This window comes from Chelonia mydas, chromosome 9, assembly GCF_015237465.2.
Source record: "Chelonia mydas isolate rCheMyd1 chromosome 9, rCheMyd1.pri.v2, whole genome shotgun sequence".
Classification (NCBI taxonomy): domain Eukaryota; kingdom Metazoa; phylum Chordata; order Testudines; family Cheloniidae; genus Chelonia; species Chelonia mydas.
In genome coordinates, this window is record NC_057855.1 from 3,474,587 (window position 1) to 3,618,765 (window position 144,179).

The 144,179-nt window shown below is 47.3% G+C and overlaps 2 protein-coding genes across 7 annotated transcripts in view; one reads left to right on the forward strand and one right to left on the reverse strand.

The window, feature by feature from the left end:
- Positions 1–37,997: 37,997 nt before the first annotated feature.
- LOC102940652 (interleukin 1 receptor accessory protein) lies at positions 37,998–98,849 on the reverse strand. 6 transcript variants are annotated; one of them, XM_037908731.2, is made up of 11 exons: positions 98,722–98,849; positions 80,641–80,708; positions 69,189–69,474; positions 68,237–68,429; positions 64,842–65,007; positions 63,679–63,750; positions 61,291–61,420; positions 58,140–58,288; positions 54,322–54,471; positions 53,503–53,646; positions 38,020–39,468 (listed from the first exon to the last, which is right to left on the reverse strand). In XM_037908731.2, exons 2-11 carry the CDS (start codon positions 80,705–80,707, stop codon positions 38,771–38,773), a joined length of 2,055 nt encoding a protein of 684 aa, XP_037764659.1. In that variant the 5' UTR covers position 80,708; positions 98,722–98,849; the 3' UTR covers positions 38,020–38,770. The 6 variants fall into 6 exon arrangements, with proteins under 6 accessions (XP_043378442.1, XP_037764659.1, XP_037764655.1 ...); XM_037908727.2 differs by lacking the exon at positions 38,020–39,468 and adding an exon at positions 41,640–46,790; XM_043522507.1 differs by lacking the exon at positions 54,322–54,471 and having other exon boundaries at positions 37,998–39,468.
- A 43,439-nt stretch (positions 98,850–142,288) lies between these two features.
- The window catches only part of TMEM207 (transmembrane protein 207), a 6,495-nt gene continuing 4,604 nt past the window's right edge, over positions 142,289–144,179 (forward strand). The window contains exon 1 of the mRNA XM_007057848.4: positions 142,289–142,443. Coding sequence (XP_007057910.2) covers positions 142,369–142,443 — 75 coding nt within the window. The 5' untranslated portion in view covers positions 142,289–142,368. The remainder of the gene's footprint in view (positions 142,444–144,179) is intronic.

The following is a 144,179-nucleotide window of genomic DNA, read 5'->3' on the forward strand; positions in this document are numbered from 1 at the left end:
ATGAAGTATTTCAAGTATAACATTCTGTTGGGGGGAGACTTTGTGTAATATTTGCCTAGGTGTTACTCAGATGCACCTGCTCAGCCGCTGTGATTCACATGTACAATGGAGGAACCTGTTTAGTATTTACACATTTCACACCTATTTAAATCCTTCTTAATTTGGGCAATTTTTGGCCAGTTCCCAAGCTCTGCTCCCTTTATCCTTTAGTTAAACAAGCTGGCGGGTTTAGTTTGGAAAGTTAAAAAGAGTACTGAATGCTATTAGAGGTCTAAGCGAAGAGGAATAAAAGGGAATCGAATTAAAGGAGGAAAGAGATAAGTGTCATCTTGATAATAAAGGCCGTTTTAGCTACCCAGGAGACAGCATGCAAGGTGGCCCCCACTCTTCAGGCCTGATGCAAGGGCTGGGGACTATTCCATTATCTGAGCCCCTGGGAGTGCAGCGGCCGTTCCTCTCGGGTTGCCCCTAGTGGAACACATCACCAAAATCGGTAGGGAGGAGACAGCGTCATGTCTTCCTATCCCTGCACCCTGCTCTGCACAGCTGGTTAGCTGCAAATGGTGTGCACGCTGCACCAGCCGAAGAGATGAAGCAGCTTATCCTCGGACAGGGGTTCAACGGAGGGAGTATGCCCTTCTAAAAAGCACATACCATACAGGATTATGCTCATTCAGACAGAGCCTCAGCCCCTCATCGGGAACTTCCCTGCCAAGCAAAGCACACTGCTTCACTAAAGCAGAAGCCAGCTCCATTGCAGCTTGAGGACTTTTCTTCACCTGTTATCCAGAGGGAATGGTGCTTTGTGCCATTTTCACCAGGTGGGCTGCTCATTTCCTGGTTCTTTCAGTGAATCGTGAGAATCAAATTGGGTTTCTTTCTCCCTCTGATTTGAAATAGTTTCAACCCTTAAGCTTGTTTAAAACCAAGACTTTTACCCTGAAGGGTTTTTTCTAAGACTTGGGGCCTAGTTGAGTGATCTCCAGTTGTTCCTGCCCGTTCTATAAACAGCCAAGTTACAGAGTCAATCCATGCTGGGCTCTTTTCTTTTTAGTTTATATACAGCTGTGACACTAAGCACCCCTGTATTCATACCCTGCAAACGATTGTAATACTGTTGGTACAAACTATGCCTTGTGAGGTATCATTTAAAAACAAAGAACGCATTGATCATTAATATTCTTGTGTGACGTATGTGCAGGGTGGGTATGAAGAGTTATGAATATATGCTGGAATTACAGCTGAACTGTATGAACCAGGTTTGTCAGGGGGAGTTATTAAACAGGTCTATCCTAAACAGAGGAATGGGTGTTTACCTCAGTTTACATATAAGCAGTAAACAGGACCATTAAGACACCGGGGTGGAGATGGCAGAAAACAGAACAATCGATATTTCAGCAAATACAAGTGGAAGAAGAAAGAGCATAGGGTTTCTTTCACCACTTGATGACATATCACCTTCCTGACAGCTTGAATAAACTTTACTTTGAGGCATAGGCGCTGGCTTGTGTTTTTGCTGGTGGGTGCTTTTCAAGAGGTGTGTGTGTTTGTGCGGGGCTCTGCCAGTTTTGGGGGTAGGCTATTTTTGGCATATTTATACACTTCTTTCATCTTTTAGTTATTGAATATGTGTCTGTCATTGATATCTTTAGTGTTTTAATCATGATTAAATTGTTATGAACTACATAATTGTGTTATCATGAATTGCAGTATATTAAAATAATTGCAATCACCTACAAGCTGTCTTTGCTGATGTCCCAGTTTAAAGACATTACGTCACACTGTAGTTTTCTGTGTGAAACTGTCGGCAATCTTATTTACATCTAGTTCCTGGTATGGTCTTGATGCAAGTTAACATTATTCAGTTGTGTCTGTCCCATTGGTGACTGGAGATCATTTTTAATTCTTCTGAAGCTGGAGAATGAGTGTTTTGCAGTTCAGGATGATACAGGCACAGTGAGAAGGATTCTTTTAAATTTGCAGTACTCTGTCCTTCCAGAATACTGCCAAGGACTCCAAGATCTCTTTCTTGATGGGTAACAGCTAATTTAGACACCATCATTTTGTGTGTATAGTTGGGATTATATTTTGTTATGTGCATTACTGCCTTGGACTTAACTATCTTGAACAGTTTTGTATCATCCGCAACTTTGCCACCTACCTGTTTACCCCTTTTTCTGGATCATTTATGAATATGTGGAATAGGACTGGGCCCAGTACAGACCCCTGGGGGACACCACTATTTACCTCTCTCCATTCTGAAAACTGACCATTTATTCCTACCCTTTGTTTCCTATCTTTTAACTAGTTACTGATACAGGAGAGGACCTTCCTTCTTAGCCCATGACAGCTTGCTTTGCTTAAGAGCCTTTGGTGAGGGACCTTGTCAAAGACTTTCTGAAAATCTAAGTTCACTATATCCACTGGATCCCCTTGGTCCACAAGCTTGTTGACCCCCTCAAAGAATTCTAGTAGATTGGTGAGGCATGAATTCCCTTTACAAAAACCATTTGGACTCTTCCCCAACAAATCTTGTTCATCTATGTGTCTGATCATTCTGTTCTTCACTATAGTTTCAACCAGTTTGCCCGGTACTGAAGTCAGGCTTACCGGCCTGTCATTGCCGGGATCACCTCTGGAGCCTTTTTTAAAAATTGGTGTCACATTAGCTATCTTCCGGTCATCTGGTACAGAAGATGATTTACATGATAGGGTTACTTACCATAGTTAGTTGTTCTGCAATTTCATATTTGAGTTCTTTCAGAACTCTTGGGTGAATCCCATCTGGTCCTGGTGACTTATTACTGTTTAGTTTGTCAATTTGTTCCAAAACCTCCTCTAATGACACCTCAGTCTGGGATAGTTCCTCAGATTTGTCACCTAAAAAGAATGGCTCGGGATTGGGAATCTCCCTCACATCCTCAGCCGTGAAGACCGATGCAAGGAATTCATGTAGTTTCTCCGCAATGGCCTTGAGTGCTCCTTTAGCATCTCGATTGTCCAGCGGCCCCACTGGTTGTTTAGCGGCTTCCTGCTTCCGATGGACTTAAAAAAGAATGCTGTTACTTTTTGAGGCTTTGGCGAGCTGTTCCTCACATTGTTTTTTGGCCTGCCTAATTATATTTTTATGCTTCATTTGCCAGAGTTTCTGCTCCTTTCTATTTTCCTCACTAGGATTTAACTTCCACTTTTTAAAGGATGACTTTTTGCCTCTCGCTGCTTCTTTTACTTCATTGTTTAACCACGGTGGCTCTTTTTTGGTCTTCATACTGTGCTTTTTAATGTGGGGTATACATTTAATTTGAGGATCTATTATGGTGCCTTTAAAGAGTGTCCATGTAGTTTGCAGGGATTTCACTTTTGGCCCTGTACCTTTTATGTGATGCATCTGCCGGTGAGCACTGCACCAATACTCAACAATAACTGAACATTTAGTAACGACACAAAGGCCATGTTCCCCCTGGATCTTTGTGCAACCCTCCCACTAGCATCAGGGAGTGTCCCCTGTGCATGGCTGGGAGCACAGGACCCTGACTTTGTATCTGGGCCCTAATTAAAGGCAGAATTCTGACTTCTCCTGTGAAGGAGTTTGACACCCCATCGTGTTTCCATGTTCAAAACCCACTCAGAACTGCAGCGTCTGGATTTAGAACACAGCTCAAAACCACTAAGATTCAGGTTCCTATTGGCAAACAGAGAATGTGCGGTCTGGGTCATCGATGTAGGGCAAGAATGGCTCTGTACTGTTTGCACAGTACAGGCTTCTCTTTCTTTGGAAATACAGTCGGTCAGCGAAAATGAACTTTCCCTTGAAACAGTGATTTAAATTATGGAACGAAATACGCGTTGACACTGAACCAAGTTTGCAAACCCCAAAGCTTTCCCAGTAAGGCCCAGGAGTCTTGCGAAATGTCACAGATCTGAGCCAGCACCCTTTCCTGGCCATTCACTAGGACTGCCGGGAGGGGAACCCAAGCCTCTGTGATTCACATCCGCAGTGTGTTTGAAGCCCCTGGAACCTGACTGGAGTCCAGCCACTGCCCCAGGCACCCAGGGCACAGACCTGGTATCTGGCACCTATCTCTGAGTATCAGAATCCACTGTTCAGCAGCCTAGCCCCTCTGGAGGCAGGGCTGACCCTTTGGACTGCCCCATACTTTCACATACACACACACACCCAATGTGCCTCATAAGCTCACCCTTCCCTTGGGGGATCCCCTGTGTTCAGTCAGTCAGTGTTTTTCACCCCACTCCCTGCCCTGCCCTGGCAGCAGCCTCCCTCATCTTGATCCAGGGCAGAAAGGCTCTCCCCTCTGTGAGTCCCTTTACAGACTCCTGCTGGGGTCACCTGCTTCTTTTGTTCTGCTTGTTGGTAATTTTCTGCTGCTCTCAATCCCCGCTCCCTTCAGACAAGATGAGGAAGTGTCTTCTCCCAGCTAGAGCAAACCCATTGTCCCAAGGTGTTCTACTTTGATCCTTGAGTGCTGATCACTCGCCATTGTCTCTGGCCCGGCAGAGACATGACACAGCCCTGCTAGCTCATGGGGGATCCACACATATATAAGCTTTCCATGACACAGTCATTTCATAAAGCCATCCACAAGTCAGGAGTGGGGGACATACAGAACCCTCAATTCATCACACCAAAATCCAAGCCATCTTTGGGCTCTCCCAGGCCTGCCCAAAGGACCTGGTTTCGCGCTGGAATTGGCGTTTAGTAACTTGCCCCAAATGAGTAAGGTAGAACCTCAGAGTTAACGAACACCGTGGGAACGGAGGTTGTTCGTCGCTCTGAAGAAAACGTTCTGGTTTTTGTTCTTTCAAAAGTTTGCAACTGAATGTAGACTTAGTACAGCTTTGAAACTTTACTGTGCAGAAGAAAAATGCTGCTTTTAACCATCTTAATTTAAACGAAACAAGCACAGAAACAGTTCCCTTGGCTTGTCAAATCTTTTTTTTTAAACTTTCCCTTTATTTTTTAGTAGTTTACATTTAACACAGTACTGTACCATATTTGCTGTGTGTGTGTGTGTGTGTGTGTGTGTGTCTGCTGCTGCCTGACTGCGTAATTCTGGTTCCAAATGTGGTGCCTGGTTGACCAGTCAGTTCGTAACTCTGAGGTTCTGCTGTACGTGAAAGCTTTGCAGAGCAAATCCTGCGGCTGCCTCCCCAGCCTCTAGCAGCTGAACCGCTGCTGTTCCACTGTGCAAGGCGGGGAAAGGAATTGGGGAGATTACAAAGGGAGGTCACAACTCCAAGAGTGACATAGAGCCTGCCTCCATTGGTGTAACCCCCTGGTGAGTGTGTATTACAGGACACCCTCCGTGCCACTCTACAGAGGACAGGAGCTTTTCAGCCTGCAGCTGCAGAGTCTTGGTACAGCTACAGAGCCTTGCTCAAGCTGTAGCAGGGCCGCTAACGCCTTTAGCTCTGGAGGTCCCCAGCTGACTCTGCAGGGTGTCAGCCAAGAGGGTGGGCATCATCCTGGGGTTTCCTGAGGGCTGTTGGCTTGGGATGGTTTGGAGCTGGAGCCGACAGGGCTACGCAGCAGGGTCTAGTGCTGCGTGAATCCTCCAGACCCAGCTCCAAAGAGGGTAAGGAGTAAGGAACCCAGCCAGCCAGCTGGAATAGGTCACCTTGGGACAGCCCACCTCTACTCCCCATACACCCTGGGTTGCATGATCCCTCTGTTCTGGCACGTGGATTATTTAGAGTGGGCACTGGTAGCAGAAATTTATATTTTATATAGTCCCTGATCCTGCAAACACTTGGGTGTCCAGTGCCACTGGCTGCAATGGGACAACTCATGTGAATAAGGGTTTGCAGGGGAATTTACTGTGTTTTATAAACAACTTCTATTCTATTGCAAAGTCAAACAGAGATCTGATGGCAGGTATGTAAATACACCAGGGAGTCCCTTTCATATCCTGCTAAGTAGATCACTGTGTAAATAACACAGGGTGCTGTCCAGCACTGCATCACTCCAAAAGCCAATCAGTAACACTCCTTTCCACCTGTGTTCAATTCAGATGAGGTCAGGGCACTTTTCATGTGCTGGGACTCCAGGTACAATTCACCTGTTCTGAGCGCAGATGGCAGGGTCATACAGAGATTGGTACATTTTCAGTGAGAGGCGTCATGTTATCAAAGATAAAGAAGCCTCCCAAAAGCCTGCCTGCCAATTTGAAAGTTTAGAGAGAAATTGTGTAAAAAGCAGGTGGAAGGTGAAAACAGAAATTCTTTCTTCCAAAGGCAACAAACAGGTGTTGTCAGGTTAGGTCTGAGCTGAAAATAAAAGCAAGTCAGAAACAGGCAGAGTACTTTGGGCAGGAATTAATTTCCTGCCCTCAAGGGTTAAGAACATAAAAACATAAGAATGGCCAGACTGGGTCAGACCAAAGGTCCATCCAGCCCAGTATCCTGTCTACTGACAGTGGCCAATGCCAGGTGCCCCAGAGGGAGTGAACCTAACAGGTAATGATCAGTGATCTCTCTCCTGCCATCCATCTCCACCCTCTGACAACAGAGGCTAGGGGCACCATTCAACAGCTCTGTTCAACAGCTGCTGTTTTCCAGCTCAAAGGTGGCTGCATTTTAGTGCTGGGTGAAGCGATCTCTCTCATGAGTGTAATAATAATGAATAATAATAGTAGAATATTAGTTGCATTGCAGTCATACCTGTAGGATCAGGACCTCTTCGTGCTAAGTACAGTACTGTACAAACACTTCACAAAAAATGGCTCCTGCCCCAAGGAACTTAGAATCAGCCATTTGTTTGTAAAGCATTTGGGGCTCCTTTAGGGATGAAACAGAGAAGAAACCAGCTGACTCAGGCTGGCTACTGTTTTATGGCTTGGGACACATGTTTTCCCTCCGAATAGGCCCCAGCACAGAACAGTGGCAATCTTGAGAGTCCCCGACTTAGCCCAGGCTGTGGGTGTTGCCTCAGCGTAGGGCCACATGTCTACCTACCTACAAGAGGGGCTCAGGCGGGGTCCATTTGATCTAGTTTCTCAAGTGCTTTGCAAACATAAAGTGCTCTGTCCGTCCTGTGTGCCATCGTCAGTATTAATCCTTTCCACTTGCTTTTCCCCTGATTTTCCTGCTGGGGATTTCTTCAGTCTCACAAACATGCTCCCATAGCACTGGAGTGAAACACATGGATTCCAAGCAGTCTGACCTGTGACCATTATTAATGATCTCTGCCTATCCAGGGACAAAGAGCTCGATTTAAAAATAATAATAAAGGGGGGGCGGGAAACAGGTTCCTCATGACTTTCTGAACTAATGAACAGACCTAAATGTTTTCAATAAGCAGGTTGTGTACTTAGTGTGTGTTAAACAGCTCTCAGGGCATTCAGGGAAGCAATTAAAGATATTTATTCCCAGGGCAGCCATGCCTTTTCGCTGCCAAAATACCTCGCCCACCTTTATACACTATAACTGTAGAATTCTCTCTCTTTCTCTGCTTCAGACTCTCTGAAGTTAGCACTGTTTTTAGACTACTATGGGCTGTTGATTCTGGTTCCCATTCCTTTCCCCCTTGTGAAATGTATTGCACTGACAGATCTGGGGCCTAATCATTCGTATTCTTTATACTGTGGTAGCACCGAGGAGTCGGACCAGGACCCAATCGCAATAGATGTGGCACAAGCACAGATCAAAAAGACTATCCCTGCCCCCAAAGAGCTTATAGTCTTGTAACATTGCAGGAGCAGGGTAACTGCCATCAATCGACAGGAGGACTTCTCCAGGGTGTACAGTCAGACCACTTGCCTTGCCAAAAGGGAAGGGGAGGCTTGACCTCCCTTTCCAGGAGGTGATGTCCAATGACATTAGAGGTATGTCTTTGATACCCATGTCCATGCCCAGATTCAGACCCCATGTTCCGCTAACCAGATGAGTCAGAAGACAATGCAGGATGATTCCATGAGTCCCATGGCAGAGGAAAGATCCCCAGCTAGTGTACTTCTGTCTGGGAGTTCAGCACACCTCGGAGAATGGATCTTGAGACTCTCGTGCCATGCTTCGCATTAGCTCCAGGAAGGAACCTTGGGGTGCTCAAGAGACATGAGAATTCCCATGTCCTCATGCAACACGTAGATGCGTTCACCTCTTCTGCGTGTCTGGCTACAGCAAATAAAATGCTCCTGTTTCCTCTGTGGGCCTACCCCAAAGCTCAATGAAGCCAATTGAAACACTGGGCCTTGGATCTTCCCCTCCCCATGTAGACATTAAAGATGCAATAGCATGTTCCATAAAAGTAAGAGTTTGTCCCAGTGACCCTGATCAAACATTTCCAATTGCTCATGTGCATACTGTGTTTCCCTCTTGCTGTGGCATTCCACTCCATTTCAGTATCTCTGCCTGCATACCATTTGTGAAGAACTGTGATCCTTTGGAATGAAAGGCACGATTACTTTATTAAATATTAATTATCATTACTATTACTAATAATAATAGCATGGAACTCTCTGATCCCTCTGTTGACAAGAAGAGGAAAAGACAGCTGTGGTCAGGTTTTTTTCCATGTTATTTACCCATAATTCCAGCTGCCATGTTAGTTGGTTTGGGTTGGATTTTGTTTATGTTTTAAGTGTAAAATGTACTAAGAAATAATTATCCAGATGGTACTCAAGAAAGGGCATCAAATTTGTGTCAAATATAGTCTGGGTGAGAGGTCACCCTGACTGAGCAAGAACTGGACTTTGGTTGGGTAGTGAAGCTGGGGCTCTGAGAAGGGGGAGCTGATTTCTGGGGGGGTGGGGTGCTTGATTCTAAACAGCAAGGACTGTGTTCAATAGTTCTTTGTGGTGTTTGGCTCCTGAGCTGAAGCTTCTGCAGCTTGAGAAAGGAATCTACATGAATGGACCAGTGGTATGCAGGAGACTTCACTAAGAGCTGCCCGGTAGAGGTGAGTGATCCCATAATGCCCTTGGCTATCACAGACTAACTTGACAGGTAAGTGGGGTTTATATTGAGACAGATTCTGGATCTCCAGCAGCTGGACACTTACCGAGATGTGCGTGTGTGGGGGGGTGGATAACCAAATTCCTGGTATATTGAAAAATCATCTGGGCAGGTGACCCAGGGAAGTTTTAGTTTATGTCCCAGAGCCTGACTTAGGAGTATGGGTCCAGGAGGGGGCATGAGCCAGTGTTTTGTTTATTTTTTCAGGGACTCCTAGACATTTTGAACCTGCCCTCGGTGCTGCCGCTGTCTCCTGGCAGAAGAGTTATTATTGTATATTTATAGGATGAGGATGATTCATCAGCTTTTTGAAAGCCATAAGGGACTATGATGATCAGCTAGCCTGACCTCCTTTAACCATGTCAGGACCCCGTTGTGCAAGGTGCTGTACAGATGTATAGAAAATGACAGCCCCTGCTCCAGGGCACTTAGTTTAAAAGACAAGACATAACAAGTGAAGAAAACAAAGAAATGACCCAGGGGAGGAGAGGCAAGAGGACAGGAGTGACAAAGGAGAAGGAGATGTCCTCATGTCTTTCATTTATGTATAGTAGTGTCCAGATCCAGAAGCCCCAATCAGGACCAAAGCCCCATTGGGCCAGGTACTGTACATGCACAAAGTAAAGGGCCCTCCCACCCCAGAGTTTACAAGATAGTGTGAGACAAGGTGTGGCTCATGATGGTGGTGGGGCTGCGGTGGAGAGGGGAAGTGGTGCTATCAGGAAGAGTTTCAGAGTAGCAGCCGTGTTCATCTGTATCCGCAAAAAGAAAAGGAGGACTTGTGGCACCTTAGAGACGACAGCTCACTTCATCGGAAGAGGAGCCCATGAGGCACAGAATCACCTTTCAGAAACAACTCTTCTTTTATTCATTGCCTTACATTTAGGCCAGGCTATTTTTATCTCCAGCTCCGCAGGTGTCTGGCTCAGTGCAGGGCAGCCCACTTGGTAATTTTTAACTTCTGGCTCTAATTGAGCTGTTCTTGAAGCTGATTAATTAGGACTGGAATCAGCCTGATTCCATGCAATTGTCATGTGCTCTCCGCCCTCTCCACCCAGTCACTGCTCTCCAGCTGCTTACAAAATTTGGGGCTGGATGGGCTCTCCCACTCCTGGCCAGCTCCCAGTTACTTGATTCCATTGGAATGTGCCACCCCTCAGATTTATACACCTATCCCATCCCCTAGTATAGGAACTGCCAGATTGGATCAGAGGTCCATCTAGCCAAATGTCCTGCCTCTGACAGTGGCCAGCACTAGATACTTCAGAGAAAGGTGGAAAAAAACCCACAGTAGCAGTCGTGGGGCAATCTGATCCCCACATTACGTCTGCCCTCTGCTCTCTAATATTTAGAGATCAAATTAAGCTCTAAAGCATGAGGTTTAGTACCCCTGCTATTTTTTTTGTTCTCATTAGTTATGGGCTCAAGGGCTTCCTGTGGCAGTGAGTTCCACAGTCTAATCACACGTTGTGTGGAAAAGCGTTTCCTTGTATTGCTTTTGAATTCGCACTGAATACCTTTTGTTCTTATGGGGTTATCCTCTGCTTCCTTCCCCTGAGGAAGTGGACAATGTGAATCATAAGGCAAAGATCCCCTGCTCAGAGACACATTAGCCACTTGTTCCATGCCAGAGTATGCTAGCTAATATGTGTTAATGGATCAATTTGATGCCATGCTTCTCTTTGCACAGGGTTGTGACTCATGGAGGCTACAGATCCCAGCATAAAAGGCATTATCTGCTCCGCCGGAGTGCAGCTGGCACCAGGCTGGGTGCCCGCTTGCTTAAGACAATTGTGCAGCATTTGCACCGCTTAAGGCAACAAGGGTGTGATTTCAGTCACATACTCTTCCAAAGCTTAGGATTTGCTAGTCACCGGCTCTCTCATTAAGTAAGTGGCTTCAGCTGAACCAGAGAAGGTTGTACGTTGGGCAGCACAGATGTATTGGACAAGATGGAGTCTTGGATGTTGGCACCGGTAGTCTCTGCAGGCCGCATTGGGGTACTGGAAGATGAGAGGGGCTCCGTACCACGGATCACCCCTGGCCACACCTCCACAATTATACACCTACTGTAACAAGAGTTTGCGGGGAAGAGATTGCACGGTGGGCAAGACGAGTTTAAGGCCCAGATCAGTCAGAAATGTATGGCTCTGACACTGTTCTTAGTTAAAAGATGTTGAGTAGCTCGGATGTAGCTACAGAAATGCTCTCTACAACTCTCAAGAAAGCCACATATCCTCCATGCTCAAAGCAGGGCTTCAGTGGGACTTGAGGGGTGCTTAGCCCTTGTGTAGGTTCTTCACACAGGGGTGAATTTCCCCCAGTCTGAAGAAGGCTGGCAGAATTGGGCCCTCCGTGCCTCTTCAGTCCTCACACAAGCCAAACTCCATTTGTTCAGGTTATCACGATTTTGCCCAGGGGGGGTCCGCCTAAGCTTTAGTCACTGCGCTCTGCAGAGGTGGGGACATTCTCCAATTCCTGAAGATTTAGAAGTGGGCCAGCAAAAACCAGTCAAAAATGAACTTAGCTTAACACAAGGTTGAACACCCTGGGTCTGTCTACACAGCATTTTGGAGTGAGGCAAATGGAGTGAGCCATTTGGGGTTAGCGGGGCTCATGCTAGGGAGCTAAACTCTGCTGCATAGGTGGTGTGGCTTGGGCTGTGAAGCCTAGGGAGAGGATGGGCTTCGGCGTCCAACTTGCAGCGTCAAAGCTCTGTCTACACAGCTGGTGCAAGCCCCACTCACCCAAATCTGTCAACCCAAGCTGGGAGGCTCACTCCAAAATGCTGTGTAGACAGACCCCAAGAGTCCAAACCTTCTGATCAATTCCGTTTTTTCAGGTACCTCTGACAAGCTGAATGAGCAGGGCACAGACCCAAAGAGCATCTCTGTGGCTGGACGGAAGCCGTTCGCTCAGCAATAGAGAGCTGGTGATTAGCAACTGCAAAGCTTTGGACAATACGTGATTGGAGTTACTTCAGCCTTTAACTGTGCAAATGCTGCTTAATTGTCTCCAATGAGCGGGGCCCCAGGCTGGCATTTGCTCAGCTTGTGCATTATTTTCAAAAGTAGGCATAAAACACTTAACGAATCGGACCGAAACACAAACAGGAGTGGGCCGATAGCTACTGACAATAGACTTAGTGTTCTCTTGTGTATGATAGCTCAGTTTATCCAGAAGAATACATGTGTTACAATGGCAGTTCACCGATCCATAGGCAAAGTCATCAGCACGGTAACGAGTCTGACAGGCATAGGCACCTGTGACTGAACAAAGAGAAACGAGAAAAACAAAATTATCAAGGGAGTTCAGCCCTGCCCATTTATTTGAGCTGCTCCACCTCCTTGCTGCAGTGCAGAGTTCCTCAGCAAACAAGAGACACACAAGCCACGCTAATCCTCCCTGGTTTGCCTTGGGGCATTAGATTAGTTTCAGTTGCACAGGTCAGAGACTGAGGTTTGGGCTACACTACCCTCTTCTGTCGGTGTAAGTACGTCACTCCACATGCCTGAGAGACACAGTTATCCCGGCCTAGCCCCTAATGTAGACAGCGCTATGGGATGGAAGGGCTTCTCCCATTGCTGCCGCTCGGAGAAGTGGAGTATCTAGGCCAGGGGTTGGCAACCTGCAGCATGCAAGCCGATTTTTACTGGCACGCTGCTGCCAGCCGGGGTCCCGGCCGTCGGCCCCACTCAGCCCGCTGCCAGCCAGGGTTTTCGTTCACCCAGGCCGGCAGCAGGCTGAGCAAAGCTGGCGGCCGAGACCCCGGCTGTCAGGACCCGGCGGACGGAACCGCAGACCGGCAGCGGGCTGAGCCGCTCAGCCCACCGCCGGTCTGGGGTTCTGTTCGCTGGCCCCGCTCAGCCCGCTGACGGTCTGGAGTTCCGGCCGCCTGCCCCTTGCCAGCCGGGGTCCTGGCCCCCGGCCCCGTTCTGCCACGGCCGGCCTGGGTGAACGGAACCCCAGGCTGGCAGCGGGCTGAGAGGGCCCATGGCCGGGACCCCGGCTGGCAGGAGCTGGCGGAACCCCAGATCAGCAGCGGGTGAGCCCCTGCCCGTCTGGGGTTCTGTCTGCCACCCAGTTCAGCCCACTGATGGTCTGGGGTTCTGGCCCCTTGCCAACTGGGTAGCAAGCAAGGCAATTGCCCTGGACCCCACCCCACAGGGGCCCCCCGCAAAGCTAAATTGCTCAGGCTTTGGCTTCAGCCCCACATGATGGGGCTTCTGCTTTCTGCTCTGGACCCCAGTGAGTCTAATGCCAGCCCTGCATGAAATCCGCTCACGGCCCCCCAGGGGGCCTCAGACCCCTGGTTGAGAACTGCCGTGTTATACCATACAAAGCTGGTTTCTACACAGTGCTGCTCCGGGCGGAGTGCGGGGGAAACTTACTTTTAAAATATCTTGGAACTGGAAAAAAAGAATTGCCACGGTTGGGTAACGGAGCATGAATTTTCTGCTGTTTGCTTTTTCTGTGCTAGAAAATCATTCCAACAGAGTGAAGGGTTTGTTTGTGAGTTCATCCCACCTGTTGTGATGATGTTTCGCTCTTATGCTGCTTTATGAACTGGCTTGTTTGCCAAGTATAGAATTTATCAGGTCCCATTACTTCCTCTTCGATGGAGCAGGATATGGATGGACAGGGGCAGGAGCGCTGGAACAGTGGGGGCCCTGGCCCCACCACTATTAAAAGTGAGAGAGCTATGCCCTCCCACTTTTTACTTGCCGTAAGGGCAAGCGACGGGGGAGGGAGCGGAGAAGAGCGAATTGGGGCAGGGCCTTGGGGGAAGAGGTGGCGCAAGGGGGGAGCCTCGGGGGAGGGGCATTGCGGGGGGTGGGGCAGGGCCCCAGTTCGGGCCCCAGTGACCCCTCCATTTTTAGAAAGCTTCCTCCACTCCTGCCCGCGCGTCTCTTAGACCAACCCAGCTTCAGCTCCTGGCCTAGCCGGAGGGCAGGGCCTCTGAGCCGCAGCCTGGCCATGGTCAGAGCCACCCGGGCAGCTGCTGGGAGCCGCAGACCCTCCCCCTGGCCTGAGTGGGGGGCCTGCGGGCAAAGGCCGGGAGCTGCTCTCAGGCCCCCATACCCCAGGCAGGTGGAGGGTCCATGGCTTCCCACAGCTGCCCAGGCTCCCGGGCTGGGCTCCAGCTGTTGACCTGGCTGGGAGGCAGTGCCTTGGGAGGAAGAGGAGGGGCAGGGGGCTGGACCTGTGGTTAAAAGTGGACAGGCCAGGCCTGGCTACTTTCAAAAAGTGGGAGGGCCATGCCCTGTGGCTCCCCTGTTCCAGCGCCCCTGCATGCGGGCAGCTACGGGGAGCTGCAGGGGGCAGGGACATGGGCCGACAGCAGCCCCTGGCCCCCTCCCACCCGGGCAGGTGGAGGGGCCTGGGCTCCCCGACCTGGTTCCAGCTTCTGGCTTGGCTGGGGGGGCCCTTGGGGAGGCCCTCGGGGGGGAAGAGGAGGGGCAGGGCTATGGGAGGGGGCCAAGGCCTCCTGGTCCCACACTTTTGGGAAGGCTTCGTTGCCCCTGCAGTGCATCTAACCCTGCTCAGAGCATGATGCAGCAGCTGAAATGCCCAAGGCCTATCTACGCACTCAGTGTCCCCACCGATTCTCCTGGTGGGCACTGGTGTTTGAGTCCCAAATTTGCCTCTGTGTTTGCAGCCAAGACGGGGACTCCATACAGATTGCACAGACTCAAGTAAGCTCCCTGCTGGGAGCCAAAAGAACATGATCATCTAAGTCTTCTGTGTGCTTTTCGGTGTCTTAAAATAACATGCTGAAGGGTTTAGGACTTATTCATGATTTGGATAAGAAAAGGACCCATTAAAAGGTATCAGTGCCCCTTTGTCTGCCTGATCTGGGCTGTCATCAGAACAGCTGATGGTTATCTGCTCTCAAATGCATCCACACCTTTGAAGCGATAATAAAGCCTTTGTTTCCTGCCAGACTCTCCGGAATTCCTCTACCAGCTGGGGCAGAGAGCAGAATTTATGCCTGGGGCATCCCAGTTCCTCCCTTTGCAGTGAGCTGTCGCTGCAATACTCCCCCGAGGCTGAGCTTTGGGAGACCTACTCTTGCATCTCTACTATGATTATTTATAATTAGGGGGCCCAGCTGAGACCGGGGCTCTGTCTACATAATAACAAACAGTCCCTGCCCCCAAAGAGCTTGAAATCGAAATAGACGTGGAAGTCAGGGTGGAAGGATTCGTAATAGCCACTGTGCCAGAGATGGCAATTTCCTGCAATATCTTTGGAAAACCGTATTGAATTATGTTTAAGTAACTCTGGAGCGCATTGTCTTAAATGCAAAGGTTCTGTATTATTGTGGGCTTGGATGATCCATGGTCTACACTGAACAATGTGTCAGACAAGAACAGTCTTTGCAGACAATGCGTGTGAAGTGGATTTCCTGGGAAATATCCAGAGGGAGGTGAATGCAAAATTCCCACCCCTGTTCATGCAAAACCCAGCCTTTGGCAGCTATGCCTGGAGGAGTGGGCCTCTGACTGCTGATCATCTGTTAGGTGAGGCCAAGATCCCAGGCCCAAGCATCATAAAAGAGAGACTGAACTCTTCCTGGGTGTGCTGCTCTGACCTACAGCTGGTATGAACTTGTCACCACAGAAAAACCCTGTGGTGGGGTTTGAAGGACTGACTCCTAACAGAGCCTTTATTGGAGTTGGGGCAGGGGCACCGGAACAGGGAGGCTGGGGGGCCATGGCCCCGCCACTTTTTGCTGGCAGTAAGGGCAAGCGATGGGGGCAGGGGGCAGAAAGGAATGAGCAGGGGCAAGGCATTGGGGGAAGGGCTGGCAAGGGGGGGTAGGGCCATGGTTAGGGTGCTGGTGACCCCCTGACTTTGAGGGAGCTCCTGAGTTGGATGATCTCCGGTAAGCTGTAGCATGCCTATAGGTTCTTTTATTGTTTTTATATGTTTTCTCTAATGCTTTCACCTTAATCCTAGACCCATAGCATTAGACAAGACCACAAGGGTCATCTAGTAAAACCCTGTCAAGATGCAGGAATTATTGCATCTAAACCACCCAAGGCAGATGGTTCCAGCTTCCTTCTGAAAACCTCCAGTGAAGAACTTTCTACAACCTCCTTGGGCTTCTGCTCCATTGTCCTGCTGGTCTTACAGGTAGGAAGTTTTTCCTGAGATTTAATCTAAATTAAATCTGCTATGCTGTAGTTTGAACCCATCGCCTCTGGTCCTGCCCTGTGTGGCAAGAAAGAACAACTTTTCTCCATCTTTTTTATGGCAGCCTTTCAAATATCTGAAGACCCCTATCATATCCCACTTAATCTCCTCTTTTCCAAACTAAACATACCCAGTTCCTTCAGCCTTTGCTCATGCATTCCATCCCTTTGAGCATCTTTGTCTCTCACCTCTGGACCCTTTCCAGTTTCTCTACATCCTTTCTATACAGAATTGACCAAAATTTTGTTGTATTATACCCCAGTTCTCCAATTTATCAAGATCCCTCAGAATTTTAGCTCTATCCTCCAAAGTGTTTGCAACCCCCCAGCTTTGTGTCATCTGCAAACTTGATCAGTGCGCTCGCTATTCCTACATCCAGGTCATTAATAAAGATGTTAAACAACACTGGACCCAGAACAGATCTCCGTGGAACCCCACTTGAAACATCTTTCCAATCCGACATCATTTCATTAATAGCTATTCTTTGTTTGGGATTGGTTAACCAATCATGTATCCATTTAATGGTAGTTTTATTGAGCTTGCATTTCTCCAGCTTACTTATCAGAATATAACATAAGAACGGCGATATGGGTCAGACCAAAGGTCCATCTAGCCCAGTATCCTGTCTTCCAACAGTGGCCAGTACCAGGTGCCCCAGAGGGAATGAACAGAACAAGTAATCATCGAGTGATCCATCCCCTGTCACTCATTCCCAGCTTCTGGCAAACAGAGGCTAGGGACACCATCCCTGACCATCCTGGCTAACAGCCATTGATGGACCGATCCTCCATGAACTTATCTAGTTCCTTTTTTGAACGCAGTCTTGGCCTTCACAACATCCTCCGGCAAAGAATTCCACAGGTTGACTGCGCTGTGTAAAAAACAAACAAACAAAAACACTTCCTTTTGTTTGTTTTAAACCTGCTGCCTATTAATTTCATTTGGTGACCCCTAGTTCTTGTGTTATGAGAAGGAGTAAAGAACACTTCCTTATTTCCTTTCTCCACACCAGTAGTCATGATTTTATAGACCTCAATCATATCCCCCCTTAGTCGTCTCTTTTCCAAGATGAAAAGTCTCAGTCTTATTAATCTCTCCTCAGATGGAAGCCGTTCCATACCCCTCATCATTTTTGTTGCCCTTTTCTGAAACTTTTCCAATTCCAATAGATCTTTTTTGAGATGGGGCGACCACATCTGCACGCAGTATTCAAGGTGTGGGCATACCGTGGATTTATCTAGAGGCAATATGATATTTTCTGTCTTATCATCTATCCCTTTCTTAATCATTCCCAACATTCTGTTAGTTTTTTTGACGGCCGCTGCACATTGAGTGGATGTTTTCAGAGAACTATCCACAATGACTCAAAGATCTCTTTCTTGAGTGGAAACAGCTCATTTAGACCCCATCATTTTATATGTATAGTTGGGATTATGTTTTCCAAAGTGCATTACTTTACATTTACCAACATTGAATTTCATCTGCCATTTTGTTGCCCAGTCACCCAGTTTTGAGAGATCCCTTTGTAGCTCTTCGCAGTCTGCTTGGGACTTAACTATCCTGAGTAGTTTTATATCATCTGCAAATTTTGCCACCTCACTGTTTACCCCTTTTTCCAGATCATTTATGAATATGTTGAATAGGACTGGGCCCAGTATGTACCCCTGGGGGACACCACTATTTACCTCTCTCCATTCTGAAAACTGACCATTTACTCCTATCCTTTGTTTCCTATCTTTTAACCAGTTACTAATCCATGAGAGGCCCTTCTTCCATCTTATCCCATGACAGCTTACCATGCTTAAGAGCCTTTGGTGAGGAACCTTGTCAAAGGCTTTCTGAAAATCTAAGTAGACTATATCCTCTGGGTCCCCCTTCTCCACGTGCTCGTTGACCCCCCTCAAAGAATTCTAGGAGATTGGTGAGGCATGATTTCCCTTTACAAAACCCACGTAGCCCAGTATTCTGTCTTTCAACAGTGGCTGGTGCCAGATGTTTCAGAGAATATGAACAGAACAGGGCACTTCTGAGTGATCCACCCCCTGTAAGCCAGTCCCAGCCTTTGGCAGTAAGAGGTTTAGGGACACCCAGAACATGGAGTTGCACCCCGACCGTCTTGGCTAATTGATGGACTTGCCCTCCATGAACTTATCTCATGCTTTTTTGAACCCTTTTATACTCTTGGCCTTCACAACACCCCTTGGCAATGAGTTCCACAGGTTGACTGTGCACTATTTGAAGTACTTCCTTATGTTTGTTTTAAACTGGCTGCCTGTTAATTTCATCGGGTGACCCCCAAGTTCTTGTGTTATGTGAAAGGGTAAATAACACTTCCCCATCCACTTTCTCAACCCCATTCCTGATTTTCTAGACCTCTGTCATATCCCCCATCTCAGCCATCTCTTTTCTAAGCTGGAAGTCTTTTCATTAGCTGCAGTATGTATCAGACCCTAAATGCCACAGTCTGGTCCAACAACCCTATGTAGGTGGTGGGGAAATAATACCCCCATGTGACCACACCAATAGAAAAGATCATAACGGGACATGGCATGAATCAAAAACCCTGCAGAGAAGATCACTGGAACCTTGCAGCCAAATTGACAAGATTCTTCCCATTGACTATTTTTCTTGTACTCCAACTAAATGGCCCATTGCAGTTACCACCCCCAGGGGGCTTTGCTCATCCCACATGTGGACACTGTTGCCCCTAGAACAGCTGTGCCGTGTCTCCTCTGACTGGCTTCTTTTCTTTCCCACCCTAAGGAAACAGTCTCAGTTGATTTTACTTGATTGATTTGTCACCAGCACTAGTAACTTAAAGCAAAGTGATGTTAATTTAGGCTAAGGTTGGGGGTCACTACACACAGATTTGGCTTCCCCGGTGTAATGGTAAAGAACACTTAATCCTCCTTTTGACATTTCAGGCTCAGTCACCTTGTGGGTCGCCATAAAGCTGAAATTACTGTACCTGAGGCCGATCTGACAAGTGAAGGAGAGGATTTAATCACAGTAACCTGGCATGGCTGTGGGAGGTGAGGGCCGTAGGCAGCGCTGAACAGACAGGGGGGCCTGCGTTCGCTTGGTGTTCTGCTGGTTGCCAGGCCACAGGTTAAACAAAGACGGAAGCTCCCCTGTCGTGGGAAGTGATGGAATGCCTTGTGCTGAATTACAGCTCTGAGGGTAGGCTGGGTCACCAGCTCCATGGGCTGTCACGGCGAGGGGCGCAGAGGGTATACTGTCCACTGAAGAAGGTGACATTGGAAAGAAGAGAAATACAGCGTGGCTGGAACACGGCGACAAGGGCCTGGTTTGGTAACTCTGCAGTTTACTGACAGCAGAGAAGAGAAAACAGGCCTTGTGCTTTTAAAAGTCTTTGTGGCGCTCTGCAATCAAATCCGGGGACAAAAACCTCCGATGACCGAGAGCTGGAACAGATTCTTGTATTTAGCACACAGGCTTCATGTGAGTGTGCTATAGCATGGCCTAGGGGCTAGTACAATGGATTATGACTCAGAAAACCTCAATTTAATTCCCGACTCTCCTGCTGGGTGACCTTAGGCAGGTCATGTCACTGCTCTGTGCCTCAATTTTCCCCATCTGTAAAATGGGGCCGATGATACTGACCTCCTTTGTAAAGTATTTTGAGATTAACTCATGAAAAGAGCTAGGCATTATTATAATGTCATCTAGGGCAATTAGAGCCTGATCCTACTGTTAGTGAGATGACTTGTTTTGATTGCAATGCAAATGGCATGGTTCCATGGGGAGGTAGGGTGACTGCATATCAGGAACTGGTGGCAAATCTAAGGGATCTGTTGCTTCCCCTGAATGTCTGGTTTTAGGTGCAATGGCTATTTATTCCTTGAAAGCCTGCAAAGCCATGAATGTCAACAGGCTGCTGCAGCAAAGCTAGTTTTGCTCAAAAGTTGGTCATAGAATTAGGAAAAGGAATCCATTTTCAAGCAACCCCCGCATCACACCCCCTGAAAAACATGGCATTTTGTTGCTGTTATTGCACAAATAGGAATTTTTTTTTTGCATTTATGTTATAACGAAATAAGGAAAAACAACACGTTATAAGTATTTCCATGCTGGTGTGAACAATTCCCACATCACCAACTAAAAAGTCAAATCAGTGACCTCCAACTTAAGGGGTCTATGCCATCACCATTCTTTTGAGCAGTTAATTCACCCTTCTCACATTACTTTATGATTTGTAACGAATACTGTATGGCAATTCTTTGTATTTACATATTTAAATAGAGTTCTGCCCTCAGGAGAACAACGAAAACATGATGCTCAAAGGCAAAGGACGTTTTGCAGAACCTGAAATGTTTATCAATCATCAGTGATCCACCCGGCCTACAACTGAACTGTCCGGAAACTCTGGGCTTTCTCAGACACTTCACACCACTTGAAATTAACCAGGCATGGTTATCTCAGTCTTGTTTCTAATAGGCTACTATCCACATCTCCATAACCAACACCACAATCCACACATTTTGTGGCATTGCTAGGAGAGAGCCCAAGGACTGAATGGTCCATGAAGACTGACTTCCCAGGGGTTGCTCCAGGCCAAGGTTAATTAAGACATACTAGACCGGCTTTGGGGGCAGGGGCTGTCTTTTTGCTCTGCTTGTAGAGCACCCATCACAATGGGGGCCATGGCTGGGGCTCCTAGGCATGACAGTAATACAAAATAAGAATATGGATAATAAAACTTGCACTGCTGTTACTGTAACTATTCTCTGAGAATCCCAGTATCTGGAGATATGTCTACACTCCACACTAAGCCCAGGATCTGACTCAGGTTTGAGACTGAATCCCCCTTCTGTCCACACATAAATCAGTCTCACTCAGATCTGCAAGCTCTCAGGAACCTGGGTCCAAGGACCCTGCTAGTGGGGTAGGTCAGAGACCAAGTCCCACTGAGACTTGGGTCCAAGCCTTGTCATTTTGCAGGGCTTGGACCCCAGTGCGGACGCAGGTTAAGAAGCAGAGCTGAGTCAGAAGGTCTGTGTAGTGGAGTATGGATGCATTAGCACAGCTGTAAGAGTTGGGTTCTGCAATGGTAACCCTAGGCTTACAAAGCAGTGTGGACCAACCCCATGGCTGTTGAGCCAGCAACTTTCATCAGCCCTAACTCCACTTAAGAAGTTTATTTAAGAAACTGCCCCCCTATTTAATCAGGGGAAGGAACTCTGGGTCCTTTTGCTAATCTCACTTGACCTTAGAAAAGACATTTTTTTAAACCAGTAATTAAGTGGATGGTAAAATCAGTTCCTCCATGCATTTCTCCTAAGTGTACAAGACACGGTGAAGAATAGAGATCTGTGTCTTGGCAAAGTGTGCCATCCAGCACCTTCCTTCCCCCTCAGCTGAAGTAGGAAATACTTAGCTCATGCCCAAAGAGAACAATCTCCCTCGGCAATAAATCATGGAAGCTGGTTTGTCCACATTTCTTTCTTTTCTTTTGACTGCTTGGCTAAATCTCCCACAGAGAAAGTTACGCCATGCAGGGGATTCAGCAAAATGAATGAAAATGTACACAGGTCACCCACAAACTCCTCACCTCTGGCCACGTTCCAGTTGTGGCTCTAATGCAAGACAATGCCTTTCACTTTCCCTCCCTGAACCTTATAATTGCAGCTGTTTAAACATTTATCATTTAATGTTTCAAAAAGAGGGAGTTCATTGTATGATGCTATCTGATTCTTCAGACCTGCTGAGTGTTTGTTCCTGGGACCAATGGAACATGTGTAGGGTCAGGTGGAGTTATTTCATGCTGTCCACCATGGGCTTAATTTCCGGACATTAAAAAGCCCTCTAACATTCTCCTGATTCCCTCCAAAGGGGTTCAGTGAACTCAGTGTTGGAGAAAGGATTCAGTATGATGGGGAAAGAATGCTGCAGCTTATGCACAGAAGAGGTGGAGCATGAACAGGGATGGTACAAGTTGGTTCTCCCATGCCACGCAGCTAACGTGCTTCAGCTCTGTTCTGGAAGTTCAGCTTCGGTCCTCAGTGTATCTCATGAGGCTGGTAGCAAAGGGGACAGTTAGTGTCCGCTTTTCAGAGTGGTAGCCGTGTTAGTCTGTATCAGCAAAAAATAAATAAATAAACTCAAACACTGCAGCCAGAGTTCCTTATCCTGCTCCCAATTAAATCCAAGGCAAATGCGGTAACTTCTCCCGCTGCCATTAATGGGGGCAGGATAATTCCCGTTGAAATGCACAAGAAGAGGATCAGCCCCCAAGTTCTCCACAACTTTGCTTATTGACCACTTGTTTTCCTCAGCTCAGGCTGGCCGTGCATTTCCAAGGCGATTTAATGAGGCGGGGGCTGTGACGCAGCAGGAGGGAGACCGAGACATTCGCGAGTTCCCAGTGCCGAGGAGCAGCTGTTTGTAAAGACCTGCCACTCACAAACCATTCGCCTGGTTCTCCTGAAGCCTTGCAAAGCCACACTCCTTTCCACTCTCGGTCACCAGGCAATTTGCTGGCCTGTTTCTGCAGGTCACAGGGATGGGGAAGCTCCAGTAAAGTTTTATCATTTTTCAGTTCATTTCTCCACCCAGACTTCCTGTGGGACAAGTCACGTAGGCCCCGATCCTTCAAGGCATTTCAGTGCCTGACGGCCATTGACTTCCTGCCAGGATCGGGGCCTTAGCCTATTTGAGGCGCTGTGCCTCTGTCACCCCTCGGTCTAATGCCCCGCCTCCCAGGGGGCCGTGGGGGTAAATACACTAACGGATGCGAGGGGCTCAGAGACTGTGGGGCTGGGGGCCAGATAAATACTGAAGGTGGAGAGAAACTGGCTGCAGTCTGAACTACCAGGAGCCCCCTGCCTCCCTGTAAGATAGTAACTGTGGGGGGGAGCCTTGGCTCGTGCCCGTCCACACAGTGTAACCCAGGCCTGCTTGGCGTGGCACTTGGCCCTCCCCTAGTGGCACCTAGCCCCGCGAGAGACTGATGAGACTGTTACAGCCACGGCTCGGAGCCAGCTGGCTTTTAGCTCATGTAGTAGAGGCTCCTACACTAAACTTCAGAGGTCCCGGGTTCAATCCCACCCACTGATGATTGGGGTCTGTGGGTGTTGTTATAACTCCACTGATTTCAGCCTCCTGGCCCTTCTGCTAGGCCAATGAACACCAGTTGAGGCTCTGACCCTGCCTGTTGTCTGCACCACATTCGTTACAAGGCCTGGTGTGTCCGTAAGCAGGATAACAAATGTCTCCACTACAGAGCAGTTACACAACCTCAGCAACAATTACAGTTCCTTGGGAGCAGGGCCCACGCACGGGCAGTATTGACTTTGGCTCCGGCTCACCTGTGCAAGGGACTGACCTGCGGAGGGTGCCATTTCTGGGCTGACGGTCCGTTTCAGGGATAAAGCCCTTGTGTCTGCAGGGTCCTTGCTGGGCAGAAGCATACCAGCTGAAAGACAGATGCTGTGAGCCCCCCTCTCCTCCCTGGCTCGGCTGCTTTGGCACCCAGGTGTCCCAGCCAACTCTCTGTTTGCACTTCTCCTGCCATTGGCTGACACCAGGTGATTTCCACTCCAAGTGTTTGCAAGCTGAAGGGAGGTGAGTGTGGAGTGCTGGGAACTGACGGCAAATACTAAGTGTCAACTCCTGGTACTTAATACCCAGTAGGAGAGCTGGCTGCGAGACAGACCTCCAAGTCCACTGAAGAATGTTGAGTTTGGGGAAATTAAGCATAGGTGCTGGTGCTGGGGGTGTTGCTGTACCCCCTGGCTTAATAACAACCCAAATATGTAGTTTCCGCCTTCAGCATCCCCTCTACAAAAATTGTTGCAGCACCACTGAAATTAAATCCCCAAATTCAGCATTTTTCGTGGACCTGGAAATTGGCAATATTTTGTTTTGGAAACCCCCGCGGCAAGAATGTTTCGGTCTTTCCAAACCAAAATAAGCTTCCTGGGCTGTCAAGTTCCCCTGGGAGCCTGAACGCCCTGGGAGCCCTGGCTGTATGGCAGCCCACCTAGCAAGCTGCCCAGGGCTGAGGAGTCAGGAGCCAGAAAGCTCTGAGAGCTGGGGCTTGCACACCAGGCCATATTATAGTGTTCACTGAAGTGAAGAGTAGCTTAATTCTGATATCCTCTAACAGGGGGAGGGATAGCTTAGTGGTTTGAGCATTGGCCTGCTAAACCCAGGGTTATGAGTTCAATCCTTGAGGGGGCCATTTAGGGATCTGGGGCAAAAATTGGGGATTGGTCCTGCTTTGAGCAGGGGGTTGGACTAGATGACCTTCTGAGGTCCCTTCCAACCCCGATATTCTATTCTTAAAGAAGTGTATTGTGGTGCAGATTCACAAGGGGGGGAAGACTTAAGGTTGCACAGGGTGCCATTTTCTGGCCTCTCAGTGCTTAGCTGTGGTTTCTTGTATGGCACTGATATTTTGTAGGAACCGCATGTACAGAAAGGAGTTTTCTCTTCACTCCCAGGGACACCGTGCATCTGCGATTCACTCCTCCAGGGCACGTACAGTTTAACGCTGCCTTGGCCTCGTCAGCTTCAGTGGAGCTACTCCTGGCTTACGCTGTAAGAGGAGAAACAGGACCCAAGACTGCCTGGTGACACTGTGCCCCAGAAACAGGAAACATTGGACAATGGCTGCCTCTGGGTGAAATTCAAACTCCTCCAGAAAAAGTAAACCTAGGTAATCCTCTGGGTGCCATTGTGCATCTGCCAACTGCGGTGCTATTATCCAGCAACCCCCACTCGGCAGCCAGACCTGCTTCATCCTGCAGGATACTGCAGACAAGCCTCCAGGTAAGAGCCTTGTGACACGAGGGCTGCAGGCCTCTGGGGTGAGCTACCTCCTGGCTATACAATCCTCATACAGTGGCCTGCTTTGCCCTCTAGCGGTCATTAAACAGAAGACAGGGAAATTCTGAGCAATCTGCTCCGGTCAATAATAAAATAAATCAGCTATTTGCTATATCAGGCTGAAAGTCCTGAAGCAGCCAGTCTGTTCTGATCTTTTTTTGGCCCATCTCTGGATAAGCATCTCCCTATGCACATAGGTCATTAGTTCGGCGCAGGAGGGATGTGGTAGTTAGTGGGGGAGAGAGATGCTATTCTGAAAAGTTTAGAACAGACCCCCTTTCTGGGGAAAGGAATCTGTGGGTGCACTGGAAAGGAAAATTCCCTTTGGGGGGGCTCTATTTCTAGCCTGCACGTGTGCCGGAACTGTGAAGGGACTATTTTGAGGGCAAGGAACGGATGAAAAATGGATGCAAAAATAGCGTCACCAAATTCCTTTCCAAAAACATGTTGCCCTGGAGCCTTCTTGCATCAATTGTCAATTCATGAGAATATGAGCTCAATGGCTGGTCTGTAGGAAGCCATTAGAGGAGCCTTTGGCAGGAAAAAAGACCAGCGCTGAGTTCCAGCTGTAACAGAGCCGTGGCAGAGAAGGGGCGGGGGATTAGAGTCCATTAGAACTGGTGAAACATTTTGAAAGAAAAGGATATTTTGTTTCTATTTTTTTTAAATTGTGCACACATTTATTGCAGTTTTTGTTACACATGCATGAAAACTTTCTGGGTTTTGATAGATTTTGGTTTTAATTGGAAAAAACAGAAAATTTCAGTAGAAACACATTTTCTCAGACCCTCCCGACTCGCAGGGTTTCAGAGCCTGGGATGCAGCCTAAGTGGGAATATCTACACTGCTGTTTGGAGCCCTGGAGCTTGAGCCCGAGTCAATTGACCCAGGATCTGAGACTCGTGGGCACTGGGGTTTTGTGTTTTGCTTTGGGTTTTGTGGGGGTAGATGTACCTTTAGTCTCCTCTAATTTGCTTCCTACAAATCATAAAAATGTTACTTTTTTGCCAGAAGCTGGGAATGGGCAGTAGGGGATGGATCACTTGACGATTACCTGTTCTGTTCATTCCCTCTGGGACACCTGACACTGGCCACTGTCAGAAGACAGGATACTGGGCTAGATGGACCTTTGGTCTGACCCAGTCTGGCCATTCCTATGTAAAGACAGTATCTTGAATAGGAGCTGGTCAGAAAATGGGGGCTTTCTCCATGGAAAAAATCAATTAAAATGGGGAGAAAAAACTTTTTTTTGTAGAAAAGTTCAATGGAAAATTTCTGGGTCCCCGCCCCCCTCAGGAAACTAGAAACCTCAAAACTAAAAAATTTTGGACAAAAACTATCTAAAACCAGAGAGGGAAATGGTTTTTGTCTGAAAATTTTTGGTTTTCTGACAAAATATTTTTGATACTTTCAGTGCAAATTTTGGTTTAGTTGAAAAACCTAATTATGTGTTTAAAATAGGCATTAATGGAATTTTTTTGACCAGCCCTACTCTTGAATACGTGTGTGAATACATATGTGCCCATGTACATGCAAACCCACATTTGCATGAGTCATCGTGTCATGCTGAAACAAATTCACACAACCCATTCATGGAACAATGAACAAATTTGTAACAATCAATGTCTGTTTGCACACAGTTCACAAGCAAAAAGAAAAGGGGTCCCATATGTTGATAAAATTAATTGTGAATAGACTTCACAGGAGATAACTATTCTATTTAAGTTTTTATGCCACTCACCACCGTGGTGTTTAGGCATCTAGCCTTGATGAAATACCATACCATGCTACAAATCAGGTGGTCTACTGCTTTGGAACAGTGGCCGTGGGAGTTATAGTTGACATTGGTTGTTAAACATGGAAAGATTTTCTAGTGCAAATTTTCTACTCTGAAACCTGTCATAGTGCAAGAGAGTTCATGTCCCATTTGGTGGTGGCTGTCAGAACACTTTAGAACCTCGGTATTTTAATGTCTGTCCATCTCTGCTTTTTAAGGAAAATTTTTTTGCCATAAAGAACTCACTTTTACATACCACTGCAGGCCAGGTCTTTGATTCATATCAGCCCTTGCCAAACGACTGTGAACTATATTCTCTGCAGGTGTGATTCCAGTGAAGTCAATGGATTTAGGCCAGTAGAAAATTTGAAGCTGTATCTCCATGCCTGAGTTTTGAAATTGCAGGGACAGACATTGTGTTAACTGTGATGCCTGATTTCCCAAGATAGTCACAGTGCACTTGTTCCAGCAGGACAGACTGAACCCTATGTGATCCTGTTACCCTGAGTCTATACTTCAGCGAAAATTAAAGTAGCTCTTTTCTCAAGTGGCCACTAGATGGCAAACTACAAACCTAGCTTGAAATTTGACAAGCCGGCACCTGTCTCCTGTGTCTCCAGCCAAGAAGCCTGGGAAGACGGGGTGAGGAAGGTCTCCAGCTTCCTGCAAGGGAAAGGACAAGTCTGGGGTGGACCTAGGCCCTGTCTCGGGCACCTGCTCACCCCTTTCGGGATCCCGGACCCCAGCTCAGGTCGAACGGGGTAGCCTAGCCCACTCCCCGCCGGCTACCCCGGCTAGCAATGGAGGTCTTCATCAGCTCCTGGTGCCGTCCATGCTGGAGGCCCTGCAAGCAGTGCAAGAAATTATATCCCTCCCTGCGGGGTTCCGGTCACGGGGTAAACCCGCCTTGGGACCACCACAGTCTCCACCTCTATGGCAACACTCCCTGTCGTGGGGAAGTCCCACCAACAGCTGCCCCCTCACAGCTGACACCCTTCTGACCGTGCCAGTGTAGACGAAGCCTCATTCTCTCTTGTTGAAGCCATTCCTTTCATTACCTATGAATTGGGCCAGGGACAGTGAGAATCACTCTCCAGCCCAGTGGTCAGGGCACTTACCTGAGAGACTCAGGACAAAGGGTTGAGTAATAGATCTACACAGAATATTACCTCAGTACCTGGTAGCCCGTTACATTCTGACACACAATACAGAAAAACGGATCCCAGGCCCTTCTCCCTTTAATAGAGAGCCATAAAAGTCCTCTCACGCCTTGATCTGTCTCCCTTCATCAGTGCTGAAGACTGAACCTTAATACAATCCCTCAGTGCTCAATATTCCTGGAAGCCATCTGGTTTCTTTGGGAGATAAGCCCCTTTAAGGGAAGAGACTAGTGTAGTGTAGTGTAGTGATGGGTCTAACCCAAAACCCTGGATCTCAACAGCTGTGAACTTTGAGGGAGGTTGGTGCTTGAAATCCAAACCTAGATACAGAGAAGGAATTTGGAAATAGTCATAGTTTTAGTATGAGCTGAACCCCCCCTGCACTGAACTCTTGGATCTACACACCTCCTGGCACCAGGGTGTTTGTGAGCCCATCTCAATTCTGCGGCTAGCGAGGAGAGTGGGTGTTCACACTAAGCCATGAGGTTACCACCATACTGTAGGACTGCCCTGAGTTTTCAGAGGTTATCACGCATGACTTAGAAAATAAATGTGAGGGACATTAGACAAATGAATCCTGAACTGAATTTGTGCTGGGGAGACCTGCCTTGCCTACATCCTGGCTCCATGATGGGACAATGTCATGCCATGGAGTTATGGGTCAATATTTTCTTTGCCTGTCTGACAACACTCTGAGGGGACAGAACCCAGCCCTTAACTCTTTCACTCCTGTTTGATGGTCTGTAATGGTCAAAAGGTCCAGGCTACAGATTGCTGGTCATTTGGTTCAAAGGTCACCAGGGTCACTGAGGAAGTGAATGATCATGCATCATTGCTTGCTTCTTCAGACAAGGCCCTCTTTGTGCAGTGTGGAGTGATGGCTGCCCTACAGTTCATTAGGAACAAGCTATAAATAACTTCTGGGCAAATATATTTAGCAAATAGTTTCCACTCTCTTGAGATACACTGGTCGGTTTGAAGTGTGTGTGCGGGGGACAGGCAGGGGGGCTTGGAAAGCATGCCTGCCCTATGGGTGGAGGGAATATCATGAGACTGCCAGCATGAACGTTAACGTAACGTAAAGGGGCCACGGCCCAGAAAACGTGTCCAAAATAAACCGATCCTTTAAGAAGTGTGGCTTTAGCAGGACAAAAAGGGGTGTTGTTTTCTTTTAGAAATTGAGCATGAGTCTGGTGCTGCTGAACGGGAGGGGCAAGGAGAAATGGTTGGAGTGAGATATTGCACAGCGGAACCTGTGAAAGTCTCTGCCCTTACGACTGAGCTCTGCCAATGGCCCCAAGGTCTCCCCTGCTGGCCAGGCCTGGACACCTCTCCAGGGGAAACTGCCCACGTGTTTGATGTGAAACAAGACTTACCTCACTCGTGGCATTTTCACTGAGAGTGACCTCTTCTTGCCGGTTAATATGGGGACACTGTCTAATCCCAGGCCATGTCTACACTGCAGAGCCTATCCAGCATAACCCCCTCGTGTAGATACAGCATGCGCAGACAGAAGGAGTTCTTCAGCCGACACGGTAACACCACCGCCCTGAACGTTCGCTATGCCAACGAAAGCCCTCTTCTATGGACATAGCTGTGTCTAGGTTGGGAGTTCTGCTGGATTTGTCGCACAGGCGGGGTGTAATTTTTTCACACCTATACCAGACACAACTGTGCTGGCTGAACTTTGTAGTGTCGAACAGGCCTCATATTAGTAGATATCTGCAGCATTCAGCACCGTGGATCACAGTCAATTATTGTCCCACCTGGAAGACTCAGTGATTCCAAGGCCAGAAGGGATCACTGTGATCCTCTGTCTGACCCCCTGCATAACGCAGGCCCGTAGACCTTCTGCAAAATAACTCCTAGACCAGGTCTTTTCAAAAAATATTGAAGATATTTTTAAGATCTTAAAACTGTAGAGAATCCACCACTACCCTGGGTAAGTTGTTCCAATGGTTAATTACCTTCACAGTTAAAAATGTACACCTTGCTTCCAGTCTGAATTTGTCTAGCTTCTAAATGAAGCAAAGGTTAATGGGAAAGCAGAGGTTTGGCTGAAATCCTTCCTTTTGGCTGCACTGAGAGTAAGCAGTGACATACAACTTCTCAGCCACCAGCCTTCTCACGTGTGGAGTCCCAAGGCTCTAATCTATCACCCATCTGGATAAAGCTACTGGAGGACACCATGAGACATCACTAACTGGAATGCTAACAATACACGGATAACACCCTGCTTTATACCACACGCAGCACCATCACCCATGTATCTCGGAGCCTGACCACGGTGGATGAAAGGCAGCTGCTGGAAACCAAACTTGAGCAAGATGAAGGGGGTGGCTGTTGGGAAGAGGACACCATTCTGGAGAGCTAGCCACCGTCTTAGCATCACCCAGCACTGAGGGGGGCTGACTCCAAACAGCAAGTCTGGGAGTCCTAGAGTCTGGTCTTAAGACACCTGAGTAGCTACAGCTGCCAGAAACGCTGTCTGCCATCTGCATCTGGCAGGAAGGATGTAGCACTTACTGCCAGATCATGAGCTCACAATGATCCTGGCCTTTGTGCTTCTGGCCATGACTTCAGCACCTCCCTGGACTAGGGGATGGGTGTGCCAACTGGTCCCACAAATTCCTGCCGTCTAATCAACACCACCAAGAGCAGCCTGAGAAAAGGTCCTGAGTTGTAGATGTCACAGATCTCAGGGGCAAAACTCAAACCTCGGTGTCCAGTGGGCCTGAAATTGAGACTTGTATCCTGGCTCCCTCGCCCACCACTGGAGCTCAGATCTGGCTGTGAGCTCCCCAGCTCTGGCCTCTCTCTATAATGGGCTAACCTAGAAAAACCCAACCTGAGCCATTCTGTGCTTTGCAGAAGGGTTGCTGCAGAGCTGATGGTGGATGTGAACTCTGTGAATCAGCCCCATCTCCAGATAAATCTAGGAATGTACATACTAGAAACATCTGGCTCTTTCTACAGATGGGAAGAACTGTTCAATCAGCTGAAAGGAAAGGAAAGCATGAACATCCATGCCGGCACATAATGGGGACAGTCGATGGAATAGCAGGAAAAAGGTATTAATGGACAATATTATATGACAAATTTCACTGGTATTCATCAAACAATATAGATTCACTGAATAATTTTGTGCCAGCTCTTAATAAGACACTTGATGCCAGATCTTTGAAAACTTCCTTATGCACAGTGAAGCCATGCTCACGAGCAGGAGAGTCCTGTGCTTAGGGTGCCAGTTTGGGCGGTGGGAGATCATGAGTCAATTCTCTGCTTTGCTACAGACTTCCTGGGTAACCCTGGGCATGTCACTAAGGGCCAATTTTTTAAAGTTACTTAGGCACCTAACTCCCAATGAGAATTAAGTGCCTAAATACCTTTACAAATGTGGTCCTTAGTTTCTCCAGGCCTCAGTTTGCCATCTGTAAAATGGAGAGACCAGCACTGCCTTACCTCACCGGGGTATTGGGAGGGTACATACATTGAAGATCATGAGGCCCTCAGATACTACAGTGATGTGGAACTGAGATAAATAAAGTCCACCAGCAGGGTAACTGCTGCATGTCCTTGTAAAAGTACATATTACTCTGCGTGTGCCATGATGTTATCTCCGGATCTGTTCTGTGGTTACCATTTGATCCACTTCCCAGGGAAAAACCATCTTCAATTACCTTTATTTTCTCCTTCCACTCCCCAAGGGAAGAATGCATTTTGTAGTGTAACCAGCTCATTAGGCCTGGGTTGTGGTAGATGGGAACCTAATCCCCTAAATCATTTGTGAGCCTGTTTGGGTTGCAGGTGTTTGCTTATTTTTCACATGGGCTGCACTGGAGGGTTGCAGCTGGCTTGATTAATGTAAATTGACTGAGGAGCTAACTAATTGGGTAGAGTATAAAGAGACTCACCTGCAGCTGTGAGGCTAGAAGTGGGGAAGGGTTAATACTGCTTCCTCAAGCATTTGCTTTTCACTTTTGTAGTAAGGCCCCTTCAAGGGCTTGTCTCACTTACTCATAGTTCACTGTGAAGTCAGTGGGGCTCTCAGGAGGTGGGTCTAGTTACAAGGCTGGGGCCTACAGCGGGGTAACTGAGAGAGGACAATCCAGGGAGGCCTATGATAGACCAGGGGAAAGGAGAACTGCGCGGGGGAGGCCTGATTTACTAATAGCTTGTAATGGAGCATAATCCTTTCTTTCTGACACTGTTTATCTCTGGAAAGGAAGAAAAATGTTCATTGAACTCATTTGGAAATACTGATTCCTGCCAATGCTATTCTGAAAGCTAGCTATTAAGAGCTTCAAAATGCTGATCCACTCCTTGAAATGCCTGATTCCCTCAACATCTGGGAGTTGGCTGGACCCCGTATAAGTGGGGCCATTCCCAAATCCAGATCCCGTTTTGGATTCCAACGCTCACACACTGTTTGCGTTTAGGGGCATTCCAATCTGTGGGATTGGTTTGGATGTTCTTCATGGGTTTTCCTCCACGAAATTGCTTCTACTCGAAAGTGTGTCCTTGCTGTTCTCTACAGCAGTGGTTCTCAGCCTTTCCAGAGAACTGGCCCCCTTTCAGGAGTCTGATTTGTCTTGCATGCCCCCAAGTTTCACCTCACGTAAAAACCACTTGCTTACAAAATCAGATATAAAAATACAAAAGGGTCCCAGCACGCTGTTACTGACTTTCTCATTTTTACCATAGAATTATAAATCAATTGGAATATCAATATTGTACTTACATTTCAGTGTACAGTATACAGAGCCATACAAACAAGTCATTGTCTGGAACTTCAGTTTCTACTGACTTTGCTAATGATTTTTCTGTAGCCTGTTTGTAAAACTAGGCAAATATCTAGATGAGTTGATGTACCCCCTGGAATAGCTCTGTGCACCCCTGGTTGAGAAATGCGAACCACAGCTCTACAGCTCCCAGGTTTCCGTGGTACCTGTCTACAACAGGAATGATCTCAGGGTGACCAGATGTCCTGATTTTATAGGGACAGTCCTGCTTTTTGGGTCTTTTTCTTATATAGGGTCCTATTCTCCCCCCCCCCCCCCCGACACACACCTCCTGTCCTGATTTTTAACATTTGCTGTCTGGTCACCCTAAGTGATTTGCACGTAGCTGCTGCAATATGAAATCTACCACCAAGATGGGGCAGCCAATGGGCCTGGTTTCGAGGCATTGCCACAAGGCCTTTAAAAGTTCCATCATCATGTCTATTGAATTGCTCTCACAGCAGTAATGACCGCTCATCAGCCCTGCTGCACACATCGGGGTTTAGTGGTGTAACGATGGGGCAGCCCCCACGTTGTTGTCATTTGAGTACACTCCCTGCGCAAAGCTCTCCTTGCCCAGTGCATTCAAGTCAGCATGCCAGGATTTTTCCTCTCCAAACGTCCTTAGGATATCGGTCAAATTCTGGAACGTTTGACGAGCTGAAACCCCAGATGCTGCGTTGTTACCAGTGCGTTGTCAGAGTCTATTTAAAGAGGAAGCCCAAACACCAGCCTGAGAGAGGAGAATGAAAAGGGATCACTGACTAGTTATTACCAGCAAGGTTAGATGCAGAGGCACTTGGATCCATGGGACACCAAGGCAGGCTGCATTAGCAGCATGTTCGAGTAGCTAAGGCAACTACTCTAGGAAACAGAAATTCCAGGTGTTAGTCCCAGCTCTGCCCCTGACCTACTATGTGTCATTGGATGAGTCACATCGACTCTTTGCCTCAGTTTCCCCATCCATGAAAGGAGGATAATGATATTTGTCTTCCTTTGTAACGTGTGTGGGGATCTGTAGATGACAAAGCATACAGAGGTGCCAAGGATTATTTATTGTCCATGCCAGTCATAAGCTGACAGGCAGGAGGCCTTGTGGTTCAAGCTCAGGAATGGAAATCGGGAGGCGTGGGATCTAGTCCTGGCTCTGCTGTGACCTTGGACAACTCACTGCCGTTCTCTGTGCCTCACGTAAGATGGAGATATCCGTGCTTTCCTACACCACAAGGGTGTTGTGGGGCTGAAGGCATTAACCCCTATAAAGTGTTCTGAGACCCTTGCATAAAAAGTGCTACAGAAGAGGCAAATGCTGTTACTAAAACACCGTAAATGTCCAAGCACTATACACAGGATTGGCCCCAAAGAGCTTACAGCCAATGAGACCTGGATCAATAATTCAGGAAAGGGGCAGTACAGAGAGACTGCTGGGTAACAAACACTCTCACTCCACAGACACAAAAGTGGAGAATGCCTACCACACGTGTCCCGGTGGGTTTCATAGATTTTAAGGCTAGATCATCTAGTCTGACCTCCAGTATAGTATAGGCCAGAGGGACTTCCCTGAATTCATTCCTGCTTCAAGTCCAGTAGCTGTGGTTGCTCTAGAGCAGAGCTTTTCGAAAATCCTCCACAATCCTTGGTAAACTGATCCAATAGCTAATTAGCCTCACTGTTTAGAATGTGCACCTGATTTATAGAATCATAGGACTGGAAGGGACCTCGAGAGGCCTTCCAGTCCAGTCCTCTGCACTCAAGGCAGGACTATTATCTAGACCATCCCTGACAGGTGTTTTTCTAACCTGCTCTTAAATTTCTTTAACGATAGACATTCCAAAACCTTCCTGGACAATGTATTCCAGTGCTTAACCACCCTGACTGTTAGGAAGTTTTTCCTAATGTCAAACCTCAACTGTCCTTGCTGCAATTTAAGCCCCTTGCTTCTTGTCCTATCCTCAGAGGTTAAGGAGAACAATTTTTCTCCCTCCTCCTTGTAGCAACCTTTTATGTCTTTGAAAACTGTTATCATGTCCCCCTCAGTCTTCTCTTTTCCAGACTAAACAAACCCAATTTTTTCAATTTTCCCTCGTAGGTCATGTTTTCTAGACTCTTTTTGTTGCTCTTTTCTGGACTTTCTCCAATTTGTCCTCCTCTTTCCTGAAATGTGGTGCCCAGAACTGGACACAATACTCCAGTTGAGGCCGTATCAGTGCGGAGTAGAGCGGAAGAATTACTTCTCGGGTCTTGCTTAAAACACTTCTAGTCTGTATTTGTCTCACTTCAGCTTCCAGCCATTAGCTCTTATTATAACTTTGTCTGCTAGATTGAAGAACCCTCTATTATCAAATTTCTGTTCCCCGTGCAGCTACTTATAGCCTGTAATCCAGCCTTAATCTCCTCTTTGATAACCTAAATGGAGTATCCTCCTTGGGGCTTTCACTATAAGACACAATTGTGAGATTTGGGAACTCGAGGATTAAAATGGCTGAAGTGTAGTTTAGGTGCTGACAACACCCAGCACGTGTTCCAGACAGGAGCAAGGGCCCCAAAACCACTGCCCTGGCCCGCCGATGGTCTCTGCATCCTGCTTCACATGAGACGTCTCTTCTCCCTCTGCAGTTGGAGGAGCAGAGTGAAACTGAAAGGAGACAGTGGAGCTTCACAGAACTTCAATGGTTCAGCAGATCTCTAGGGAGGGAGCGAATAAAAAAGCAGGGGTGGCCGAGCCTCCGCCTTCTCTGACCCGCCTAGAATCATGCTCTGTTTGGAATCCTCATGCTTCAATACATCACCTGACCAGCAGCTGGGGCTGGAGCTCTCTGTATAAATATTGTGCCAAAGGTTCTGTGCATTGACTAAGTTTTCTTCTGGAGCATGAGCAGCTGCTCCCTGCCAGAGGCAGGAGATATTGGTCTAGATGAAACTAACAATCTATTCCAGTATAGCAAACACTTATTAGCATTTCAATCCAGCAATCTCAGTGCAGGGGAAAACGCCAGAGTCTGAACGTTTTACTGTACCAGGAGATTCTGTACACAGCTGCCAAGTTGAGGAGGGAGAGCCACTCCCTTTGGCTGATCGTGATAACTGGACAGCTCCCGTGGTGGGGGGGTGTGCGTGCGCACATGTGAGAAATCACATACTACACTAGGCCCAAGGTGACAACAACATTGTGCCGAGACTAAAGTGTCAGTTTAAATGTTAATACCAGAAATGTGTCAAAAAACGGATGGATCTGGAAGTGCCTTTTCTACCCCCATCACCACGCTAAAGGTCTGTGTATATCTCTGCAGCTTTAGCAAGAGGAGAGCAAGAGCAGATGGAGTGTGACATGGTTTAATTGTTGTTCTCATGGGGTAGAATCCGCCCCTGTGCAAAAGGCCCACCTAAGTCCGTATGCAATTCATAGTCCTGGTGCAGACCCTTAAAATTCATGTCATTTAAAAAAAATAAATAAATGTGGGGCTCATTTAGTTGCCTTCTGCTTTTGGAGCTGCTAGGCATTACATTTTTGCATTTTTCTACACAAATATGAGGGCTAGAGACCTAATTTTCTTTAAAATGAAAGCCGAGATTCCCACAGAAATCACAGGACTCCAGGAGCTGGGACCCTTCTGTACTGGAGTGATTTCCGCCCAAAAGGATTAAGATGAGGGACACACAATTGGGAATGAACCTAACTGTATTCTAAGGTTCAGTCACAGGAGCTCTGCAGCTATGCTGGGTAGAGGAAACTATCCCAGTCATATTAGCACAAGCTGCCACAGAGCGTTACCAGTTTTCAGCTAATAACTGTCCACATTCTTGTGACGTATCAAAGCTCGGCTTCTCCTCCCAGTCATTATAACAGCAAATAATCAAAGATTAGGCCAGCACATTGGCTGGAATAAACTGGCACAGCTCTACTGAAATCAGAGGAGCTACACACCATCTGAGGTTTTGGCCCTTAGTATTTTACCTCCTCCCTGCCTGGAGGGATGGGAGTTTGTTCCAGCAAGGGCTGCATTTGCCATTTTTACAGCCCTTCACAATTTTACCACCCTCTCCAACACATTTGACCGGCAGCTCTGTCCTTAACACAACTCACCACTTTACAACGTGGTCATACAAGGACAGAGCTCTCTGGTAAAACCTGATCGGTGCCTACAATTAATAACCCAACCGGCTCCTGGCAATGATTGATTACAAAATATCTGCATTTCTTTGCTTGTATTTTCACCCATGGTGAGGTGACACATCCAGCTGTCTGTGACGGGGACTGTCTAATTCAGGAGGCTATTCTGTTTTCTTTCCTTTTTACAAAACTCTCTGCAGTTTATTACCTCTCCTGCCACACACAACCTCACTCCTCCTCCTCTACTTAATCACTCAAGGTTGATGTGACTTTATATGAACCTGGCTTGAGTCATGTAAACCTTGGTGCCATGTAGTACTGGAGAGAGACTGACAGAAACAGTTCTGCTGTGGGTGGAATGATGGGCGAGACCTTAAGAATATTCTAATTTTCACGCTAGACAGGGCTGCTAATTTCAGACTCAAGTTTCATTTGGAATTCCTCCAAAACCATGTTTTTATTTCTCCATTTCCTCCTACCGTTTGTCTCAGCTGCTCTCTACGTTTTTTAGTTCCTCATGAATCGTAATGGGAAAGCCCCTGGGGTTATGTTCAATCTCCTGATGACAGAGAAAAGGGTATAAAATTTGGCACAGGAGAGAGGCTGTGGAATGAATGCCACCTGTCCAACTTTCAGAGAGTGATGGGAGGGTCACTGTACTCTGACAGTATTAATCGGAGGCAGATGTAGGCCAGACCCTCAGCACTGACTCAGTGACTTCAATGCAGCTGCACCCATTGACCCCAACCGAGCCTCTGGGCTGGTAGCCACACCAGCCACATGCTTCCTACAGTGGATTCCCAACGCATGCCTCCCCCAGAGAAGACAAATTAACAACAGCCACACTTAACGTAGAGACAAGCAGTCAGACCGATTAAAGAGCTGGGGGAGGGATTAATTCCCAGGGAAAGGCTTCCAGAACTCAATGTGTGACACCAAACGACAGCTAAGGGGGTGAAGGTGGGAGTATTTGCAAACCCCATGGCTCGGGGGGAATGGATGTCGAGATGACACCGAGCACAGGAAAATGGAATTCAGGATGCACAGCAGGAAACACTTGCTGGCGGCGAGGTTTGCCAGACCCGAGGGAGGTGATCAAGGGCCCTTTTCGTGAATCACTTAATGAGACACAGTCCATTTGAAATCTAGGGTGTTTCAACAGTGGGGTTTTTAAGTAAGTGTGTTTCAGGCCTTATCTCGCCTAATTTGGGGCTGGCCATCCCTGTCTCTAAATGTTAGTGGCTGTGTGAAAGGCCCATGCCAACCAATGGGGGAACTGGCCTGACAGGGCCACCACTGAAATGGCCTGTGCGCAAAGGCATGCTAAAAAGCCTACAGAGAGACGGGGGTTATTTTTTAAAGCTGTGACCATGTCCCTTTAAACAAGGATATGAAAAAGCACCACAGAATCCACTGAAAGAGACCCATCCGGCCTCGCCAGGAGGTGGGGCTGGATCCTGCCCACAATGAAATCAGTAATGAAGCTTTAATTGATTCAAAAGTGGAGGGTCAAGCCTGAGTTCACGTCACACTTTTGTACCCCTTCATAAGGAGATTGTTTAGTACACCTCCCCTCCGATTCACCTCACAGGGACTCTTCCCTCTCCCATCTCCCTGGGCCAACATAAGGGAAATACTGAATGTCTTTTTATATCTATTTAGCAGCCCAGCCGTGAATGCTCTGTACGGCCCCAGAGGTCCCTAGATCAGTTTGGGACTAGATGGTCTATCCCGTCTCAAGTGCCAATGAGTGGAACATTTGGTAACATCACTCCAGCACTCCTGCATGGCTGTTGTTTGACGGGAAAAGAATGAGGACATATGGAAGGAAGCGAAGCCAGTCCGGGAAATCCCCAAACCCCTCATCATTGCTCCATTCGCTTGGCATCCCCAGCAGCTCTGCTGTGGTCTGGGAACTCAGCTAGAGAACACAGAAGTCGTTGCTGTTGGACAAATCGGGGTACTGGCAGAGGGCAAGAGCCGAGAGCTGTGCAGCTGGGGGCTCTAGTCTGTTTCCGCCCGAGACCGGCTTGCAGAGGTGAGTCTCCCATTTGGACTTGGGCACGGCTCGGCTCTTCTGCCTGAGTTTATCGCCATTGTCACAGTACGTCACACAGCACTGACACGGCATGAACGGCTTGGCTCGGTGCTTGGTCTTTGACCTGGGGGCTGGGGCCACCCCGCTCTGAGCAGCAGCGCCCATTCTGGAGCTCTGCGGTTCCAGCTGGCCTTTCAACCTGCTCCTCCTCCTCTGGACGTGATCCAGGCTGATGTCTGACTGCGAGGAGCAGCTCTCGTTCCAACCCGAGCTGGAGCTCAGGCTCCTCAGGGGCAGGGCGAGGCGTAAGGCTTTCCAGAACTTGGAGCTGGGCGGCTTGGATTTATCCCCGTCCCAGGTCATAAAGGAGACAGACTCCTTCAGCTGGAGAATGCCGGGATGGGTGACCTGCAGCGGCCTGTACTCCACCACAATGAGCTTGGTGGAGATGGCGTTCTGGCACACGATGCCCAGCTTGAACTCCAACAAGCTGATGCTCTTCTCAGTCAGGTAATTGGGGCTCAGCACCACGATCATCCTCCGGCTTCGCTGAATGAAGTCGAAAACTGCCTCAGTGGTATCTAGAGAGGCAAGGGTGGGAGAGGAGAACAAAGCCAAATGAGGCTATTTCACTGGACACATGCATGGCCCTTCCCAGCTGGAGAAGAGAGAAATTGGTTCATGCAGTCCAGCCAAATGTTACTTGCCCATGGTCCCGGCACACAACAAATATCAATAGCTGATATTTTTCAGTCAGCATCCCCATCACGGTGTGGGTTGGCAGGCAGACTCTGTGTCTGTCTGGTAAGTTTTCTTTACAAGGCTGCTAGTGAATTTAGCAGCAAACCATACCAGGTCAGACCAGTGTTTGATCTGGTCCAGTATTCTGTCCCCAACTGTGCCAGGAGCACCTACTTCACAGGAAGGAGCAAGAGTCTCCCCAAGGGATAGGTAGGGAATTACCTGCCTATAGGGCTTACAGCTGTTTTGCATCACTAGAGCAATGCAAATGTTTTTTAGAAGATATACTCTCTGAATTATTGTGGGGCAGGTCTCTGGCCTGTGCTCTGCAGGAGGTCAGACTAGATGATCACAATGGTTCCTTCTGGCCTTGGAATCTAGGAAAGCAAACAGTTCATCTGGCCCCGAGAGCTTTTTTTTCAGAAGGCTACACCTGTAACGGACATCACTGGGGGCTTCTCGCCAACTCCAGAAAGCCACCTCTTCTTGTCTCCCATTGGACATCCAAAAATTGAAGCACCCCAAATTAGAGCCCTTGGAAAATGCTGGCCCTTGACTCCTCCATGTCTCAGTTCATCCTTCTCTGAACTGGGGACAATAAAAGTACTGCCTTGCAGAGGGCTTCATTAAAGTTTGTACAGTAAGGCAAGCTCCTTAGCTGGAAAGGTGCAAGACAAGCCCCGTGTATTTACTATTAACAGTACTGAAATGGGACTGAAGCAAGGCACAGCCTTAGCCTTCCTGGCTATAGCGCCGATGATGCGGGTTACACAAAGTGTGTTAGCCGCTGACAAATGCAAGAGTTGTGGCTAATGGCTTCCCAGTGAACAGGCGGAGATTAATAGGGCTGTGCCACTTAGCAAATTCACTCTCCCTAATTGACACTATTACCATGAAAATCCAATGAACACAGAAGGGCTGGCCACGCACTGTGAGTGATGGCATCTGGCACAGGGTAGCTGGGGCTGGTAGTGTTTAACCAGGGCAGAGCGTGCTGGAGGGAAAACTTTAATAAATACAAGAAGAAAAATCCCCTATAAAGAGCTGCCTTTGCACAGGAGCGCACCCAGCAACTTCCGTTGCCCTTGTTCAGATCCCTGACGTCTAGGAGCTGCCACATGGGAAGGTTACGTTGCTGCATCATTGAGCAGTTTTAACAAGCTTGTCTGGTGTCAGCTGTGCAATACAGAACCAGATTGCGGGGAGGACGGAGACTGGTTTTTCCTGCAGGTTTTTCCTGCAATCCTACTTGCTAGTGATTTTGTTGTGAAGGTCTCTGGTCTGGTGCCTGCACATTTAGGTAGCATCTGTGCGCACTGCAGAGCACCCCAAAGTTATGTGCAAAAGGAATCTAAAAGCAACACATTTCTATTAGCTCTTTAAAGGCTGTAAAGTTAGAGTACGTCTGGTGCCCTAAGCATTCATTTGGCTAGCAGTCTGGAAAGGCTAGTTTGTGCATCAACAACATGCTAGTATGTAGACAGGAAAGAGGCAAGCCTGAGCAGAATGAGAAGCCTTCCCAGACAAATGGGTGATGGGAGAATAAGCCTAAGGGAGAGGTTGACTTTGATTAAGGATGAATTCCCTAGCTCTAACACAGACTTCCTGCGTGCCCTTGGGCAAGTCACTTACTCCGTGCCTCAGTTTCCCCATCTGTAAAATGGGGGTAATAGCCATGCCATCCCCCTTTTGTCTTTTTAGACTGAAAGCCCTTCAGGGCAGAGTGTGCAGCCCCTACAACAAGGGGGCCCAGTCCTGATTGGGGCCCTTGGGTGCTATTTATAACATGAACAGGTACCGCTATTTGGATGGCATACATGTGACTAAGGTGGTACCTAGGCCTCGTGATGCTGGGTCTCTGCACAGGGGTGAATTCCACCCGCTAGGGTTCTATTTACAATAGATGCTGCCGCTGGGACAGAACATTTTGCCTTGGCTACACATATTTGCTGATGAAGAAATGGAGTAAAATTAAACTCAGGAGAACCGTGCAAGGACTTAAATGCAAAAGTGAAAATAAACATTTTATTTAAAAGTAAAAATATGTACATAAAACCCAACAACACTGACACATCACAAAAGTGAGAAAACGTAGAATGGAAAAAGGCCTTAAAACAGCAAATGAAATGGAAAGCAAAGTCCATTCCAATGTGTGCAAAGCCGGTCCTCCTCCACAGTGAGATAAAATGAAGGACTTTACATTTAGCTATCTGTTGACTAACGTAAAGTTACAGCGCAGAATCAGATGAACGCACCAAATTAAAGGTACAAGCTGTGCTAAAATCCTGCACTGGGAACCAAATGCCATTCATAAATAAGTGGATAGGCTTATTTGGGATGGGTCCCAGCATCTGCCCTATGCATGGGACATTCAAAAAGCCGAACGCTGGCCTAACAGCTCCCATTGCAGTCAGTGGTAACTTGCATGCTTTTATCCTTCATTGAATTGATGGTGATTGCCTGCTTCTTGGTAATCCTGTTGGGGAATGGGCACAAGCATCTTGAATCATTGATGCTGCTGGAGTTACGCTTACTTACACTAGAGGAGGGTCTCGTCCTTTTTTTTAAAAAAAAAACATGTTAAATCAAACAAGTAAAATTAAACACAGGGATTTTCTGTCCTAAAATAAATCTCTATTAACCTAGTAACTAAGGGTCTCTCGGTACCTGAGCCAGCAGTGAGATGCAAGATGCTAATGGCTGGGAGATGTGCGGACATTCAGATTCCATGCACGCAGGCTGTTTTTTAAGTCAACTTAGAATGCAACAAAAAGTGGTTGGAGTGTGATGTGGGGCCTTCCATCCTGCATTCAGATGTTACAGCTGCTTGATGGTAACTCTGGCTGCGTTTATTGCAAGGAGATGCTTAACGTGAAGAGATTCCAAAGGCCCAGCAGGAAGAAATGGGACAAAACGATGCACTTTACAGGTTAATCCTGGCTTTACACAGTTTTATAAACTGTGAGGTGCTGATTATATCACAAGTGACAACATGAAGACTGAGTTTATGGCGCCAGGAAACCACACTGCAGAGCCAGCAGTGGATTACGGTTCCAGCACAGCAAAATACATATTTTATCCTAAGCAAATGAGCAGTTCTGTTGACTTCCAGGAAGCCACTTGGGACTTGGAGTCATCAGGACTATTCATTTACTTAAAACTAAGTATGTGCGTAAAGGCTTTGCCGGATGGGGACCTAAGCCAGGACGTTTTACAGCTGGGCTCCTCGGCTGTCTCTCCAGCACAGCACAACTATTCCTGTCCAGTTGGATGGACAGTGCACAGATTCCAGCTGTTTGTTTTTAACAATGGCTCCACAATGCGTGTCCCAGTCTCGCCAATGGGCATCACAGGGACAGTGACGCTGGCAGACCAGGTGCCAGCTCATGCCAAGGCCCCTAGGTCCCAACTGAAACCTAATGAATGCAGAGCCGGAAACCCGTCTGGCTCAGCTGTGGGGTAGTAGTATTAAAATAGGTATTCAATTTATAAAAATGTGTTTAGACTTTATGAAATACTTGTAGAATGCTGCATGTATTAATCTCGCTTAACATCTGTAGCCCAGGTTATAAGGTACCGTTAAGTGTTTCCATTGTAGACCTCTGTAGCTGTGTAACTCACCAAACAGGAAAGGAGCATTAACTCATGTAAAATGCTGGCTTCCTGCAGGAGGGGTTAGGCCCTGCCCTGCTCTGCAAGAAAGCCCATTGAAACCAAATGAGCCATTGTGAAACATCAAAGAACAAACTGGTTATTAATTGCATTCGCCCCCTTCCCCACCCTATCAGAAGAGGAGACCTGCATGTAAATTCATCCCATCAGTTTGAACTCAGGGAGGAAGGGAATAAAAATGTTCAGCAAGAAGAACCTCAAGCTCTGTGCTGCTTGAACTCTTAGGGGCAAAGATTTCTAAGCCTAACAGAGTTCCCCAGGGCTTGGCCTGGGTTAGTCCTAAAGGACGTAGAGCTTGCATATTACGGCACCTTCTATTACCCCTTTGTAACCTAAGACTGTAACCCATTTGTGTGTGTATCTTACCTGCTTTAACCTTGTAAATAGCTTTCATTTCCTTTCTTACTTAATAAATCTTGTTTGTTTATTATAGGATTGGCTACAAGTGTTGGCTTTGGTGAGATACTAGGGTGAAACTGACCTGGGGTCAGTGACTGGACATTTGGGACAGGGAGTAACCTGAATATTGTTGTGATTTTGCGGGGGTAAGGGACCATCTATCACAAGGACAAGCTTACTTAGGTGGCAAGATAGATCGGATTGCCCAAGGAGACCGTCTGTGACTCCATGTTAAGGCTGTCACAATGCTTGAGTTCACACTAGATACTTGGTTAGTGAAATCTAGGTATAGGACTCACAACCAGTTTGGTGTTTGTGCCGTTTCTTCACAATTTGCCCTGAGGTTGGTACTCAAGCTTGTGAGCAGCTCTGGATAGCCTGACACTACTTGAGTGACAGGGCAAGTTACAGGTCAACCAAGAGTTACAATCTTAGCCACAAACAATATACATGCATTTGCCAGGAGTAACACTCAATTCCAGAATAAAGCAAAAATGCCCCCATGCACCAAGACATCTAGGTGCCCCAAGGGAGAAAGAGAATTTTAGGACAATAGTAAATGATTAACAATTCTACAGACACATGGAAAAACCAATCCTCCTCCCCTAGGAAAGCAGGGCAGAGCTGACCTGCCCTGAGAACTGATTGTCCTCTAATATTAATCATTAGTAAACACTTCGATCACAGCAGAATCTCAAAGCTCCAGCCAGAGCCAAGCCCCATTATGCTGGGCTCTGTAATAAGACAGACACCTGCCCCAGCGATCTTATACTCCAGCGCAGCGGTTTAGCACACCACGCCCTTGCCTATTCCGGCCAGTGCCGGTGCCTCCTGTCTAATCCAGGGTAAAGCAGCCCAGAGTGGAATTTTCAAACGCACCCGGCCTAACCCTGCTGCCACTGATGACAGAAGGGGCTTTACCACTGACGTCAACAGGAGGGAGCGGAGTGAGAGCATTGAAAGAACAGCTGGAAAGCAGGCAGGACTGGTGCACGAGGGCCCAGCACCGATGGGCACTATTAAGACCAGGAAAGACGCCTGTCAGGACCCGTCAGACATGTGCTAGTGGCCCAGAACCGCTCCACTCGTGCATCGCACTGCTTCTTGCACATCCAGCCCAGCTAGTGTCCTTGGTGCTTCTCACTTCAGAGAGTGGGAATTCAGAAACAAAGTATAGGTTGGCAAAGACACTTCCATAACTGTTGTTTTAAAAAGTGCAGATCTACAAATCAGGACAAGTAAGAGAATAAATAAAAACTCTTTATTGCTGGATACTCCTTAATAATCTGTGCAGTGGGTGTTCAGCCTTCCCTGAAACTCTGGGAAGTATGTGCAGACTCAGTCCCCTGTGTCGCCAGAGGAGCTGCCGAGGTCTGCCTGTTCTACACAGTGACATACAAGCAACGTTGCCCACTTAACCTTTTGTTGTTGCTGCGCTTCTGAGCTAGGAGAGCATTAAGTGCGGATAGGGTGACCAGAGGGCAAGTGTGAAAATTCGGGACAGGGGGTGGGGGGGTGGGGGGGTAAGAGGTGCCTATATAAGAAAAATCCCCCAAAATCAGGACTGTCCCTATAAAATCGGGACATCTGGTCACCCTAAGTGCGGACGTCCCAGTGGAATGTGAGCTCTCTGAAGCGCCACCCCAAGCATGCCTGGCAGCATCAGATGTGCTGGTTGACTCACATACCAAGCGCATGAAGATGTGGGCAGAACTTGGAGAGAGGTGGTTTGGGTTTTGGTTTCGAAACAAAATGCCTCCTTTAACTCCTTCCACAGTGTTTTCCAACGGCCAGCGGCATAGATTGAACAGGGACACTGCTCTTCAGCAGGAAAGCAGAGGCGTTTGCAACCCTTGTGAAGTCCCTGAGCTTTGTTCTACAAAAAAGGGTCACACGCGCATGTGAAGGCAGGATCTGCGGCACTGTATTAATGGAGAAACTCCCCTCGATTCCGAGGATTGGGCACCACAGGGGTTTGGAAACTCAGAAGACTGCCAAGAGTTTCTGAGCTGGGCCGGCTTTTGCCAGAAGGGCTGTAAAACAAATACCACCAAGGAGTACCTTCAAAACAAAACATAAAGTACATTTCTGTGACAATTGCTTCACATTTGTAAAGTCCCTGAAGGGAGTCGTTCCCATGGGAACACATCCAAGAATGGTACGAGCCAGCTGAGTGCGAGGTGTGAGCATGTGTTGTAGTGTACGTCCCATCCTGAAGCAGAAATCAGAGTGTCTGAATAAGCAACGTGGCCACGCCCGTCTCCAAGAATCCTTACTGAAAGCGTAACAGCTCGTCTGGGGACTTTGTTCAAACTGGCCCGGTGCTTCCATGCTGGGGTCGTTACCGCCACGAGCCACTAACCAGAAGGGATGAAAGGTCTTAAGGAGAGACAAAGGGGGATCGAGGTCCCAGAATACTGGGGCAGGGCTCAGGTCAGATCCCAAGAGTGAGAACGCTGACCCGTGCAAACGCCTCCCTTCCCCCAAAGGATGCTTGCACCCTTCCTGGATGGCAAATATTTAGACCCTGAGAGTGGATGTAATGCTGACTGGGTCTTGTCCAGCTAAATAAAAGGGGGCACATTTGAAACATTGGCCAGTGAGCTCTTCTCTGACCAGGGCAATTTAAAAGGCCATAGGGAGGTGCCGTTCTGAAACGCTCAAGATGGAATCCTTCACTGTAAACCTTCAGCGGATATGTTCTTGCCCCCTCCCCACCTCTATCACACATCTCACAGGGAGGAATTGGAAAGCTCCTGCTCATTGATGCTAGCGCGCCTGGTCTTCTTCTTCACTGGCATCTCCACCTGCAGCTGCTTCCAGAACCTGCCCCGTGGGTACTTGGACTTCTCACCTTTCCACTTAATGACAGTGAGCGCAGTCTTGGCCCGCTTCAGCTCCTTCACCTTGCTCTTCTTGATGGCTTTGTACTGGACCAGGATGACTCTGATGCTGCCCTGGGAGGCCATGTTCTCCAGACCAGCTTTGAGCTCCAGAAGGGCTTGTGTGCCCTGGAGGACGTAGTTGGGGCTCAGCACAACAAGCAGACGGCGGCTTTTCTGGATGAAGCTCAGAGTTTCGTCTGTGACAACTGGGAGAGAAAGACACCGAGCTGGTTAGCGACGGCGGAGAACGCACCGCTGAGGGACTGCGGTGAAGCAGACCCTCCTGGGAGACCGAGCCCCTGTGTGTGTCTGCATGGGGATTTCCCAACCACTTCAGACAGCTCTACCCAATGAAGGCCTCTGCTCCAGCAGCCAGCACCCCCTTCCTTCCCAGCAGCTGGGCCTTTACTGATCCACAAAGGAACTGCTCCCCATTCCCAACCCCGGTCCATGCTGCCCTTCTCTCCAGCACACATGGCCAGGCTCCCCAAGGGCAGAGAGTGGCTGGGGTCGCTCAGAGCCAGTGCTATGTAAATGCCATCATGCCACGTTACCATGAGAGACTCGATCACTGCGGGAAGGCTGCGTGTGGAGAGCGAAGCTGCTTTGGGCAGGCCTGGATTTATCCCAGTTATAAGTGGGACAGAAAAGGAGACCCCGCAATCTACTGGAGCCAAGCACGGGGTGTCATCCCCCTGGGCAATGTTGTCACCTCAGCTAGGGGGAGATGTGATCTAAGAGAAGCCAGGAACATCTGCGTTTTAATCCTGCTGTCACACAGACAGGCCTTTGGATAAATCATTTCACTCCTCTGCCTCAGTTTCCCCCGCTGTGAGATGGGGATAGTAATTATCCACCCACTGGGGTGTTCCGAGGGTTAATTTAATTTTGAATTGCTGGAGTTCTAACTACTCTCCTGGATCCATTATTAAGCTCCTGCTCCTGGATCCCTCATCACCGCAACAAGGGCGCCCCCACGCTGTTCCCAGAGGCAGTGACCTCCGCCGCCCCAGGTTTTTAATGTGGGGTCTCTAAAGCGACACCATGAGAGTCAGTGACATGGTAGCGGATGCCTTTGCTTTCCAGCAGCAGCGAGCAGATTTGCCTGAGCCACCTTCACAAAGTTAATGCAAAGTCCTTCTGAAAGCGCATCTCCCAGCGGCTGCTTCCGTCGTTCACGGGCAGAAAATATAATGAAAAAGAAAGTAACACTGGAACTTAACAGCATTTAGCCGCCAAGGGTGCCTGACTCACTCCTGCCAGCAGGAGATTATCTGGAGGGATAATCCATCTCCCCCCTGCTTCTTCATCAAGGACAGCATAATCCTCTACCTATCACACAGGCACACGCTCTGGGGGCAGGGTACTTCCCTAAGAAGTAGAGGAGTTGAAGCCCGGTGGCGTGTGATGGGGGAGCAGCAATGACTTCCCGGCCGTCCAGGTGGGCAGGGACTGGCGCTTGAGGGACCTAACCAGAAGGTGGCAACTGCTGACCATTGCTGTGAGCCTGCGTCACACAGATGGGTATGGAAGCACCCCTGGTTGGGCTTGAAGGCGAAGGGTCCCTAGGTCAGGGTGGAAAGGAGAAGCAGCAAAGGGACATGGGCGGGCAGGCAGGAGAGAAGCAGAGACATGAGAGTGCAGAGCAAGAGAAAGAGAGGTAAGCTTGAAGGCACAGCTTGGCAGGCAGATTTCCGTGACCTACTTTCTTTAGGAATTCGCTGGGGCCTGTCAGGAGTTAGTGGATTCTCATTCTAGGAAGCCATGTTTAGCAAATCTGGCTCCCCTGGTCACCCCAAGAGATGGGCTGCGCTGATACCAGCCACTCCACTGTCCACACCGGAGGCAGATGTGTGGTGGGGACTAGTGCTCACACACTGAGCGTCACTAACTCTGGGGCACATTCTCTTGTTTTGGCATAGGAGGTGGCTGATGCATTTTAAAAACACTTTTGCAAGGGAGCATGAGGGTGAGGGAAGCCCTTTTCTGCACTCCTTGTTCCACACGTCCCCGTGGCACGCTCAGGGTCTTTGCTTCCGGAGCCACATCGCAGAGGCTGGTGCTGGAAGCAGCCACAGGCAGCTTGGGGCCACGCTTCTTTGACCCGTGCACTGGATTCACTTCTTCAGACAAGGCAGAGGAGTGGCCAGTCGCCTGTGATGGGTGTCGCCAGATGCGCAGTGGCAGACGTCACCATGCCACACGGGGGATTTAAACAAGGAGCTTTTCTTTTTGTGCAAGGACACACAGTGAAGAGGCCAGCAGATCAGACACAAAGAGACGACTACTCTGCAATTACCCACATTACGGCTCAGCTCGACTGACGGCTCTGCCCCGCCAGGAGTTCCTAGCACAGTGCACGGCTGAGCTGCAGTGCTGGACTTGGCTGACTTATTTCTTTTAGCTCTTGATTTTTTTAAACAGGTCCCTGCTGCTTCTCTCTCTCTCTCTAGAGAATTTAGGAAGAGGATCAGGCTTGCCCTGAGGGCAGGATACCGCTGTCTGCCTGCAGACCTGCCACCTTCAGATATGATCCTGCCAGACCTTACAAGGCGAGGAGAGAGAGGCTGTATCAACTCTTCGCTGGAAGAGTGCCATGGATTGGCTAGGGGCTGCAGGGAGTGGTGCTGGCCAGTCAGCAGATGCTGGTTAGAGCTGGCTGAATGACGGTAAGAAACATTCACCAAGTAATTTGAATCATGTACCGAAATTTGTGAATAACTTTTGGCCAGCTCTAGAGATGACTGTCCCACTGAGTCACGCTTACTGGTACGGTGTGAGGGCACCATGCTGCTGGAAATGCCACCTTCACACGCTCGCCACCAGCAGTCATTGAAATTCCCATGGCACTTTTCATTGTAGGCGATTCATACGGATAAGATATTCCTCATGTCCTGTGCTGAACTGCCGCACAGTGGTGCTGCTAAACAACCCCTGGGTTCTGCACCCGAGGCGGATGAAGCAATCCCTGGGCCCGCTGGTTGGAAAGCGCTTTGGGACCCTTTGAGATGAAAGATGCTCTGTTCTTTTGAACTGGACCAGTCCCCGAGGAGGCAGAGTGGGTGATATCGCACATGGAGAGCAAGGGGGTGAGAACACCAGAGTGAAAGGTAGAGGACGATTTATAATTAGTTCCCAAGGAGAATGTGCATTTGCTGGGTTATGAGAGAATACAGCAGCCTGCACCCTTTGAGAGCAAGGCACGAACAGAACAGTGGAGCTGTAGGTCAGATGCAGAGCTGTCCTTCCTGCTGATATAAAATAGCTGTGGAACAGAATGAGCTGAGACGTGAACCATAACAAGGCAGGGAAGAGAGTAGTCTGTTAATGGGCATCTGGGACTGACACCAGAAGGAAAGGAAACAGTTAAGCACTTCCTAAAGCAACCGGCCAATCTGCTCTGGAAACATTCTGCCCCATGTGTGCTTGGCTTCATTACAGTAATGTAGGCCTGGAAAGGACCTCAATAGGTCATCTAGTCCAGTGGTTCTCAAAGCCGGTCCGCTGCTTGTGCAGGGAAATCCCCTGGCGGGCTGGGCCGGTTTGTTTACCTGCCACGTCCGCAGGTTCGGCCGATCGCGGGTCCCACTGGCTGCGGTTCCCCGCTCCAGGCCAATGGGGGCTGTGGGAAGTGGCAGGGGCCGAGGGACGTGCTGGCCGCCCTTCCCGCAGCCCCATTGGCCTGGAGCAGTGAACCGTGGGCAGTGGGAGCCGCGATCGGCCGCACCTGCAAACGCGGCAGGTAATCAAACCGGCCTGGCGCGCCAGGGGCTTTCCCTGAACAAGCGGCGGACCGGCTTTGAGAACCACTGATCTAGTCCCGCTCTCTGCACTCAGGCAGGACTAAGTATTATCTAGACCATCATGACAGGTGTTTGTCTAATCGTAAGAACCCCCAATGACGGAGATTCCACAACCTCCCCAGGTAATTTGTTCCAGGGCTTAACTATCCTGACAGTTAGGATATTTTTTCCTAATTTCTAACCTAAACCTCCATTGCTGCAATTTAAGCCCATTGCTTCTTGTCCTATCCTTGGAGGGTAAGGAGAACAATTTATCACCCTCCTCTTTTTAAATCTTTTATGTATTTGAAGTCTGTTATCATGTCCCCCCTCAGTTGTCTCTTCTCCAGGCTAAACAATCCCAATTTTTTCAGTCTTCCCTCACAGGTCATGTTTTCTAGACCTTTAGTCATCTTTGTTGCTGTCCTCTGGACTTTCTCCAATTTGTCCACATCTTTCCTGAAGTGTGGTGCCCAGAACTGGACGCAGTACTCCAGCTGAGGTCTTATCAGCGCCGAACAGAGCAGAAGAATGACTTCTCGTGTTTTGTTTGCAACACTCCTGCTAATACATCCCAGAATGATGTTCACCTTTTTGGCAACAGTGTTACATTGTTAACTCATATTTAGTCAGTGATCCTCTATAACTCCCACATCTTTTTCTGCAATACTCCTTCCTAGGCAGTTGTTTCCCATTTTGTATTTATGCAGTTGATTATTCCTTCCTAAGTGGAGTACTTTCATTTTCTGTTACTGTCTTTCCCTCCTCATCGAGTGAGGAGCCTCCCATTCATGTTCCTACAATGTGGGCCTACCCTGTTCCTGCCATCATTGTTCCTACACTGGGGCCACGGGACCTTGGTTCTGGCTTTGTGCCACATAGCCACATCTCACGCTTAATGAACTGCTCTATCTGGAGCTTACTGCAAAAATGACATTGTGGGTTCCATGTTTATCGCCTCTCAGGGACTCCAACTTACCTGTCCGCAAATAATTTTTTTGTGTAACTGCCAGCCCTGCAAACCCTATCTAGGATCTGAGAGCCAAGCTGGATTCTTTCCTTCTTGTACATCACCACCAGCAATAAAGACACAGTAGGCTGAATTATGCCTTCCAGTGACACCTGTGCCAACACACGACTGGAACTTAATGAATCAATCTTGCTGATGCACAAGAAGGGACAGAACCTCTTTCTCCCAGAGCAGCATCAGCTCTGCAAGGTGAACTAGAGCAGAAAACAATAAAAATATCAACTTGCTGAGCTGACTGCTAACAGGCACCAGGAGCAGATCTGCTGCGGAAGGAGATGCCAAATTTACAGAGTTTCTTCTGAGCACAGAACTGCACTTTTTAGCCCACGGCCGCCTCAACATTGTGTTAAGAAGTAGAATAAACCCTGAAGATTTAGCCTAGAAAAAACCAAAAAACTTAAATTGTCAGTGTTCACCAAACCCTCCCTCAGCTGTCTGGCACTTTGCAGGGGCTGAGCTAACCTGCTATTTTCACTTTGAGTCGGTGCCCAAAGCCCCCAATCAGGATTGGAGCCCGCTATAAAACGGTAAGTTTTTGTAAAGGGCCAGATGATGCTGCCAAGTGACACCCGTGCAAACACATGGTGGGAACTGCTCTGTGGCCCCTACTAAACTTGGCTCCATGGTTTGGTGACATAAAAATGGTTTTCCTGAGCCTCCTCCCCCCGGGGATTGTCAGTGGGTGGAAGAAAGGAGGAGCCACGGTCCTTCCCCTTTCTCTCAGCATTCACACCCTATGGGATGCAAGGTCTCAGTCTGCTGACCACTGGCCTTAGCTAGGCGGACAGGACCAATGTAGAGTGAACAGCTGCTGAACAGAACTATCCAGGGCTGGCTGCAGGAGCCTGCTCCTTCCCAGCATCTGCCTGAGCCTGACCACTGGCGAAAACAAACAAGCCGGCGTACGGCTCGCCTCTTCGTGCAGGCTTTGCATTGACCAACCACCCAGTGGCTTTACCTCGTCACCCACTTGGGGATTAATCTTTGCTTTCTTATATGTCAAAGGAGTGGCACCCAAACATCTTGTCAATGGACTCTGCATGAGACTAGGAGAGCAAAAGGACCCAGGGTCTGATTCTGATCTCCCTTACAGCTGGCTCAGACTGGGGAATCACTCCTGGTTTGGGTTACCTGAGTGCACAAGCCTCTACTTTGGAACAACCTAGCTAGTGATTTTTACCAGCACACGTTCTGACATAACCGGGTCCTCACCCAAAGCCCACTGAAGTCAAGAGCAGTCTTTTCATTGACTTCAATGGCTGTGGCCCTTATCTAGCCTCCGACTGAGGTTCTGGCACCCTGTGTGCCCTGTAGCCATGTGGGATTCCCCAAGAGATGGGGCATTTGGAGCACGGGCTGTTCTTGCATCTTTGCTTCGGCAACCCCAGGTTTGTACAACTGATCCGAGGAGGGTCCTGGATTTGGCCACTCCCGGGTGTGGAGCCCTTTGGCCCTGTCCATCATTAAAGGGTGGGCCCCCAATAAATACAAATGTAGTATTTGCTATTCAGGGTTATTAATATGCTGATATTTACTAAGGATAGACGTGCTTCAGGGTATGAGCTGATCTCTAACTAATGGGGATTAGTAGGAAACTTTCCCTGGGGACTGGTAATCCCATCACTGCTACAACAGGATTTATTGCACCTTCCTGATGCAGCGGGTGCTAGCCACTGTCAGTGACATGGTAATGCACTGGATGGACTACTGATCAGGGCTAGTATAATAATTCCCCTATTCCTCAGTCCACACCCCCAACTTTATCCTCCCTTCCTTAGGCCAGTTCAGAAGTTTTAATTAAGGATGGGGGCTGGTTGCCTTGTGGTGCTTTTAGAGCACTGTACAGCACACCTCCTGGAAAGAGCATTGAAAAATACCCATTGTCATTTGACCCTGGCAGCACCCCCCCACACACTGGCTCGAAGTGTTTGCAGCTGAGTGCAACGTGAAGCAAGACACCAGAATCTGCTCTGAGGGACATTTAATGGAGTGGGGGACATTGCTTTGAAAGGCCAGTTCGTTATCACCCTCCTCTCCATCACCACGGCCTCCAACATAATTAAGGGGAAGGGCATAAATGGTGGGCATCCCCCGTGACATACTTACTTCCCCCGGGGAGGCTGTCTCTGTCGAAGATACACAGCTTGTATCCAAACTCGTTCTCCAGGACTCCACGCAGGGTCAGCAGCACAAACTCCTCCTCCTCGGCATTCCGGGCATAGGACACGTAAATGTCATACTCCTTACCGTCTGAGAGTCGGGAGCAGAGAGACACTTCTGTTACTGCCTACAGTCCATGCCTTCCCCCATTGTTCAGTCCCCACCTCCCCTGCTGGCTCTCGAGTCTTAAAGGTGCCATGGACCTGTACCTATGAGCCATCTCGCCAGACAAGGCTTTGCGCTTCTCTAGCCTCAGCGGGACTCAAAGCGCCTGGCACACCTTCAAGGGATCAGCAGCAAACCTGCCATTCCAGCCAGGGACCTACTATCATCCCAGTTTTCCATAGGAAGAAACAGCGATGTGGCATGCCTGGGGGATGAGCTCAGAGTGACATAAGAAGCCTGATTCTGTGCTCGAGACAGAAGACCGTTCTTTCCACACCCTTAGCAGAGAGGCCAAAGACCGGACAACATAGCCCTTTCCCTCGAGATGGTCCCATGAGGGATCTTAATGGAGCAATGTGTGGAGAGCTTACATTATCCTGGCCACACTGCACCTACTCCAAGGATACCCTCCTAGACCCTGCCTCTGGCTCCTCTCGCAAGCATTCAGTTCACCCAGAAAAGTGAAAACAGTTAAGGACATTTAGGGTCAGTGTTACCCTGCTTCTGGAGGGGGTAGAAATGGCCTGCCACAAAAGTTATCTCCAGAACCAAAGGGACTAGCAGCAAGAAGCAGGCGTTGTAACCCCGTGGAACCCTTACCAAGAATGGCTTCGTCCGTTCCAAAGTGAGCCCGGTAGAAGAGAACCATTTCGAGCCAATAAACGTGGTAGACGACGATCAGGATCACCACCAGCAAGACGGTGGCTCCCAGTCCACAGGCCAATTCCACAGTGTATCTTGGAGCTAGAACTGGGGTTAAAAACAGACCGATCTTTTTTCATGGAATACACTGGGCTTCCATTTTAATGGGCACATGGCTGGATCACAGGCAGCCGAAGGGCATAACACAATGTGAGCCCATCTGTAAATGGAGGTTCCTGTAGGACATCAAAGGCTAATGCCTAAATAAGTACACACACGCGCGCGTGCGAGCCGTGGGCAGTTTTAGGGGGCTGGGCGGTTGCAACATGAAGGAGGCAATTGAAGGGGAGCCGAAATGACTGAAGGGCTAATTCTGCTGCCCATACAGACACTGAAGATGGGTGAAGTAAATCACTCCCCACATCTTCCCGGAGCAAGACAGAAGGCCAGGGAGGAATCTCCGAGTCCCAATTCCCTTCTGCCGCAGGACAGCCGTCACTCTGGGCTCACGCTGGCCTCAGAGGGTACGATTGTGAAAGCCGCCTGACCCCCGACTGTTTCTAGTCACAAAACAGAAGGAAGGCTCTGAGAAAACACTGGAAAGACTGAACTGTTTGCAAAGAGGTAAGATGACCTGTCCTAAACAAGACAGACTCTCTCAAGAAGTCAGCGTTTGCTAACAGTAGTATCTGAGATGCCCCTGTTTTTCCTCATCCTTAGAATACGAATTAACGTGGTAACTGTGTGGCATCCCTAGGCAAATACTGACCTTTTAATGGGCACAGCTGAACTAAGTGACGTGCGCAGTGGCAGTTTGAATAGAGAGCCATCAGCAGTAAGTGGAAGCATCACAAAACTCGTGGATGTAACTGAGCTTTATTAGCCAACAAACCAAACCACCAGAAAGAGAAAACAGAAACTGAAAGAATCCAGCAAGTCTCCATGGGTAGCGAACAGTACAAGAGATACAGGAAACAGTGAAAGAGACAATCCCAAGAAGAATAAAACCAGGAGCCAGAAATGAATATAAACCAGTGGCAGGGAGAGGAGGGAATTTTTTCATAGCCAACATAAAAGAAATACAAGCCCACTTGCTAAGATTTATAAGGCAAATGGTACTGAGAGGTTAGGTCCTGGCCATCTTGAGCCGCGAGTGGCATGATGTGATGGTCTGTAGCTAGGTGACTTTAGCCTGCAGTGATCCAGGCTGGCTCTTGCATTCTGCTGTGGAATGGAGCAGAAAGAAAAAAGAAGACATAAGTAACTTGTCTACAGAAAGAGAAGCTTCCAGTCAACTATCCTGGGGTCTGGCAAAGTGGACAGGAGGGAAAGAGAGACAGTTGCAGACAGTCAAGCATCAGTCAGCCAAGAAACAGCATTCTGTGAGGTCCTGGAGGGCTGTTTTCTAAACAAAGGGCCAGCATGCCATACATCTCAATTTCCCTATCCATATACAAGAAGTAAGTGCATAGACACTACAGTGATGACTGCTAGAGAAAAGCTTAAGATAGGCAGATAAATGGCTCTAACCAAACTCTGCCCTTGATTAATTGCATGTTCTGTCTGGGCTCCTTTCTGAAGGGACATACAAAGATTGTAGAATTGTCCACCCGAGACAAAGAAAAAGGGGTGAAAACAGATGCAAAGTGGTCGTTAGTGAGGAAAGCCTTCCTTCGGGTCAATCATGTCTACTCTCCCAGCAACCCTGGCGGCAGCAGAGTATAACATTTGAGGAGCCAAGTGTCTTCCTAATGAAGATCTCTGAAATCCAGAGGACGACTCCTCATGTTGACAGAGAGTAGGGCAGAGCAGGAGCCACAAAGTTGTTCGACTTAAGTCAGGAAAAGTCTATTTTTTGGCATCTTGCATTTGAAATATGTTAAACCAGGGCAGACTCCTCTCTGGTGGAGCGTCTTAGAAACAGCAATCTTTCCTGATGTGCAGCTGGGCAGTCTCTCAGGCCTTCTGTGTACAGTGCTGTCACCCACTGGAGGTTAGTGAGGTAACAGAAATGTCTGCCCGGCTAAGAAAACCTGGTGCGGACATGCCTGAAGAAAGGGTTTTGGCTGCTGTGAGATGGGTGTGTGAAACAGGAAAAATACCGCTCAGGTTAAGAGAGAAACAGCTCTAGAAAAAGTCAGCTTTTTCTCTGAATTATACTTTTTATCCAGAATTTGCCCACAGTCCTGGCAATGGCTCTCTAGATCACCCTCCAACAGTAGCCAAGGCAGGAACCAAAACCAGAGCGCTGTGAGGAGTGTTTCATGCTCTGAGGTCTAGTTTCCATCTGGGAATCTCAAAGGAAAGTGACCTTGAAGGGCTTCAAGCACAGCAGCTTCCAAAAGGCATTTCCTGTCTGTCCGGTCACACTGGCGGGGAAGCAGTAAGGTGGTGATCTGCTTCAGGGACACTCTGCCTGGAAACCCATAATGAGAGACTGCCAACGTCTTTTGTCTTCAAAGAGGCCCCAGGGTTAGAGAGGATGTTCAGATTAGGGTTTCCTAGTGAGGGGAAGTTATTTGACACTGGCTAAAGTTGTTTCTTTAAGTGAAGTCCAGATTCAGGGGCCTGTTCTACTGATGCACAGGGCATGGGTCACCCCACACTAAAAATACCGCGTTTAACAGGGATGAATAGCTTTGGTTAGAAGAACTTGTGTGCTCATCCCATGACGCGTTTCCATTGACCCTCTTGCAAAGCTGTGGCATGTTTAAAGCAGGGGAAAAGACCCTGAGCAGGGCCTGGGACAGTGACCATTGCTAGAGTCCAACGAGAAGGTCAGTGCATAGCTCAACCGGGAAGTGTAATCAGCCCATAGTTTTTTTGATTTTCTGGTGCACAGTCCAGAAATGCCATGCCTCAGCAAACGCTCCCCCATCCTGTGCTGACAGCACCCACTGCATGTACCACTTGGCCCGGAGTTGGAAGAAAATATCCTTCCATCATTCAGGGCAGAATGATTTATGTAGTTTAGTGTCCGGGATATTGAGCTTTAAAAGAAGGGTCAGAGTACAAAAAAGGCTGCAGCTTCCCACACAACCCAGCTTGGTCAGCAGAAATGAACATAGAAAAGCCATCAAATTTGGCTGCTGCAGGATGTATCTTCTCCTCCCGCGGTACAGAGATAAATGGGAACTGTGTCCATGCACCAAGGAGATAACAGACGTCTAAAGAACAACTGGATGGCACCTCCGAGAGGGGTCTGACAGCTGACATAGTGTAACAACCTGATTCCTGCTCCTGAACTCGAAAACACCTCGGGCAGAACACCATGAGCCCCTGCTCCCTGAGGGCTCGATTGAGCCTTTAGGCTCAGCCCTGTAGAAGGGCGACAAGTCGCGGCGCCAGCCCAGAAGTAGCAGGAGCAAGGAACCGTGACAGACAGAATTCTCCCTTGCTTTGGGGGAGAGTTCAACCCTTCCTTCCTTTCAGGGTTCAACTTACTAGTCTCTTTGGCCCTGCTCCACTTGCTGCCTGGAGGGAACAGAACCATGGTTCCACACCCCATCTTTCTTCATACCCACTTGAGCGCAGTACGGAATATCAGGCATGCAGCCTCTACTCTCTTCCCTAGAGCCGGAAGTGCAATGTGGGTAGCAATAAGAAGGCTACACAGGAGCAGAGGGAGCAGGAAATATTTACTCCCCCTATTCCCTTGTATGACCGCGTTCAGCCAAGGCCCATCTTGCCCCAAGAAATTTCTTCCACATTCGACCATGCGTCTAAGATTTTTGCTTTGCTGCATCCATTAAGCTGCTGCTGTGCAATTCCATTACCTTTCATTCCCACCATGGCCGTCTGGTGAACCTCTCCTCTGGTGTTTCTGGCATGACAGGTGTAGTTGCGCTTCAAGTCCTTGGGTGTGACCTTGGAAATGGTCAGAGTCCTTGTGATGTCCTTGTGTCCAAGTTCGAGAATAGAGACACTGGAACAGAAAAGTTAAGAGGATTACACATGCTAACACTGGCTGCACTGTTTGTGATTTTTTTTAATACACACACACAGAGAATTCAGCCTTTCCTTTTTTGCAAATCACACCCATATTTAGGAATTGCTTCATTTTTCACAAAAACTTTTACAGCAGAACAGTTTGACCTTTTGGTTCCTCTGTGAACTGGTTTTGTTTAAATTCCTTGGCATTACTTTTGCTTATTGCCAGTGTGAGGAATATGATTGATCAACTGGTGTCCTGGGGCATTTTAGAGTGGAAGGGTGGGCTTGCCATAAGGCACTGGACAAAGACTCATGAGATTTGGGTTTAGTATCCACCTTCATCACAAACTTTCTGTGGGACCCTGGGCAAGTCATTTAGTCTCTCTGTGCCTCAATTACCCATCTCTAAAACGGGGATAAAAAGATTTCCTTTCTTCTCCACTTTGTTTTGTCTGTCTAGTTTGTGAACTCTTTAAGACAAGTCTGTCCTTTAATATGTATCTGTACAACAACCAGCACACTGGACCCCCAATCTTGGTTGAAACCTCTATGTGTTACTGTAACACCTAGTCATAGAGTCACAAATTCCAAAGCTAGGAGGGAGAGTTGTGGTCACTGAGTCTGACCTCCTGTATAGTGCAGGCCAGAGAACTTGCCCCAAATCATTTATAGAGCAGATCTTCTAGACTAACACCCTATCTTGATTTAAAAATGGTCACTGATGGAGAATCCACCATAATCCTGTTCCAATGGTTAATTACTCTTGCTGTTAAAACATTACGCCTTATTTCCAGTCTGAATTTGTCTAGCTTCAACTTCTAGCCATTGGATTGTGTTCTACCTTTTTCTGCTAGATTGAAGAGCCCATTGTTAAATATTTGTCTGCCATATAGGTACTTACAGCCTGTGATCAAATCATCCCTTAACCTTCTCTTTGTTAAACTCAATAGATGGAGCTCTTTGAGTCTATCACTGTAAGGCCGGTTTTCTAATCCTTTAATCATTCTCATGGCTCTTCTCTGAACCCGCTGCAATTTATCACCATCCTTCTTGAACTGTGGACACCAGAACTGGACAGACTATTCCAGCAGCGGTTGCACACTAGTGCCACAAATAGATGTAAAAGAACCTCTCTACTACTTTATATCCCCCTCCCCTGCATCCCAGGATCACATTAGCTCTTTTGGCCACAGCATCGCACGGGGAACCCATGTTCAGCTGATTACCCCCACCCACCCCCAAATCTTTTTCAGAGTCTCTGCTTCCCAGGATAGTCTCCCATCCTGTAAGTATGGCCTGCCTTCTTATGTACATGGCACTCTAATGATAACAATGCTCATCTTCAAACAAATTCTGCTTCATCCCCAAGCTAATTATGGACTGATTCTGCTACCCATCATATTTATTAATATCCTTATGAACAAAATGATGACTGTCCAAATGTTAGAACTGAAAGCCAAGGTGGATTTGAAAGCATGGCAAATTAATAATTGGTTTTTAATTCCTCTAACAGTTTGGAAAAAAACAAACACAAAAATCCCACGACCGGTCACCCAGTTCTTTATAAACCACTGGTAGATGCTAACCTGACCCCACACAAGCAATGCTAAACCTAAAACTCATGACGAGACATCTCCAAGGAAATCGCAGCTGCTCCAGGGTGTTGTTGGGTGATTCTGAAGACGGTATTCAGGCCTCTGAGTCAGCACGGAACGAAGGGCCTAGCCTGGTGCTAGGGCAGTGGTTCTCAGCTCTGGCCCACCGCTTGAAGGGCGGCCAGCACGTCCCTCGGCCCACGCCGCTTTCTGCAGCCCCCATTGGCCTGGAGCGGCGAACCGCAGCCAGTGGGAGCCGCGGTCGGCCAAACCTGCGGACGCGGCAGGTAAACAAACCGGCCCGGCCCGCCAGGGGCTTTCCCTGCACAAGCGGTGGACCAGAGCTGAGAACCGCTGTGCTAGGGGGTGCTGTGCTGCAGGACAGTTTTCCAGACAGTTTGCAGCACTTTTTATGAGCCCTTGCAAGTTCGGATCTGGGTCGTTACTTTCAACCTATCCGCAGTGCCCCGGCAGTTTCCAGTGGGCGTTGCTCCTCTCTTCCGGTCCTAAAATGTTGTGCGTACTTGCTATATCCTACTCCTCGGCGGCTTCTTTCCAGTGGCGGGAGAAGCTGTAATAACCGAATGTGACCATGTCTCCCTCTAGTGGCCGGTCCCAGGATGCTGCCATCTCACAGCTATGGGAGTTCTTCATTTCAAGGAGTAATGACTTGTGAACTTGGTGCTAATGTCTTGGCGGGGCGGGTGTGGTTCAATCTGCACTTGCAGTTGACGTGCATATGCATGAGTCACGGTTCATTACAACATGATCTCTGTAAATACGTCATAAAGCACTTTGGCACCCTCCAGGATGAAAAACATAACAGGGAATGGAAGATACTGTAACAAATCTATTGCTCTCAACAGGTCATTGTGAGGATGGAGGGGAAAGGCCTCACATCCTCCTGTTCCAAAACCAACTGTCTGAGGTAAAGAGAGAGCCTCCCTTTGTTGTTAACAGTACAGAGTCTATGACACACAGCAATGCAGTTCCCTTATTCTCCATTAGAGGGCAGTGGCTCACACTAGCCAGTTTGCGATGCTATTACCAATGATGAGCCCCCTTTAGCTTATGGAGCCTCTTAATGATGTCTCTGTTAAAAGAAAGCTTGGTGACAAACAATGAGCAGATCATGGTTAAGTATCATAACTACGCACAGGTGCTGCATTGCACCCGGGAGTGATTTGATCTGACTAACACTAAGAAACGAGTGACCCTTGGCTCCTGACGTTTGGGACTTGCCAATAACCTGAACAGTCTTTTCCCATTGGGAGCTCTAGGTGTTGCCAACAGGGGCAGTGCTGCTGAATACCCCAGGCCTCTCTGTGGGATCCCATGTGCAGCTAGCCGAGAGAGCTGCAAGAGATATGCAATGAATGTCCTTCTTACGAAACATTACCTTTCCGAGACTTTTATTTTCATGTCTGTGATATCGTCTGTATTTTTTCCATCAACAGTCCACCAGACCTCCGTTTGGGAGTCCTTCAGAAAGGTGAAGTAGACTTCGCAGGGCAGAACAAGGTCGGCACCTAGGAGAAGAGGATTAGGGTGGACGCAGCAGCTTCTGCTTTCCAGAGCCTCTTATAGCCCGAGTTTAAATGGAAATGAAAAGGAACAGTCACAAGAGTGAAATGCCTGCAAGCTGCATGGAAGCTTTTTCAAAACACCATAATAGATGCTCAAACTAAACGTACACTGCAAATAAAAAATACCGTAAGAGGACCAAAAAGATGCCACCATGGCTAAACAACAGAGTGAAAGAGGCAGTTAGAGATCAGAAGACATCCTTTAAAAACTGGAAGGCAAATCCTACTGAGGGAAATAGAAAGGAGCATGAACTCTGGCAAGTCAAGTGTAAAAGTATAATCAGGCAGGCCAAAAAAAGATTCTGAAGAGAAACTAGCAAAAGACACAAAAGCTAACAGGAATGTGGCCAAAATATATTTTCAAATGTCTGATAACTGTAACAGTGGGAATATTTCACTTTTGTTTTACAAATAAACAGTAAATAAACAAACAAATCTCTCCCTAACCAGGTACTTAAGTGGTTCCTACCACCACATTGTGAGCGCCTGTGATGGGGTCTTCACCCCACACTGGCCTTGAAGGGGTTAATGTAGGGTAAGAAAGGGGCCAATCAACCAGCCAGGCCACAGCGGAGGGCAATCAGGAGGCTGAAGTAACCCCCTGACTGGATGAGGAAGCCCTGAGGAGGAATGGGCTGGGTTCATAAAGGCAGGAAGCTGATAACAGAGGGGGCTGCAGGGAAGCAGCCTGCAGTCACTGCCAGGGGGAAGGGAGGTGCGTTTGGGGGCTACAGAGGCAAGTAGCCTGCGGTTTACCCCCTGGGAGCAGGGAGCTGTGGGGCTGGCAAACCCAGAGAAGTGGGGAGAGCCAGAAGGTAAGGAAGGGCTCAGGGAAAAGGCAGCAAGGTCCAGGGTGGAGCAGACCGGGGCTGCCGACTGGAGGGTCCCTGAGCCGGGAGCCGGAGTAGAGGGTGGGCCTGGGTTCCCCTACCTGCCACTGGGGAAGTGGCACCAGTTGGGCAGTGACGGGGAAGATGGCCTGAGCCCATTCTTTTGAAGAGACTGACATCCCACAAAGGGGAAGCGCGCATAGTGACCTGGCCCGAGGGCCAAGTCATGAAGAAGGAGCACCCGGCCGCAGAGACTGAGAGCGCAGACGTAGGATGTGCAGCAAGCAGAAGAAGGGGGCCCTGGACGGTGCTGGTCTGCAGAGCGGCCAGGAGGAGGCACCCCTAGCTGTGACTGAACCCCATCACAATGGCCACACACACACACACACACACACTAATTGGTTTATTCTCAACACCCCTGGGAGGCCAGACGGGGCTATTGTCTCCATTTTACAGATGGGGAACTGAGGCACAGAGAGAGTAAATGACTTGCCCAAGGTCCCACAGGATGTCTGTGGCAGAGCAGGGATTGAACCCAGATCTCCAAATCCAGTGCCTTCAGGACAACATCTTCCTCATTATTATGAATCATGTTTATTATTTGCAATACTGCAGCTTCCAGAAGCTGTCGGTGCCTAAGGACCAATGAAGAATGGGCTAGGTGCTGTGCAAACCCAGAGTACCAGACAGTCCCTGCCCCGCAGAGCTAGCAATCTAAAGAGACCAGACACGCACAGCGCTGGGGAAGCGGGAAAACACACCAGCAGAGTGAACTATGTGAGGGTGGGCACGATTTTAGGAGGAGACTGGCTAAATGGAAAGAAAGGGGTGGGGGAGAGGGCAGGTGTGGAGTGAAGATGAGCTAAGGAGACTATGTGAGGGGAGGATTAGCACAACCAGACAATCAGCACGGGGCAGAGAAAGTCCAGTCAAACCTGTAGAAAGCTCTCTGAATGTCTGCAGATCCCTGCCTTGGCCACTGCTGAGGAAGGCACGCACCCAGCTGTGCCCCATTTTACCCCCTTCTCTCCGGTGCTTTCTCTGCTTCTGAAGCTGCTCCTACCAGCTGGAGCCTGATTTCCACGTTTATTATTTCAGTAAGTCTGTATGCTCAAAGAGCCTTCTTAAGCTGTGTTCTCATGTCCCATAATTGGGCTTCGGCAATTTGGAAGCTACAGAAAAGAGAGAGAATCCCATGCTGCTTGCAAAGCAATCACGGCCCCCCATATGCTTCAAGTAAAGACACGAAGGAGAGCCGTGGGAAAGCAGGCAACCGAGATGAACCTCTGTGCTTGTTAATTACATGGCTTAAGATAATCTTCCCCATCAATGCATGTAGGCTTCCCGTGGGCAGCTACCGCTGTGATTTACCTGCTTCGAGTTCGTAGGTTATTTTCTTATTTGGAGAGCTAAACTGCGGTGGCATTGCCTTGGCTGGAGACCCTGCAGAACAGAAAACAGAATCCCCCCCGCCGGGGTCCCAGTTGAAAACACAGTCAGTCTTCATTAGGATTTGGAATTATTTCAGACTATCTTACAGTAACTAGCCACTTGCATATACTCTACCATCTGTGACTGCACACCAGGGTCATTCACCCCCTGCGCCCCCAGATGTGCGTACCCATCTCCCGCTGCAGTTGCTGAGAGTTGCGTGCATGTCCCAAAGGGCAGAAGTTGATCTAAGTAGAAAGTGGTCCCAGTCACACAACTTGATGCCCAATCCAGATTTTGAAAACCCCCACCTATAGGGCTATCTGGATAGATGATCTGGGCCCAGCTGCAGTCCCGAGGAATCATACCTCCAGCTAGGCTCTTTGGACTTTACCTACAGTTCAGCCTATCACACAGATTTTTCTACTGCTGCTCTTTAAAAAAAAAACAAACCAACAAAAACTGGTTTTTCCTGCCAACAGTATTCTCTCCTCCTACCATGCCCTCAGTGAGCAGCTGTTACCACGTGACACAAGCATGTTCTCATGTTTACCAGGTTTTTACACTCTGCAGTGTTTGCTGCCACATAGACGGAGCATTCTCTGTCACTTGCATAGCACCACGTGTGTGCTGGGCACACTGTAGGCAGCTCTGAAGAGACAGCCTCTGCCCTGAAGATCCTATAGTCTGAACAGATGAGCCTGCTAGTTTTAAAATAGACCGCCTGAGAGAAAGCAGGAAACACACAGCAGCCACTGGGAAAACGAGACACTATTTCTAATAGTGAGTTGAGATCACCACAGACAGACTTTAACCTGTAACACACAACCGTGACGGGGCAATGCCAGCAGAGGCCAACCCAGATCATCTCATCCTCACTCACACGACTCACCCTGCCGGAGACGTGTCCTGGGCATTCACATGCCAGGGGAGGCTGACCCCAGCAAACTGAAATACCTGGCGGGGGCAGATTAATTAATTCATTTACGCCAAGGAGTCAGAGGTGGGACCAATAGTCAGTCACTGATCGAGCCCGCAAGAGCCTTCTCCAGAACTTTTCATCTCTGCTGCTACAATTCTGTATGGGTTTTTATCCTCCTTACCTACTACTTTCATCCTTATGGTTCTGGTGAGGTTGTAGGTCCTTCCGTTCTCCTTGTAGCTCACAATGCAGGTGTAGTTCCCTTTGTACACATTGCGGACAATGCCAATGATGAGCGTTGGGCCCTCGGGATATCGGTCGTGGAAGCCTTTCACCAACACGCAGTTCTAGAAGCAGACAGCAAAACACTTACGCTTTTGGAACTAAAATTCAGAAACTTGTTTTCAACCCCTCTATAAAAATCTAAAGCTCTGCTCTGGTTGGAATAAGCCTAGGAGGCAGTATTTGGATTTCGATTCACTTCAGGCTAAGGTCTAGGTTCTACAGCATCAAAATCTCATGAGTCCAATAAGGTGAGGGGCACATTTGTCCACCCCGTGCCTCGGTTTCCCCAGATGGAGCGAGTTACTTTTCAGGAAAGATTAAGGCTGGGATAGTGAAAGGAACTGGAAGGAATCAGGCACCCAGCTCCCATTGAACTGTATGTCTAATTCCTCTTCGCCGCTCTTCCAAGCGGTATGAGTTGTTGGGGCTCTTCAGGTCAGTTTCCCATTGATGGAGAGATCACTGATGGTACTGCTTTTCTTTAACTTCTTTTTACACAATAGAGGCACCTGTGCTGGAACAGAGAATGCCACATGCAGCCCGCAGGCAAATCCCCTCTTTCAGAAATATCAGCCAATGCCCAGTTCCCAGAGAGCAACTCCGCCTCAAGAATTAGAGAGATTAAGACAGACAGCAAACTCCCTTACTGTTTATAACCACTCCCCCAAAGACTCCACATCACAAAACTAACCATACAGCGTGTCTTCGGACTGTATGCTGCTCACACTGTAAGAAAGCTAACAGGTGAGACTGTAACAGCACCTGCTGGTGTCTCCTGCCATAACATCCCTTAAACTCCTTGGGCCATTAGACTCTTTTAGGCTGTGATTTTCAGATTTTCAAAGGTGCTGAGCACCCACTAAAGGCAGCTGGATCTGCAGGTGCTCAGCACCTCTGGAAATCAGCCCATAAATGCACACAGCTTAGCTAAGCAGTGAACAAAGGGGAGACTTAACTATCTACAGGTTATTTAGAGGGTATAAACACCAAGAAAGGAGAAGAATTATTTAGCTCAGTACCAAGGGGTATAATGGGATGAAATTAAAAAAGAAAACCTCTGGCTGGAGATCAGGGGGAAAGTCCCATAACGAGAGCTATGGGGCTGTGGAAACATTTACAAGGAAACGCTGGCAAGTAAAACCTTAACCATCTTTGCACTTCCAATGCTTTTAATCGCTGGAGTATCTGGGCACCAACAAAACTGCAACAAAATTTTGTCTCTACCGCTCCCTCTCGTGTGTTGGGTTTTTCCTCTTCTTTCTCTCTATGAAAGTGAGTGTAGGTACTGCAAGGAATGATCTTGAAAAGGTAAGGCGATAAGAGTAGATGACCCTGGTAGGTTTATTCCATCTCTAACTTATCAGGTTCTATAAAGAGAAAGAGCTCTTAGCGATGGGTGAGGGTCCCAGAAGAAAGAAAGACATGGAAGTAAAAAAAAAGGACAAGAAGTAAACTTAACTCTATTTACAAACTGACACCAAATTGCAAACTGACATCTTCAGCTGGCATAGCACTTTTGCTCTCAATGGGACTATGCTACTTGATGTCAGCTGAGGATTTGACCCAAAATGAGCAACTGACCAAAAGAAATCCACAGTACAGGAACCTTAATAAGCCTTCCTCTGCCAGAAAAAGCAGGAAACCTGTCCCAAGTGCCAAGTTACAGGCTCCTTTTCAGAAAGGTTTATATCCTCTAAATAGGCTGATGATAACTTGACTGTCATAAAAGCCAAAGATTTGTACATTTTCCAAGTGCATTTCCAACTCAGATTTATCTTAATGTGACAGCTGAAGACAGAGGTAATATACCATTGTTAATGGCTTTTACTAGGCAAAGTGGCTTTTATGGCTTGCTGCCTGGAAAATTATTTAAATGGCGCTCTTTGTTTCATTCTGCTAATTGATTGTCGATATTTGAACATCAATGGATGATACAAATTAGTCATTTAAACCACCAATATGAAGCTACTCCTCTTGGCCCAGAACGAAGGGTTTTAGTTAGACCAGATACAGCTGCACACCTGCGACACCTTCCATCTACGAATCTCAAACTGCTGTACAAAACATCAGCGATTTTAGCCTCCCAGCCCTGTGTGGCTGCATCTCCACTGAGCCTGCCTAGGGGATTTTCTCACCACTGGCTTAGCATGCAGGAAAGTGTAGCCCAGCCCCTAACATTCTTACCACTGTGTCACCTAGCCCTGCCAGGAACAGAGCTGGACACTGCTATGTCTGTCGCTAGCCAGGGCAAGCAGAATCTCGAAAACCTCAAAGGAGACATCAAGATTTTCAAAAGTGAGGAGCATCCAACTGCAGACACCAGAAAGGGGCCTAATTTTCAGGTGGTACCTCTGGTCAGGCCCCCCAAAATCACTCGTCACTTTCCAACCTCTTCGCCTAATAGTAATAATTCAGCCATCGATGTCAAGGCGCTTTACAAAGGAGGTCAGTATGGCTAGCCCTATTTTATAAATGGAGAAACTGAGGCCCAGAGCGGGCATGTGACTTGCCCGAGGTCACTCAACAGCCCAGGAACTGAACCAAGATTTCCTGAGTCTCAGTCTACTGCCCTCTCCAGAAGGCCACCTTGAGACTAGACTCTTCCTTATTAGAACATAAGAACGGCCATACTGGGTCAGACCAAAGGTCCATCTAGCCCAGTGTCCTGTCTTCCAACAGTGGCCAATGCCAGGTGCCCTAGAGGGAATGAACAGAACAGGTAATCAGCAAGTGATCCATCCCCTGTTGCCCATTCCCAGCTTCTGGCAAACAGAGGCTAGGGACACCATCCCTACCCACCCTGGCTAATAGCCATTGATGGACCTATCCTCTATGAATTTATCTAGTTCTTTCTTGAACCGTGTTATAGTCTTGGCCTTCACAACATCCTCTGGCAAGGAGTTCCACAGGTTGACTGTGCGTTGTGTGAAGAAATACTTCCTTTTGTTTGTTTTAAACCTGCCGCCTATTAATTTCATTTGGTGACCCCTAGTTCCTGTGTTATGTGAAGGAGTAAATAACACTTCCTTATTTACTTTCTCCACACCAGTCATGATTTTATAGACCTCAATCATATCCCCCCTTAGTAGTCTCTTTTCCAAGCTGAAAAGTCCCAGTCTGATTAATCTAGGCCCCAATCCTGCGTCAGTGCCAGCAAGGGACGTTTCACTGCTGACTTCAAAGGGAGCAAGATCGAGGCAGCAGCTCCAGTAACTTCAGTGGAGTTGCATCAGGGAGTTTGGGGGTAAAATTTGGCTTCCTGGTTCTTAGCCCCACTACTCCCTTTCTTACCCTGTACCAGTTGACAGTTGGCGTTACGCTGGGAGGATAAAAGCCATCAATATCTGGACAAATGATCTTCTCGTTAGTATGCTCCAAATAGAACAGCTCTTCAGTAGGTTTTATTGATTGGCTGACGCAAGAAGTTTGGTCTTTCTGAACAACCTCCAGGGGAAACGCGACCTTGCTGCAATAGGTTGTGTTTCTAAGCACAGAGGAGGGAAACACGATTAGCTTGGTCTAGTTTATTCATGTGTCATTATGAATGAAATGAAATTAAAAGACACAGTTTGGGTCACAGAAATGACGGCTCTGATGAGATAGATTCAGCCGCTATTGTCGTATTTGCATGTAGGAAAACTCCAGACAGACACACTGAGACAGACACAGCAGCCGCACAGTGCATTAGAAAAACCTAAAGACTGTTTTCCCCATGCAAAGACAACTCACGTACTGCACCATCCTTTACCAGCGTAATGAAAACAACGGGGGCTAAGACGTGAAAGAGGAAGACAGACTGAGATCTCCTCTTTGTTGCTTTGGGGATGCTACATTCATTTTCTCCTGCACCTAGGGCTGTTTTTAATTCCCTGGAACTCTTTTGGGGTGTCAGGAAACTTTGGCAAATTAGCATCCAGTTGACATATTACCCTGCCTCTGAAGCCATCTCCACTTCTATACAGAGATTGCTCCTTACTGGAGAGGGCGTGTGGATTTTGCCAGTATTCTCCCCGTGGACACTCGCAGTTAGCACGGAGAGGTATGTGCATTAACGTCTGCAAGGTGCTAAGCATTATTATAATATAAATGGGCTTGGCACTGAGAATTCTTGTAACTGTCACATTTTCACCATTAATTCTTATGTGATATAAGATATTAAGCGAGCAACACAATTTTCTTGTTATATAAAAGGCATTTGTGTGCCCTACAGTCTTGACGCCCTCCGCCCTACTGCGCTGCTTACCTGAGCATGCAGGTATAATTCCCAGTGTCGTTGAGAAGGGCAGGCCGGAACCAAAGGGTGTCTTTTTCCTTACTGATCCGATTGTCTGGGAGACGGAAGTTGATTGGCTCCTCCAGGTCCCGGTCCTGCCCAATCCAGTACCAGATCAGGGTTAAGCCAGCCGAATGGGCTGTACTGTAGTTGTATTTTAAGAAGGCCTCGAAGAGCGGGCATTTGATCCTAGCTGGTTCCCCGTCGTAGACCTGGATTTGTTTCATGGTGTCCACTCCCCAGTCATCACAGCGCTCTAGGGCCAGAAGGAAGAGACACCTTAGCTTTCACGTGGGCAGAAAAGAAGAGCTGCGCACGCTCCTGCTCCCACTGAAATCAACGTGTCTAGCGGCGTCATTGGAGACAGAGCTGGGGATGCTGCCTTCAGAGTACTAGGCACCTGGAAACCTGGCTTCTTCTTGCTGTTCTTCCTACAATTCCCCAAGATATGCGTCCCTGCCAGGGAAACATCACAGGACGCGAGTGGGTAGAGCCAGGCTTCCCGGACAGCATGGAGAGAAATCCTACCTGAAAATGGCTCCCTGATGAACTATATGCCACAGCTGTGTATGCGTTTGTGTGGGGCGGCAGGGGCCGGGAACGTAGGGTATTTCACGGCGGTAGAATCGGTTAACATTGCCACAGGACTTAAGGGCTGTTGCTGCAGAATTCAGTGGCACTGTGCCGCCATCTACACAGCGACCTGTTTCTATTATAGTGTAGTCAAGGAAACGGGGGCAAGGCTGCCGGTGGAACAGCGGGAGGACCTGGCATGGGAGAAGGCACATCGAACTTCTCTGGGGAGGGTGCTCCAGACCTAGGAAGCAGCATGGGAAAAGAAACGGAGCCCTGAGCTGCATTCCCATGGCCACACACGTCATAAAGCGGGATCAAGGGGGGCTCACTACAGGGTCTGCCAGAGGCAGAAGCTGGGCTGGGAGGAGGAAAGCTGCAGAGCAAACCCACATTCATCTTCCTCAATAACAAAGAAATAAAGGCAAAGCACAGGCGAAAGGTTAATTGTTCTTTAACAGGCATCTTTTCCCGCGTTTGCCTCAGCATGGGAGTTACTTCATAAAAGGGACACGGAATGCAAGTGAACCCCAAAGCCATTGCGCTGGCTAACCACTGTCTTTCCTAATTCTCCTCTGCGAGCCGAGAGAGGCTAGCGGTGTGACAACACATCCTGCCTCAGCGGGCAGGCCCTGCACACATACGGAAAACAGGGCTGTGTCTGGTGGGAGGTGTCAGGTTGTGCAAAGCCTCCTAGTCATGCTAACCCAGAAAACCACAGTGATTCACACAGAAAACCAAGTCAGATGCAGCAGTGCAGTCAGATACCATGACAATACACATGGGAGGGGATTTACCACAGAGCCTCTCACATGTGCAGAGATCAGAGGAGCGTTGCTAGACAGAAAACCAGAGTCTTCAGACCTATTTTCTTTGGGCCAATCCTGCTGTCTCCCATTGCCTTCCAGGGATCAGGCTCTTCTGGCACATCCTCCTCCTCATAGGGACAGTGGAAAGTATTTTGGCCCAAAACTGACATTTAAAAACAAGGAGAAAAGCAGGGCTAACACAACCTAATGGGACAGACTTCGCAACCCTTGCACTGAGCAACAGTAGCTTGCATAACTAAGTGCTACTTAAATGTAAGAATTGAAGAATCTGGCCCAATCTGAATAGAAATGTTTTTCCTGGGATTCTAAAAATGTCAATGAAAACTGAATGTGTATTCCCTTGGAATGTGAGAAACCCAAACCAGCGGGAGAAACCTAGCAAACAGGAAGCCAAGCTGAGCGGTGTCATGTCATTCTTCAGAGTGCAGATAGCAAATGGCATAAAGAGTGAAAAGTGAAACTAGATTTTTAAAAATTATTTCCCTTTAAACTCTCTGGCTGGTGTTTTCAGAAGCACACAGCATTGGCCTAACGCTGCTTCTCGTGAAATCTGTGGTAAAATTTCTATGGGACTTCCCTGGAAACAGTCAGGCCAATGCTGAGTGCTACTGAAAACCTCATCCTGTAAGTCCAAAACATTGGCTAACCAGCATCACGGTCAAAGCTGAATGGGACAAATACATCATGGACAAGGCCAACTGTGACCAATACATTGATAAGCTACTTAGAATCATGAGGTCCAGGCTACTTGATTTATACAAGGTCAGGACTTCAGAGTTGTTAACAAAGCAGACTGCTCGGTCAGTGACTGACTGCGAAATGCATGATGAAGCTTTATGCTATTTGCTTTAGGGGCATTTATTTTCATAAAGAAAGCCTAAAGCCTCATCCCATTCTCTGCTTCCCATTAGGGGAAGGGATTGTGACCAGGGAGTGATGTTTTGGGATTAGATCAGGGGACCGTACATGAGGGCTCCCTGGGGTTCGTTCTCATCTGCGCTCCATCTGCCGCTGACTTCACTGTGTCCCCTTGGGCTGGGTAAGTGTCAGTTGTCTTTATTTCTTCACATAGCAGGGCCAGAGGGGAAAAGAAACCTACGTAAAAATGGCAATACTGAAGTTCTGGGCTCAAGGCCAATGAACTCCGCAATCCTGAACAATCCTTTGTACTTTGGAAGAGCTCCCAAGTCAGCACTGCCCACGGTGTGGTGGGGGGTTGGTCTTGGTGGATGGCCACGTAAAAGAGAATTGTGGTTTTCCGTGACTGTCAGTCACTATGGTAACCGGGGGGCACGGAGATGTGTTAGTGGGGCTGAGTAAATTTTCCTGACAGGTTAGGAAGGCTGTCACAGATTCAGGAGTCAAGACATGCTGAGGAATCCCAATTTGGAGAAGATCGGCTCCAAACCTCAGTGAACTAACTCGAAATGCAGCAGACAGCCATGCTGATAAAGGACAGCTACACCCTACACCACAAAGCAGGGGTCTGGCTTTACCTTACTTGTGAACATAGAGAGGCTGACTGCTCCCCAGCCCTCGTGGCTCCATAAATCTCGATAAATGCCCCAAGAGCGCAGGAAGGAAAGCCAAGGACCGTCAATCTCAACTTGGACGGTAGAAACAAGCGTTGTATCGGACATATAAACCTTTCAGCGCATGAGACGGGCTCCCCTCAACACCCTCCTACCTGGCTCAGACTGCTGTGAAAGGATGCAGCCAGGCGGCCATCACCCACAGGCTGATCTGCATTTAGATTTACCACAGTGGGTGCCTTGTGCCTGAGAGGTTGGGTTTTGTCTCGGAGGACATGTGAAGTGATCTCTCACGCACACGAAAGCCATTTCTTCCTCTTCAGCTGTTCAGTGGCGCTTTTCGGTCTTGCTTTGAGCAGGGGGTTGGACTAGATGACCTCCTGAGGCCCCTTCCAACCCTGATATTCTATGATTCTATGATTCCCAATGCTGATAATGCCCTTTGCTGCAGTGACTAGCCCGGTGCTGTCGCAGAACGATTCAGAACCAGCTGGGTTTGTCAGGCTTGGAGAGAGCTGGTTGTATCATTTGCCCAGGATGTGGGGAGATTTAATCTGGGCTGGAAACTGATCTTGATGTGTTTGCATTCAGCAGTGTTTTGTGTGCCAGCTCCCTGCTGCACCTCTCCCACTCCCCAATCCACTAGGCTGCATTAGAAGTTCAGAAACGTATTTGCTGCCGATGCCAGCAAGCGCATAACACTTCAGTTGGCGAAGTCGGTCTCAACCAGTGACAAGGGCATTTCGTCCTTCCCTGGACGTTTCAAGTCCCGTGAATATCCTTCCACAACACAAAGGATTTCATTCTCAATACTGATGGGATAGAATCACAGAATATCAGGGTTGGAAGGGACCTCAGGAGGTCATCTAGTCCCACCCCCTGCTCAAAGCAGGACCAACACCAACTAAATCATCCAGACTACACAGTGCCACATATCGTGAGCAGAACAATGACACCAAGGAGGGCTTCGGGGATCAGTGCACGAGAACCTGCCAGAACTCAGGGTGCAAACCTCAGCTGGCAGAGCTCCACTGAAGTCAATGGAGCCACAGGGGCTTACACTCCCTTGGGCTCGGGCTTTCACCGTCCTGGCACAGGCAGTTGCCTGTCTCTGAAACGTTCCCTGCACAAATTAGACCCGTCGGGGGTAAGCTAGGTGGAATCCGCATTCGCTCTGTGGTCTGAAGGACCTGTGTAGACTTCTGGGCTTGGGCTCGAGGCCAGGCTGTAGGATCCTGCAGGGTGGGAGGCTCCCAGAGCTCAGGCTCCAGGCCGAGCCTGGGAGTCTACACAGCAATGAAACAGCCCAGCAACCCGAGCCCCGCGAGCCCAAGTGGGCTGGCACGGGCCAGCCATGGGTTTTAATTTGCTGCGTAGACAGATCCTCAGATATCATAGCAATGGGCTCATTGTCAAGAACAAATCGTGTCAAACCTACCTGATAGTTTTCCTTGACAGGGTAACAAGCCTTGTGGATACGGGGGAAGCGGTAGATGTGGTATATCTCGACTTTAGTAAGGCTTTTGATACTGCCTTGCATGACCTTCTCATAAACAAATTAGGGAAATACAACCTAGATGGAGCTACTATAAGGTGGGAGCATAACTAGTTGGAAAATCGTTCCCAGAGAGTAGGTATCAGTGGTTCACAGTCATGCTGGAAGGGCATAACGAGTGAGGTCCCACAGGAATCAGTTCTAGGTAAGGTTCTGTTCAATTTCTTCATCAGTGATTTAGATAATGGCATAGGGAGTACACATATGAAGTTTGCAGATGATACCAAGCTGGGAGGGGTTGCAAGTGCTTTGGAAGACAGGATTAAAATTCAAAATGATCTGGACAAACTGGAGAAATGGTCTGAAGTAAATAGGATGAACTTCAATAAGGACAAATAAAAAGGAAGGAAGGAACAATCAGTTGCACACGTACAGAATGGGAAATGACGGCCTATGAAGGAGTACTGTGGAAAGGGATCTGGGGGTGATAGTGGATCACAAGCTAAATATGAGTCAACACTGTAACACTGTTACAAAAAAAGCAAACATCATTCTGGGATGTATTAGCAGGAGTGTTGTAAGCAAGACATGAGAAGTAATTCTTCTGCGCTACTCCATGCTGATTAGGCCTCAGCTGGAGTATTGTGTCCAGTTCTGAGGGCCACATTTCAGGAAGGATGTGGACAAATTGGAGAAAGTCCAGAGAAGAGCAACAACAATGATTAAAGGTCTAGAAAACATGACCTCTGAGGGAAGATTGAAAGAATTGGCTTTGTTTAGTCTGGAGAAGATACGGCTGAGAGGGGACATGGTAACAGTTTTCAAGTACATAAAAGGTTGTTACAAGGAGGAGGGAGAAAAATTGTTCTTCTTAACCTCTGAGGATAGGACAAGAAGCAGTGAGCTTAAATTGCAGCAAGGGCGGTTTAGGTTGGACATTAGGAAAAACTTAGGTTGTGGAATCTCCATCATTGGGGATTTTTAAGAGCAGGTTGGACAAACACCTGTCAGGGATGGTCTAGATAATACTTAGTCCTGCCTGAGTGCAGGGGTCTGGGCTAGATGACCTCTCTAGGCCCCTTCCAGTTCTATGATTATATGATTAAAGATGCCTAACAGAGAGAGCTGATGAAACTCTATTTCAGTCCATGGATACTCACCCTGGAGATGCCAATACAATTTAATTTTAAAATACTGCATGCAAGTATCACTATTATTAGCATTAATTTGTACTGCTGCAGACTCAAGACTGAAGCCCCGCTGAGCCTGGTGCTCTACAAACACACAGGAAGAGACAGTCCAGGTCCTGAAGAGCTAAAATCTGAATTGACAAAGGATGGATGAGATACGTGTTGTTATACCCATTATAGAGCTGGCAGAACCCAGGTCCCGAGAGACTGCATGACTTGCCAAAGGTCACGCAGCACGTTCATGAGAGAGACTGGAATTAGACCCAGATCTTCTGAGCCCCAGTCCAATGCCCTAAACCACCAACCTATCTCAATGTGTCAGCAAGAGGAACAATGCATGCAGAAGGGGAAAGGAGAAGTGAGACAAAGAGAAGGAGACAGGGCATGGAAAGCCAGCATCAGTAAACACCAGTGTGTGGAACTAGCTTTTCAGAGGCTGTAGGCCCCAGGGGAGAGGCTGGTTTACAGTCCTGCGTGGGAAAGGGATGCGGAGCAAGCGAGGTGCAGGGAGGTGGGCAAACTTGTTCCACCTGGTGTGTCAGGAGCAAAGGATCCACCTCTGACACAGGAGGCTGGAGAGCAGAGACAAAGGTCACTCTAAGGCCACTGCACAGAATTCAATGTTCCTTGAGATAAGGATGAGACGGGAGGACTCCCTCCTTCCACAGTACTTCTCTGATGCACAGGGAAAACCAGCTCCTATCGGGGAGGGGAGTTAATTTTGAATGGCCCGGGTTGTGGGTGTTACAGCACCGACCTCACACGCAGGGAGATTTCTTTATTATCATCTTTGATCTCTTGCTTTAAAAACCTGCCCTCTTGCTCAGCCTGGCTGTATAATGGGTGAGGAGGCTTAGCAAGGAGCCGGGACCCTGCTCATAAGCTGAGCAAAGCTGGGGGTTTCCGCTGTGCACAAAGGAAAGTGCTGGGGAAGGAGGGAAAATAACGGTGTCGCTCAACCTCCGGAAAAAGAAAATAAACATTCTGGAAATCTTTGGCAGCTTTGTTCACAACACTCCCCACTCCCTCATTAGGAAGGCCCCCTACGGACACAGAGCCCATCTCCTCCCCACACACGTGCACAACACACCGACAGAAGTGCCCATGCACGCACATGCGCCCAAATTTCATCAGATAGCTACACGCACAGTAAGTGGCTAGGGCACTGCACTGAGACTCTGGGGACCTGGGTTCTATTCATGGCTCTGCCACTGGCTGGCTGGGTGACCCTGAGCAAATCGCTTCCCCGCTCAGTGCCTCAGTTTCCCCATTTGTAAAACAGGTAAACATGAATACAGTGTTTATTGTAAGGCATGCAAGTGGCCCTAAGAAAACTTTCTGTGTTTTCTGGCAGGCTCCACATTTTTAAACTGAGACCGACATAATAAAAATGGGGTGTGAGAGGCTTTTAAGCCTGAGGAAAACAAGTAAGTCGCCACTTTCCCACCCACTTCAGTGAGGAAATTGACACATGGACGAGAGCAGAGCAGTACTTGCTGGTTAGCTTCTGGTGTGGCGGAGAGCGCAACAAAACAACCTGTAAAAAAAGGTGGCTTGAAAAACCAGTGCAAAGCGCTCAGCCTCGGTGTACATGGAGATAATCTGATACTGACACATCACTTCAGCGCGCTAAGAAACCGGACTGAGACCTAGGGGATCCGAGTTCAGTTCTCAGCTCTGCCGCGGACTCATTGTGTAACCTTGGGCAAGTTACTTCACCTCTCTGTGCCCCACTTTCTCCTTCATGAAACATGGAGAGCAGTTCTTCCCTGCCTCAGAAATAACTTGTTTATCATCCTGTGGGACCCCCAAGGGCTTTACGTTCATTCCTCCAAGGCTGAGATGCAGCCACCTCCGGAGTGGAACACAGCAGCTATGCGCACCCAGCCACACCAGTTGAAGACAGGAAGTGAAGAATACCACTTGCACTTGCACTAGGTAGTCAAGGTATAATGACTTGGCCAGGAAAGCAGGGGTAAAGCACCTCCTTGTTGTAAACATGCCTGGTATTTGGTGATCTTCGGATCCTCATTTTCCTACAGCTTCTCTGTAAGCTCCTGTCTCACACAGCCCAATGCCCGTGACACCAGGCAGGAGCATTGGCCGCTCCTTGCAGCATGCTGGGGTTTCCCTGGACACCTCATGCAAGTGCAGCCCTGCTTAGCTTATACATTTTGACAAGGCTACTGCAACTACCACCCCTGGCCGCCAAAATCCAGTTACATCTCGATGGGACCTCAAACTGCGACTAACAGGGTTTCAGTCAACAGCTGAGCCGAACAGAAACAAAACACCCAAAAGAGACGTGAGACATAGAGGTTGCTGGCTGGTCTCAAAGCGTCACCCCGGCCACTCTGTCTTATAATTTTGGTTTATTACACAAAACTAAACCAGGGATGGGGGAAGATTAGGTGACTCGGATAATATGCTATGGAGCTTGACTCAAACAGGCCGCCAGTTCAAATCTGATTCATGTGTGGAGAGACCGAAAGCAACCATCTAACCTCGGATCAGTGACCTAAGTGAAATGGGCTCCTCCCTTCTCCTGGCCGACGGACATTCACATCATGCACACAAAAATATAAAAATATCCTCCCCCCACCACCGGCAGTTGGCTCCCCCTGATTGGACATAGAGACTGAACTCCTCTCTTGTCTGCAGAAGGAATCCTGACGGCTCGGGGTTGATGCACATTGGTAAGTACAACGCGGTGGTAGCTTACTGCTCTACCTGCTTTGCAGCTAGACCTTCCGGTTCCCCCCAGGGGCGTGAATCAGGCATCTTTCCCCAGCACAACTTCACTTGAAAAGTTGGGTGGGGAACAACCTAACCTCAAAGCATCATAAATAAACCTTGGAGATGAAAGCAGCTCCAGAACTGTGCTTAAAAATGGCGTAGCAGGTCATAAAAACATACCTGAGCTGGCCAGCAATTGCAACAGACAGGGGAATGGAGGAGGAGGGGCAAGGCAGGAAATATTAGAAGACGGGAGTGGGGGGCAGAGGGCATTGGGGGGCAGTTGTTCATTTAAAAAAAAAAAACACAAGACATTTCCATCTATTTTTCTTGTTACTTTACACCCTAAAATACGCAAGCTCTGGGCTTCTGGGGCTGTCACCACCCATAGGAGAAATAAGATCACCGGAACCCCATCATTCGAGTAACAGTTGTGTAGCAGTATTTCCTGAGAATGGAAATGCCTCTTCAAAGTGTTTCACAGACAGTAATTTATTAACCCTCAGATTATCCCTGGCCACAAGTAACTACGCACCCATTCTACGGAGCGGGAGACAGACAGGCTAAATCAGTGGTGGGCACCTGCGGCCTGCACCACTTCCCGCAGCTCCCACTGGCTGGGAACGGCGAACCGCGGCCACTGGGAGTTGCAGGCAGCCATGCAAATGTAAACCAACTGCGTGGCGGCCTGCCAGCGGATTACCCTGACAGGCCAAAGGTTGCCCACCATTAGGCTAAATCGATCCCTGGTAGGAGGTTACACTGGGGATGAATTTGACCCATGGGGCCTACTTCTGGTCTCTGTTCCACTGAAAGCAGATGAGTTACAATGGATTTACACCAGTACACTGAAGGTCTCAATTCTGCACCATTCAAGTCAACTGGAGTTTTGAAACTGATTTCAGAGGGAGCCGGATCAGGTCCTGAAAGCAGAATCTGGCACAGAGAGAGGCCAAACAATTTACACTGATTCCATACTAACTTACGACTCCCTTTAGGGTGTAAATCTGCATAGAACTTGGGCCCAAGCATCCCTGGCTTGCACGGCTGTGCTCATTCCACTCGATCGCCCGGCCTGTTTGACAGGTAAGGAAAGGGAAGTGATTTCCTACATATGCATGATGCTGAATAGCAGTGAAGGTTACTTTTTGGACAGCATTTATTCCTCAACTCTAGACAGATACTTTAAACGATCAGAGCACAGGACGAGGCTTCCCCGTCTCTGCTGGCAGCATTACAGGCTCTTAACCAGTCCTTTCTAGTTCCCCACAACAGTAAAACTGACAATGATTTTCTCCCAATCCTCTAGCCTTCACTAAGGTTGAAAGACTGTGAAGAATATGAAGGCAGCCTGGGAAGGTAAGAGATACAAATGGAACTTGCAGTAAAATCAGAGTCAAATCTGTAAAACAATGATCAGGAGTGAATAAGGGAAAGTGGTACTCAAACACAAAACAGCCAGTATTTTACAGTGCAGAATGGGTTATGATGGCCATTATCTGGTCAGATTCTGATCTCACCTAAACTAGTGACAATCTGAGTAACTCCACGGGCCTCAGACAAGTTACTCTGGATTGACACCAATGAACTGAGAGCAGAATCTGGCCCACGGTATATCGTGCTTCCATCCATAGACACCAAAGTGTGTCCCTTCCTGACAGCGGTTAACTCCCTTTTAAGGCAGAGCCCAGGGGAGCTATGGATTCTCAACCCCTTTTCACAGTAGGCCCGGGGTCCCAAGGAGGGCACCCAACAGCTGAAACACTAAAATTAGTGGACACTTCTTTGAAAATTTGGACTTAAGTGTCCTCCCTAAGGGTACAGAGCAAGTCAGGGGCAGAGCTGGGCACAGAACCCTGCAGTCCTGGCTCCCAGTCCCATATTCTAAGCAGTAGATCATACTGCCCCACCTCGTAGCACCCGCTTCTGAGGTCCTCATTTTAGCAAAAGCCCGAACAAACCCAGCAACACCTGCAGAGGCAACAGGCCAAGAGCTACAAACCACGGCACCGTGGGGAATTGGATTTTGCTCACTGGCTTGGGCTTCCCAGATTCGTCACCGCAGCGAGTGGCGGCGTGAAATGCTGCGGTAATGCTTTCTGGAGCACTGCCAGGGAGCAGCACCCTACCTGAAATGGAAGGGGAGATTGTCTACATGGTAGACAGGGCAGTTTTGATTCCACAGGAGAAATGCACGGAAGAGTGAATCCGACCCGGTTTCCCACCTACCGGGGGCATGGAGCCCTCAGGACCCACCAGAGCCAGTACAGCTCCACTGGGCAAGGGAGGGGGCCTGATTTAGGGATTCCGGGGGGGTTTATCCAAGCGCAGGCTCGGTAAATGGTGCAATGAGGCCGATGCCGATGAGGGACGTACTGAGCCTCCACTGGCCGCCTGGAATGTTCATTCTTCAATGCGTTTTCCCTAATAGAGCTTGCTCCCCAGCCCCTTTCCATTTTCCTTCTGTAAATCATGACATCTCTCCTTTGCCCCAGATAGGAAGCCTGGGGCCGATACAGATACAATCCCCCCCTTCATGAGCAGCCCAGCTGAATGCGAGCCAGACGCCTGTGAGGATTACAACATATTTTCTGCTAGGAACATGACTCAATGAAGCTGGCATGCGAACTTGGCCCATTCAAGAAGTTCCATTCTCAGCAGCCATGACTGAGACGTGAGTCAGAATTCAATGGCCAGAATCTCATGTTCCGGATCCAAACAGGAGGGAAAGATTCTCGGGTTCAATTCCCGGCCCTGCCTGGCTCACTACATGATCTCGGGCAAGTCATTTCCCACCCCCACTGAGTCTCTGTTTTACCAGCTGTAAAATGATAATGTTAATGACCAGAGTGTTGTGAAGCTTGTGTTTGCAAAGCTCTCTCAGATGCCCAGATGGCCATTGCATCCAGGAATATAAAAAAACAACAACTATTTTTAAGCAATAAATCCATCCCTGCTGAGTTCAAAGGCCCAGAGATGAGTTTGTGCTTCCTGTCCTGAGTTGGAAGAGTGGAACCTAATACACTGCCTGGCATTTCCTAAAACAAAAGTTGACAGCTCTCTTACCTGAGCTGCTGCTGAGGGTGGCCAAGCACAGCCATAAAGTAACCAGCAGGGGGCAGCACACCTTCATCCTGCAATACAAACACACACGAAGTTCCAGTTATTTCTGAACTCTTTTCTCAGTGAAGGGCAGTTTTGTCCGTGGCAGTTTTGTTCTGGCACCTTCCAGCACCTCTGAATTTGATTTTAAGGCTTTTTTAAAAGTTTACATAGAGACACCATGAGAGCATGAGGCACCTAAGCCCAAAAGTATAGTTAGACAGTGGAAGTCAGATCTCAAGTTCAACCATTTCAGCTCAGTGTAACATTCAGAGGTAGCGTCTACACACAGATACCATGGACATCTGCCAGCTGCACGCATACAGCACGGGAAGTAAGAGAAGTCTCGAGCCTTGGCTCCAAAACCACAGTGCTGGACCTCTGTGGACTGCCAGTAGGTGACCAATCCCTTGGTGTGAACGGCTGGTGCAGGTTCAGGGCACAGGAATGTGAGCCAACCTATGCATCTGACATTTGGCATTCTGCTCTCACAAATCCTCTTGGTCATTGCAAAACAGAGTTCCCTGCAGCTCCAGGCCTTCCCAGCATGCCGAACAGAAGCTGCAGGTTATGAAAGCTGACATTTAGTAGATGCTCTAATTAGTGGGACTGAAGGCTTCGTTCGACATTCCCAGGTGCCAGGAGATCATGATGGCAGGCAGACAACTGAAGTGGCTAAGGCAAGGCTGATCAAAGAATCTGGATTTAGCTGTGTGTGTCAGTAGGGGCAATCTCTAGGAGCACGGAGCTCTAGGCAGCAAAGTTCAGCCACCAGTGGGAGCTGTGTGCGCTTAACAACTCTGCAAACCGGGCCATGGGTTTAAGGTTCCAACTTGAGGCACCTGCACTTAATATGATTTGTCATGATGCTTCCCCTTGCCGGGCCAGCCTCTCCTAGCAGCAGAGGGAAATATGCAAGAATCCCGCGCTTCTCCACAGTCCCAAGCAAAGGGCAGCAGGCAGCTGCCGGGCTGCGAATACAAAGCCACCTAGCCATGATGGTACTGAACGGCTGGTCTGGCAAAAAGCCCTGCTCCAGTGGCTAATAACGGAGACTAAAGCAATGCAACAGCACAGCCCTTCGCTGCCTGCTATACAGGGCTTAACGAACAACTGCAGGAGCCTACAGGGACTCTCATCTAAACAATGAGCCCTTATGCAGCCACTTTCGTGTGTGTTAAGGTCAGGGCTCTTGGAGGGATGACTCCCTGCCCACCCCTTCTCCCACCAAGCACCCTCATCTGCCCCAGGAACGCTCCCTCCTTTTTCCCCAGCAAGCTTCCCCAAAGCACCCTGCCTTCCCAGCCTGCTGCTTCTCCCCAAACCTCGCCTGATTTTGGATTAAGTGGAGGGAGGTTGGTGAGGGCCAGTCACACCAGGAAGCAGGCTAGCAAGGAACAGGCCGGATGATGGGGCAAGGAGTGTAAGGTTGTTTCCCCCCTGGGAGAGGGACCATCTTCTGGGTCTCAGGAAGTAGAGTTGGGAAGGTTGGATCGGGCTCATTTTGCTTACAGAAGGGATGAGGAGGGAGATGAGGAAGAACAGTTATCCATCTCCGGCCCCTCAGAAAAAACAGCAAAGATCCATAGATTGTAAGGCCAGAAAGGACCATTGTGATCATCTAGCTGACCTCCTGTATAACACAAGCCAAAGAATTTCACCCAGTAATTTCTGCATCTAGCCCATATCTTGTGGTTGAGCTAGGGCATGTTTGACATTCAATCGTCAGTTAAAGACTCCAAGTGATGGAGACCCCACCATATCCCTAGGTACATTGTCACAAGAGTTAATTACCCTCACTGTTAAAAAACATGCACCTTACCTCGAGCCTGAAATTATCTAGCTCCAACTTCCAGCCATTGGATTCTGTTCTGCCTTCGTCCGCTAGAGAGCCTTCTACTCTCAGAAGACTCCCCATGTAGCACTAAGATCAATCACCTCTTCACCTTCTCTTATTAAACAGACTGAGCTTCTTAAACCTTTCACTGTAAGGCAGGTTTGCATTGGATGTGCTTGGCTCTAGAGTTACAGAGCACTAGGGTCCTACTGATGGTCCCTAGCCAGTCCTGGGGGACATTGCAAGGACTCATGACAAATGAGGTCCTACTCTCATTTCTCGCTGGCTGTCTCTAAACATGCAGGGAGGCAATTCCTGCTGGCAGGTACCAGGATAGTCCCCAGAGTCTGAGCACTAGAGATCAGTAGAAACCTGACAATCCAGGCATTTGTATTTGTTTTTCATGAGCTGTTTTCTTCCTCTGGGAGCCAATTACCAGGCCTCAATAAAAATGAAGAGACCTGGTCTTCTCGTGACATTTCTGTCATCCAAAATGAAATGCCATCTGATAGCCTAATCCTGCATTGCTGCCCCGTAAATACCTGCCTGAGTCATTCAGAACAGCTCCAGGGCTAAAAAATAAACACCAGCTCTGCTACCTGCCAGCCTCCCTCACGGACAATAAAACACCTCTTTATTTGTCTTCTTTTAGGCCGGTCAGACGGAGGAAAGAGAGAGGTTGCGACTGCTCAGTTGGGAACAGAGAGCTGAGAGCACAGAGGACTGGAGCTGGGAATGGCGATACATTTAATCAGAACTGGGGGCAAAGTTCTCGCACCGTACGGCTGTTGTCAGATCTGACGATGACGTCACAGCACCTTGTGTGTTGTCTTGTGTCTGCAGAGTCCACTCTGTGAGCAGCAAAGTCTTCCCTGTTTTCTCTTCAAAATAAATCCACAAATGAGCCCTCTTCCCTACTTTTCATTGAAGCCACTCACTCCCCAGTTACGCAAACCAGGACAAAGTCAGCCTGGGTGTACACAGGCGCAATCAGTGGCTTTAGGGGAGCTTCTCCTGCTTACCCCATGGCTGAGTTTGGCCATCAGCTGGGTGGCTATACTCTCGCCCATGGTGACATGAATTCAGCCATAATCTCAATGGGCTCTTTTTTGCATCCTTTAGCTGTGCAGATGAGGACTTGCTCCCCCCAAAATCCCATTAAAGCCAATGGGACTTTACTCCCAAGAGCAAGGTGGTCCCCTAAGGGCTGCACAAACTGGCCCTGATAATTTTTGTTTGTCTGTTTGTTATTTTAGTATGAAATCCAGTGTTTCTGCAACTTCCTCCCAGTTGCATTATCCAGAGCAGTACAGTTTGGTTCATTCCAGGCTCTCCACAGATCTTATCATTGGAGACCGACAGACACAGAGCGTGTCGGATTACAGCAACTCCTCCATTCCTGGACTGGGACTCATCCGATCACAGCCTGGGCTGCTCTGCCATTTAACAAAGTGCAATGGGACGCACAGGGCGACGGAGGGGAGTCGTTCTTTGCAGGACACACTCACAATGAAGAGCCAGACCCCTAGGAACAATGGCACAGGCCCGTAATGCCCAGTCTAAGCCGGCACTTACTGCCGGAGCTTGCCCCACTAAAGGTAACGGGAGTTCTGCAAATTCCGGAGGATGCTACTCTGCTCTCTGTACATGCCTTGTCACCTGGAGTTCTCATTCCCCACCCAGAATCGCTCTCTGCTTTCCAACGTATTCTACACCAGGGCAAAAAATACCATCCTATGTAACTGCAGCATTTTCTTTCCAAAGATCCTGTGCCCATTCTAAAGGAGAACAAGCCTGTATTTTCCACTACGCTGCTTCTGCCCTTTCTGTCCTTGAGCCCCTATAAAGACCTGACAGGTTTTTACTTTCTGCGGAGAAGCCACGTGACTGCACGCGGAACGAAAGCTCCCCTCAGACATCCCACTAAGTGTTCCGGCTGAGAGGGCCATTAAAGTTAATGGAACACTTCAGGGGGGAAAATAGCCCCCAAATGGCAGGAGCAGGTTCGGCACGTTGCTTTCTCCCTGCAGTTCCCTCCAGGATCAATCCTGCAAGGCACTGAGTAGCTCTGAGCACTCCCAGCTCCCACTGCCTTTGATGGGACGTTAATACTCTCCACCCCAGAGGAGGGCTGCAGATGTGGGAAAGCTAGCAAGACGGATTGAGCCGGTGTGCCTAGTGTGGTGAGTAATTGGTTCCATCCCTTTATCGGCTTGCATTTCTCCCCTTTGAATTTGGTCCTTGGGGAAAGCAGCCCTGGAGGAAGACAATGGGCAGCACGGCACAGGCTGCTGGGATGCACATATCTCGCTATGGTACTTATCGGGCTCCCGTCACTGTGGGATCCCATATGTTCATCCTCATGGCACCCCTGGGAGGTGGAACAAATGAGGCACAGAAAGACAAGTCAAACCAGGAGGCGAGGGCAGAGCAGGGAACTAAGCCTGGGTCTCCCACGCCCAAGGTTACCCTGGGCTATCCTTCCCCACCAGTGCACCTCAAGCCAGGCCAGAAAGGAGCTGACCTCTTGGGGTGAGAGGCAAGTTCAGTCTCCGGCCTCCCTGCTGAGACTGACAACAAGGACAGCTTGCACTGTCCTGTACTGCCTGGATGTACCTAGAGTGCTCCAGGCAGGCACTGGGCTAGAGGATTTCACTGAATGGGTGATAGATGCAGGCTAGGCGCTCTCCCGGCTCCACCCCTGCACTCCAGTTAGCAAGGCTCTGCTCCATTCGTTTGCCCGGAGGACAAAACTACCCTTTCTCCCTTGTGTTCTCAGGTGCCCCATAGCAACTGGCTCTCTGCAGAGGGACCAGACATCTGGAAGGGCGCACACAGGGGTGTATGCCATGTACTCGCTGGGGCTCCCTGCAATTGGGCAGGCTGGAGGGGCAGCCTGGCCAGAGACCCATCACTTCATAGATGCCTTCCCCAATGGATGACTTCTAGTGGCCGGCACAGCCTCTTCACAGCACTGTGCGGGAGGAGGAAAGGGTTCCGTTTTTCACTTCGTCAGAGGAGGTCTCTCTCACCATTTACAGATAACACACCCACTCAGGGCTCTGCTCCTCTGGAGAATCAGGCCCACACCTTGCACAGGACAAGGGTTGAAGATTGACAAGAAGCAGTGGGTTTGGATTACAGCAAGGGAGGTTCAGGTTGGACATTAGGAAAAAATTCACTGGAATAATTTGCCTACGGAGGCTGTGGAATCTCCACCACTGGGGATTTTTAAGAGCAGGTTAGACAAACACCTGCCAGGAATGGTCAGATAATACTTAGTCCTGCCTGAGTGCAAGGGACTAGACTAGATGATCTCTCGAGGTCCCTTCCAGTCCTACGATTCTATGGCTGGTTGCTAAGTTCGGATTTTTTGATCCTGTCATTCAAGGGATACAGGAAAAAATATAATTAAAGCAAAGAAACTAAGAGAACCAAAGAGGGGGGAAAAGGGACAGTCAACAAAAGCAGCTGCAAAGAAAAAGATAAATGCACTAATGGAAGCTGGGAAAAGGTCCTTCAGCCCTTAAGGACATATTCTTGCTTTTCAATATCTGCAGGAGTAAATCGAACAATGGAGGGAATAACTGTAGCATAAACCATCTGGGCTCCATTTCGCTGGGATTTACTGCAGTTTCTTTCTGACCAGATCACTCTTCTGGAGGCGATTTTGGCATTGAATGACACTGCCATTTGTTAGAGTTTCTCAGTGTTTCCGCACACATCTCCCAGGAAGCAAATCATCAGTGTGGAGAGTTTGCACGTTCCATGGAGAGCTCTTCAGAGCAGCCTAACGTCACACTGGACTGTGCTGAGAGCATGAGCAATAGCAGGCGCTGTGGGTTTTCAGACCCCAGGGTTCCCTCTCTGGGAAGCTGGATGTTCATTAAAGTCTCCCTTTGCAGGAAGCTTTTAAGAATGCAACAGGGGGAATAGCCACAACAATCTAATACGGAATACACCGGTCACTCCAGTACACACAGAGTACCCTAATCTCAGAGCCAGTCATGCCAGCCAACGAGGTAGGCTGAATTTTGCCCTTAGAAAAACACATGCATCTCGTCTGAAAATCAAATCCACCCCTGCTGTGACTATACTGCGGGCAGTGGAGTTACGCCCAGCATGAATTGAGCCCAGAATCTGGCCCTGTGCCACCAGTGACATGGAAGAAGCAGCGAGACAGTGATCTAGTGACACGTCAAGACTAAAAGGCCCTGACGAAGGTCCAAATCAATTGCCTATCGCCACTGAAAGGACGGTACAGTACTCAGGAAACTAGCGTAGGATTTGGAAGACTTGGGTTCATTTCCCTGCTTCCTGTGTGACTTCCTGCGTGACCCCAGGTGAGCCACTTAACCTACGTGCCTCAGTTTCCCTCTGTACAATGGGGATAAATACACAGGGCCAATGGGAGGATAAATACTAGAGGTGGCCAGGAATTTTTGTCTTGAAAATTCTTTCGTTTTACATTCTATTTTATTTTAAATGTCAAAATCAGAGTGAAACATTTCGGTTGTATTGAACATGGGGGAATTTCATTTCATGGGCAAGTTTGAAATTTTTGCTTTTGTTTCGGAATGCAAAAATATTTTGCTCATCCTATTTCCCATCAAATGGAAAATCCAGCTCCTGCCCAGATGTAAGAAATACATCACAGATTGTGAGGCACTCAAATTCTATGGAAATAGGGCCTTATAAGTACCTAAGATAGGCAGAGAAGTTGACTCCCTTTTCCCCACCCAAGAAATTAAAGTTCTGATCCCACATACGCCAGCGAGAGTGAGGAGTAACTCCACCGATTCAATGGAGCTACACCGGTAGGAAACCGGCACAAGCCAGAGTAGATATAAACCCTCCTCTTAAGCCAATCTCTAACTATTGGGAGTTAGAAGGAAATCTGCCTTGGGGGCAGGTAATGCCATCACGGCCATCTTCTGCTTCTGATGAAAAACAGGGGGAAAAAAAGATCAAAATCCATGGACATGGAGGATAGGTCCATCAATAGCTATTAGCCAAGGTGGTCAGGGATGAACCCCACGTTCTCAGTGTCCCTAAGCCTCTGACTGCCAGACACTGGAACTGGACGACAGGGGATGGATCTCTCGATAATTGCCCTGTTCGGTTCGCTCCTTCGGAAGCATCTGGCACCAGACACTATTGGATGACAGGACTAGGGGACCAGGGATAGCTCAGTGGTTTGAGCATTGGCCTGCTAAACCCAGGGTTGTGAGTTCAATCCTTGAGGGGGCCATTTAGGGATCTGGGGCAAAAATTGGGGATTGGTCCTACTTTGAGCAGGGGGTTGGACTAGATGACCTTCTGAGGTCCCTTCCAAACCTGATATTCTATGGACCATTGATCCGACCCAGTATGGCTGTTCTTATAAACTGAAATGAAACATTTTGAAATTATCATAGAACAAAGCATTTTGATTGACCTGAACTGAAATTTTTTTCAGTTTGTCAGTTCATGAAAATGTAGCATAAAAATCAATAATTCATTTTTTCTTCCTAATTTGGGCTAGGAATTCTTTTTTACAATCTCAGACATTCTGGTGGGACAGAAACCTATCTCCTGCCTACCCCCTACGTTGACACTTCACAAATCTCTCTAATTCTCTGCCCACCCATTGACCCAGCAAGTCATTCATCCAGACATCAGCGAAGAAAAGTTCCCAAGTGTCACAATGTCCCATTTCAAGAACCATGAAACGTCACTTTCCCCCCACCCTCTGCTGTGCAATCATCACCAAACCCCACGCATGTTGCTACATCTCCAGCTCCGCACCCAGGCCTACACAGACAGTTTTCAATAGCTAAGGCGTCTTCTCCACTGGAACTGGAGCCAATCGTGGAGCTACACCAGTGTCAACCCCTAGCAAAAAAAAACAGGAGGACTTGGGGCACCTTAGAGACTAACACATTTATTTGAGCATAAGCTTTCGTGAGCTACAGCTCACTTCATCGGATGCATCAGCTCACTTCATTGGATGCTGTAGCTCACGAAAGCTTATGCTCAAATAAATGTGTTAATCTCTAAGGTGCCACTAGTCCTCCTGTTCTTTTTGCAGATACAGACTGACACGGCTGCTACTCTGAAACCCCTAGCAAAGACACAGTTTACACTCATGTAGCTTGATTTCCACTAGTTCAGGGCACTCTGAGGAAAGCTGCACTGGTATAAACCATCTAGGGATTTGCAGCAGCAGAACTGCCTGACTGGCTAAAATCCCCGTGTAGACAAAACCCAAGTGTTTGAGACCGGAGCTGAGAAGCAAAGCTGATTTTTTTTTTTTTAAAACCGTGCATCCATTTCTCCTTGGAGCGTGTCTATAATTTCCACACTTTATAGCAGACACAAGACAGCAATGGCTATTGTTAAAGCTGCGTCTGTTATAATCCTCTCTTTCACTCATTCCTCCTTTTAGGACTGAGCTTTTCCATACTTGGGGTCTGTTCCAACTTCCGCTGAAGCTCAGATGGGTTTTGGATTGGGCCCGATGTCTCTGCGAGAAGGCAGATCTGATGTCATTTAGATATTGATTTTTCTTAAAATCCCTGTAGCCATTTGCAATTCAGTGAGAGTGAAAATAAATAGCTAAAAAAGACGCATTCACCTCTAGGCAGCCAGTTCAAATCCAGCCTAGGTCGGGGGCTGAGGAGCACTGGTGAGGCAGTTGGGACAGTGACATGCTCCTAATATTTTAGCAACGCGTCCCTGCAAAGCAGTGTCCCACTTAGCCTCTGTTGAAGCCCATGCCAGGGGGCAGGGCCAAGTGAATTACTGAGGGGACCGAGTATGGGACAGTGTAATCTTTTCATTCCCTCCCCTCCCTCCCACCCCATTTAAACAAAACCACTTGCTCATAATCGTAACAAGGGAAAGAGGAGATGCCAGTGGGGAAACAAACTCATCGGAGGGTGGGATTTTTGCAGACCAGGTTTATACTTTATTCCTGAAAAAACACACTGAGTGCACTGAGCAGTGTTAATGGGAAGCAGTGAGTGAAGGAGAGACCTGATACCTGGTGCAATCTAATGCACTAAGGAGGGCCGAACGGTTAGGACGCTGACCTGGGTTTGATTTTCTCCAGCACAGAATTCCTGTGGGACCTTGAGTAAGTCACTTAGCCTCGCGGTGCGCCAGTTCCCCACCTGCAGAATGGGGATAATAGCACTGTGCTACCTTATACAGGTGTTGGGAGGTCCGACACCATACAGATTGTGAGGGTCTCAGATACCATGGTGATGGTGGCCAGGTAAGTCTGCTGGATGGATGGCTTATGATGGCAAAACAAATCTGCTCTTGAGAAGCATTTTTAAGAGCCCTAAAGACAGATGATCGCTGGCGGGAGGGAGTCGGGGTGAGCTCCCTAAATTGGCAGGGAGGATGTTAACAAGGGGGTTTCCAGATGACCCGAAGATATTCCCAGCACACCACTGAGCGTGGGGAACTTGTCCTGGCTGTGCCTGTGCTTACCTGACCAGAGGACATAACTCGGCACCCTTCACCAGCAGTATTAAACGTACCTTGAATCAAAGGGACCCTAAAGTACCATGGAAAGCGTCTAGCTAGCAAGCAGCCTTCTGCGAGAACCTGTGTCTCGTGATATGTTGCACTTACAAGAAGGGAGGGCTGGAACAAAACTCAAAGTAGCAGTGGAATGCTGTGATGATCATTCAATATTTATTATTCAGGGAGGACATGATTGATTTCAGAAGGTCAATGAATTTATCCCCTAAGCTGAAGGACAAACAAAAAGTAATGTATACACTGCTGACATTTCCAGAGGCTGCGAGGCACAGGGACAAGGCAGACAATCCACTTCAGGCTAAAACCCCCCCAGTCTGTGAGTTCCAAGTGTCTCAGTCCTGGGGTTTTCGAGTCGCAGATGCCAGGAAAGGGGTGCTTTATTACTGTAAAATCTGCACTGCCCACAACCGAACCCCGCAGCCTCCTTCCTGCTCAGTCGCTGCATTCCTTTAGAAAGATCTATGCACACAAAATAAATAAACTCGGAATTTCCCCGTTCGCCCCTTGACACTGCTTATCAGCAAATACCTGTTTAGTGCACCCAGTGGATATGCAAAGGGCTCCTTTGAATTTCACTGCCGTATGTTATTATGGCCCTGAGCTAAGCGGCGGGGATGAAAAACCATGGCCAGTTGCACAGCGTGAATCACTGGTGCTGAGCTATACCCATCCAAACACGAAGCGAGAGAGGAAGACGGTGGCCCTGGAGCGACACGCTCACCCCCTTTGCCAACCACCACTTAGGACTCTCTGTAATGTGGAGAGTCCAGGAGGGATGGACGCACTGTGTTTGCCAAGTGGCAGGAACGCTGCATTCAGTGAGCTAGGTATTCCCAGCCCCTCCGTGTGGATTCAATCTCCCATCCCGTACTCCTACTGATTACTATTTGCTCTGCAGTGATGCCTCGGCACCCCAGGCAGGGATCAAGGCACCTCTGTCCTGGGTGCTGCACACTCCCTACAAAAAGCCAGTCCCTGCCCCAAATAGCTGACAGTCCCATAGCCTGGCCCACTCAGCGCTCCCAGCCCAGATCTGCCTGGCCCTGTCGGCAGCATGTGGTTACTGAATTACACAGGGCCTCAGGCTCCAGCTGACCCGGGAGGAGAGCTCCAGGCTGCTCCTCTGACATATTGCTCCAGGAAGGGGGAGAGGTTCTCACTGGGGACAGGGAAAGATAGATAGGGCTCAGCTGAGCTCCTGCCCTCCCCAGAACATACCTGGGGGTCCCCACTTACCCTGAGCCATGATCTCGAGGGGCTGCCCATTGGCACAGTTCTCCCCACAGCCACACCTTGGCTACCCGTTGCAGCCACCTGGACTAGCTGCCCCCACCCTGGCCCCTTTCACTAAGGGCCGTGCTCGCCCCCGTCCGGCATGCTCTGCAGCTCCTCAGACACAGCGAAGAGGACTCCAGCAGCGAAGCTGGCGGGGTGGGTGAGGAGGCAGGCTGCACACCTCTCTGAAGACACCCGCCTGGAACAGTGTGGGGAGTGTGAGTCTGCTTCGCCAGCACACCCCCAACGATGCAGGTCGGTGGGCAGGAAAGGGCTAGGTGGGCATTTTCTGGGAACCAACCGGGGAGAACGGGGCCAGCAATGTGCAAGGGACCAGCTCGGACCACCACTGTCCCCTTCAGACACTGGGTAAAGTTCCCGGGCTCAGCACAGCCCATCATTCTGGAGGGAGGATGTTATTTGTCTGAAGGCATCGGAGTGTCAGACAGACCGCCAAGGTATTCCCCACGCCTCTGATCCGCCCCACCTCCCGTCGCCTGCCTCTAGCTGAACTTTATCAAGCCAGGGTGGCTAAAGTCAAGCGTTTCGAGAGCCAAGAGACACTCCTTGTGCAAGAGCGTGTGCTTATTCAGCTCGGATGAGCGTGCGCACACCAACCTCCACATCTTTGCCAGGCTGACCAAGTTATGCAACAGTGTAGAGATTTTCCTGCCTTATCTCAATCATTGGTAAATAAGGGCGGGACCATTCAGAGGAAAATAAATTGTTGATCTGTATTTAAAATTTGGTTGCAAAGCCCTAGACTTAGGGGTAAAGGATTTCTACGCAGCTCAGGGCTTTTTATCCACAATCAGTGACACATCAAAGTGGGCTGAGGCGGGATTCTTTTTCTTTGGCTTTGCACTGTGCCTACCTTTTGCAGCGTGGTACTAATACAGCAAGGGACTAGGAGTTAGGATTCTGCTCCCGGCTCTGCACATGATTTGCTTCGCCCCTGACTATGTCCCTTTTGAAAACTTTTCCTAAGTGACCGCTAATTTAGGGTACCTCCTGTCTAAACGTGAGACTTTCAGAGGTACAGAGCACTCACGGTAGTCAGCCCTTCTGAAAATCAGGACCTAGGGACCCAAACTGGGCAACAGGAGTCAGGTGCCTACATACCTTTGAAGATCTGGGCCCCAAAAACTGAGATGCCCTAAATTAGTGGATGCTTATGAGAATTTGGGCCATCAGCTTTCCATGCTACAGTTTCCCCACCTACCTAAGGAGTACAATAATACCTTCCTACCTCACAGGGAAAGTGTGAATCTTAATCAATGTTTTTAAAGTGCTTAGAGATGTGAGGCTATTAAATACCATGCAGGTGCAAAATATTTGATTAATTCCCTTAGTTCTGCAGGCCGTGGTGGTGTCATGGATGAATGTACCGGTTACCCGCCACTGAAAACATGGGTTTAAATCCTGATTAAATAACAAAACTTATGTAGCGACTCTCCTTAGAACAAACTGTCTTCTGGCGGGTTAGCTGGGCACACGGGAAGCCCCAGCAGATGGGAGCAATAGAAATGCAATTTATTGCTGTGAAAAAATAGACGTTTTTCAGTAAAACCTTTGTAGGAATAAGGGCTCGTTCCTGTTCTCATAGAAGTCAGTAGCTAAACAACGACTGATTTCAGCATGAGCAAGATTGAGCGGCTAGGGTTTTATTAAAAAGCATGTTAAGCATATGCCCAAATGCATTTTGTAAATCTAACTACATTCCTCTTGGTTTCTTAAATGATTAAAAAAGCCAGATTAAATATCACCATGAGAATCTTAAATCAAGCAACAGAACATTTGGCCTCATCCCAAGTCACAATGTAACACCTTAAACCACTAGTGTTAACCTAACAGATGGGAATGATTTCTACCCGTTCAAAAATCTGACTCCCGTACAGTGGAATTAACAGCAATTAGGTCATTACTTATCTCTAGGACCAAAGGTAAAACAATCAAGAAGAAAGAAAGAACTACAAGTGTAAATAAAAAGAAAAAGGCAAAACAAATGTAAAATCCCTCTGAGGAAAAATGTAGTGTGCTTTTTAATAACCCTGGTATAAATATATAGCTAGATAAGGTTCTGTGTATGATGCTGACTAATATTGTCTCATTGTTTCCTGGTACTCTCCCATCAGTCTATATCCATCTGTTGTTTCTTGTCTTAGACAGTAAACTGTTTGGGAGAGTGTCTTTTTGTCCTGTGTTTGTACAGCACCTAACACAATGGGCCCCTAGGCACTACGGTAAAACAAATAAATAATAATAATAATAATTAGGGCTGTTGATTAGTTGCAGTTAATTCACGTGATTAACTCAAAAAATTAATCACGATTAATTGCACTGTTAATAGAATACCAACTGAAATTTATTAAATAAGTTTGGATGTTTTTCTATATTTGCAAATATGTTGATTTCTATTACAACACAGAATACAAAGTGCACAGTGCTCACTTCATATTATTATTTTTTATTACAAATATTTGCACAGTAAAAATGATAAAAAAAAGAAATGGTATTTTTCAGCTCACCTCGTACAAATACTGTAGTGCAATCGCTTTATTGTGAAAGTGTAACTTACAAATGTAGAATTTTTTTTGTTACATAACTGCACTCAAAAACAAAACAAGGTAAAACTTTAGCGCCTACAAGTTCCCTCAGTCCCACTTCTTGTTTAGCGGATCGCTAAGACAAACAAAGTTTGGTTACAATTTGCAGGAGATAATGCTGCCTGCTTCTGTTTACAATGTCACCTGAAAGTGAGAACAGGCATTTGCATGGCACTTTTGTAGCCGGTGTTGCAAGATATTTACGTGCCAGATATACTAAACATTCGTATGCCCCTTCATGCTTCGGCCACCATTCCAGAGGACATGCTTCCATACTAATGATGTTCGTTAAAAAAATAGTGTGTTAATTAAATTTGTGACTGCACTCCTTGGGGGAGAATTGTATGCCCCCTGCTCTGTTTTACCCGCATTCTGCCAGTCTCGGATGATGACCCAGCACAGTTCGTTTTAAGAACACTTTCACAGCAGATTTGACAAAATGCACAGAAGGTACCAATGTGAGATTTCTAAGGATAGATAGAGCACTCGACCCCAGGTTTAAGAATCTGAAGTGCCTTCCAAAATCTGAGAGGGATGAGGTGTGGAGATTGCTTTCAGAAGTCTTTAAAAAGCAACACTCCAATGCGGAAATTACAGAACCCAAACCACCACCAAAAAAAAATAAAAAAAAATCAACCTTCTGCTGGTGGCATCTGACTCAGATAATGAAAATGAAGATGCGTTGGTCCGCTCTGCTTTGGATTGTTATCAAGCAGAAGCCGTCATCAGCATGGAAACATGTCCTCTAGAATGGTGGCCGAAGCATGAAGGGGCATACGAATGTTTAGTATATCTGGCACGTAAATACCCTGCAACGCTGGCTACAACAGTGCCATGCAAATGCCTGTTCTCACTTTCAGGTGACATTGTAAACAAGAAGCAGGCAGCATTATCTCCTGCAAATTGTAACCAAACTTTGACTGAGTGGACTTGTAGGCGCTAAAGTTTTACATTGTTTTATTTTTTAATGCAGTTCTTTTTGTACATAATTCTACATTTGTACTTTCAACTTTCATGATAAAGAGATTGCACTACAGTACCTGTATTGGATAAATTGACAAATGCTATTTTCTTTTTTTTTACTGTGAAAATATTTGTAATCAAAAATAAATAGAAAGTGAGCACTGTACACTTTGTATTCTGTGTTGTAATTGAAATCAATACATTTGAAAATGTAGAAAACATCCAAAAATATTTAATGAAATGGTATTCTATTATTGTTTAAGAGTGTGATTAACTGCCTGATTAATCATGACTAATTTTTTTAATCGCTTGACAGCCCTAATAATAATAATTAATAATAATGTGACATCCAGCTTTAAGCATGAAGGCTAATGTCTTGCCATCACTCATGGACATGAGTAAATTATTAACAAGAATGGACCCGTTGAACTATTCACATGCAATAAAGTTATTCACGTACATAAGTGTAGGCAGAATCAAGGCCTATGACAAAAATTGTCTGACTTGCTTTTTGATTTGTCTAATACAAGGAATCTAAAAAGTTGAAAAACCACTGTGCATCTAAATTAAAGAGATGGTAACAGATAAAACATTTCTTTAACAAACTGTCCTTGCAGTCCTGACAACACCTTCGATTACTAAAACGGAAGACTCTTTGAAAAGCCAATTTGCTTTTTCATTATTTTTGCCGTACTTCTGCCTTTCTCGGTCACACAACAAAAACTGACTATTCAATATCATGTCTCTCCAATTTCAAGTTTTGTCCCTCTTGTGAATGTTGCAATGTTATAGGCTTTTTTCAGAGAAATATTAAATTAGCCTTATGTTTTGGGGAAAAAAATCCTAAATTCAGGCCCAAATTAAAAGGTTATTTGGTGTCAACCTAGCAGAAGCCTAATTGCAGGATGATATATTCATCATAAGGCTTGTAGCCAAGTGGGGTGGGGTTACGGGCCAGGCAGCTCCACACTTCGAAAAGAATTCACATGAGCTCTGCCTCCAAGTGATTTCCAGATTCCAAGGTGGCCTGGAACTGGCAGGAACAGAGAAGTCAGTTTACGCATGGTAAACATGACAACTCTCGATGCTTTCCTTCTGCCACTGCATCTGATCTACCTTGCTGAGACAGCACTGCTGGAAGGAACACCGGCTGTGAGCCACAGGGTGCTACCAACGCAGCTAAATGAGCAGGACTGTCCAAGGATGCAGTTCTCCGCTCTGCTTTCAGTGTCGGTGAAAACCACCAGCTGTGCTGGGAGAAAGACACCCCAAGGAGGTCTTGAACTCAGATCTTCAATGCTGCAAGTGTCTCAGCTCACTGTTAACATGGAGCCATTTGTCTTTTTAGGTGTATACATTTTTATTTTCTAAAACACTTCAATTCACCTTGACTGTAAGAGTCAATGAAAAAACAGCACAGCATGGCTGGAGCAGTTGGCTGGCATATTTTATACACATCCACACATAGATTTCTAACTTTTCTAACTACCAGCCCTGAAAACTCAGCTCAGGCTCCACAAGACAATCTGGGTTCTTTCCTTCTCACACGTCATCAGCTGTAGTAAGCATTCTGCCTGTGCCACCCCAAAATCCTGTTAAAAGGAGAGAGTGTTTGATAGCCAGCAGCGTCCTCTGCTTGTCAAGGACTGAAATAAAATTCATGGGGATGGTAAGAGATGAGTGGGAACAGAAGGCTGTGCTGGGGCCTAACTATGGACTTCAGCAGGCATTGGCGGCATGGCTCCTAGTAGGAAGCCCTCAGCGCCTCGCAAGGTCAGCCCTGAGGAGTGCAGCTCAGTAAATCTAAGTTCAGTGAGGTCTGCTCAGGGACCAGCCGGGCACCACAAAGAAGGCAGCAGAGTTAAAAACAGACTGTCAGGAAAACTAACTGCTTTAATTACATCTGGTCAGGTGCGTGCTGGGATCTCAGAAATAAAAGAAGCAGTTGGTGCAATGACAAAATAAATGAAAATAAAGCCAATTATTTAAAATAGTAAAGGACGTTTCAAACATTTTGCCAGTGCATCATCACTGGCTGAACCACGAAAGAGTGGCCAGCAGGAAGACCACAAAAGTGTGTGTGTGTGTTTTGTATTACAATAGCACCTACAGGCCTCAAAATCAGGGACCCATTCTTCTACACACTGTACAAATACATTGTGAGAGACAGTCCCTGGTGGTGTTTATTAATCAACCCATGTGGAAAACAGATAAAAATGAAACCCACGTAGGTCACAGAACTGCAGGGCTTACAAGATGTGGTCCCCAGGCTCTGCCTTTCTCCCTGCTCCAACAAAACAAGCCAGACTTCATCATTTTCTTGCTAAATACTGCGACAGAATGTTTTGCATTTGCAGGCAACTGACCTCCACAAGCACACATGGTGAAAAGGGTCCGGCTGCTGCCAGCGACTAATCAGTTTCAGATTGTTCTCTGTATTGCCAAACAGGAGGGACCACTGCACGCTAGGATATGTCCTTTGCATTCTATTTGAGCTTATGCTCAAATAAATTGGTTAGTCTCTAAGGTGCCACAAGTACTCCTTTTCTATTTTCGTGCTGTGTCTTCAATATGACCCACCCTCACCCCCTTGTACAGCAGAAGAGTGCAGTTGTTGAAGGCTCTTCTGCTTGAAATGGAGATGAAAATTAGAGTTACACCCCGTGCCACTGGACGCGTGGCTAGGAATCAACATGTCCAATTTCCCTGCGCACGCCCTCATCCAAAGGAGAGAATTAAAGCAAATCAGTTTGCATTTCAGATAATGCAGAGAATACTGGTGGAGCTGCTGAAGCAGCTGCGGTGTGCATTTTGTGGCCCTTTTAGCTACCATCATTTCAATACTGGGTGCGTCCTCTATCAAATACATCTTGCTCGGTTTAGTGCATCTTTCCTTTCCACCTAATTTCTACTATTCTAAGTGATCTTGGGGATCTGGAAAGCTGATGTATTTAAATTTATTGAAACAAAAAAAAGTAAAGTACATTTCATTACAAAGCTCATTATTTAGCTGGCTCTCCATTTCATAACAACAGTGATTACTTACAATGCCTTTCCTCGAAGGATCTCAAAACACATTATAAACATAAATGAATTAAGCCTTTTAACCTTTCTGCTCCCTCCTGCTCACTTACTAGAGTTGGTTGAAAATGTTCAGATAAAGGGACTTTTGGTGTGTGCGAATTTGCTCGTGTTTGTGATTTACTTTGCCCCTTTTTTCACCAGGTCGAATTAATTTCCCCTCTCTATGGACGGGGAAACTGAGGCACGAGGTGGGGGAGGAGGGGGGGGTTAAGTGATTTGCCTAGGGCTACCTCTGTGGCAGAGCTCGAACACAAAGAAAAGGAGACTGTGCAGGATTATTATTTTTCTAAATAAAAGACAGTTAAGATTTAATAACAACAAACACCCCCCCACACACATTTCGTGTTTGCTGCAGAGGGGCGAAAGTTGGCGAAATCGCGCTGCCACAGGCCTGCGGTCTGGCAGCGCAGCGCAGCGACCGCACGCGTCCGGGCAGCCCCACTGCGCAGGGCAGCCGCGCTCAGGGGCCGTTTACACGCCGGGAACCGGCAGACCCAGCGCCGGGCGAGAAGGAACCCAGCCGGGGTGCCACGGGCGGGAGGGACCCTCCGCGGCAGCGGGGCGGGGGCTCCCCGACACCAGCCCCGGAGAGGATCCGGAGGGGAGACAAGCCCCCCACCCGCCGCGATGCCCCGCTGGGCAAAGGGGAGTCGATCCGGAGTCCCGGACCTGCTGCTGCTGCTGCGCTTGCACATCTGGCGCTGCAGGGCCCCCCACCTCTGGCGCTGCAGGGCCCGATTCACTCACCTTCCCGGGGCGCCAGGGTCCGCGCAGCCGGCGGGTCCCGCACGCAGCGAGCCCGGAGCGCCGCCGTCGCTTCTTCCCTTGTCCCTCCGGCGCCTTTCCAGCGCCCAGCGCCCCGCCCACCGCGGGGCTGATTGGCCCGGCCTCCCCCAGTGACGTCTTATTATGCAAATGAAGGAGGATTTCCTTCCCGGCGGCAGGGGAGGCGGAAGCTTGGGGGGGGGGGACTTTCCTGGCAGCTGGGAGTCTGGCTTGCCCCCCGAGCGCTCCAGATGAGCCAGATGTGCCGGGAACGGGGGGCAGGGGTGCGGGGAAATGGCTCCCTTCCAGACGGACCAGCCCGAGCAGGGAAATGCTGCCCTGCCGGATGTGCAAAGGGCAGAGTGGTAGGGGGGGATCATTCCCGTCCAGACGTGCAGCGCCGGAGGGGCAAGTTCTGCCCTTCCAGATGTGGCAGATGGGCAGCAGAAGAAGGGAGATTCTGTCCTTACAAATGGGCCAGCGTGGGGCCGGGGGGGGGGAGGGGAGATTCTTTCTTTCCCGGTGTTCAAAAGAAAAAAAAAAAAAAAGAGCGAGACATTTTCTCTTCGAGATGCTCCAGCTGTTCCGCAGCAGGCAGGGGATTCTGCCCCTCCCGGTGGTCTTGCATTCACACAGCTGCAGGATGGGAAGACTACTGTTGAGGCATCAGGGATGGCGGGGAGGTGGGGAAGGGGCTTCTGTGTTCTCTGTCCCTTCATCCCTAGCCCCCTGCCTGTCTCATACACACCCCTTCAACCATCTGGAGTGACAGAGCCGGAGAAAGAAAAGGAGGACTTGTGGCACCTTAGAGACTAACCAATTTATTTGAGCATGAGCTTTCGTGAGCTACAGCTCACTTCATCGGCTGCATACTGTGGAAAGTGTAGAAGATCTTTTTATACACACAAAGCATGAAAAAAAGAGCCGGAGAAGTCAGGCTGGAACTATGTGTAAGAGGGAGATTTTAAGTATCTTCTTGAAAACACCCTGCAAAAAATCCATCCCCACAATTCTTTTAAGCTGCCTTAAAATGAATGCAAATAAGGAAGGCTTCACAGATCTGCCAGGCATCTCAAGCTGGTGCCCCTGGGCCGGGTGGGTTGAGGGACAGACGTGCCTGCTGGACCCACAAGAGCACCTCAAAGGGACAAAGGACAGGCTCGCTGCTAGGAGGCTTTAGAGCCATGCTAGGGGGACGGAGTCTCTCGCGGCAGCAACAGAGAGGGCGGGGGAAGGGAACCCAGGATCATGGTGACTCTTCTCCCAGAGCTAATGCTTGGAGAACAGGTCAGGATTATAATAAAGACCCTGGCAAGTTAGTTACTTGCTTTTGCCATTTCATGGATTCCAAGGCCAGGAGGGACCACTGTGATCATCTAGTCTGACCTCCTGTAGAACGCCAGCCAGAGAACTTCCCTGACATAATTCCTCTAGAGTGCATTTTATCTTCTGCAGCAACAGCCCCAGCAGATGAACAGAAACATTGACATGTGGGCAGTGGAGGTCACTGCTTCATCCACCAGTGTGCCACCCATCCCATAAAAACAGAGCTGTCCCGAACCACTCCATCTCGTCCTCAGCTTCACTCACAGCAGCCCATGGATTAATAAATGGCAAGTATGCAAATGCCTGAGCAGTATGAGCACACCTGGCCTTTTACACATCATTCACGGGCACGCTCAGAAGTCATGCACCCTTTTATTATAATTACTAGATTTTTGCAGACTCCCATTGCAAACTGTTGGGCCCATGTAACTAAACACAAGGGGAACACTCATAACCACAAGTTAGGAAAATCTTACGGTATTGCCCAAATGGGGGTCGAAGGGTGTCATGCCTTCAGGCGGTGTGCTCACATTCCTTACGGTAGGGTGGATGCATCCCCCTAGGAGAAAAGGAGAAGTGGGAGTCAGTTTCTGGGATGAATTCACCCACTATGCTCTGCGAGAGGCTTCTATGAGCAAATGGGACCCGCTTGCAGCAAAGTATGACATGTATGCTGCAGAGTAGTCCCAATGACCCTGCTGGGGTAGATGGCCTCTTTGTTGAGACTCTGTGATTCAGAGATCTCCATTGCAGGTCTCTCAGCTGTGGGAGGAAGCAGTTCTTCAAAAGGAACATGCCACAGACAGATGTAAAGGAAAGGCCGCCTTCTTACTCCTGAATTGAAAGGACCCTCTGGTTTGTAGGGCTCTGTGGAGAAGATGATGGGTTGCACATGACATCAGGATCAGGGTGCCCTCTACTGTCTGAATTTATTTCCCTAACTCTAACTGTTGCAGTGAGTCAAGTATCAGAGGGTAGCCGTGTTAGTCTGGATCAACAAAACCAATGAGGAGGCCTGTGGCACCTTAAAGACTAACAGATTTATTTGGGCATAAGCTTTCGTGGGTAAAGTGGGTTTTTTACCCACGAAAGCTTATGCCCAAATAAATCTTTTAGTCTTTAAGGTGCCACCGGGTTCCTCCTTGTTTTTGTTGCAGTGAAGTGACACTACAGTAGAAAGTGTGTCTAAAATCCGAGCCAGGAAAAACTCCAAGGTTCCACTTGACAGGCATTCATGAGAACAGTTTCTTTGGGATCTGATCCATGCACATATAAAGAATGTATATAAATAACGTACATATTTTGCAGTTATCCCTCTCTCTTCTCCACCATCTCTATGTCATCTGTCCTGAGGTCCTGGAGGGAAAATGGAACTAAAAAGCCAAGGTCCAATTATCACCCTGAACACTTTGCTTTTTTGTTGTATCCCACTCATCTTCCCCTTGTCTGCTTAGATTGCAAGGTTCTCTAGGCAGGGACTGTCTTTTACTTTGGTTTGTACAGAGCCTAGTCATTAATCTTAAGGAAGAGCTTTGGTACTGCAGTAGTACTAATGTTTGATCTCTCTCTCTCTCACACACACACACACAGTTTCACTCAGCACTTGAGGTTCAAACAACTCCAAAATCTTAAAGCTATAACTCCATCAAAATTACTTAGGCCTTGGCAGCCAAATGAAGAATTTCCCCCTGATCTTGATGCAATTCAGCATCAGGCTCACCTGAAAGGTTCATGAACATGAGCAAACCTTTCAGGGAGTGTGAGCCAATAATAAAGCCAGTACTGAAATCCCAAACCAGGCCCGTCCGTTGTGGTTTCACAGCAAACATTCCTACAGCTGCTGTCTGTAGATTAAAAATGCTTGCAACTAATGACATGGGAATAATATTGCTCACCTAGACTCATGGATGTTGTGAGGATTAATTAATATTGCCTGCCCTATGCTGTTGGATAGTGTTGCACTGTTAAACACCTGTGGGGGTTACACCCCAAAGGTGCCTGCACTTCAGTATGAAGAGCAGTTAATTGCATACATAGTTTGAAATGATTGGGAAGAAAGGAACTGTATAAAAGATGTTAATTACTATTAATTATTATTCTTCTTCTTGTATTATTCACTCAGGCTGAAGTGCAGCAGCTGTTTAGCAGCAACCAGCAAGAACACTGTGCAACAGTTAGGAATGATGGTGTGACGAGTATTGTATCCAAATGAAACCACAGAGGGAATTAAAATAGGCAGAAAAAAGGCACTGGGATTAATCCAAAACACTGGGGTGAGTACTACAACTGCTGGGAGAAGTTCCATGAATCTTTAAGGAGCCAGACCTTGGTTTTGTGGTTCTTGTCCTGTTCCTGTGGCTCTCCTTTAAGATTCCTGCACATGGTTTCCCCATCTTGTTTCCAGTGATTCTGACACAGTGAGTCCAAGGCTGTTTTATAATCCTCAGAAGACATGTTCTTGCTTGTTACTGTCCTCGTACTCACCTAAACCACTATTCCTCCCTCCTGATCCAGGAAGCAAATGCTAGAGTACATGAAATTGTAGTCTATGGAATTATAAATGAAGTTGTTGGATACATTTCACAGCAACTCTGTCCCTGGGAAGAGCAGTAACCTGACTTCCAGCTAAAGTACAAGACATTAGAATAGACTTGGCAAGGGTGAGATATCTTTCTACACACATGAGTACTAGGTCCTTCCACCAGCTTAATATGGAGAAATTAAATAGGCGGACACGGGTTTGCACAGCGGCTGAGCATTTTAGATTTATGCCATATTACAAAGAGGAGCCCTTGTAAGGTTCTTGTAGATACATGTTCCTTCCAGGCAGACCATTTTATTGCACAAGGTGTTGTAACTAGGGGCAGGCAGATGAGGGCATGTTCTCGTTAGGGTCAGTCTGATGCTGGGGCTCAGATTATAGGAAGACTCTGGGCTCAGATTCATGTTACAATGTGCCATAGCGTTGTTAGATTTTCCCCTGCCCCAAAGTCAGCTGATTTTGGACAATTTCTGCCATCATGGGCCACATCCAAACCAGATCTGAAATCAGGCCACTTCTGGGTTTAACTCAGGCACCAACCCAAGACATAACATGAGACCCTAGAAAACTGAGAGTGAGAAGGATCAGATTTGTGGTTCCATTTGGGTCCATCTCTATTGGTCCTCAAGGAGCAAGAGGAGAGTTGCTGTAAATCTCCATGGTCTAAGTAGTCACAGGTTCTCCACTCCCTGTTCAGTTGTGAATGGTAGGTTTGATTATGTGGATACCTTCCAAGAAGGAATTGGACTCCACCCTCCAGGCTGCTCTATTATATCATCTAACTGCCCACATATTATACAAATCCATTCATACAAATCTGGATCACATTTAAATTTGAGATCTAAAGGTTCAAATCTTCGCAGCCCACCAATAATTTTGACCACCCATACTCACATTTTCAATGAAATCCATCAATATAAGCCATTTTAATTCCACTTTTCTGCTAAAATAACGCATAGAAAACTGATCACCACTCTGTTGCCAGTCAGACCAGAAATTAAAATGTACCAGATGTTGTAAATGTTGTCTAATCTGGAGTTTTCAATTAAACCCATCCTAAGAACATAAGAACGACCATATTAGGTCAGACCCAAGATCCATCTAGCCCAGTGTCCTGTCTTTTGAAAGAGGCCAATGCCAGGTGCTCCAGAGGGAATGAACAGAACAGGTCATCATCAAGTGAACCTTTCTCTGTCGCCTGTTAGGGGGCTTATTCCTTCACCCACTTACTTCCCTGGTCCTTCTCGCATGAACAGAGAGCAACAATATCTGAAGTCCAAAGGTGCAAACAATTCGATGTTTATTGGGGTGAACTTCCAACAAGCATGATTCCAGTTTCCTTCCTTAGTGTCCCCCTTCCCAGCTCTGACACCACAGAGCCTTACACCTGTGTCCCTGTTCCCATTCCTGCCCTTAGCCAAACATGATTCCAATTTCCCCACCCCCATTCCCTGTTCCCATTTCCCCCTTTAGCAAAATATGATTCCAATTTCCCCACCCCCATTCCTTGTTCCCATTTCCCACCCACCCACTTCCTGATTGACTGTAGACTGTATAGTAAAACTTGAGTTCTGCTTAGCTATACCTTAATCAATCATTTTCCTGAAATTTAACTAACCAATCCTAACATATTGTAACATGATTATGTAACCAATTATATCCCATCAGCTTAATTAGTTTACACCCAGCAAAATTAATTACAGAGGCCTTAGCCTAAGCACAGGGCCTCAGACAGTCACAATAAGAGAAGGCCCTTACACCGGCAGACAGTGATTTTGATTCTTTCTTTTATACCTCTAGAACTAGCTAAGTGATAAGAATACACCTAAATTCTTAGAGTGTAGGCCTTTACAGACAGGCCTGAATATCTATATCCTAACATCGCCCATTCCCAGCTTCTGGCAAACAAAGGCTAGGGACACGTCAGAACATGGTTTTCCATCCCTGCCCATCCTGGCTAATAGCCATTGGTGGACCTATCCTCCAGGAACTTACCCAGTTCTTTCCCAAACCCTGCTACAGTCTTGGCCCTCACAACATCCTCTGGCAAAGAGCTCCACAGGTTGACTGTCCGTTGTGTGAAGAAATACTTCCTTTTGTTCATTTTAAACCTGTTGCCTATTAATTTCATTTGGTGACCCCGAGTTCTTGTGTTATGAGAAGGGGTAAATAACACTTCCTTATTTACTTCTCCACACCAGCCATGATTTTATAGACCTCTATCATATCCCCCCTTAGTCGTCTCTTTTCCAAGATGAAAAGTACCAGTCTTCTTAATCTGTCCTCATACAGAAGCTGTTCCATACCCCTAATCATTTTTTATGCCATTTTCTGAACCTTTTCCAATTCCAATATATCTTTTTTGAGATGGGGCGACCAGATCTGTACGCAGTATTTAAGATATGGGCGTACCATGGATTTATATAGAGGCAATATGATATTTTCCATCTTATTTATCGCTTTCCTAATGATTCCCAACATTCTCTTAGCTTTTTTTGACTGCCACTGCACATTGAGTGGAGTTTTCAGAGAACTATCCACAGTGACTCCAAGATCTCTTTGTTGAATGGTAACAGCTAATTTAGATCCCATCAAATTGGGGTTATGTTTTCCAATGTGCATTACTTTGCATTTATCCACATTTAATTTCATCGGCCATTTTGTTGCCCAGTCACCCAGTTTTGTGAGATCCCTTTGTAACTCTTTGCAGTCTGCTTTGGACTTAACTATCTGGAGTAGTTTTGTATCATCTGCAAATTTTGCCACCTCACTGTTTACCCCTTTTTCCAGATTATTTATGAATATGTTGAACAGCACTTGTCCCAGTACAGATCCCTGGGGGACACCACTATTTACTGCTCTCCATTCTGAAAACTGACCATTTATTCTACCCTTTGTTTCTTCACTTTTAACCAGTTACTGATCCATGAGAGGACCAGTCTTCCTCAGTTTTATCCTATGACAGCTTACTTTGCTTAAGAGCCTTTGGTGAGGGACCTTGTCAAAGACTATCTGAAAATCTAAGTACACTATATCCACTGGGTCCATCTTGTCCACATGTTAGTTGACCCCCTCAAAGAATTCTAGTAGATTGGTGAGGCATGATTTCCCTTTACAAAAACCATTTGAACTCTTCCCCAACAAATCATGTTCATCTATGTGTCTGATAATTCTGTTCTTTACTATAGTTTCAACCAATTTGCCTAGGACTGAAGTTAGGCTTGTCAGCCTGTAATTACCGAGATTGCCTCTGGAGCCTTTTATAAAAATTGGTATCACATTCACTATCCTCCAGTCAGCTGCGCCGATGTAGCCCCAGAGTGTAGACCTGCCCAAAGTTAGAACATCTAAAAGCCTCCTCAGTGATGCTGGTAGGTCTCCTACTGTGAGATTCTATTCCATAGGGTGGCAACCTGGGATTGTTGCCTGAAGGCCTCCACAAATCATCTTGCTCCGGTGTACTGTGACTAGACGACAGTTTTTAGCTGCCCATTATAGGGAGGAAAAGCACTTAGCAATGCTGACATTCTGCACCGCCTAAATAGGATGACACCACTTAAAGGACACCGAAATGGCTAGTAGACACAAAACATAACATACCACTTTTTTTCTCTTATTTGATTATAAAACTCATGTATTTCTTTGTGTATTTTTTTAATTAGAATAAGTGTTTCAATACTCTTTTTTTCTAAAAAACAAAACTGCTGGGGGCCCAGATTTTAGAAGCAACCGTCCTGCACAATAACAATACAGTAACAATAACAAACATCAAATGAGTGTGGTCATGCAACAGAGGAAACAGCTACACATTTAATAGAGGAACAAATTTCTACTTGCAGCTCCCAGGGGGTTATTGTAATCAACAGCAGTTCATTGTTTTCCCTAAAAAAATGAAAGAAAAATCCTTTTGACACTGGACTTTTAAGTCTTTGATTTCCTTTCAGCAGTAATAAGGAATTGTTAACCTTTAGACTCACAGTTTGTGTGTAAGTGAGTTAAGGATTGCTTTCGGAAAACCCTTAAAAGGTTACATAGCTAAAGAAACAAACTCACAGGCTGCAGGTTGCCTTACCCACTATTTGTGTAAGGCAACCTGGGTTTAGCAGGGCTCTGATATTAATATCCCAGTTTTATTACAACTGAAAATCTAGAACCCCGTGGTTATATGTCAGCACATTTTCAATAAGCAACTAGATCCACCACTGGTGTAAACAGTAGCTCCCCTGAAGTCAATAGGCCCGATCTTCTGCTAGTGTAAACCGGCGTAACGCCCTTGGAGCTACACCAGTAGTTCACACTAGCATGAAATGGTTGGTTGGGCAGAACTCCTCTCTCCACAAAGGCTGACCACGGGCACAGCTGTCATACATTTCAGAGAGCAGTGTATTTCCAGACAGAGTATTGTTCTGTATTTGGTGTACAGGCCCATAGTAAGAGACAGTCCCAGCCCTGCACAGCTTACAGCCTAGACACAGAAGACAGGCCGAAGATGAGGGGAAGTATTGGCATTCTACAGAAGGAGAACTGAAGCAAAAAGAGATTTATTTTATTTTCTCAAGGTCACACAGGGAGCCTGTGGCAGAGTCAGAAACTGAAGCCAGCTCTCTTGAGGCCTAGTCTAGGGCTTTAACCACAAGACCAGTTTTTCTCTCAGGAATGGCCGTCCATCACCACAAAAAAGGGCCCATCAGACAAAGGCGACTGGCCAGTTTCATTGTGCCATAACACCACTGATCTCAGCGGATTTACATTAGGGAAGACTTTGGGCTAACAAGTCACCCTTGCAAAGTTAGCCCCAGTATTCCCTAACCTAAACAGCCAGGCTTCCCAGTGACTTTAATGGTGGTTGGATCAAGCCCCAAATTTGTTGACCCATCATTACTATCCTGATAATGAAGAGGCAAAAAAACCCAAAGACTATTTGCTTTGCCTGTTAAGGAAAAAGGAGGAAACAAACATTTGCAAAGCTGCACGAACATCATCAGCCTCTCAGGGACAAAAGCCTTCGAAACTTTGGGAGAAAATTGCAAAAACTTGGACTAATTGAGCTGGGATGCAGCAAACAGCAGTACAAGTCACTGGAGGAGGTACTGAATTTATATGAAGAACAATCAAAGAACTCTCCACACATGGTTAGATTAAACAATCACTTTCTCCAAGTACTGCAAGGGAGGGCCTTTAAGGGACGTTTGCTCGGGATGGTGGCCCAAAGGGGGTATAACTTGGTATACTAGACCAATATTAAGTGAAGGAAAATTGGGTGGAATTGCTGGCAGCCCCACTGCACAGAACACTCTATAGGAAACTCTCCTGTACTTGGAAATGGATCTCCAGATGCGGGGGAGCTGGAGCAATTTTTATAGTGGGGGTGCTGAGACCCATTAAACCAAACTGTAAACCCTGTATCGGATGGACACCATTTCAAGCCTGGGCATGGGGCAGCACCCCCAGCATCCTTTGTTCCAGCACCTATGTCCAGATGCATCTTTTTCTATGTAATGAAGTACGCGTTAAAGACCTCTGAAGAGGAGGAAATCCAAGAAAAATGTGATGGATAGAAAAGCACAAAAGAAAGGGATTTGCAGAGAGAAAACGACTGGGGCAAAAAAATAGCGCCTTGAAACTTACAAGGGCAAGACTCGCTCTAGCCTGTGCCCTTGCTTGGCTCCTGGCAACGAGCCATCAACTAGAAGACATAAAGAGGCGACAGCATCTGACAATGAGGTTTCCAAGTTGTTACCCAGCGATTTAAAGACGTGCCGGACAGGTTGTAAGTTAGCTGACCTCAGGGGTTTCACAATGTAGCAGAGAAGCTTCTGATAAGAGTAATTGGCCAAAATGAGACAAACAATAAACTCACACTTTAGTCTGTTTCAGAAAACAAAGGTCATGGGGACTTTTATAGTTTTTTCAGTTAACTTAATTTTATTTCTCTGCATCTGGTGCTGTTGAAAGATCCTGAATTAACAGCCCTGAAAGCCAAAGTCCTCTGCTTATCCACAGACCAGATGCAACACAGAGGGCATCAGGGTAAGATTCCCCAACACCACCCTGCTAACGTGGATTTAACCATGACCTTGAGGAACCATCCCCAGAGGCATAAGTAGGTGTTCGTTCTCCATGGACCAGAAAATCACTGGTCTCTCTCCACGATGAGGGTGCATGCAAGGCTGCCAGCTAGCGCCAGGAGCAATGGTGGGTTTTGTGATGTGGACACTTGGGCTGACACTGTTTTCATTTCAGCTTTCAGAGTGGGATGCATGGTCCATAAGAACTGTCTGTGGTACAAGCTGAAGACCAATCAGCTCCCTTGAGCTATATGTAGCCGTAGGCCATGTCATTTCTTTAGCACTGGCATTGATGGATACCTTCCCTTACCTTCCTGCACTAACCTCTAGTTCTGTATTGCTGTGTGCTGTTGAACGGGTTACAGTGTTTCACTCAGAGGTGGTTGCATTTCAGTGGCGAGCAAATTAATGTGCTTATGTGCAGTGAACTTTTTACAGAAGCCCACGCTGCCTAGGCAACCTCCTGTCTTAAGAGACCACCCCAAAAAAACATTGCCTATTCCCCTTTTCTTGGAAGACCGCTTCCCGCAAGTGACCAACTTTTGCTGGTCCAGCAGATGGCCACATAAGATAGATTTCACCACACGTAGTTTGTACCAGCAATTAATACATTATTTTGCGATGGAGAACACCATATACGGTACATTGCAAGATTGTGCTCACGTAGCCGTATGAACCTGGCATGTTCGCTCTGTGCTGAGCCCAAGTACAGCAAAGTCTCCATTCTCATAGAACAACTCTTGTCCATAGAGCAGCAGATACCTGAATACCGCAGATCAGCTCCCGACCCTGCGGATGAGTGGGTTGTGCTAGTCCCTGTTGTTTCGTGTACCGTGTTCTGGGCAATAAGCATGAAAGGACTCCATGTTTCTAAAACTAAACTGACTCTTTATTCTGACAACTATTTACAGAGATGCTGCAATCGCAGCTAGCATTCTAGCCACGTACATCCAGATTGCCTTTCTGGGCTCTCTTCCAAACTCCTCTGTCCTGCAACCTGTTTTTCTCCCTCCAGGTTCCATGCAGGTTGCTACATCTATGATGGAACCGCAGAAATATTTTGCTTGCATTTAAGTGAGTTTAAAAATATTAAACTTAGCAACAGAAATGTCTATATACAAGTTCTGCTCTGCATTGAGCAAGTGACAGTAAATCAGGGTGAGATAAAATTAATGGCATCTAGTAACCTTTAAGTCTTAGCAAACGGGATGTTAGGAATCATTTAAAAAGGGATAGAGAATAAGACAGAGAATATCTTATTGCCCTTATATAAATCCATGGTACACCCACATCTTGAATACTGTGTACAGATGTGGTGCCCTCATCTCAAAAAAGATAGACTGGCATTAGAAAAGGTTCAGAAAGGGGCAACTAAAATGATTAGGGGCTTGGAACGGGTCCCATATGAGGAGAGATTAAAGAAGCTAGGACTTTTCAGCTTGGAAAAGAGGAGACTAAGGTGGGGTATGATAGAAGTTTATAAAATCATGAATGGTGTGGAGAAAGCGAATAAGGAAAAGTTATTTACTTGTTCCCATAATGTAAGAATTAGGGGCCACCAAATTAAATTAATGGGTAGCAGGTTTAAAACAAATAGAAGGAAGTTCTTCTTCACACAGTGCAGAGTCAACCTGTGGAACTCCTTGCCTGAGGAGGTTGTGAAGGCTAGGAGTATAACAGGGTTTAAAAGAGAACTGGATAAATTCATGGAGGTTAAGTCCATTAATGGCTATTAGCCAGGATGGGCAAGGAATGGTGACCTTAGCCTCTGTTCATCAGAGAGTGGAGACGGATGGCAGGAGAGAGATCACTTGATCATTACCTGTTAGGTTCACTCCCTCTGGGGCACCTGGCCTTGGCCACTGTCGGTAGACAGGATACTGGGCTGGATGGACCTTTGGTCTGACCCAGTTTGGCCATTCTTATGTTCTTATGTTCTTAAACAGTTAGACGTCTGTGTTTGGGAGTGGGGGAAGTCTGAAAATATCCACTTCGTAAACGACAAGAACACTCTGTGCTATTGAAGAAGAGAGCTTCTTTCTGGAGCTTTTTACTCTGTTAAACTACCTAGTCCATTATTTTCAGCCGTGGGATTTTTCCACTAACACATCTTCATTAATGGCACAATGGGGTTATTTCTCATACAAACGAAAATTGTCTCTGATTAAAAATGTTCCCCAACCTGACTCCTAGCCTAGTAAATGGCATAGTGGATTCACATTCACTAGCATGAGAAACAAACTCCAAAATAGAACTAGACAATTACCAAACAAATGTTCTGTAATTATCTTTTCTTTCCTGGCCAGCTGAATGATGAAGACAGCAGACAACGTGTGCAGCTTATGATTAGAGCTGGTCGAATAGGCAAAAAGCCTAATTCAAGAATATTTTCATGAATCAAAAGTACTATGCTGGGTGGACTGCAATTTGTGGAGCTGAGACTGTGAGGGGCACTTAATTCTGAAAAGCACATAAGTCCAATAGGACTTAAAGTTAAGCACATGCTTAAGTGCTTTCCTTAATAGGGATGGTCTTATACACATTTAAGTACTTACCTGAATTAAAAATGTTCAGTAAAGCCCCACGTATTTATGAAAATATTTTTGCATCAGGAGTGTAGCCCAAATTACAACTCTGGGCAGATCTTGCTGTTTTCTGTAACCTAGGTGCTGTGCTTATGGTCTACAGTACTTGTCACTTTAGAAATGTTGATAGAGAGATATATAGCTGTGTGGTGCTTATTATTCATTATTATTTATTATTCATTCAGAGGTTTCGGTTGTCCAATTTAGGAGCAGAAATAATACCATGTGTTTTGATACGAAACACAGCATACCAGTTGAAGTAAACAACCTGTAGTCTGCAAATGATTCATCCAAAATATTCAGTGGCTACTTCTAAATGGTGAGGATTTTCAAAGAAAATGGGGATCGGAGGGCTAAGTATTTCCTATTAGAAAAGGGGCTAAATTCGTCAGCGATATTATTTGCAACAGATATTCTGGCCAGTTCCGCTCGTAATGAGATGAACACAGATGTCACTGACAGCACGATTTTTTAAAGTGGCTCATGAAGGTGACAGGTCGAAATTCAACCTTTTAAAAATACTTGTAGATAAATTAATTCATCCTGATCGTGAAGAAAATCCGAAAATCCCTGTTGGTGCCTCTTACATGAGGGCAGAAACGTAGCTCCGATCCCCCCTGTCAGAGCTGGGTGACCTGGAAGACTCCTCTGAGCCCGACTTATCGGATTTCACTCAGCCAAGGAGCTGAGGACACGGGTGCCGGGCAAACCCGCCCAAGGCCTTTTATTTAAACGCTGGCAAATCTGAACAGGGCCCCCCGTGCAAACAGGAGGGAGAGCTTCCATTATCCCGCCGCCCTAGGCCCACCACCATCGGCTTAGCCTCATTTTCCCTTCTTTTCAAATGCAGCAGCTTAACCAGAGCACCACTCACGGTCAGGCCCAATCCCACCGACTAAGGAGGAAGGGTGTGCAATGGAGAGGTTGATTTATGAAGGAGGATTAGGGGCTGGGTGGCAGCTTTAAGAGGGCGCCTGTGCTGGGGAGGAGGTTGTCTGCTCTAGTGACAATGCCCAGAGGTTCAGCATCCCACTGCTCTCCTAGAGTCAGAGATTCCTAGGCCAGAAGGGACCACAGACTGATCTCCTGCGTAACACAGGGCAGAAAACTGCCCCAAGACTGTGCACCTGCTCAAGGCTTGGCACAATCTGGTTCTAAATTTACTCTGCAGAACTTGGACAAAGGGAGCTCCCCATGTGTGTCTGCGTCTGGGGGTGTGTCTAGGTTGCAATCAGGGGCTTTAATCTCTCCAGCTCAGGTTCAGGAGCAGTGAAGCCATGATAACAAGTGATTCTGTGTGGGCTAACCCGCCAAGCAATTACCCAGGGTTCCCGGTGGGCTTGTAGGGTCTTGACGGAAGCGTGCACTGCCCTGGCTTCCCTGCTCTGGCACCCGAGCTAGCTAGCTTAAAGCTCGCTCAGGTATGTCTAGCTGAGCTGCAGTCACCCCCGGTGAGTGCAGTATAGACACACCCTGTGTGTGTGTTTAGGTGGGGGCGGGACAAGAAAGGTGTAAACAGGAGAGGAATGACTGAGTTTGGCACAGCTGGGGTGAAACTAACAGTGAATGGGATGAAGTTAGTAAATGGGAAACGTAGGCTGAATGATCAGGAGACGCTTGCAGAGTGTGCTGTCCGTACACACGGTTTCTAACCATCAGAGGAGTGAAGTTCTGGAACAGCCTTCCAAGGGGAGCAGTGGGGGCAAAAGACATATCTGGCTTCAAGACTAAGCTTGATAAGTTTATGGAGGGATGATATGATGGGATAGCCTAATTTTGGCAATTAATTGATCTTTGATTATTAGCAGTAAATAGGCCCAATGGCCTGTGATGGGATGTTAGATGGGGTAGGATCTGAGTTACTACAGAGAATTCTTTCCTGGGTGTCTGGCGGATGAGTCTTGCCCACATGCACAGGGTTTAGCTGATCGCCATATTTGGGGTTGGGAAGGAATTTCTCTCCAGGGTAGATTGGCAGAAGCCCTGGAGGTTTTTCATCTTCCTCTGCAGCGTGGGGCACGGGTCACTTGCTGGAGGATTCTCTGCACCTTGAAGTCTTTAAACCACGATTTGAGGACTTCAATAGCTCAGACTTAGGTCAGGGGTTTGTTACAGGAGTGGGTGGGTGAGATTCTGTGGCCTGCGTTGTGCAGGAGGTCAGACTAGACGATCATAATGGTCCCTCCTGACCTTAAAGTCTATGAGTCTTTGATTCTACACCAGGCTGTGTAGGAAAGGGGTAGAAATCCCACATCTTGGGAAATGTTCAAGCAGAATGAGGACAGCACTGGAAATGTAACAACCCAGCACTGCTGAGGGACGACACAGACTAAATGACGGGTCCTTCCCACCTCGAAGGTTTATTGCTCATTGTAAATCCACCACTGCCAAACAACAATAGACCGGGGCTTGCAAATCGTCCCCACACAGGACTCCCTCTGACGTCTGTGGGAATCCAGTGACTTTTGGGATGTGGTCTGCAGGATGCTGGGCTTCAGAAAGCATATGTGGCACTGTCTCGCCTCTCTGCTGATTAGATGGAAGTAGTGAAATTACAGCCTAGATCAAATTCGCCAGAGCTCCTGAATGTTTTCAGAGCAAGGACAGGCTATTTTGCATGAGTCCACGTGTGAGAGGGATAATGGGTATAACTGCACCAGTATTTGAAATGTCACCAAGGGCTAATTCTAGTTACAATACTTAGCAACAAGAATGTCTGTTGAACTACACCACTGGCTCTTAACCTTTTCCATACCATGACCCCAAACCCTGCATCTTGCCAGGACCCCTCTGGCCACCAGGTTGAGAAAATCTCACACCCCAGAGCCCTGAGTGTGCTTGTGTTTTTTTTGGAGAATGAAAAATAATGCATGGTAGGTTGTTGGAAAGAAAACTCCTGGTCATGCCTTATCAACAAATCAAACTCCACAGGTATGTGTACTACAAAGTGGATGCACCAGCCATCTCTTCCTGAAACAGAAAGAACATAAGATCATCCATACTTGGTCAGACCAAAGGTCCATCTAGCTCAGTATTCTGTCTTCCGACAGTGGCCAATGCCGAGTGCCCCAGAGAGAATGAACAGAACAGGGAATCATCAAGTGATCCATCCCCTGTCGCCCATTCCCAGTCTCTGGCAAGCAGAGTCTGGGGACACCATCCCTGCCCATCCTGGCTAATAGCCATTGATGGACCGAACCTCCATGAACTTACCTACTTCTTTCTTGAATCCTGTTATAGTCTTGGCCTTCACCACATCCTCTGGCAAAGAGTGCCACAGGTTGACTGTGAGTTGTGTGAAAAAATACTTCCTTATGATTGTTTTAAACCTGCTCCCTATTAACTTCATTTGGTGACCCCTAGTTCTTGTGTTATCAGAAGGAGTAAATAACACTTCCGTATTTACTTTCTCCACACCAGTCATGATTTTATAGACCTCTATCATATTCCCTCTTAGTCGTCTCTTTTCCAAGCTGAAAAATCTCAGTTTTATTAATCTCTCCTCACATGGCAGCCGTTCCATACCTCTAATAATTTTGTTGCCCTTTTCTGACCCTTTTCCAATTCCAATATATCTTTTTTGAGATGGGGCGACCATATCTGCATGCAGTATTCAAGGTGTGGGTGTACCATGGATTTATCTAGAGGCAACATGATATTTTCTGTCTTATCATCTATCCCTTTCTTAATGATTCCCAACATTCTGTTTGCTTTTTTGACTGCCGTTGCATCCGATGAAGTGAGCTGTAGCTCATGAAAACTTATGCTCAAATTAATTTGTTAGTCTCTAAGGTGCCACAAGTCCTCCTTTTCTTCTTGTGGATACAGACTAACACGGCTGCTACTCTGAAAGCTGCACATTAAGTGGATGTTTTCAGAGAACTATCCACAATGACTCCAAGATCTCTTTCTTGTGTGGTAACAACCAATTTAGACCCCATCATTTTATACGTATGGTTGGGATTATGTTTTCCAGTGTGCATTACTTTGCATTTATCCACATTGAATTTCATCTGCCATTTTGTTGCCCAGTCACCCAGTTTTGAGAGATCCTTCTGTAGCTCTTCACAGTCTGCTTGGGACTTAACTATCTTGAGCAATTTTGTTTCATCTGCAAATTTTGCTGCCTCACTGTTTACCCCTTTTTCCAGATCATTTATGAATATCTTGAATAGGACTGGCCCCAGTACAGATTCCTGGGAGACACCACTATTTACCTCTCTCTATTCTGAAACTGACCATTTATTCCTACCCTTTGTTTCCTATCTTTTAACCAGTGACCAATCCATGAGAGGTCCTTCTTCCCTCTTATCCCATGACTGCTTACTTTACTTAAGAGCCTTTGGTGAGGGACCTTGTCAAAGGCTTTCTGAAAATCTAAGTACACTATATCCACTGGATCCCCCTTGTCCACATGCTTGTTGAGCCCCTAAAAGAATTCTAGGAGATTGGTGAGGCATGATTTCCCTTTACAAAACCCATGTTGATGCTTCCCCAACAAATTATGTTCATCTATGTGTCTGACAATTTTGTTCTTTGCTTTAGTTTCAACCAATTTGCCTAGTACTGAAGTTAGTCTTACTGGCCTGTAACTTCCAGGATCACTCCTGGAGCCCTTTTTAAAAACTGGTGTTACATTAGCTATCCTCCAGTCATTTGGTACAGAAGCTGATTTAAATTATAGATTAAAGACTATAGTTAGTAGTTCTTCAATTTCACATTTGAGTTCCTTCAGAACTCTTGGGTGAATCTCATCTGGTCCTGGTGACTTATTACTGTTTAGTTTGTCAGTTTGTTCCAAAACCTCCTCTAATGACGCCTCAACCTGGGACAGTTCCTCAGATTCGTCACCTAAAAAGAACGGCTCAGGTTTGGGAATCTCCCTCACACCCTCAGCCATGAAGACCAATGCAAAGGATTCATGTAGTTTCTCCACAATGGGTTATAGTCCTTGAGTGTTCATTTAGCATCTCGATTGTCCAGTGGTTGTTTAGCAGGCTTCCTGCTTCTGATGTACTCAAACATTTTTTTGATGTTACTTTTTGAGTCTTTGGTTAGCTATTCTTCAAATTCTTTTTTGGCCTTCCTAATTATATTTTTACACTTCATTTTCCAGGGTTTATGCTCCTTTCTATTTTCCTGACTAGGATTTAACTTCCACTTTTTTAAGGATGCCTTTTTGCCTCTCACTGCTTCTTGTACTTTGTTGTTTAGCCACGGTGGCACTTTTTTGGTTCCCTTACTATGTTTTTTAATTTGGGGTATACATTTAAGTTGAGCTTCTATTATGGTGTCTTTAAAAAGTTTCCATGCGCCTTGCAGGGATCTCACTTTTGCGCTGTACCTTTTAATTTCTGTTTAATTAACCTCCTCATTTTTGTGTAGTTCCCTTTCTGAAATTAAATGCTACCATGGTGGACTGCTGTGGGGTTTTCCTCACCACAGGGATGTTAAATTTAGTTATATTATGGTCACCATTACTAAGCAGTCCAGCTATATTCACCTCTTGGACCAGATCCTGTGCTCCACTTAGGACTAAATCAAGAACTGCCTCTCCTCTTGTGGGTTCCAGGACTAGCTGCTCCAAGAAGCAGTCAGTTAAGGTGTCAAGAAACTTTCTCTGCATCACGTCCTGGGGTGACATATACCCAGTCAATATGGGGAGGGTTGAAATGACCCATTATTATTGAGTTTTTTATTTTAATAGCCTCTCTGCATGTGGGGCAGGGAAAATTTTCTGCGCAGATAAACTATTGTACATTTACCGATTTCTGCTATGAAACAAGCAGTTCCTTAGCCTTGCATCCAGGCTGGTTGAGAAGGTGTAACATGCAAAGCAAGAGTTCACAAAAGACCTACTTTCCTCCTTCCATTAACCTCTCAGATTAATCAAGTGAAATGTAGAGAGATTGTGCTTTTTTCAAATCACACTATTTTTATACATTATTCAGGGCTTTACCTGGCAGGCTGCTACTGGGCAATAAGGGTGTAATCTTTTATTGCTTTTTAATAAGCAGTGAATGCAGGGTACAAGCACAGCTGCTAAATCACAGTTGCCTAATAATACTGAGCTAAGGCAAGTGCTTTGAATTGTCTCATGTTCCCAGAACCAGGGGGAGCGATGATGGATTACGTTTGCAGCATTCGAGCCCAGAACTAAAGTTAGGTGAATGCCTGCAAAAAAGCCAAGAAAACTGCCCGTAGAGGCCGATTGAAGAAGTCACTTTAAGAGTCAGAGACTGAGGGTATGTCTACACTACGAAATTAGGTCGAATTTGTAGAAGTCGGTTTTTTAGAAATCGTTTTTAGATAGTCGATTTGTGTGTGTCCCCACACAAAATGCTCTAAGTGCATTAAGTGCATTAACTCGGCGGAGTGCTTCCACAGTACCGAGGCTAGCGTCAACTTCTGGAGTGTTGCACTGTGGGTAGCTATCTCACAGTTCCCGCAGTCTCCGCTGCCCACTGGAATTCTGGGTTGAGATCCCAGTGCCTGATGGGGCAAAAAACATTGTCGTGGGTGGTTCTGGGTACATGTCATCAGGCCCTCCTTCCCTCCCCTCCCTCTGTGAAAGCAAGGGCAGACAATCGTACTGCGCCTTTTTTCAAGAGTTACCTGTGCAGATGCCATACCATGGCAAGCATGGAGCCCGCTCAGCTCACGGTCACCGTATGTCTCCTGGGTGCTGGCAGACGCAGTACTGCATTGCTACACAGCAGCAGCAACCCATTGCCTTGTGGCAGCAGACGGTACAATAGGACTGGTAGCTGTCATCGTCATGTCCGAGGTGCTCCTGGCCACGTCGGCTAGGAGCGCCGGGGCAGACATGGGTGCAGGGATTACATTAGAAGTGACTCGACCAGGTCACCCTCTTTAGTCCTGCAGCCAGTCCTATTCTACCATCTTTTGGTGAGCAGGCAGGCAATATGGATGGCTAGTAGTCCTATTGTACCATCTTTTGCCAGGCAGGCAGGAGATGAGGATGGCTAGCAGTCCTATTGTACCATCGTCTGCCGAGCAGCCATGAGATGAGGATGGCTTGCAGTCCTTCTGCACCATCTGCTGCCAGCCAAAGATGTAAAAGATAGATGGAGTGGATCAAAACAAGAAATAGACCAGATTTGTTTTGTACTCATTTGCTCCCCCGTCCCTCCGTGAAGTCCTGCCTGAAATACTCCTTGATGTAAAGCCACCCCCTTTGTTGATTTTAATTCTCTGTAAGCCAACCCTGTAAGCCGTGTCGTCAGTCACCCCTCCCTCCATCAGAGCAAGGGCAGACAATCATTCCGCGCCTTTTTTCTGTGCAGACGCCATACCACGACAAGCATGGAGGCCGCTCAGCTCACTTTGGCAATTAGGAGCACATTAAACACCACACGCGTTATCCAGCAGTATATGCAGCACCAGAACCTGGCAGAGCGATACCGGGCGAGGAGGCGACGTCAGCGCGGTGACGTGAGTGATGAGGACATGGACACAGACTTCTCTCAAAGCAGGGGCCCTGCCAATGTGGGCATCATGGTGCTAATGGGGCAGGTTCATGCGGTGGAACGCCGATTCTGGGCTCGGAAAACAAGCACAGACTGGTGGGACCGCATAGTGTTGCAGGTCTGGGACGATTCCCAGTGGCTGCGAAACTTTCGCATGTGTAAGGGCACTTTCATGGAACTTTGTGACTTGCTTTCCCCTGCCCTGAAGTGCATGAATACCAAGATGAGAGCAGCCCTCACAGTTGAGAAGCGAGTGGCAATAGCCCTGTGGAAGCTTGCAATGCCAGACAGCTACCGGTCAGTCGGGAATCAATTTGGAGTGGGCAAATCTACTGTGGGGGCTGCTGTGATGCAAGTAGCCAAAGCAATCAAAGATCTGCTGATATCAAGGGTAATGACTCTGGGAAATGTGCAGGTCATAGTGGATGGCTTTGCTGCAATGGGATTCCCTAACTGTGGTGGGGCCGTAGATGGAACCCATATCCCTATCTTGGCACCGGAGCACCAAGCCGGCGAGTACATAAACCGCAAGGGGTACTTTTCAATAGTGCTGCAAGCTCTGGTGGATCACAAGGGACGTTTCACCAACATCAACGTGGGATGGCCGGGAAAGGTACATGACGCTCGCAACTTCAGGAACTCTGGTCTGTTTCAAAAGCTGCAGGAAGGGACTCTATTCCCAGACCAGAAAATAACCGTTGGGGATGTTGAAATGCCTATAGTTATCCTTGGGGACCCAGCCTACCCCTTAATGCCATGGCTCATGAAGCCGTACACAGGCAGCCTGGACAGTAGTCAGGAGCTGTTCAACTACAGGCTGAGGAAGTGCAGAATGGTGGTAGAATGATGTTTAAAAGTGCGCCGGCGCAATTTACTGACTCGGTTAGACCTCAGCAAAACCAATATTCCCACTGTTATTACTGCTTGCTGTGCGCTCCACTATATCTGTGAGAGCAAGGGGGAGACGTTTATGGCGGGGTGGGAGGTTGAGGCAAATTCCCTGGCTGCTGGTTTCGCACAGCCAGACACCAGGGCGGTTAGAAGAGCACAGGAGGGTGCGGCACGCATCAGAGAAGCTTTGAAAACCAGTTTCATGACTGGCCAGGCTATGGTGTGAAAGTTCTGTTTGTTTCTCCTTGATGAACCCCCCGCCCCTTGGTTCACTCTACTTCCCTGTAAGCTAACCACCCTCCCCTCCTCCCTTCGATCACCGCTTGCAGAGGCAATAAAGTCATTGTTGCTTCACATTCATGCATTCTTTATTCATTTACCACATAAATAGGGGGATAACTACCAAGGTAGCCCAGGAGGGGTGGTGGAGGAGAGAAACACCGGGGGGAGGGGGTGGTGGAGGAGGGAAGGACCAGGCCACACAGCACTTTAAAAGTTTACAACTTTAAAACTTATTGAATGCCAGCCTTCTGTTTTTTGGGCAATCCTCTGTGGTGGAGTGGCTGGGTGGCCAGAGGCCCCCCCTCTGCGTTCTTGGGCGTCTGGGTGAGGAGGCTATGGAACTTGGGGAGGAGGGTTGTTGGTTATACAGGGGCTGTAGCGGCAGTCTGTGCTCCAGCTGCCTTTGCTGCAGCTCAACCATACACTGGAGCATATTGGTTTGATCCTCCAGCAGCCTCAGCATTGAATCCTGCCTCCTCTCATCACGCTGCCGCCACATTTGAGCTTCAGTCCTGTCTTCAGCCCGCCACTTACTCTCTTCAGCCCGCCACTTACTCTTTTCAGCCCGCCACCTCTCCTCCCGGTCATTTTGTGCTTTCCTGCACTCTGACATTGTCTGCCTCCATGCATTCGTCTGTGCTCTGTCAGTGTGGGCAGACAGCATGAGCTCAGAGAACATTTCATCACGAGTGCGTTTTTTTCTCTTTCTAATCTTCACTAGCCTCTGGGAAGGAGAAGATCCTGTGATCATTGAAACACATGCAGCTGGTGGAGAAAAAAAAAGGGACAGTGGTATTTAAAAAGACACATTTTATAGAACAATGGGTACACTCTTTCAGGGTAAACCTTGCTGTTAACATCACATACATAGCACATGTGCTTTCGTTACAAGGTCGCATTTTGCCTCCCCCCACAGCGTGGCTAATGCCTCCGCTCTCCCCCGTCCCCGTGGCTAACAGTGGGGAACATTTCTGTTCAGCCACAGGCAAACAGCCCAGCAGGAACGGGCACCTCTGAGTGTCCCCTGAAGAAAAGCACCCTATTTCAACCAGGTGACCATGAATGATATCACTCTCCTGAGGATAACACAGAGAGATAAAGAACGGATGTTGTTTGAACGCCAGCAAACACACACTGCAATGCTTTGTTGTACAATGATTCCCGAGTACATGCTACTGGCCTGGAGTGGTAAAGTGTCCTACCATGGAGGACGCAATAAGGCTGCCCTCCCCAGAAACCTTTTGCAAAGGCTTTGGGAGTGCATCCAGGAGAGCCGCGAATGCCAGGGCAAATTAATCATTACACATGCTTGCTTTTAAACCATGTATAGTATTTTAAAAGGTACACTCACCGGAGGCCCCTTCTCCGCCTGCCGGGTCCGGGAGGCAGCCTTGGGTGGGTTCGGGGGGTACTGGATCCAGGTCCAGGGTGAGAAACAGTTCCTGGCTGTCGGGAAAACCGGTTTCTCTGCTTGGTTGCTGTGAGCTATCTACAACCTCCTCATCATCATCTTCCTCGTCCCCAAAACCTGCTTCCATGTTGCCTCCATCTCCATTGAAGGAGTCAAACAACACGGCTGGGGTAGTGGTGGCTGAACCCCCTAAAATGGCATGCAGCTCATCATAGAAGCGGCATGTTTGGGGCTCTGACCCGGAGCGGCTGTTCGCCTCTCTGGTTTTCTGGTAGGCTTGCCTCAGCTCCTTAAGTTTCACGCGGCACTGCTTCAGGTCCCTGTTATGGCCTCTGTCCTTCGTGCCCTGGGAGATTTTGCCGAATGTTTTGCATTTTGAAAACTGGAACGGAGTTCTGATAGCACGGATTCCTCTCCCCATACAGCGATCAGATCCCGTACCTCCCGTTCGGTCCATGCTGGAGCTCTTTTGCGATTCTGGGACTCCATCATGGTCACCTCTGCTGATGAGCTCTGCATGGTCACCTGCAGCTTGCCACGCTGGCCAAACAGGAAATTGAAATTCAAAAGTTCGCGGGCCTTTTCCTGTCTACCTGGACAGTGCATCTGAGTTGAGAGTGCTGTCCAGAGCGGTCACAATGGAGCACTCTGGGATAGCTCCGGGAGGCCAATACCATCTAATTGTGTCCACAGTACCCCAAATTCGACCTAGCAAGGCCGCTTTAAGCGCTAATCCACTTGTCAGGGGTGGAGTAAGGAAATCGATTTTAAGGGCCCTTTAAGTCGAAAAAAAGGGCTTCATCATGTGGACGGGTGCAGGTTTACATCTATTTAATGCTGCTAAATTCTACCTAAACTCCTAGTGTAGTCCAGGGCTGTGTCTCATTGTCCCAGATCTAGAGGCCCAGCTTTTCATCAGTTGCTAACACCACTTTAGTCCCTTGCTACGTCTGGAGATTAATTGTTTTCCAGCTTTTGGCATGTTTGGTGGACTAGGCCCTGTTGCATCTGGGTGTGCTGACAATCTATTGCTAGGTACTGGAGCTGCCACGGGGTTCTGTGCCTTTATGGCTCAGGATGCAGTGAGGAATTTCGGGACAGAAGTGGAATAGAGGGCGGACACCTTTTTGCATTGCAAGATCTTAGCTGCAGAGAAGGGCTGTGACATGCAAATTGGCAGAACTACTGGCTGGGTGCAAAGTTTGCCTTGGGGGAACGACATGCCAGGGACTGTCTTCAGCTATGATCTTTCAAGACTTGGGAGGATGAATGAGGGCAGAGAGAGGAAGTTTCATAATAGTTTGCATCATTGGCTATTTAGATACTTGGTGCATCTTCAAAACACTCTTTTAGATTTTGTCGAAATGCTCCCCACCAACATTAATACCCATTCCATCTTGTTCCTTTCAAGGCCAATAGGTTTCCAGTATGATGGCAGAGCATGTATAGTGGTTACAGCCTGGGAAAAGAGATCAGAACTTATCTCCTGGGTTCTAGTCCCTGCTCCCTCACTGATTTATTATGTGATCTTTGGCAAGTCACATCATTTCTCTGTGTCTCAACTTATACATCTGTATAATGGGGCTAACAATAGGACACTGTGAAACCTTCACAATGAAATTCAAAACCTTTGACATTTGGATGCTTGATTACACCACTTCCTCAATGCAGTGTTATGCCCTTGAGGTGTAAAGCTGGAATAACACCATGGTGAATCAGAACCTTAGATTTTAGCTTCCTGCTGCAAATTTGTTTAAGTGTCCAAGGTAGAAAACTGAGAAATGTCAGGATCTTTTGCTTGAAAATAGGTCAGGATTTAATTCAGAGGAAAATATATTTTCAGATAAAAACATGCACAAATTTGTCATGGGGGGGTTATTCTGCAAAGACTCCACCCATTTCACCAAAGATGAGCAAAAAGCAAAATTTCTGGATCAGCAAGTGAAATAAGTAATATTTAGTTTGCAAATTTTCATGACATTTTGTGAATCCTTTGGCACACCATTAGTTAAACACCCTTCCTTCCTTCCTTCCTTCCTTCCCTAGCATGGCAGAGCCTTAATAAATTACTCTTTGAAAAACACTCAGATCCCCATATGAAAGGCGAGGTAGTGTAGGCGAGAAAGTGCAGACAATTATAATATCCTTGAGACATCTACATCAATAGCACAGAGCTGTTCAATTTCATACCTAATGAGATTCATTTGTCAGTCAGTTTCAGCAAACCTTTTGTTATTTTGTGTTTCTCTTCACCAATTACAAGTCTCCGCTGAAAAGCATTGTTATTACGTGTTGCCAGAAACATTTCTGCATCTCTGATTGCAACATATCTGGGGGAAAAGAGACCTCAGCTGGGTATTTCAAATGTTTCCCAATTAGATGCTTAGGTATTAATGTTCAGACATATTTGATGCAGGTTTCCTGTCATGGCTGTTTAGCAGTTAAATTAATGTTGAATTAAATTGATAAATGATGCTCTAAAAAAATTAAGAACTCCAGCAGGGAGATTAATTTGTGATGCCCTTTTAAGAAGAACTTACAGTATATGCTCTGCATTGTTAGCTGCTTGGCACACGTCTTTCAGCACCTGAAAAAACCAGAGTCACAAAGTTGTTTTCTGATGAATTATAATGTTAGATCCACTCAGATGTTGATGATACATTTACACATTTGCTAGAGCTCTGTTGCAGGAGCAGTCTGGCCCGACACGCTTGTGATGCTTGGCAAGCTAAAAGCATCACCACCAGCCTAGTAATTGGCTCAGAGATTATTGCTTGGTGCATAGGACCAAGGTACAATGTCTCTGAACTCACCAGGAATAGAGGCTAGGAATCATAGCTCTCCGGTGGTCCAGCCCTGGTGGTTTGTGAGATATCAGGCTTTTTTAAAAAATCACATTATTCTGATTCCACTCTTGCCTTTCCTCCTACTGCTTAATTCAACCCAATTTTGTGGCCACTAAACTGATAACAATTTGGAACCAAGGCACTGCTGTTTGCCATCCTCTGAGTAAGCCTTCCCCCAACAACACAGCAGCTAGACAGCCTGTCCCCAGCCTCCTGGAAGCCATCCCCCAAACCATCCCATGCAGTACAGCAGCTAAGACTAGGGAAGGGTGGAACTCTAGGACCTATATTAGGAAAGAATGTGCTATGCAGAAGGAAGTTACCTTGTGGCCAGTATAGCAGACACGAGGGATCAGGCAGATAATGCAAAGAGTTCGCTCCCCTTCATGGACCCACGGGAAGGGCAATCATAAATCTTCACCCTACTACTCTCACCTTGGACCAAGTGCTTAGCTGCTCTGTGCGTCATTCTCCCCAGGCCCCAGATAGCTGTTAAATGAGGATAATTACTTCATACGATACTCACATTTGTAAAGCACTTGGAAATCCTCAAACCAGAGGGTATGCTGTAGGATAGTGCAGGACATTATTATTACGGAGTGAGGTGTCTGAAATGTCGGGTGCTATAAGCAATCCTGGAAATGTTGGAGTCCCGCCAGTCACGGTAACTCGGAAGTGCACACGGTGGCTGATGCGGGGTGTTTAGCAGGGCTGCACATGGCATTGCTCTGCACTGGAATACTCAGCCCTTTCGGCACATCCTTTCCTCTGTCACTGCTCTGCCGTGACTCCTAGCTACTGTACAGTGAGCTTGACAGTAAAAAACCACTCCTTGTGCAGCCTTCAGCTCACCCGCTGCGTGCCACTCTGCCTGCTTCATGTTGCAGGCAGAGTCCTTTGGACACGTGCATTGATTCAATTTGTTGTGACAGGCAACTGTGTCAATGAGGAGAATACGTAATAAACAGCAATAACCAAGAATGGGAGCGTAATCCAGTAACCCGTCTCCAAGAGTGGCCAACAGCAGTTGTTTCAGAGGAAGGGGCAAAAAAACTTGCAGAAGGTTCCTAACCCCATTAGTGAGAGTCTAGTTAATGCCCCGAAGCAGACAGGTTTATAATTCCAAAATTCCAAAATTTCCAAAATTCTTGTTTGTTTTAAATATAGTACAGTATGTTCTCACTCTCCATACAGATGTCCAATCCTTTTTTTGAATCCTGTTCCTCTCTTGGCCTCAGCGATATCATGTGGCAATGAGTTCCACAGGCCATTTGTGTATTGCATGTAAAAGCATTTCTTTCAATGAGCTTTAAATGGCTGGGTTACTGGATTTGACTCCCATGAACTCTGTCAGAGGGCTGGAAGTGGCTTTAGGCTTCATTTCCTACCTTTCTACTATTGTTATCAAACAGGTGCTTGCACAGGGGAATTTTGCACTTCATTCTGACACAAGTAATGGATTCCAAAGACACACGCTCTATGGTTTCCATCCCAGCTAAAGAGAGGGATATGAAGCAACAGCCATAGGGCCTGATCCAAAGCCTGATGGAAAAGCTCCCATTGCCTGATGGAAAAGCTCCCATTGACTTCAACAGGCTTTGGATCAGGACCTTAAATCTTATCTCCAGAAGCTAAAGAAGTTAGAGCTGGAAGAGACCTATTAGCTAAGCTAGTCCATCCACTTTCCCAGCTAGTGTGGGATTGAGACCTACAGCGTGTTTTCTAGTGTGTGGTCTATTCCATTTCTCAATGACGCCAGCAGCAGGCTGGGAGATTATTCCGCAGGTTAATAAACCTCATGGTTTGGAAACTGCTCCTGATATTCATCCTAAATTTCTCTTTCATTCCTTTGTTCCTAGTTGCAGTCTCTTGGGGTCCTACTTGCTCTTAGCACTGGAGAAGAACATTTCCCAATCGGCTGGGGTGGTGGGGGAGAACAGCTGCATGTCACCCCATTGGGAATTATGCAGCTCAAGACTACCTCTTTTAAAAGACTACCTCTCAGGAGGTTTAGTCCACCAGTCTGAAGAAAGGGCCACACTTTTAGCATCAAATTAATATACTGAGCCAAATGCTTCCATTGATTTTAATGGGATGAATCACTTTTTAGCCCATAATTTCTATTAACAGATGGTTCTATATATTTTAAGATAATTATGCAGAAATATTCCTGAGTCTCCCTTGTATCCTTGAATATAACAGATTTTTCATCCTGGATCAAGTAGGGTTTCTCTCCCTGTTAATTTCAGCACCAATGAATTATGTTGGTAGTGTACCATATATATCCTAGGGTCCCCTTTCTTCTTGCTCTTCTCATGCCTGTAGATCACTATAGGGGCTTGATATGATGCTGTATCGTACTCTCTTCCTCTTTCCCAAAGAAATCCATTTCCAAGCAAACACAAGCCTTGGGTATTTCCAGATTTGTGGAACAGAGGATTTTACCCCCACGAGGCACACATGCTGCATTTTATACAGAAAGCAATTTTCCCCAGCAGATGAACTCTTATGGCAATGTCTGCTCTATTATCTTCCTGGGCTTTTATTAGCTATTAGCTATTAGCTTCCTGGGCTTTTTCTCTATTTTGGGATTAATAGGGATGGTGTAATTTAGACTCTGTAACAAGCTACCTATCGTACACAGATGGATTTACTGAGTTATCAGTCTAGCCACATACCTGCAGCTTCGCTTTAATTAAATGCCATGCCGGTGACAAGGTAAAGTTGGGAGACAAGCGTTGTCTTTCGCTGTCTACCCAAAGAACGGGCACAGCTTAGGCTGCACCTACGCAAGCTCGGCTACAAAGTCCAATGCAAGAGTGCTTCAGGCAAGACCTCAAAGGACCAACCTCTGGGTAGGTCAGTCTTCATGATCATTTGAGCCCAGATCCTCAACAAGGGAAGTTAGGAGCCTCAATACCTTTGAGGCTCTGGGCCTCACCCTTGCCTGCTATCCTAATGGTCCCAGGGTGGTCTTGTAGCATGGACAGCCATCTTCTAGGAAATGACCTGTGTCCACTAACTCACTTCACACGGGGCCCCAGAGAGGTGTCAGATGGCACCAACCTTGGGTCACTGCAACCCAGGGTGGCCGGGAAGTGACGACCTAGGGTCTGAAAGGTTCATCATCCCATAGGTCAGACTTCTGAACCTCGCATAGAGGTAGCAGAAGCGCCAGTGACTTAACTGCATTATTCAAAGCTTAGGTTTGCTCTCCAGATTTCCCCACGCGTTAGCTGAAGATTTGTGACTATTGCCATGTGCCATTTCAACCTTCATTTGAATAAGTGTAGCATGTCATAGACTTTTATGACTTAATTTCTGGGAATTCTAAATTAGCACAACTAATTAAAATGCTCCCAAGTTTTATGTAAATAACTAATTACCATTTGTGACAGAATAGTAAATTTGAAGATGCTCACACTCTGTTCCAGTAGGGGATTGGGGCCCAAGCCTGCACCTGGTGTTGCCAGTGACAGAAGTCCCTTTGACTTCAGTGGCTGCCAGATCAGGCTCTGACCTCCTGCCCTGGTATGTGTCCAGGCCAGAACAAAATAATTGGGCCCTGACTCTGAAAAATACCAAGTGCCCTCTGTTCTCCTTGTCTTCAATGGGAACTCAGCATTGCAGGATCGGGCCCCTCGTAGCTATGTTTGACACCAGGGCTTACTTGAATAAGGAACAAATTAGAACTCAGATGGGAGACTTTAGAAATACCAAGTGGTGTGTGCGTAGGTGGGTGTATGAGCTAAGCTTTCCAGCAGTTACAGTTTTGAATGACTCTGTCATTTCCAGGCACCAGGGATTCTCGTCTATGAAGTTTTCCTTCACAAGGCAGCATGTGCTAGTCGTTAGGGTAGAGACTGGGCGTCAGGACTCCTGGGTTTTAATACCGTCTCTGCCACCACACACAGCAGCGAGTCTCAGAACCGGGGTCAACTGGTTTGGACTCATAAGAACGGCCAGACTGGGTCAGACCAAAGGTGCACCTAGCCCAGTGTCCTGTCCTCCGACAGCGGCCAGGGCCAGGTGCCCCAGAGGGAATGAACAGAACAGGGAATCATCAAGTGATCCATCCCCTGTCGCTCACTCCCAGCTTCTGGCAAACACTATGGGGCTACAAATAGCAGTGTGGACATTCAGGTTTGGGCTGGAGCCCGGGCTCTGGGATCCTCCACCCTTGGCTGGTGTCAGAGCCCAGGCTCCAGCCCAAGTTCAGATGTCTACACTGCTGTATTTAGCCCTGTATCACAAGCCAGAGTCAGTTGACCCGGGCTCTGAGACTCGCTACTGCGGGTTTTTCACTTCAGTGTAGACATACGCAGAGTCACCTCAGACACGTCACTTAAGCTCTGTGTTTCAGTTTCCCACTTCGTACAATGACCACACTAATACTTACCCAACTCAGAGGCCCAGGGTTTGCGGGGGGCGGTGGGGAGGAGTGGTGCCTGTAACACCCTTTGGGCGCCTCAGAGGAAGGTGTTACAAGATAGCAAAGGAGTCTCACAGGAATGAGGTGAGTTAGGACTTGGGAGGTGAATGAATTACTCATGTGTGGGATAGAAAGCGTTACATTCTGGTCTCAGGAACAAGGGGATGCCTGTGTGCCTCACAGTTGAGTACATGGCGGGGTGATGATGAGCCATCGCTCATTGAAGAGCTAAAATCCATATGCTGTTTATGTTACAACCTGATATATAGACTGTGTCAGCTCTTTTTACAGGCCCAAAATCCAGAGTTTGGTCAAGAAGACAGAGGCCTAGCAAATAGTGAACAATATTAGCTAAGAAGCAGAACAAACAAAGGACAACCTTGCTTTTTGCTAAGATAAGCTTGGTCAGCAAGAAGCCAGGTGGAAATTATAATTGGGGGCTTCATCTCAAAGTTGAGAACAGACCATGGGAATGAAAGGGGCCCTGTTTCTTCTGTAGAAGAGGTGCCTTCCTACACACCAGCCTTAAGTTTATGGAAGAGGTTCAGACATATCAGTATGCGATATGGTATCCTCCCTCTCACAGATGTGCACCTCTCCTCCTAGCCATTGCCAGTACCTGCCTTAGAAAAACAAATGAGTAATTAAAAGACAACCTTTATTGCTATATACTTTTCATTTGTCCTTTTGCTTTAACTCCTAGGTGTGCACCTGTTGGACAAGCTAGGGAGCTACTTCATTATCTATGGATCCCAAATCAGAATTCAACATATATATTTTATACTAACACACTTTATATATTGTTTAATGGAAAACACCTGTGTACTAATTAAGTGTCATGTGTTAACCTGAAACCATGGGTGGAGACATTATGTAACCTTTTGACCATTGGCTACTGTGCTTATCTTGTCTTGCTGCTAGACCTATCCAGGGGTTTGGGACTGCCTACCCCATCGTTTCCCTCCGCCCATGGAAAATCCATATAATCCATTGTAATCAATTGTTTGGCAGTGTCTCTGAGCCTAATAAGCGAGGTGACACTCTGTCAGCGCTGTACGTAATAAACCCACATGCTTGATTTTACACGGTGTCCATATTTGTTCCTTCACTCATAAATTCCAATGGGCTAAAAAATGAATTGTTCTACTCTGGATGCAGCTTTTCCTACCTCATCTGCAAGCCAGATGTGGGCGGTAACAGACTTGTACTCCTTGTGGGTCTGGCCCAGAGCAAGACGTTGAACACATCCTGGCCAGTGAGTTACGTGCGCTCCCTCACATTGATTCTGTTTACCCTTCATGCCCCTCCAGTAGACTTCAAAATATGTATTTTTCATTCTCTTCCCCTAGCTCTCTATCTATACCAGGCCTCTCCCCAGGGTTGTAGTGTATAGGAAAAGGTACTATCTCTTTAAATAGTTTGTGGGCCTTCTACTGGTGCTCACTGCGTTCTGTATTTTAGAAGCCACCAGTACCCAACCAGAGCAGCAATGCATCTGTAACACCAACAGACCCCGGTCGTCGGTGGGCAGAATTGAACCTGGGACCTCTGGAGCTAAATGCATGAGCTAAAAGCCATAGGGCTGTAGAGCAGACTCATTAAGCTCACTCTAATCTTGGTGACACTTGGTGTCACTTGGTCTTGGTGACACTTGATGGGACAGAGCACCACACCCAGGAGGTGTGTGGGTTAGACACACACGCTGTGTATGTCCCATCGACACAGTTACCTGGACCGCCCGGTGCCCATGTGATTTCTTCATATTGCCGGTGTTGTGTGAAGAGACACAGGCACAGCAGTGGTCCGTCTCGAAGTCTCTGCGATTGCAGAGGCTGCTCTGAGGCCACTGGCTGATTGATCTGCTGCACTAGAGGGGGCGAGGAACAGAAGAGTCCACCTGAGACTTCCAAGGAGGAGGAATGTCCCAGTGCGGCAGCAGGGAACTCCTTCCCCTGCGCTTCCCAGGAATGGAAACCTGTCTTCACAGCCATGACTCCGCCCTCGCTTTATGCCATTGGAGAGCTGGGGTCGGGGCCAGTGATGAGCAGCCAGAAGCTGAAGAACCGGTTTCTTCAGTTGCTCCGGGTCTTCGGTGACACTGAAGTGTGCCGCCAAAGACCCGGAGTGACTGAAGGACCCGCCGCCGAAGGACAGCAGGGCCATTGGGTGAGTAGAAATTTTCAGGGGAGCCTCCCCAGCCGAGAGCTCAGGCGGGACGGACAGGACAGTCCCTCGGGCCTCATGTGGGCCACAGGCCAGAGTTTGCCAAACCCGTTTAACAACTGGTTCTAAACCGGCTTCAAAATTTAACAACCGGTTCATGCGAACCGGCTCCAGCTCACCACTGGTCGGGGCCCTTGGAACCGCCAAGCAGAAGTCAGGAACCCCTCCTAGCTAGTTCTAAGGGGCCTGGAAAGGCCCCTGGTGCAGGAGATGCTGGAGGAGTTGCAGGTTTAAAGAACTCCACAGCTTGTGCTGATGGTACCCAGGGGTAAAGCAGGAAGAGTTAATTTCCTTTTTCTCTTGGGGGTCCCAACAAGGCAGCTGGGGGAGGAAAACACTGAGACTTACAGAGCTCATTGGGGGGGATATTGTCCTGTCCTGAACAGTCAAACCCTTTCCCTTCCTGGGGGAAATTTCAGCAGAGTCCCCGGACGCTAACAGGTCCTGCAGCAGCAAGGACTGCGGGCTCAGATGGAAGCAGGACTGCCTGGCTTACCTGGGGAGAGGATCTGTGTCTGGTTCTCTCACGGTCAGCTGGAGGGAGCAATCCTCCATTCATAGGCTCCACCCTCTGATGCTCATTTAGAAGCTGGGCCAGGTGAAAAGCCGCAGCTGTGCTGTGACCCCCGCATAGCACCCTGACCAGAACTGGCCCATTGTTTCTTTGGGCTTCCTCCATTCCTCTCTTGCATCCATTTGTTCTCTGCAATCTTACACTAAGACAGGGGCGGGGACTGTCTCTGTTATAGGTTTGTATAGGGCCTAGCTTTTAGGTGTTACTGCAAATAATAAATAAGAATAAAAGAAAGTGTTACAAAGGCAGCTAGCTGGAGCATGCTCACTAGGAAAGGAGGTGCACGAGGATCGTGGAGGTATATTTCAATGGGCTAAGTCTGAAGGAGGGAGAGGCATTGCTTAGTGTTCTCCATGGGGGTATAGCTCAGGCCAAGGGGATAAAACTAAGAAAAGAAGGATGAGGCTGAGCATGAGGAAGGATTTCTTGACAGCAGTTGTAAGAATCAGCAAAGTTATTAGTGCACTGAGACGACCCTATGCCCCAGAACATGCAGGAAGTAAAACAGAGAGGCTTAAGGAGGCTTTTTTGGATATATCAACAACAAAAAGCCCCAACCTCCCACCCACAGAGTCTCACCTGTATTCTTTGTCCCCGCCCCTCCCCACTTGAATCCCACACTGTCTGTCTATTCACACATGAACCCATACGTGCAGCCAAAACCCCAGAGAACAGACAGAGGAAAACACCTTCTGGGAGCTCTTCTTCCCTTCTTCGTGGCTAGTATTTCCCACTCCCGTACCAAGGAGCCAGGCTCTGTCAATCAGATGGTGGTTCCTGCAGACTTGCTCTGCAGTGACTGGGGATGGCTTGCCCCACAGGCTTTGAGGGGGGGTGGGGGGTGGAATCCAGCAGAGCCTGGTCTGCCATTCCTCCCCACCCCATTTCTAACCATCCCCGCCCACCCAGCTCCCACCGCCGGGATCCTTTCTGTGGGTTAGGGAGCCAGGGGAGAGCATGAAGCAGTGACGGCCCTCCCCGCAGCCTAAATCTGTAGGCAACACCCCTCCTTCCCTGCCTGCAAAGCAGCAGGAGAGGAGCCAGGGCCCCTCTGTGCCAGATTTGTCACCTGTAACCCAAGGAAATCTTTCATTTAAAAAAAAATGTTTATTTGTGTTTTCAGAAGCCATAAACTTGGAGGCTCGAATCCCAGCTTGTGCTGGGCTGCCCTGCCAGTTACACCATATTCAGCACTGAGCAAGCTGTAAGTTTGTCACCACCAATGGGCAGTTTTTTGAGCAGAAGCCAGGCCTCTGGAAGCAAAGCTCCCTTTCTTTTAAGGTGTTGGTCTCAACTGCTCCTAAAAAGCTGCCCGATGCAGCTGCCTCTGCATCCTGGCTGGGAAATTAACCTCTGAAAAGCCCAGGCCTAACTTAGCAGGGCTTCCTCTTAATTTCAGGTCGCAGGGGAGGTGCAGCAGGATTTATTTTTTGGTTCCTCCGGGGGGCGCCAAAAGACTGGTAGCTCCATTGCAGTGCGGTTGTGGGACTTCGGACACCCGGTGCCTGTGTCAGCTGACAATGGACCTTCAGACATGAGCTATTGCAGCGTTCCCTGCGAAACGATTCCGCCCAAGAAACTGACTTGAAAACGCATTTCAGGCTGTTTGCCAGGGAGCCTCCGTCCAAAACTCCCATGTGGTGTCCAATACGTTATCAGTAACTCAAAACCAGGGGAGGGGGATGCAAGTGATTTAGTCTCCTCTTGTCTTTTTTCCATCCAGCAGCTATGGGAATTACAGAGGATTAAAATACACAAGTGATTACATTTTTTAACTGGAAATCTCAGCTCTTTGCAACACAGTAGAAGAACGGCAATCAGGGAACAGATAAAAATCCCAGTGCAACATAAAACAATTAAAAATAAAAGACCCTGTTTGAGCATAAATAGGTGGTTTTAGGCTTCAGACCTTTAGCACCTGTTAGCTGCTATTTCATTTTAAAAACCGCAAGGGGACACATTTTCTCAGTTGATTAATGGATTGTATTTCTGGCCCACTCCTCAGTGTTCACCTTCATTCAATCTGCCTTTATTCCCATGAGCTTTAGGTCTAATTCTTTGCATTACGGTAATGCCAAGAGGTCCTGTATTTGTCTAAATCCTGTGGAGATGCGTACTGAGAGACAGTCCCTGCCTTGAGAATGTACGATTTAAAGGAAAGGAAGGGTTCTTAGTCCCACTTTACCGATGGGGAGGTGCAACACAGAGAGACCAACTGATTTGTCCAAGATCAGATAGGAAGTCAGTGGCATAGCTGAGAACTGAACTCAGATCTCCTGAATCTCCATCCAATACCCCAGCCAGAAATAAGCTGCAGGCTTTCTGTTCCATGTCTCAGTGACTAGCCATTGATGGAGCTGTCCTCCTGATGCTTGACCAAAAAAAAAAACTGTTGTTTCCCCTCCTTTAGCCTCAACCTGTCACAACCCAGCTCACGTGCAAAACTGTAAAGCCAAAGAGTCTCTCTCTCCAGCAAAAGTGGAGTGCAGAGTCTATACCAAACTCACAAACACGTGCAATAGACTGTTGCTGGAAAGATGCTTTCCTAAAAGCTGTATTCCCCTATGAACTCTTCAGTAAGAAGGATCTCACGCAAATCGATCTATGTTTAGGGCCTCAGTCACTGAAGCATCTGTTTGCCAGATGCTTCTCTGCAAACTGATATTTTGGACACTTCATTACAAACTCCCATGGGAGACTTTTGGAGATACTAAAATGTTACACATCCCGTTAGTGTACCATTACAGATTCCAGCTTTCCATAGCTGGCTATTTGTTGAAAGCAGCTATCGTGTTAGTTCTAAGCACTTGTGCGGTATAAAAAAAAGTGTACAAGGGAGAAATCCACCTTACACATGGCTAATGTTGCCTGATGTACAGAATTCCTTGGGTTTTCCTCTGACCCAGACATAAGGCTTGATGAGTCACCCCTGCTTTCTGCCAGTTTTACTGCCATTGACGTGGAGTGCATGAGCAAAGAAATGGGGCTGTTCAGGGGACATGGAGGGCAAAATCGGAGAACAATGGAATTGTCCAAGTGTAACATATGGCCTCATGTGACCTGCAAAACCTTCATAATAGTGATGTTGCATGAGAACCTCTGTAGTCCTTTCTTCACTATATGGAAGAATTGTTTACCCTCCTCTAAGTGGGTGATGCACTGGAATCTTTGACTTCCTGGTCACCTACTGGCAGTCACTGATGAGGATCCTTCGCAAAGTGAATGGACTGTAACAAATGCAGTGCTAGCAGGCTGCATGCACACTTCATTGCTCATGTAGGCTCAGGGCTGTGTTATCCAATTTTGTAACTGCAAATGGTTTAGGGGCCATCTGAGATGGTGTCTGGGGGGCAGGCTCTCGGCTTGGCTACCCCAGCCCCTGAGAATGGAGCTGTGGCACTCAGGCTGGAAGAGACGTAACAGTGAAATCAGGGAGGGAGAGGAAAACTCCAGGGAGGTGTGGATGGGAGCAAAACTGATTGTGATGCTGCTCTGAAAATGTCCCTGTCAGGGTCCCCCTCTTCCCCACCCCCACCCGTAGAGGCTCTGCGTGTGCCCCCATTCTGCACTTCCCCCCACTGCTCTGTTCTGTTCTTTCTAGCTGGGAGAGAAGTGTTTCAAGGGGTCACAATTTTAAATTGCTTTGGGAGATGCGGCAGAGCTTCCACGTGGGGCTGTTGTTTCCCTGGAAGAGGTTAATGGCTGCCATCAACCAGTTATTTGATCGAGACAATTACAGAGGTGGTTGAAGCTGCTGGGTCTGCTATCCAGATACCTGGGGCTCCGTGTGTCCCCCATTTGCCTCGTTTGGTTTTTAAATTTTCACCAAAATCAGGGGGTTATAGAATCAGAGACGTGTAGGACTGGAAGGGACCTTGAGAGGTCATCTAGTCCAGTCCCCTGCACTCATGGCAGGACTAAGTATTATCTAGACCATCCCTGACAGGTGTTTGTCTAACCTGCTCTTAAAAATCTCCCTGGGCAATTTATTCCAGTGCTTAACCATCCTGACAGTTAGGAAGTTTTTCCTAATGTTCAGCTTAAACTGCCCTTGCTGCAATTTAAGCCCCTTGCTTCTCATCCTATCCTCAGATTTAAGGACAATAATTTTTCTCCCTCCTCCTTGTAACAACCTTTTGTGCCTAGAAATGTTGGGATTGAGCAGATGCAGTGCTGAGAAGTTATTCGTTACACCCAGAGCGCGAAATGCCATCCAGCTGAATGTACGACCTCGCTTTGCTCGACCAATAAATGGCGGTGCCTGAAGATACTGGCTATGCCCAAAGTTCAGAGAACTAGCTGGACTCTGGTCTGTCTTAACGGGAGGCCAGGTCTACATCAGGAGCACTTTACCAGAACACCAATGTACTCTACTGTCAAAGCACCCCTTCGGAGAACACAGCGATAGTATGTTGGTCACAAACCACAGCTCATCACACTGACTGCCCTAGCTATGCTGGCAGGAGGCCATAGCGTAGCCCTGGCCTGAACTGCAGCAGTAGGCTCACCCCTTGGCAAGTAGCTGCCACCCAATACCCGCGAGAGAGATAAGGGCTACTTGCCTATGTCTGAGGCACAGGCCTAGATGCAGAGATGTGCTGAAGGCTGATTTGGAGCTGAAGTCTAGGACTGGATCACAGTGCGAGTCCCACAGTTGTCTATAGCCCCTCGAGAAGAAGATCTGGGGTAAACAAGACACAGACATGGGTTGTATTTTGACGGTTGTACGCAAGGAGTCAAGAGGATTGACCCGGATTCTTTATCCAAGCAAACTCACATTAGCTTAACAGCTCCACCATCTTGTTGTTCTCCGGCATGCTCCTTTGCTTTTCTCTCCTGCTCTGAAGTCTGCGTTGCACTTACTCCTGTTCTAACCAACGATCATGAGCTGTCATGCAACATCGTTCTTTTTAAAATGGGGGAATCCATCTTAGCCATCAGGCACCACTGGTGAGGAGATAAACGGTATGAGATGAAAGAAGGCTTCCATGGACTTCTGCAAAAAAGAATCCATTTGTCATTAGGATTTTACTCTGAGGGTTATTGTAATAGGACCCTGTTGGGCTAAATTCTGTATATACGCCTCGTAAGAGACAGTCCCTTTCTCTAGTCAGCCTCTTGGATACTTGAAGTTGTTCAGAGGCGAGTAGAACCCCCATCCCTATTCAACTTATGTTTCATAAGTTTTAGGGCAAGTCAAAAATGGACTACCAATTCCTTTCTGACTTCTCTCTTAGTCAGATATAACAAGTTCATGAAGGTATTGTGGAAAACTAATTTAATTATATGTACTAATAACAAAATCTAAGGCAGAAGGGAAAATACATGTCTGTCTGAAGGGAATAACACCGGAACGCTGTTTAGAGATAAAATAGTATTAAATAAAGGAAAAGGCAGACTTTTCCCTAACACTAGCTAAATAACTGAAGGAATAAATGTCTTCCTTAAATGTGTCTGTCCGTTCACCCATCTCACAGACCTCCCTTCCTGGTCCTATATGTCAGGCAAATGTCCCTCATGAGGGTCTGCCCCAGGCAGGAGAGATGGATGTAAAAACTCCCTCCCCCACTCCCAAGAATCTCTGTCAGTGAATTCCAAGTTTTCAGATCTTCCTCCCATTGTGAAGACCAGGCCCTTTAAGAAAAGGGATAATGGATGGCTGCAGACTGCTAGGTGTTGCAGTATTTCTTGTGGCCCTGTAGGTGGTGCCTTTGTCACCTACCAATCACTTTCGGTGCCTAGGATATAGTGGGTTATCGTTTTGATGGAAGTGAACTGATGTCAGTCAGAAAAGGCCCCTCTCTAACAATAGGCCACAGCCCATCGAAGGCAGCCTCCAGAGCCCAAGTGGAGAGAGGGACACAATTCAGATCGGGAGAGAGGAAAACAAAACCTGGTCATCAGTAGAAGCCCTTGGAGTGAAGGTTTATTGGGCACATGTTGCACTTTTGGAGGGAAAGAGGAGAGAGATTCCATGAGAAACGCTAGGACGAGAAAACATGAGACACCCAAGGGTTTTAGGCTCTCAATGCTGCAAAATACTGACTGCAGTGGGGTTGGTCATGGTAGGAAGAGCTCTACCAGGAGCATTTGAAGGATGGGGCCCTTATGCTGGAAATCATACTGCACATGTTCCAGTGATCTCTCTGGAACAAGGCTTGCCTGATTTTTTGTTTCAGGCCCTAGATCCCTTACTACTGGTACAGGGACTCTTGCTTAGATTCACAGGTTTCAACTGATCAATAAATTGAGGTCAGGAACCAATTTTATGTAGAACAGCAGTTCTCTAGCTTTTCAGTGTCTGGACCTCTCCTTAAGCAAAAGAGAGAGATTTTCATGGGCCCACCTCAACTTCCCACCTCTCGGTCCATGGTGGCTTAGGGATTGAGATGTGCCCCTTGTTGCAGAAGCACCAGGAAGGGATCCACAGACTGACCACATGAGCCATACTTTGAGAACCACTATACTAGGATGTCCTGGTAGGGAACTTCATCTAGAGAGGTGAGCGGGGATCATCCCTTGGGATTAGATGGATGTATCCATGTGGTCAGTTTCCTATGACTGTAGGAAGGTGGGCACTGGTAGAGATCAACCCTGAAAAAAGTTCTTTTACTTTTCAATAAGGGATCTCACTGTGCCCATGGAGACATGACAGGGATGATCCACTGAGCAGCTCTTAACTGAAGCAATTCTGTGTGTTCTGCACTGGAGTTCTTGATAATGATATCTTACTGAAGTGCAGGGAGGGAATTTCAGGGAAATAATTGCGAGAGGAAGAATTCTGAAATCAGTTCAGTGATGGACCATTTCTTTGAAGGTTGAAATTGTACAGGTAACAAGGTTTGCCTACCAACGCTGAGAACACATTTTTATGCAGTTAGATTTATTTTTTTAAAGAAAAGCTCAGGAATGGGTATGACGATTAAGTCAGTTAACAAAGCTGAGCAGAAAGAAGTTGATCAAATAGCACTGGCTTATTCAGCCTTTTCTGTGGCATGGTACGTATGTCCCCTCCAATGTATGAGAGATACTCCTGTTCAGAGCACCTTGCTATGAAGATGGCAGAGCTACCACTTCCGCATCCCCACCCCGCGAGCCCCCAGAAGTAACTCTGGCTCAATAAGCTAGAATTCCTTCCCAGGACTCCATCCACAACCTGTCTCCTCTACATCCCTGCCTGAGAGTGCCGGGGCAGAAGCTTGCCCTTAAGTAGAGACGGGCTCCAAGCAGATCCAAACAGCCCAAACTTTGAGAAAGCTGCATCCGAATCAGGCCCATATGAAGCTTTAATAATAATTAACAAAACGGGATTGATTTTGCGTGCCCAATGTTATTGAAACTGCACACCTCTTCAGTTGAAAAAAAACCAACCCAGAGAGGTATACCTGACTATTACCATAGCTTTGTCAATGGTTACCACACATGATGGCATCCCTGCATAATGTTTAACTTTAAATTATCGCAAAACTCATTCCCAGCAACACCTTTTGTGTTAAATCTGCAAGGCCCAAAATTAATGGTGCATTTCAGCCATGGGCTGTAAGCCTCAGTGACAATCTAGTAATGAATGTCAAACAAACCAGAGTTGGCTGTTTTGTTACAAAGCTAAAGTGCAAAGAGTTTTCCAGCTATGCTTTAGCAATAACAATTCTATGCATCTATCCTTGGTATCTAAGCAAATTTACCTATCCATAGCAAAGCCACATGGATCTTTGGTTTCCAGATACCTTTTGCTCACATTATTGTTACATTATTGCAGAAAGGGATCAGGGGGTCATAGTGGATCACAAGCTAAATATGAGTCAACAGTGTAACGCTGTTGCAAAAAAAGCAAACATCACTCTGCGATGTATTAGCAGGAGCGTTGTAAGCAAGACACGAGAAGTAATTCTTCCACTCTGCTCTGCGCTGATTAGGCCTCAACTGGAGTATTGTGTCCAGTTCTGGGGGCCACATTTCAGGAAAGATATGTACAAATTGGAGAAAGTCCAGAGAAGAACAACAACAATGATTAAAGGTCTAGAAAACATGACCTATGAGGGAAAATTGAAAAAATTGGGTTTGTTTAGTCTGGTGAAGAGACGACTGAGAGGGGACATGTTACCAGTTTTCAAGTACATAAAAGGTTGTTACAAGGAGGAGGGAGAAAAATTGTTCTTCTTAACCTCTGAGGATAGGACAAGAAGCAATGGGCTTAAATTGCAACAAGGGAGGTTTAGGTTGGACATTAGGAAAAACTTCCTAACTGTCAGGGTGGTTAAGCACTGGAATAAATTGCCTAGGGAGGTTGTGGAATCTCCATCATTGGGGATTTTTAAGAGCAGGTTAGACAAACACCTGTCAGGGATGGCCTAGATAATGCTTAGTCCTTCCTTGAGTGCAGGGGACTGGACTAGATGACCTCTCGATGTCCCTTCCAGTCCTACGATTCTAGGATTCTTTGAATTTACGTGCTGCACATTAATTGAAGAATTGGTGCCATTCATACACACAGCTTTACATGCACAATATACTGTGCTCAATTTTATTTTTATTATTCTACCAAAGCACCAAGGAGCCCTAGTCTGAGTATAAGGCAAGAGACGACAGATGGCTACAGGCAGATGGAGGCGCACAAGGAAACAATGAACCAATATTGCTCAGCATGATCAGCTCTGGTCTCAGTATACCAGTGGTCTAACTATTGTCAAGTTTTTTGTGGGCATCATGGCAAAAGCGAGTTTTAGGGAGGGTTTTGAAAGAGAACAAGGAGGGAGCTTTGTGGATGTTTATGCGGGGCTCCTCCCAAGCATGACGGGTAGCATGGGAGAAAGTATGAAGTTGATTGTTTGAAAATTGAACCAGAAAGTTATGGAGGCTGGGATCATGGGCTGGCTGGAGGTGAGAGATGACCTCTCGATACTGAATGAGAGATGATGGGTAGGGTGGGGCTAGGCCAGGAAGGGCCTCGAAAGTGAAGACAAGCAGCTCATGATTGATGTGATAGAGAAGGGGGAGAAAGTGGAGGGATCCAAAGAGAGGGATGACATGGACAAAGAAACAGACAAGTAAAATGGTCTTTCAGCAGCATTCTGAATGGATATCAGCAGGGCAAGACTCCATTTGTGAAGGCCAAAGAAGGACATCTGAGAACATGTGTCTAACGGGACTTGCAAACTCCAAGCATTTACTGTCCCATGACTCTCCCCTGGGCATAAATTGTGGTTCTTTGGTGTGAATTTACATTCTGCAGTGGTCAGATCAGCAGCCCCATCAGAATGGCTAATAGATCCTGCTACACCAGAAGGGAGAATGTGCCACTGGGCTGCGTCATCTGAAGATAGCAGCCACCTGGAGTGGGTAGGAACAGGCTGAAGAAGACTCAACCATCTTAACATTACATATGTATTAGGTACACTGAAGTGGGTCTTACATCTTCCTCTGAAGCAGCTAGCATTGGCCACTGTCAGAGACAAGCTACAGACACTGACTAGACTGGACCCTGTCCTGTCCTGGTATGGAGGAAGGATGGGTTTATGGTTAAGGCATTGGCCTGAGAGTCACCTGATGGGGGCTTGATTCTGAGCTTTGCTACAGACTCCCTGTGACTTTGGGTTAGTTACTTGGTCTCTCTCTCTCTCTCTGCCTCAGTTCCCGATCAGTAAAATGGGCATACTTTGACTATCTCCTCTGTCTAGGTTGTAAGCAGGTGCTGTCTCTAGCTATGTGTACGTACAGCACTCGGCTCAATGCACCACTGACTGGATGGAGGTTTATTGTAATAATAGTAATTATACAGTTCTTACGTTGCTTGAATTCACCAGACCTCTATGATCTGGAAAAGAGGGTTTGAAATCTCACACAAAACAGTTCTCATGATCTCTGTGTGGTGTTTCCCACTTCAGCTCTGCCTGGAGACAGTGTGGAAATATCGTTTTTCCTGCTATTTAATTTGGCACTGCCATGTTCAAACCAGATCAGGATGATGCCAGTCACATGACAACGAAGAACAATCAACCAATCTTTTGACTCTCAAGGCTCGGTTTCATCTTGAGGGATGGGCACAGATTTGGGTTGGTTTATACTTTTATCTGAATTGGATCACCTATTCCTACTTGGAATTATGCCAGAATCTACCCTGAGAAAGGGGATGACAACCCGGAGGCTCAAGAAATAGTTCTCGGTGCTTCTTTCACTGTTAGAAATTAAAGATCAATGGCACAATCCAAAACCCTTCAAAGTCAATGGACATCTTCCAGTTTACTTCAGTGAGCTTTGGATCCAGCCCTAGAGGAAATGCTTTCCCTGTAGCGCTCACAGCTGAAGTACAGCCAATAAATGCATGCTCCTTCTGAGATCATGTGCGATACAATGATAATGGTACAAGGATAAAACCTCCAAAGCCCAAAGCATGCAAACAAAAGAGGAATACGTATCCAAAAATAAGCCCTCTGTGCCATACACTGCTCACTCTATTCTGCTGATACACTGAAGCTGATGGAACTATCTGCGTGAGTCAAGCAAGCATGATTTCCCCCTGTTGATGTAAGCCAGCCACCCTTACTCTCTCTCTCTCTCTCATTGAAGTCAACAACATTACTTGTGTAAGGACTCTTCCTGCGACTTAGGCCTGCAGGATTTAGTCCTGGATTTGCAGCAGGTCCAGGTAAATGTACAATGTTGTGTTACTATGGAACCGGGCATTAGCAACAGGAGTTTTTGAAAGCTACAAAAGGATCGGAACATTTGCAAGGTGCCGACCTCAAACTAATATTCATTTAGGACTCCTGGCTATTTGAGTGTGTTCATGCAAAGCAGCATTCATTCCCTGGCTATTATTCCAGAGTCACAAGGAGCTATTGGATAATGTATTCCATGGCTCAAAGGACAATTTATAGGGATGTGTAAACGTTCCAGACCACATGTAATCATATAGCTGCAGCTATAAACAGAGCCTTACAAGGGTTTCTGTTGTTAACAATGTGGAGACCCAAAGCTCCGTGTCTCACCTGGCTGATCTCAGAAATTGGAGGCCTGTGTCTGACATTATTCCAGGTAACAAAATCTTTTACTGGGGTCAGACTTTGATTGATTTTAGGGCTCTGGTGAGCATGTTTTTATTCTTGGGATAACTTGGCAATAACTACATTTTAAAGATATTTGTAAAGGCCTGCCAAGTAGTTGGGATTTTATATTCACAACCAATTCCATCTAATGTACTGATTTTTTCTTCTAGTATATGAATCCTTTTATTCAATATATGGCTGTTGAAATTAGAAAGTGCATGTCTCCAGCTGAATTAGTAAGATTTCATTGAAGACAGTTTATCTATCTATCTACAGTGTTATTCAGGTATTTATGTGTGCCAGGAACATAAGGAGTGATGGCTTCACACTAAGACATTTAAAGAATGTGAAAGATAAGTCACATGTCTTCATTCAGCCATAAAAAGCACTCACAGCCACACGTGATCCTGGTGATAAATGGTCTTCGTTTTTTTCACCTGCTCTCCTCATAATTGGCAGAAGTGAGGCAAACAATTAAAAAATGATGCCCTACCATGTGTGTTTGACATGGCAGATGAGCGCAATTTGAAAAGGGCACATCTGGAAAAGTTCATTTTGAATTCTTGGTCTCTTTCTGTTTCCCATTTCATTTTAAATCATCCATGAAATTTCATAGATAGTGTTTTATCTGAAGGATTCATTACACACAGGGCCTTTTGTTATACCTGGGGACTGATTCTGTTCCTTTCGAGGTTAATGGCAATGCAGACAGGATTGGCCCATTATATAGATTTGTAAGATGATTTCTTGCTGTTTGGGGTGTTGCTAGCATTGTTCAACATAGCTTTTACACTGATCCCTGCTAATTAGAAATGTGATATGTGATCTGTCCAAATAGAAATCTGTCTTTTATGTAAAAGACCTTTTCGGTTTTGCCTCGAAGGAGGACACAAATTTATATGCCCGTCAGACACATGCAAAAAGAAATACGAAGTATAGTACTTATCTGCAAATTATACATAACTTTTTATCTATGCTCTAAATCTAATTTGTGTCATTTTATTTATACTGTACCATTATTTTACTGCAATTTGATATTTGATGGAAAGTTTTCTGCAACAGAGCCTGGAAAATATGTCCAAAAATTTCCACTGATGTTCATTTGAGATTTGTAATGGATTTGATTCAGCTTGTGTTTTTCAACTGCTTTGTTCACTTTCCATATATAAGCTGGAAGATGCAGTTAGTGGCAGGACTGTTTGCCAGATTTAAGTGAATGTTATAAAATATTCCCCCAAAGCAACTTTCAGATTCATAGTTGCAAAGATTCACACCAAAGACCTGATTCTAAGAGTCGCACATTCCTCCAGTCATGGAACAGAAACATTCCAAAATGACTCAAATGACAAATATTGAACCTTCACAGTACACATCTTGCAAAGGAGCTACACACCCGCAATTATTCACAGAAACTGTCCAGTAACCAATTTTGAATAACAAATCAATGCCAGTGTTGTAAACATTTCTGTTTATGCTTGTTCGTATCTCTTTGCTCTTGGACTTTGACATGTCACTTAGCAAAAACATACTTCACCCACTAACACTAAACATCGTAACAGGATGTCTTTCTCCTAGCTGTTATTAGAAAACTAAGGATCTGGTCAAACTAGTTGGGAGACTTTCTGCTGCCTTCCACAGGAGCTGGATCCGGCCATTAACAGAAAAAATTATGGGCCCAATCCAAGAACCTTTATCAAAAATGTTAGTCTTCCTTACTTAGGCGTA

Bases quoted from the DNA above. Each gene is read 5' to 3' on its own strand.
- LOC102940652 (XM_037908731.2), bottom strand. From the start codon at position 80,707: ATGAAGGTGTGCTGCCCCCTGCTGGTTACTTTATGGCTGTGCTTGGCC. The intron at 69,475-80,640 runs GTAAGAGAGCTG...TTCTGGCCCTAG, and splicing joins CACCCTCAGCAGCAGCTCAG to AGCGCTGTGATGACTGGGGA. The intron at 68,430-69,188 runs GTAAGCAGCGCA...CTCTGTGCTTAG, and splicing joins AATTATACCTGCATGCTCAG to AAACACAACCTATTGCAGCA.